Here is a 144179-nt window from a genome sequence, read left to right on the forward strand (position 1 = left end):
GATTCAGTCCCTGGACTTCTTGGAATTTAGAGAAGTCATCTGATCCCTTCCTCAGTCCATTCTTTACCTGGGATTCAGATGGATTCAGTGGCTTTTTCGAGCTTTTCCATCCCAGGAACGTCAGCAGCACTGCTTCGAAAAGTTTCGGCCTTCCTGGGGAAAGAAACATGCTCGATGAGGGAATGGATGATGTCTGCTGGGGACCATTTCATCGCTAGAGAAATTTGTTTCCCTGGGGAGGTTGCATTCAGACCCCTCCAGCCTTTTCCTTTAGGACAACTGGACAAACAAGTAGGATCTAGAGGAGTCTCTCAAGATCCCTCTCTGTCAGGACCATCTCGGTGGTGGCTCGATCCCGTAAAATTGGCAGAAGGGGCTCTCTCTCTCTTCAGAACCCCGACCTAGTGTTGTTTTCCGGCCGCGTCCCACGTCGGGATGGGGGAGCAACACTGGGGGGAGGAAGTGTCAAGCACCTGGAAGGGGGAACAGGTGTCCCACATCAATCTAAAAGAACTGGGAGCGATTCTCTTCGTTCTTCAGTTCTTCGAAAATCAGTTGCAGGCCGAGTGGTTCAAATCAACTCAGACAACACCACAGCCCTGGCATACCTCAAGAACAAGGAGATACTCATTCTCGGTCCCCTGTTCCTGATTGCAAAAGAGATCCTGCTGTGGGCATATTCTCGCCAAGTTACAATTCTCACGCCCGCCTTTAGCAGGAGTCGAGAAATGTACGCCGACCTTCTCAGTCGACGCGCCAACTTCTTCCGACAGAGTGGACTCTGCACGAGAAGTGTGTCAGAGCTTGAGCTTTGGGTGCGTCCTGGTGGACCTCTTTTGCAACGTCAAGGACCACAAGGCTGCCTCTTTGCTCTCCCGTGCCTCGACCCGGGGCAATAGCAGTAGATGCCTTTCTTTGGGACTGGAAGGATCTGGACCTGTATGCCTTTCCCATTCAAGATAATGGGGAAGTTATCAGGAAGTTTGTAGCCTCAGAAGGGGCGAGAATGACATTAATCGCCCCTTTTGGCCTTCAGCGGAGTGGTTCACAGAGATCATGACATTCTTAGTGGATTTTCCAAGAACGCTTCCCATGAGAATAGATCTTCTCAAACAACCCCACTTCAAGAGGTACCACAAAACCTTCCCGGCTGAGTCTGACTGCATTCCAGACTATTGAAAAGTTGCTCAGAGTGAGGGGTTTTCTAGACCAGTGGCTAAGGCGATCGCCAACGCCAGGAGAGCCTCCAGTGCAGTGTACCAGTCGAAGTGGGTTATTTTTGGAAGTGGTGCAAACTAAGGGAATTTCCTCTACCAAACCTCTGGTGTCCCAGATAGTGACTTTCTTTTTTATTTGAGGAAGGAATTAAAGCTGGCAGTACCTACCATCAAAGGCTACAGAAGCATGCTGTCTGGGCGGCCTTTAGGCATAGAGCCTTGACTTATCGTGGACAACAAAGACCTTCTATGATCTCCTCAAGGTCTTTTGAGACTTCTAAGGTAGCCCTCCCCTAAGTTACCTTCGTGGAATTTAGATGTTCTAAAATTCCTTATGTCTAAAAAGATTTGAACCTTTTACATTCTGCTTCCTTCAAGGACGTAACCAAGAAACTATTTTCCTAACTGCTCTGGGACGGCGAAGAGAGTTAGTGAACTTCAGGCGATCAGCAAGATTATAGGTTTTTAGAGGCCTTGATGCCGGTCTGCTCTCGAGCCCTATGTTTCTTGCAAAGAATGAAAACCCGTCTTCCCCTTGGCCCAGGTCCTTCAAAATTAAGGGCTTGACGGACATCGCTGGACAAGAACCGAGAGAACCCCTGTGCCCTGTCAGGGGCTCTGAAATTTTACTTACAGAGGACCCAGAATTGTAGAGGTCCTTCTAACAATCTATGGTGCTTGGTTAAGAGGCCTGATATACCTCTTCTCTAAGAATGCTCTGGCGTTCTTTTTAAGAAGCACCATCATAGATGCCCATTCAGTGTTCAAGGCGAGGATTGAGACCTTTGAAAGTCAAGGCTCACGAAGTGAGAGCCATTGCTACCTCAGTGGCTTTCAGAAAACCTGTCTCTCAATGACATTCTGGTGGGTGCCACTTTTGGCGAAGCAATTTGTCTTTTGCTTCGCATTATCTTACTGAAGTAAAGACATCCTACGAGAATTGCTGTGCGCTAGGGCCTTACGTTTCCGCAAATACGATTTTTGGGGCAGAAAGCGACTCTCATCCTCTCCTTTAATTTTGGTTAGGTGTGTTTTTTAAATATTCTAGTGGTGTTGTTTTTATGGTTGTTGGGTCTCCACCGGTGGTGGTCGTCCCAGTCCTTAGTTTATGTTATGAATTCATGACGTAACTAGGCTTGGTCAGGTGGTTGTTTTGTTTGTCGCTTGCCCTCACAGTAAGGTCATATGGTCTAGTCACATTGTGGTCTTGCCCCCGTTGACAGATCATCTAGATTTCACCAGCTTTATAGGTCCCTACCTCGCTGGAGTCTCTAGTAAAGCAGAAGGCAGACTTGGGTGACAGTAATCACGAAGTCAGCATTGCTAACAGGTAAAACCAAGGCGTCAATCGCCTACATATGTTTGTTTCCTAAATCCTATTCTGTCTCTTCCCACCTCCAATGGTGGGATTCAGCTATATAATCTGTCAGGTAAGTGTCATGAACAAATGATATTTTATAATAAAATAAAGTTTGTTCATACTTACCTGGCAGATATGTATAATCATAGTACCCACCCTCCCCCCTCAGGAGACAGTAGTTCTAGATTCTAGAAAATCTGAATAGAAAATGGGAATGGTTCCTGATACCGCCTCCCAGCGGCGGGAATGGGTATAACCACCTGGCCCAACTGTGTGTGCCGTAAGTTTTGAATTTCTGTCGGTCCTTCGGAGAATACAGCTATATATATCTGCCAGGTAAGTATGAACAAACTTTATTTTATTATAAAAATATCATATTTTTAAGTTTCACGGTGACTGGCGCGAGGCAACAACGTACAATCAGGCAGCGTGCGACGGTGCGATCACGCTGGCCCGAGAGGCTAGAATAGGTACATTAATTCAATGAGCTGACCTCACTTGCCCCTCGTTGTGTTGGAAGTTAAAAATAGGTCAGTGTTCGTTTGCAATTTTTGTGCGTTTGTAAATACAGGTAGTGCAATGAGTGACGATAATTGAGTTTCATGGAGTTAGCAATTAATACCGTACTGGTACAACAATATTTAGAAAATATTTTAAAATTTCGAGCGGCACAAGCAACAGCATACACTACAATTGCCGTAGAATCAGGCAGCAAGAAAGACCAACTTACAATAGACCAACTTCTTTTCTCCATCTCTTTATTCCATCTTCTAGTTAAAAAGTAAGAGAATAATAAAGCATTGTTAGTAACCTTATACTCTTGCGAAATGTGCGTACAGCCATAAACAACCGAACAAGACTCTGTTGTTTGCTAATAACCGAATCGGGATAACAACTGTTTTGCTTGTATTTCAACCATCGTGACGGTTAAACAATTATCGTGAGTTATGTTAAAAATGACGTTAAGTACTGATGTGTTTTTACACTACTCCTTTATCCGCTTTGGAGAAAAGATCGGCAAGGAAATATACTGCTGCAGTAAAATTAAGCTGCAAGTTGTAGCTGACGCTGAGAAAGAATGTTCAAGCTGCTAATGACTATAAATTATCGTACATTGTAACATGGATGAAACTCGACCGCAAATAAAATTGGAAAGTATTTTAATCAAAACTACTGGACATGAAAGAACACATATTACTGCTGTTTTCACGCCGATAAAAGATACATACAAAAGCTCGTGGGTATGATGATGAAATCAAGAGAAAAAGCTTAACGGAATCTTGATTTTTTTTTGTTTACACAAAACAAACGGCCAGCCGCCAACATCATCTACTAACAAAAAAATGGCTAAAATAATTTCACAACGAGATATTTAAGTTATATTTTGACATAAAAACACTTCGTATAACGAAAAATACATATGTCCCTTATAAATAAAGTATCTAGAGATTCATTTACGCTAACTAGAAGCAAGAAATGCTCTCTGAACCGAGTTAAATGCATCGAAATAAAGACCGCGTGATCGATTCCGAAACCAAAACATTTGATCGCTATGATCGTAATTTATAATGCAAAAGCAGTATAAGAATATTTACAATTGGATACAGTGTAGTAAAGCATAACTTTTTAAAAGATCCATGGAAAAGATGCACATTCGTTATTTTGATGTTTGTATAATACGGCGGTGTTATGTGAAAATAGAATACAGTATAATTTAGGCTAGGCTACCGTATATGAAAGTGCAGGCCAGGCCTTGTTTGTTATTCAATTTCTCTTTATACTGACTTATCATGTCAGTCTGCATTGAACCTGCAGAATTAGCTGACACTAATAATTACTATACCATATATGTATAAAGTATACTGTGTAGTGTAGGCTAGGCTACCATATATGTATAGATGGTACTGATTACCCTAGTGTAGGCTAGGCCATATTCGAGTTACGATTTTTTCAACAAACGATGGGTTTTTTGGAACCTAACCCCATCGTAAGTAGGGGAATACCTGTATTTGCAACTTTTCGGAATTACCGTTTACCTCTGTTCTGCTCCCTGTTCTGGACCCTCTCGCATGGGCAACAGTTGCGATGATCCAAGATTGGTGAAATTTGGACCTTTACGCTTTCCCCCTCTTCGGAATGATAAGGGAAGTTCTCAAGAAGTTCCGCTCTCACAGCAATGTAAAGATGACTCTGGTGGCCCCCTTTTGGCCACAGAAGGAATGGTTCCCAGACCTTCTGGATCTCTTCATAGACTTTCCAAGGCTCCTCCCAGCTATTTCAAGTCTCAGACAACTGCACTGCAGGATATTCCACCAAGGCCTGTCCACTCTGGCCCTGATAGGCTTTCGACTGTCAGTAGACTTGTCCAAGCGAAAGGATTTTTGTGATCGGCAGCAGAGGCCATTGCCAAATGTAGACGTGCCTCGTCCAACAAGCTGTACCAGGCAAAGTGGAAGTTTTATTTACTTGGAGCAGAAGAAACAGGGTTTCATCTTCTCAGACATCTATCCCTCAAATAGTGGATTTTCTTCTATACTTGAAGTCTTCTCTAGGATGGTCTTCTTCCACCATAAAAGGCTACTGAGTGATGCTCAGCTCTGTTTTCCGTCACAGAGGCCTCGACATTTCCTCTAATCAGATGTTTCAGACCTGATTAAGTTGTTCGATACCACCAGATCTAGAAAGAAGGAGAATTTCCCTTGGAATCAAGATGTGGTACTTACGTGGTTATCAAGTGAGTGCTTCGAACCTATGCATTCTTCCTCTCTAAGGGATTTAACTAAGAAAACTATTTTTCTCGTAGTGCTGGCCACTGCGAAGAGAGTAAGAGAGATTCAAGCGATCGATAGGAGGATCGGCTTTTTGAATGGAGACGCAGTCTGTTCCTTCTTATTAAGGGTTTGGCGAACAATGAGAACCCTTCACACGTTTGGTCAAGTTCTTTCACCATTAAGAGCCTATCTGCTATTTTAGGCACAGAAGAGGAGGAAAAAGTGCTATGCTATGCCTGGTGAGAGCCCTCAGGTATTACTTGCACTGAACCGAGAAAATTAAAGAGCCGTTTTCTAATTTGTGGTGCTCGGTCAAAAATCCCTCTATACCTTTATCTAAGAACACCATTTCCTTCTTTTGAGAGATCTTATTATGTATTGAATCTCACTCCCAAGTGGAGGAAAATGACTTGAAAGTCATGAAAGTTAAAGCTCATGATGTAAGGGCAGTCGCTACATCAGTAGCTTTCAAGCACAGTCTTTCCTTATCTTCCACTCTTAAGGCAATGTACTGGAGAAGCAAGTCAGTGTTTGCAATGCACTGTCCTGTCTGCAACAAGAGTGGAATGCCCACCAGTTTTTTAGTGTTGGGTAGTGGCCATGTTAATTTTTATGGTGTAGGTGAATCTGTTGCTGGTTTTTTGTTGTTTTTTGGTACTTTGCCCTGGGCAGGAGCAATTGTCTGAGCTTTGTTGGCCTTTGGTACTGACCTTTGTCACAGAGTTCCTGCTGTATATCCTGTCAGTCTTCGGAATACTCCTTCGCTGCAAATTAGTGTATTCCACTTTCATAGAGAGGACTCTGGCTATACCGCCATGTCTCTACAGGTTTGAGACGAGCGCCAACCAGAGGCAGTAATTATCCGAGCAGCTCACTCTCCAGGTAAGGAAACAACAAACATTGTCTCAATGTTAGCCTATTTTAGGTCATTAATTTTTCATATGTAAAGTGTTATTTTACTGTCCATGATTCCCCACTATCTTTCAATGTGGAATCAGCTAAGTAATTACTGGGTAAGTTATTTATAAAAAACTACAGTTTTATGGTAAAATAAAGTTTTTTTTATATATGTACACAGTAATTACGGATGGAGCCCGCCCTCCTCCCTACTCATGGACTTTTTTGCATAAACAAACTGACCTATTGGTTTAGTTGTTCCTCTGTCATGCCCCAAAAGTGGGCAGGGTCTTGTCACCTGCACAAAACAAAAGAAACGGCGAATTTCAAAATTTAGAAACTCTTGCGAAGTAATTACGGGGATAAGTATATATAAAACTTTATTTTATCATACAAATGTCATTTTTCTCCTAATACTGGTCCTCCTACTGATCATCCTCCTACCCACGTACCTGGCTCCCCTTGCTTCGATCCTAATGCCATCGTAGGTCTTGAATCTAGAGTTGATAAGAAAATTAATCTAGTTGTAAGTACTGCAGATTTGGGAGCTTCAATGAAAGTGATTATGGAAAAGTGTTTTCTGAAAAAGTGCAGTGTGATAGTTCAGTGCAAGTGGAGGAGGTGGCTATTCATCCCGTCGGTTCTCCTAGACTGAGGTCCCTGTCCTGCTCCCCAGAACCTAGGAGAAGACATACCAAAAGTCCAAGGGAGGCTGATGGGGTTTGCCCACGGGTAGTTGCCCCCTCAGCTGTACCTGTTGTACAGTCCTAGGTGTTGGCAGACAGCCATTGGGAAGGTTTGTCCAGGATATCCATAAATTGTCCTCAAGCTCTTCCGACGGTTACAGTGTGGACAGGAAGCACCGCAAACGTTACCTGGACTCTTCCCGACCTCTTAAGTGCTCTTATGACAACCTTGGTCAAAGTCCAGTTCTGTTGGAGGGCCCAGCACCTGTTAAGAGGTACAAGCAGTCTCTCTTCAGTCCCAGACCTTCTTTTAGTTGCTCTGTGGGCCCTTATTTTTCTGCTCCTATCCATCAGCGTCCACCTCTGTCTCCTTTGGACAGTCTGGAGACCTTCCCACCTGAACACTTGACCTAAGAACCTGAGTGCCCAATCCTGGCTCCCAAGCACCCAGCGCCCACTCATAAATGTTTTAGATCTTCTTCCAAGCGTTTGGCCCCCCATCCCGAGTGCCTGGCTCCAGCTCCTGAGGGCCCAGCACTCGCTCCCCAGGCGCCCATCACTTGTTTTGTCTTCTCAGAGGCTATGGTCTCCTTCACCACCTCCAGCGTTGTCTCATTCGCCTGTGGACCCTGACGAGCCTGCTTTGGCACCTATTAAACAACATTTAGCTCAAATTATGGACTTATTGAAGAAAGCTCCTCCTGCTCCTAAGCCTGCTCAGGGTGACAACCTGTCTCTGATTTCCTCAGAAGAGGAGGTCGACCAGGAACCTGCTGCTGCTTCGGCATATGCTGCCATATTGCGGTACTTGATGGCATAGTTTCCCTCCTTTTTTTGTCCCAGCTGCCGTCTTTGCCTGCTTCGACATTTTTGATGAGAACCAGCCGGATGACAGGACAAGCCTCCCAAGATGGTCCTTTCATCTTCCTAAGAAGTGTGTTATCATCATAGGCAACTCCTCTTTGAGTAGCATACTGAACTTATATCATCATAGGGGATCTCCTCATGGGACATCTTGTCTGTTGATGATGCACATTCCATTGACAATACAGTACTAGGACATCTCCTCTGTCGACGGTGCAAAGTCCGTTGACAGTGCACAAGTTGACAGTAGAGTACTTAGCATGTACTGTATCTGCATACATCATCTTACCATAGTACATCCCCTGGGGTTATCCTACCATCTTCTCTGTATACAATGCTGAGGAATGTGGTTGCAATAGCATGCTCAACATGTGATTCCTTCAGGGGTTATCCATGCTAGCTCTGACAGGATTCAAACTGTCAAGAAACTCCTCAGAGCTAAGGGATTTTCGAGAGCAGCTGCACAAGCTATTTCTAGATGCAGGAGAGAATCTTCAGCCAATGTCTACCAAAGCAAGTGGACTGTTTTCCACTCTTGGTGCTGAGCAAATCATGTCTCTTCTTCTAAGACATCTTTAACAGAGATCACTGATTTTCTTTTGTTCCTGAGAACTTCAAAGGCTTGTCCTCATCCACTATCAAAAGGTTATAGGCAGTGTTAGGCTCTATATTCGGGCATAGAGGTCTAGATATTTCTTTGGATCAGGATTTATCTGAACTTATTAAATTGTTCTATGCGACGAAGCGCAAAGATTTGCAGCATGTTTCGTGGAACCTGGACGTGGTACTTAAATGGCTTTCAGGTCCACCCTTTGAGCCTGTTGATTCTGCTTTGCTGAGGAACTTAACTAAGAAGACTTTATTCTTGGTACCCTTGGGTACAGCCAAGAGAATGAGTGAGATCCAAGCTCTGGAGAGGAGAATTGGTTTTTCTAATGGAGATGCGATTTGCTCCTTTACTCTTGGCTTTCTCGCTAAGAACGAAATTCCAACCAAACCTTGGCCTTATTCTTTTAGCATTAAGAACCTAACTCAGGTGGTAGGTTCATTAGATGAAGAAAGATTCTTTTGTCCGGTAAAGGCTCTCAAGTGCTATCTCCATAAGACTGACAAAATGAGAGGTACGTCTGATTACCTTTGGTGTTCAGTGAAGAACCCTTCACATCCTCTCTCGAAGAATCCCCTCTCTTTCTTTCTAAGAGATCTCATTTGCGAGTCACATTCACAGGAGTGGAGAAAAGCTTCTTCCTTTGTAAGGGTAAGAGCACATGAGATTAGAGCTGTGGTCCCTTGTTGTTCAGACATAATCTTATGCTTGCCTCCATTCTCCAATCCACTTATTGAGATGTAAGTCAGCTTTTTGGCACATTACCTACATGATGTTGAAACAGTTTTTAATGGTTGCAGTACCTTGGGTCCTTTATTGGTGGCTGGCACGGTGTTGGGGAAGGAAGTATAGGAAGCATTCCTTCCATCCTTACTCTTTCGCCTTGGTACTTGGTGTTGAGCTTAGGGAGCCGGAGGCACTTTGTACTGGGACACCCTCCAGGTCTTTAATGGTTGGGTGATGGTGTTCTTAATTTTTTGGTGCAAGTATCAGCGTTTTTCTGTGGTGTTGTGTGTCGGTACTGCGCCCAGGGTGGGGGTAAACTTCATACTTTGCAAGCTGTCGGAGGAGTCCTTCACTGCGAGGTCCCCACTTATGTAGCAGGTGATACTTGGCTACGCCGCCACACCTCTACGGGGTAAAATGAGTGCCACCAGAGACAGTTGCTTCCCGCAGCAACTCTCTTACCAGGTAAAGAACAACAAACAGTGTATTAATGTTAAAGACTCCTTTCTATTCCCAAATTATTTTACATTTAATACTTTAGGTAGAATAATCCACAATCCCACCTCCTATCAGTGTGGGAGTCAGCTATGTACAAGTAATTACTTGGTAAGTTACTTGTATGAAAATGACATTTTTATAATAAAATAAAGTTTTATAGATACTTCATGCAAGTAATTGCAGAGTGGGACCCTCCCTCCTCCCCTCTCATGGACATTTCAACATAAATTAATTGAACCTTCTTTGCTATGTTGTTCCTCTTCTTCCCGAAAAGTGAGCTGTGCTGGCTACTTACACCAAAATAAACAAAAGAATTGCTATTGCAAATTTTCAAATTTTAGCTGCCAGTTACTAGAAACTGTTAGCTATGTAATTACTTGGTAAATACTGTATATGTAAAACTTTATTTTATTATTAAAATGTCATTTCCTTCAAGACACAATGAAGGGAATTGCTTCAGATTTGCAGAAGACGACGACACAAGATGTGTTGACCCAGTCTTCTAGGTGCCCTAAGGGCTCATATTCTTTTCAATCTAATTCCACCTCTCCCCGCCAGCAACAGCCCTTTCATGGAGGGAGATCTAGAACGCCATTTACGTCCCGTGCAAATGTCCGGTTTGCATCTAGGACCATTAAGAAGAGCTCTTCCAAGCCAGTGCAGAAAAAGTGAGACAGAAGTTCTTCATGCATCTGTAGGAGCCAGATTTCTAGAGTTTTGGGAGAAGTGGCTGATCAGGAGAGAGCAGAGCCCTGGATCATCAGTGTTCTGAAGGAGGGCTATGTCATCCCATTCTTGAGAGCCCCCATTAGTCACTCTCCCATCACATTGACAGCTTACTAAATAGGCTCCGAGAGACATTGGCCCTATTGGAGGAAATTTCCTCCCTCGTCCAGAAAAAGGCCATAGAGGACATCCAGAACACCAACACGGAGGGGTTTACAACCGTCTCTTTGTGGTTCTGAAATCATCAGGAGGTTGGAGACCAGTCCTCAATGTAAGTGCTCTCAATCATTTTGTCTTGAAAACAAAATTCAAGATGGAGACAAGCCATTTAGTCCTTGCATCCATCCATCCACCAGGGTGACTGGAAGGTAACCCTAGATGTGCAAGATGCAGATTTTCACATCCCAATTCATCCAGTTTCCAGAAAGTATCTGAGGTTTGCCTTCCAAGGCAAGGTGTACCAGTTTCAGGCCCTTTGCTTCAGCCTTTCAATGGCCCCTTAAGTGTTCAATCGAGTACTTGCTACTCTTTCGAAATGGCTCCATTTAGTAGGGATCAACATCAGTCTTTACCTAGACAACTGGCTTCTTTGATCCCCATCAAATTACAAGTTCATGGAGGGCACACACAAGATTCTTCTTCTGACCCAGGAGCTGGGCCTTCACATAAATCTTGAGAAGCCACAGTTAACCCCTTCGCAAGAGATCTTCTAACTGGGGATGATACTGAACTCTTGGGTTTTTCAGGCTTTTGCATCCCCCAAGAGGATATCCAGCTGAAGGCCAATTGGAACAGAAAGACAGCTGGACAGTCATGTTTTTCCAATCGCCCTGGAGATCAGATTGGACCTGCATTGGTGGCTGTCAGAAGAAGGCTGTCAGAAAGGAAGTCCCTTCATCCTTTGAACCCTGACCTATACTTCTGCTCTGATGCCTCAAACATAGGCTGGGGAGCCCTGCTAGACAATCAAGAAGTCTCCGGGACATGGATCCCAGATCAACAGGGCTCACCTATCATTGTGAGAGAGCTGAAGGCAGTTCAGCTAGGCCTTCAGAGTTTTTCCTTCCTAGTCCACAACAAGACAGTAGTGGTGCATGTGGACAGTACAGTACCACAGCCTTGATCTATATTTGAAAGCAAGGGAGTACCCATTTCTTCTCTCTGCCAAGCCGTGAGAGAATTACTGCTGTGGGCGAACCAAAATCGAGTAACTCTGGTCACCTGCTTTATCCAGGGAAAGTTAAATGTGATGGTGGACGAGCTGAGCCATCAAAAGAAGGTCGTTCCCACTGAATGGACTGTGGATCCCCTAGTTTGTCTAGATCTGTGGAGTCGGGCAAGCCAATGATAGACCTGTTTGCCACCTCTAGGAACCATCGCCTTCCTCTGTTTTGCTTGCCAGCTCCAGATCCTCTTGCATGGGCCACAGACGCCATGCTACAAGATTGGTTGAATGTAGACTTGTACACCCTCCCACCCTTCAACATGATAAGGGAGGTTCTGAACAGGTTCGAAGCACACCACAATGCCACCATGACCCTCATAGCACCGTTTTGGCCCCTGAGAGATTGGTTTCCGGACCCTCTTCGTCTGTTGGTGGACTTTCCAAGGTTGCTTCCCCAAAAGCCTTCTCTACTCAGACAACTCCACTTCAGAAGACACCATCAAGGGTTGTCTGCTCTTGCCCTGACAGGTTTCAGACTGTCTGCAAGTTTGTCAGAGCAAAGAGTTTTTCAAGGGGAGCTCCAGAGGCTATTGCACAGTGCAGAAGAAAATCTTCTAGCCTCATCTACTAGGCCAAGTGGTCAGTCTTTTGATGGTAGTGCCACAACCACAATATCTCATCTTCTGAGACCGCTGTAACTCAGATTGCAGATTTTCTCCATGTTCTGAGAAATACCAGGAACCTGTCTACATCTGCATTAAAGGCTATTGGGCTATGCTTAGCTCAGTCTTTAAGCATAGAGGCCTGGATCTCTTTTCGAACTATGATATTGAGGACCTGTTAAAGCCTTTTCATACAGAGAAACAGAAAAGACAATTCTTTGGTCTCCTGGAATCTGGATGTGGTCCTGAAATGGTTGACAGGCCCATCTTTTGAACCCTTCGGTCTGCTTCTCTTCGGAATCTGACACGCAAGACTCTCTTCCTCTTTGCTTTAACTACAGCTAAATGCATCAGTGAAGTACAAGCCATTGATAAGAGAGTGGGTTTCTCTCAAGGAGGTGCAGTTTGCTCCTTCACCCTAGGCTTTCTGGCAAAGAACGATGACCCATCCAAGCCCTGGCCTCATTCATTTACAATTAAGAATTTAATGGATATTTTTGGTCACAAGGAAGAAGATAGCGTTCTATGTCCAGTCAGAGCTCTGAGGTACTAACTGAATAGGACAGAAAAGATCAAGGGTACATCTAGTAACCTTTGGTTTTCAGTAAAGAACCCATCTTGTCGTATGTCCAAGAACGCCTTGTCGTTCTTCCTGAGAGATTTGATTAGAGAAGCACACTCCTAGATCCAGGAGGACATTTTACCAAATTTTAAAGTGAGAGCGCTTGGCATAAGAACGGTGTCTACTTCTTTGGTGTTTAGACATAACTTGTCTTTGGCCTCTACTATCCAGTCAACCTACTGGAAGTGCAGGTCCATTTTTGCCTCTCACTACCTGAAGGAAGTAGAAACAATGCTCGATGACTGCAGTACTGTGGGTCTGTTATCAGTGGCTGGCATGGTATTAGGTGAAGAATTATAGGAAGCACTTTTTTCTCCTACTGTCTTTTCATGTTGGTGTAGGGTTTTTTTGAGTGTTTGGGGAGCCTGGGTTACAAAATTTACCTGGAGTATCCACCAGTCTTAGTGGATAGGGTGTGGTTTTATCAAGTGTTTTTAGAATAGGTGACAGTGTTGTTTGGTTTTTAACCTTGGTACTGCGCCCAGGGCAAGGGCACCTTACTGTATGCTTTGCTAGCCATCAGGCATAACTTCTGCTACAAAGCTCCCACATAAGTAGAGGCACCCCATGGCTCAACAGCCAAGCTGCTACAGGTTAAGATGAGGACCAACCAGAGGCAGTATTCACCTGCAGTAGCTTTCTTACCAGGTAAGGAAACAACAAGCATTGCATTCAATGCTGGCAGATTTTTCTATTTCAAAGTTTTGGAGTAGAATATGTCCATGTATCCCACCTCCATTTAGGGATTCAGCTATGTAATTACTTGGTAAGTTACTTATATGAAATGATATTGTCATAATAAAATTGTTTCATATATATTTACCAAGTAATTACAGAATCAAAGCCCACCATCTTCCCCTCTATGGACATAAGGGCACAAAGAAATTGATATGGCTGCAGGTTGTTCCTTCTTCCCCCAGTAGTGGGCAGGGAGTCACCAACATAATAAACAGAAGCGCTACTGCGAAATTCAAAAAGTTGCCGTGCGAGGTAGATACATCATCTGTGTTATTACTGTACATGGTAAGTATATGTGAAACTTAATTTTGTTCTGAAAATATTATTTTTTTAACCATACATCATCACTTGTTTGATTTTGGTATAATAGCTCTTCATTTTCAGTTTATCTGTCAATCTTTTGTCACACAACCCCAGCCAACTTCCATCAGCTTGTATCCTACTTTCAACCTCAGTTCCACATCATCCCTCCGGGCTCAAAGGAGATCCTAAGTATTTGGAATCCTCTCCCTGGTTTAAATCTGTGCCCCCTCTGTCTTGTATAAATAACCAATTCTCTCCCTGCTTGCCTAACACCAAAACCTCTGTAGGTTTTCATTCCTAATTAATTTACTCCTGTACATTCATAACCAGTGCAAATATAAATGGGCCAAGTGGTGATCCTAGATGTAGACTGACTTAATTTTGAATATTTTTGTTTTGCCACAGGTTGTTATTACTGCTGTCCTTGTACTTTTATACATCATTTCTTCCAACCTAACCAGCTTTTTTAGTACTTTCATAAACATAAGAAACAGTACCTTCCAGTCACCTTTTCAGTCTCTTGTTCATTTTCTGTGTTTAGAAGGTGATTATTATAGCATGACCATCTTTGTTTTAATTCATCACTCTTATCAAAGATATATCCTCTGTCTTTGATGACACCTGATTGATGCAGATCTTACCTGCTTTTCCTTGTGCTTTATAGTCTGTAAAACTCCTTGACATGTTTTGTTTCTAACCTATTCAACTCCTGTGTAATTCCTCCAGTAGCTTATGCCCACTATATTCAGTATTCTTGGTTTCTCTTGTATTTTCTGTGAGTCATTGCTACATATATTTTTATTGATGATTGTGCCCCAATGCAATAATAAACAGTTACGATTCTTTTACGTATGTGAAATCTACAGGACTAGACTAGTCAAGACCGATTAGGTGAGACATACTTAACCTTACACCCAGAAAATCAAATCCTCTGAGACTGTTTGGTAATCATCAACTCACCCCATTAATGTGTATTCGGGTCAAGACACTCCATTTTCCATGTAGTCATGGTTCTTGATTGGGTTGTGAAGTTTGACATGCCGTATACTTTTTAGTGGGTGTGTTTTGTGGTAGTTCAGTATGTAAGGAATACTAGAATTATTTTTGTTTCTCTGACAGCAACCTGTGTCATGAAACTTAAAAGTTCATCCTGTAATGAAGTGTTCATACAGTTTTATTAACCTTGTCTTTACAGTAAGACTATTGGTTCGATATTGGAGAAACAAAGTGGTATTGTGTGAACTTCTTTGGAAGGATTGGTGAGGTTCTGTTTCCCTTCTCAGTGTGCAAAACATGTAGAGTTGGGTTGGGAGAATTTTTGGGGTCTTCTCCAAGTAAAAAGATTAATTTTGAGAATTTCCTTCTCCTGTAGAAGAGATTCCAGTCTTCCTTTCCTTCACTGGAACCAATTACTGGGAGGAACTGTCTCTTAAGTCACAAAGTTAGTGATTGACCTTAAGTGAGACTTTCAAGGGAAGTGTAGATTTGTTCCCTCCATGTTGGTCAGTCCCTGTGAAGACTCCCACTGTGCTCAAAGTCATGTATCTTCTATGTGCTTGCACAGCATCTTCATAGAGGTTTTCAAAAGGTTAGATCTTGATGTAGGATTGAGTATGCAAATGTGCTGTTCTATCCCTCTGGGCTGCATGTGGGCAAGGGCCTGTGCTGACAAAAAGCAGGCTTAATCTAAATCTGAAATATTTCCACATCTTTTATGAAAATTCATTGTATCTGCGAAATAATTTTTTTAGAAGCAAATGTTAGGTATAAGGGTCTATTCAAAGCTGGTTTAAGTTTTAAATGACATTTGGTTAATTTGAAATAATTTTATGTAATTTCAGATTTTGACAGAGACTGATGCTGTTGTGGAAGCAAACGTGAATGGATAATTATTGGTGACTAAGAAAAAAGGCAAGAAAACAAGGGGGTGTATGCAAACAAAAATAGTGCTGGTGCCGAATACAAAGTTTGTGAATAATTTGTGCCCACAGGTTGGCACATTCATGTGCCAGGAAGGTAAGGGCCTAACCTCCAGAAACCAGCAACCTCCTGAACAGTGCCTATGTAGCAGTTGTAAACCAAAGTATAAGAATGAGGCAGTATTAAAATGCAATGTCAAGGATTAAACAAGGCAACAAAAAGATAAAGGAGCTGAAAGAAAGAAACAATTGTAAGTATGAAGCGCAAGGTCCTCCGAAGAGATGTCAAAGCTGAGAGAAGATATCTTAGACATGCTGTATGGGATAAAGAAGGATGTATAATAAGTACTAAGTATAGTTAGTGATACCGTAAAATAGGTAAAAATTGATGGCAGGTGATCAGATCAGGTAGAGGAAGTAAAAAACAAAGTTTTCTTACTTTTTTTTTACAGTTTGGTATGAGAGAATTAAGCTAGAAAAAAGGAAGAAAGAGGATACCAGTCGATACACTGTAAAGATGTTTTCATAAATAAGCTAAGATTAAGGGAAGTAGAGATGGAGAAATTGTTGGTTGAGGCCAGTTTTAGTTAGGCTTAAAAATGAAAAAAGTGGGAAATGCTTACCAGTGAAAAAAAAACTAAATAGAAAAAAAGATAGCCAAAAATATGATTAACTAAGAAAGAATGTTAAGAAACAGAGGAACTAAATAAAAGAAGAAAAAATGACTGGAAGAATAAAAAATGGAAATTAGCCATGGATGGGGGTTTGTTAATAAGGCAGAATTAGGCCTTAGCAAACTAGAATGGAACTGTGATTGGTAAAGGACAAGGAATGGGATAATGAACACGCAAATATTTAAGGTTCAAAATGATTAATGTACAGCAGCTAACAAGTAGACATATATGGAATTATTGGTGTGGTAAGTGAAAACTAAAATATTAAAATAGTACCTTTAGCAGAAACCCCCCCAAAATTTCTAAAATCTAATTAATACAGAATGATCGTACTAGGGAAGAAAAACATAATTCATCAGATGGAGCTAATGGTACTCGTCAAAGATAGTAAAGGACATGAAACTGATAACACTAGTCTGCCAATAGGGATATATATTTATAATAAAAAATTAGAATGATAGTATACAGTACTGTGTAGGTGATAGGAAGAGAGAAAAACAAAAATATGATCAAAAGTAGAAAAAAAATTTAGAAAGTGGACTAATAATAATATTAGGTAGTTTAACCAGACCACTGAGCTGATTTATTTAGTGCTTACAGGGCAGGCCTGAGAGGAATTCTGTGACCATTTAGGGTTCTTGGGACTTTAAAAAGAAAATGAAAATAAGAGAAATGTATTTGAGCTAAGCAATGAGGGAAAGTGTAAGGATTATAATCCAAGGAAGGAGAAGCCAGTAGACGTATGTTTTCTTCTTTCTGGACCAGGTTGTGGCCAGGGATGTATGTTTTCTGCGTATTGTTATTAAAATACCTAGATTAACTAATGGTCAACCTAGAGGTTAACAAATAAGGTAGAAAATTAGAAGAAAGTTTCCTTGGGTAACATAGCAATGGAAAAAGCATAATTTCAGTGGAAAGTTGCCTGGTGCAATGGCTCATTTCCTCAACAAGTACACTGACCAGGTTAGCTACAATCCAATTTTAAGGCATTAAGGTATGGTTTGTATCTGTTATTTAGTACAAATATTGACCAAAATAAAGAATGCACTACCTGTGCTGCATTACATGGTAACTTGTAAATGATTTACATATGCATTTCTGTCTGGACATTTTTTAACCAGATATATTCGCCCAATGAATTCAATATTTTATATCCTTGTGTAAGGGTCTTATACTTTTAAGAAAAATCTATGTATATCAGACTTTATTTTCAGAATTCCACTGAATACACAGTATAGGATACCCAGTGTATACAAAATTCATCACAAAAGCTGAACACATGAAAGGTATTCCATATGATTTCTAAATAAATAAAACGAGGACCATAAGAAACTGCAACATGTAATATATACTTTCGTAAGATCCTCTTATTACAGGGAATAAGTCTTCAGAGATGGGGTACATACTGTACTAAAATGTTCTAGATCCACATCACTAACAGATGGTGATAAAGGAAAGATTTCTGGTTGAAAGTGTTGGCTACAGATGAGTTTACTAAAAATATTAAGAATTATGATAATGACTAGTATTTTTAAGAACCACAATGGCGCAATAACTGAGGTTTTATATTTTCATCATTACCTCTTCCCACAACTTTCACAGTCTGCAGTTCTTGAGACAACAAAGGTACTCTGTAAACATGCAAATATGTTTATTCAGTAGCTATCCACACTCAACACAAAATACAAAGAAATGGTTAAGTTGACATTTTAAATAAAAAATGTTCAGAAGCTGTACTAAAATTTTCACTATCTGAATTACAAAATTATCTCTGGTATGACAAATCTTTCTAAAAAGTCTGACCATCTTAACATGAAAACTTTTTTATTTTTTATTGTCGATGATCAGAATTGTCACGATGCCGTTGCAAATTTCACAGTGGTAAGATATCTTGAAATAACATTATTACTATTTATGACATCACTATTGCTACAATACTTTGGGATAAATTAAGTACATTACTGTAATGCAATTACAGTGGAAGTTCAATTGTCCAGAGGGGGAGAGGTGGACCCAGTTTGAATATATGGTTTTGCCTTCTAAAAATGTCTTACAAGCTTGCTTGTGTAGGCTATGCTAAATTCATACAGCCTAGGCTAGGCTAAAACAAATTCATACAAAGTGTTACAAAACACAGAAATGCTTTAGTTATACAAATGCGGCACATTAATCTTTGTTTTACCGTAGTCTGCTTACCAAAAGTTTAGGTATTGGAGTGCACCAGTTTACATAACCTTATTTGAGATTATAAGTTAAACTAGTGTAGCTTTATGATTTGATAATAAAATGTATCATGCAGACTGTTAAAAATAATCTCATATGCAATGTGGATCCCATGTTCTGTTACAGTCTTAACGTCCTCTCCTACTTCAATTTGGGTTCCCCAGTTAAAGTCAAGTTGTACTGGTGTGTACAAGCACGTGTAATATTGTGTTACTTGAACAGCAGCATGCAGTCACAACGTAAAAACTCTTAAACTGTAAAAACTTCAGTTTTGGTTTGAAATTCATGTTTTTTTTAAAGCTGGTAAAATTCAGGGGTTTTAATATACACATTAAGTTCAACTTTCTGTACGATTTAGCAGTTTAAAGTGTTGAAGTGTTTTTATACTCCACAGTATTTACAGATCATTATAAATTGCACTTTTGGTTTTAACTTTAATAGATAACAGTGCTCATTTTACAATACAGTACTACCTCTATAATAGATAACAATGCTCAACAAACACTAGGAGTCTGGCTTTCTGATAATTTACAGTCTTTTAGGTAACAAAGACCCTATACTTATATCCTGCATTTTAATATTTTCTAGATATCTCACAGCTAACAGCAATTCCACCTAAGTTCCTAACCTAAACTGAACTGTACTTTACACTCAACTTTCGGTTTCATAACCTAAACTAACCCGTACTTTACACTCAACTTTCGGTTTCATAACCTAAACTAACCCGTACTTTACACTCAACTTTCGGTTTCATAACCTAAACTAACCCATACTTTACACTTACATTCAGGTTAAGAGACTTCAATTGAAAAATGGTAGCCAAGCAAAAAATAATAATGTAGCTGATGGGAACACAAGTCCGATAAGTTGAGGTTCACTATGCTGGTGTGTTACTCTACCCACTGTACATGTGTTACATGACTGCTGTACTGTGTGTTGTTTTCCCACGTTTCTTTTTCAGTAATAGTAAGCATTTAACGTATTTTTTTTTTCTTACTATTGTTTACCAATGTATTTCAGTTCAGTACACGAATTGCTTAAAAATTTTTCAATATAATAAAAGAATTGTGTTTTTAAGTAAGAAATACTACTTGTCATTTAAAAAATAACATTTTACTTCTTGGGTAGGTATGCAAATCAATGCCTTTATATGCACTTGGAGTTTACATTCCTTTTTTTTCTCACTGTCGAGGTAAGGTTTTTGTTCATTCCCCATGTAAGGAATAAGCGTTAGTTTTTTTCTCACTGTCAAGGTAAGGTCTTTGTTCATTCCCCATGTGAGGAATAAGTGGATTGAGCCTCTCCACAGTTGGAAAGGTTTAGCAGGAAGAAAAGGATGCCCATGTGAGGAGTAAGTGGATTGAGCCTCTCTGCAGTTGGAAAGGCTTAGCAAGAGGAAAAGGAAGGACAAGAGGCATTTGCCTTCTTCATCTGTGAGTTTTATTCCACTGGTTAAGTTGGCAGACTCAGCTGGAACCTCTTTCTTCTGCCCTCTTCTTTTCCCTTGCCACAAACTGAGAGTACTTTATGCAAGCCAAGGGTTAACTTTCCCCCATCCAAGAAATTGAAAATTACCCTCAACTGAATTTTCTTGGTAGTTTGATGGAGAACAGAGAGATGTAATCTCCCAAAGTGTTTGTGTAGGTAGTTCCAGTTCTTAATAACACGCCTATGGAACCCACGGCTTGTGCGATGCCAACACTTACTAGACAGCATGAACAATTGCTTGTGGTAGTAGTTCTTGCTGATTTTCCTCTAGGCAAGTTTACTTTTGTAGTACTTTCCTCTTGGGTTGTTGTCATTAGACAACTAGTGTGCTTTGTGATAATGTATTGTGATACTGTAATAGGAAAAGATGGTCGTCTTCCTCATCATCATCTTCCACCTCCCTCTTCATCATCATCTTCCACCTCACAAGACTTGTTCTTCACACAGATGAAAGAGGAGGGGAAAATTTAAATGTTCTTGTAGGAAGTTAAAGTGGTCATCTCAATCCTGGTAGCAGAAAGAGGAGGAAGGGAAAATTTAAATGTTTAAGTGGTCATCTCAATCCTGGTAGCATAATCATGTTAGTAACCTTTGGGACATTGATCATTCTGTAGACATTGCTCTCATACATGCTCCAGTGGACACAAGAGGTGAGCTTTTTCTCTTCTTATGGGTGTTCTCTCTACCACTTGCCCGGTCCAAAGATGGTGTGGGAGAAATTCCTCACCCCTCTGCATCTCATTCCTTGAGAGATCTTGGGTGATTGGTGGTACGCACTAGTTAGTTAGGTCCTTGACTAAAGGGGAGACATGCTCTTTGTGGGAGAGAAGGGGTGATCCAGCTCCTTTGTCTTGTTCGAACTATTACCTTGCTTTATTTTATTCAGTCTTACACTACTTACATTACAGAAACAAAATTTAAATGTATATTTGGCATATCTTATAGAATGCCATTTTAAACATGCAAGTGTTTTCAAATTCCTATTGAAAATGTCATTCAATAAATTTTATATTTTAATGTGTCCCTATAATTTTGCAGTTTGTGTGAGGGCCCTTGAAAATACAAATCTTAAGTCTCAAATCCATCCAGATTATTGAACTTCCATTGTACTGTTTTATAGTTCATGTAAAATGCTAATAAATACAGACTGTGATAACAAAGAAGTCATACAATGTATATGATGATATTTATCAGCATCAGCAGACAGTAGTAGAGAACATTTCCCTAAAATGAAAAATGAAAGAATAAGCTATCAAGATCATTGTCCTTTAGTTTTTGCATCCGTAAATTATATACAAACAAGTTTACTAATTAAAGTTCTTACCTGAGGAAATCAAATAACAAGCTTATATAGAAAAATAAAAAATCATTAATTTAAATACTTGGTTAATTTAACCATAGTTTATAAATCTAAATGCTATGAACGGTCTACCGACATATTTTCTTTGCTAGAAACTTTTGAGCAAAATCTTTTAACATGTAGTAGCAACAAGACAAAAACATCAGCACAGTATATAAAATAAACATTCATTCATAATACTAGACTTTCAATGAATCTAGAAAAACATAGCATATCTGGAAAATTTTAAAAATCTGCAGTTCGATAAACTATGCTTTGATCATTCCGAATATGAAACAAAACTTTTTTGTTAATTATATTTTTTAAGAAAAACAAAATCCACTTTTCTCCTCCAAAACTTGTGTCCAAAACTTGTGTAAGTATTTTACCAAAGCAGTTGACACACCAAGTAATCTAGTCCTTTTAAGTTTATACAGAGTGAATTTAGTCCTTTCATAAGTACTATAAATATGCTGTTGGTGGATAATACATTTCCACTTAATACAGAGTGAATTTAGTCCTTTCATAAGTACTATAAATATGCTGTTGGTGGATAATACTTTTCCACAAGTCTATTATTTTCATACTGCTAATCAAAACCTTTTGTCTCTGGATAAAAAAAAATTATGCAAAATAATAAAGGAGCTGAGATGTCTTTTCAATTATGCACAGATAAAAGCTTACAAACCCAGGATTTATATTTGTTCTAAGGTTATTGTGCTCATTCTTCTTCTTCATCTGCCAAGTGACTGTCATCCCACTTAAAACCGTAATTCTTTTCAAGTTTCCTATGATTCTCTCTCTCCTCTAGTTCCTCTGCATTTGCACTCTGTAATAAAAGGTTACTGTCAATGATAAATTAGTTAAGCTACACTACTAGTCCAAACCAATGTAAGCTGAAAGATGCATTTACCATTTAAAGACACATTGAAAAACAACACATACATGGTAAAGATACTGACAACACTCTACTGATGTATACTATCTATGTGCTCAAACCTCAACATATGAAACCCAATATTTGTAGAATTCTCTAAACATTGGCCTGGCTCCAAGAATAAGGATCTCTAACATTGCTGAAGCAAACATCTGCTTCTCTCAAAGATATTTGTTAAAAGTTATGTACTATACTGTATTAAGATTATAGAAAAAATTAGTGTAACAAACTATTGAAATCTCAACATACGTGAATGTGTGAATGTCTGTAACCATTAAATAAGAAATAAAAAGTAAATTCAACAATTACCATGGACATCTAGACTGTCCACAAAACAAACATACACACACAAATGGCATTGTTAGTGTTAACACCCTCAGCAATAAGCTTGACATCTCTCCATCTCCATTTGAAAAACTCTGCCTCACTAGTCTACATTTGGTTCATAAGGTAACTGTTCAGTGTGTAATTAACATATTCATATTAATGCTGCAAGATAAGATTTTAGATAATGATAATTAAGAAAGAGAGAGATCTTTCCAATGGCACTAATCCACAGGGGGTGTGGAAGCTGCAAGTGTGGTTATGGGGTAATCAAATCTTGCAAAATATTGCATCTTGCATTGACCTGCTGACCTCGACACACAAAGGTAAAAGGATATTCCTAAGAGTCGCTAACCCTGAAGGTACCTTGCTACCAAGTTTCATTGTTCATATACAGAACAAACCTTTGGTCTTAACGTAAGGGAAAATTCTCTAGCACCTGCTGGAGTAAGATTAAAAAAAGTACAAGGATATTTGTGGCAACGGGAGTTAGCCAATATGGTGGAAAGGAGGAGGGCACAGCTGACTTGCCTTAACCTATCCCAGCTACAATACATCAGTTTCTCTTTGGCCGCCTTCATAGCAGGTCAGTGCTGTTGCCCCCTCTGCCTAGAAGCTGGTTGTTTTTGTCCCTTCCTGCCTGCATTACTCCTTAGTGATCTGGTTTTTTCTTTCCTTTTTGTTTGTGTGTGTTCTGTGTGATACTGTACTATTAGTGTTTTCTACTTTGAGTATGTGAACTCACGAATCATCTAAGCTTCCCAAACCTCAGAGAAAATGCTTGTGGCTGGTAACAATCCTTGCTCTTATTTTCTGCCTGCCTTGGATTTAGACCCCCATTCTACTTGTAGGAGCTGATCTAACAACTGGCGTAAGTAATCCATGTTCAGAGTGTGTTGATAGGTCTCCAGATCACTAAGGAGTAATACAGGCAGGGACGAACAACCAGCTTCTGAGCAGGGGGCAAAGCAGCACTGACCTGCTATGAAGCGACCCAAGAAAGCTGATGCATTGTGGCTGGGATGGGTTAAGGCAAGTCAATCTCGTTTCATCAAGGCCGGCCTAACCTCACTATCCTCAATCATAATCAGGTCTGCAGAGAATCCCCCTTTACGTTATGACAAAGGTTTGTTCTATATGAACAATGAAACTTGGTAGTATGTACCTTCATACCTTCGAATTTCTTGTGTGTCGAGGTCAGCAGGTCAATGCAAGATGCAATATTCTTTCTAGTTCTAGCTCTTCTTTATCAAAATCTCCTCTCGTTGCTTCTTCTTCCCAGGATGATTTTACTTCCTAGACGGACCGTCTTCAATTCTGTTACGGCTTAGGCATCGTGATAAATTTGGAAAAGTCAAACCTCATGCCCAGTCAAAGAATTCTTTACATGGTCATGCTAATACACACGACAGCAGTGAGGGTATTCCTGTCAAACCGACACCTAAAAAAGTTCAGTACTTATTTACAAAATAAATCAATAAAGGATATTCTAGCAGAAGGTAATAACTTTTCAATTAATAATATATTCTCTTAAACAAAATTAAAATTGATAGGTAAATAATCTTCCCCCTTTTTCCTCCTTTTTCTTTCTTTCCCTCTTGATTTTTTTAATTTCCTCCCCCTTTTTTTATTATTTATTTATTTATTTATTTAACTACTTAATTTTTTATGTACTCTTCCTTTCTTTTCCAGCCCAAGAAGAACCTAAAAGTTCAGAGGTCTGGTTAAATAAATCATTTATAACTAACTTAACTCTAATGGAGACTAAGAGTTTTGGTCCCCTTCAAGGATTCTCCCTTATACCAAATTCCTCTCTCATCAGAAGTGAGGAAGGACTTAGCTTGGTGGCTGGATGACAGCAACCTGACCATAGGAGGGCCCCTTCATTCTCTCCCTCCACAGATTCTTCTGTTCTCGGATACCTCGTACAAGGGTTGGGGAGCACACTTGGAAGATCTTCTGACATCAGGGGTGTGGGATCACTAAAATCCTAGCACTTCAGGAATTTCAGGAAAGGGTAACAGGGCACTCCATGGTTCTAATGTCTGACAACACTACACTTGTTGCTTATGTCAACAAACGGGCTAGCGTCTCGTCATCTTCACGACTTCAACAGTACAGTTCAGTTATACCAGTGGGTGATCTCAGCCAGAAACATCCCAGGAAAGAAGAATGTGGTGGCATACAAGCTGAGTCGTCGGGGTCAGGTTCTGGGAACAGAGTGGTACTGCATCAGGAAGTGGTGAAAAGACTGTGTCACCTATGGGAAAGGCCATCAGGAGACATTTTTGTGACCAGACACAACAAAAAAAACTAGAGGTATTTTGTTAAGTTGTTCCAGATCCCTGGGCTGTGGCAGACGATGACCTTCATCATCCTTGGAACAATCTGGACATCTACTCCTTTCCTCCCTTTTGCCTAGTCTGCCAAGCTATCAACAGTGGTGATTTCTCAGAACCTCAAAATGACCCTTGTAGCTCCCTTGTGGCCACATGCAGAATGGTATCCCGATCTTCTAGCCTTTCTGACAGAACCACAAAGAGAGATTCCTCCTTGGCACAACCTTCTCTGCCAACTGCACATTGAGAGGTTTCACCAGTCAGTAGGGTCCCTATCTCTTCACAGTTGGAGACTATCCAGTATCTCCTGCCTTTATTTCGTAGAGCAATGCCAAAAATGTCTGGTTATCTCAGGAGGTCTTCTAAAGCTGTGTGCCAGGGAAAGTGGGCCATCTGTGATTGGTGTCATCAACGGAGTTCTCTTTTTGGTGTCAGCCATCAAGGGGTGTAAGGCTGCTCTAGGTTTAGTTCTGCATTTGAAGGATGTAGACCTTTCGTCTTCGTGGGAAATCTCTATGCTTTTCAGGAGTTTTGAGTAGTCCTGTTCCCTGAGAGATCTTAAACTTCCGAATTGGGACCTAACACTGGTGCTTAGCAGTCTCACACGTAATCCGTATGAACCCCGTCATCAGACAGAAACTTAACTCTCAAGATGGTTTCCCTTTTAGCCTTGGCCTCATCAAAGAAAGTTAGTGAACTTTATGGACTCTCTTTTTTTATGTTAAACACACGAGGCATTGGGGGTCCGTATTCTTCAAATTTGTCATGGAATTCGTAACTAAGACTAAAAATCCCCTGGTTCACGTCCTTTTCTATCCCTTCCCTTGGAGATTTTGTTGGTAATGACCCTGATGAATTACTCTATGTCCCATCAGGGCACTGCGTAACTATCTAAAAAGGACTCGACATCTCAGACTGGTTTGTTGAAGACTTTTTGTTAGTACAGGTCAGACCAAGAAGGAAGTGTCCAAGAATACTTTTTGTTAGTACAGGCCAGAACAAGAAGGAAATGTCCAAGAATACTATCTCTTTTTGGCTACGTGAAGTAATCAAGCAAGCCTACATTTCTACACATTTAGATGCCAATACAGTGCATACAAGAGCACATGATGCTAGGGGTCTAGGCCCTTCTGTCGCTTTCAAAAAGAACTTGTCGGTTCAAAGGATTTTAAAGGCTGGTATAAGGCTTTGCTAAACCACCTTTCGTCTTCGTGGGAAATTTCTATGCTTCTCGGGAGTTTTGAGTAGTCCTGTTCCCCAAGAGATCTTAAACCTACAGGTTCTTGGACACTTTTTCCTTGGGTCCAGTGGTGTAACAGGGGTTCACACTGTCTCTTAATCCAGATGTCTGGCTGCTAAGTAACCTTTTACCTAACAGATCAGAGGCATATGACTCCTTCCTATATCCTACTTTGACCAGGAAGTGAGCCCAGGTGCGCTGAACCTCCAGTCGGTTCTGAGGCTTCCTCTATCCTCCCTCCATGAATAAGTCTTCTTTATGTTAAGACCAAAGGCCGAAGGTTTGTTTTGTATATGAACAAATGACAAATTTTAAATCAATTTGTATTTCATAACTAACAAACCTGTGGTCTTAACGTACCTGGTCCACCTCAAGCCACCCCTCATTTAGTTACTTGGGCTAAAGGAAACTGATGCATTATAGCTGGGATGGGTTAAGGGTATCGGCGGGGTCGGGGATTAATTTTGAGTGATGGTGTTCAAACTTCCACAGGTATTACCTCTAGTTTGACCGAAGATGCATACAAAATTACAGGTGAATTGGATGAAACTTTTTTTAACAAATATTTTTCTTTTTAAACACAACATTTTTGTTTTTCAAGTACATCTCCTTTATTTATCATTCAATTTAAAAACAAAAGTAATAGCAGAAAGTTTAGTTCTAAATAAAACAGCAAACTCAAAATCTAATATGTGATGTATGCTATTTTAAAAATATTTTAAAGGGTGCAATAAAAAATACCATAAAATTATATAAATCTTGGTAAAAATTTTTTTATAAAAAAAGAAAAATAAATTTGCGTGTGTTCTCTCACTATCTTTGTTCAAATTGCTTTTTATTTTTAAAATCCATTCATAAATAAGGGAGTTTTGGAATTTGAATGTAGAAAAAGTAAGTTTGAGAAAAATGCAGTTAAAGTTTTGCTAACCATTTATTTTGCTTTAGAAGCATATAAAGTTTCTTGGAAAAAACTGCATGGCACTTGTTCTCTCTTTATAAGAGATATATTATTTCTCTAAAAAAAAAAAAACATTTATCACTTAAAGAAAATAGTTTATATTATTTTTGGGGATAATCATAGAATGCCAGTGGAAACTCTTGTGCTGCCAGGTTTTTAGGGAGGCTAATAGGCCTCCTTCATATCTCCACTTTTGATGTTCTTTTGCTTCTTTTTGCTTTTTTGAATGCAAGCAGCATTCGTTTCTGGTCCTCTTTCATCTGAAGGCCTTTCAGGCCTGCTGTTTTTTTTCTCCTAATAGGCAGCAATGAATGCTGTACAGCTGATATCATGTTCCACCTCTTTATGACCGGTCTTTATCACTCAATTTATTGAGTCCTCCATTTCCTCCTAAACATAACTTGTTTGTTGTTGTTACATATTTTTGAAACATATTGTGTATCTTTTTCAAGGCCATAAGAGGAAAGACAACGCCTTTCGAACGTGGTTTATGCATTCTTCCTGAGCACTGGATATGGAGGCCATAAGGACCAGTGCCTCATTCAAACTGCATACTCCTTTATATGCTGTTGAATCCCCCTTCACCAACAAATACTTTATATATGAATTCCTGTCAGTGATCTTTGACACAATGCGAGAGCACCAGCAGTTCCATATCTCCAGAAGCTACGTCAGGGACATACATCTTGAAAAATGCATTCTCTTCCCTCCCCCTCCCTCATCATCAGATAACTTCAAAACAAAGTTGTCAGGTGCCATCATCATCATCTTGATATATTTTTGCAAGAATGATAGATTTCACTCGGAGGCGAGCTGTAATAGGGAAGCACTTGGGCATATCCTCAGCACACACGATGGTTGGTGGCAACTTGTGAGAAGCCATAACATTAGCTGTGTCTATACTTTTAGCTTCAAGGTAAGTTTTGATATTGCGAGCCTGCTTCCCCTTCGCTTACTAAACTTCTTTTTGGCATGTTGTAATATATATAATACACAATTGACGTCCAAGGTCCACGGAAGTGTTGCAATGATTGAAAATAACAAATGCACGATTACATCAAAATAGAATTCTCTCGGACAACTGGGTGGCGTTATTCAGTCTGAGAAAGCGTTGCCATGGGAAAACATATTGTACGGCATACGGAAAGAATACATCAAAAGAAATAAATACCTGAAGAATGAATGCAAAAACAAGTAAACCACCTAACCAGACCTTTAATTCTCTACTTGAGTGTGTGCTTTAAATTGGCATTTAAACTGTTTAAAAGACTTCGATCGATATTATCTTCGTGTGGCAATGGTCGGGACCCAGATCTGTGGAAATATGACAACAACTAATTTTCATGAATTGAGCCAATATCACCAAAATCGCTTTAGCCGCCGATACCCAGCAGGCCCAGTTGGCTGTTTCTCCCTACTTTCATGTCTTGGCTAACTCCCATTCTAACAATATTCTTGTACTTTTCTTTTTTTAACTGGACTCCAGCAGGCGCTAGAGAATTCTCCCTTACGTTAAGATTGCAGGTTTGTTAGTTATGAAAAATACAAATCTGATTTCAAATTTGTAATTTTATATCAGAGAAGATTTGACAGTCCAAAACTTTTAAAAAATGGAAAGGCAATACTTACCAAAAGGTTAACTATCATATTCTGAAATGCTTCTGTTTCTTCTTGTGAAAGTAGTGGATTACTGGTATCCTCATCTTCTAGGGAATTTGGAGTCAGAATTTTCACTTCAAATTTTCGGCCTGAAAATTGGGAAAATATTTTTCTTCTTTATGAATAAAATAAAAAAATTAACTTACAACCAATAACATTATGGCTTCTCACAGCCTTGTTCCTTAAGGTCAAGTAACATTTAAAACACCATACAAGTCATTATGTGAGCCACTTTTAATGTGTTGGCATCTGGTGGGTGATTGTCTTGTTATTGAAAATATTTTGTATGAATATATGTACTTCACTGGAATAAAAAAAAAAAATCTTTATGTGAAAGCATTTTGTAACTCTTCAGAAAGCTTATGACCAAGCAAACAAAAAAACATTACACGAAGGTTTGAGAAGATGGGATTCTGGAATAGCTTGTAATAATGATGAAGCCAATATACCAAAAATACTTGCAAACCAACCTAAGAGGGAAAACCCATTCACTATTATGATTAGATTCTGCAGAAGACCAAATTTTGAGACCATTTTATTTGTATTAATGATGGTTGCATTGAATAAATTAGAAAAGGCACAGAATTTTTCACAAGTACCGAGTCAATGAAAGAACTTCAAAACAGGTGATACAATATGGCTAGAATATTACAAGTTTGCATTAGAAAAACAAATAGTGTTGAATACTACAGATGATGTAGAGAAGCTACACATGAAGATATGAAATTCAGGAATGCAGACAACTACTTTTACACTTGGATTCTGTTATAAATAAAAGCACAAGGTACACCGGAGGTGCAGAAGATGAATGCAGCAAGGGTCAAACAATAGGATGGTAACTTTAAACCCGAACAACCCTTTCAACCTAAAATGTAAAGCAGAAATGCAGATTTAGGCAGAAATTAAGTGGGAAACTGTGAAGGATGGGAGATAATGATGAGGTGGATATTACAGGTATTGTTTCAGAGAAATGCAAGAGAAGAAACGAGAGCAATGGATTAGTAAAGAGTGTTGATATAGTATGGTGTAAGGACAATGTTAAATGATCTGAAATTTATGTAGGTAAGGGGGATGATGGAATATTACTATGGAAACAATGGGTATTAGGTACAAGACAATTTTATGGAGAAAGACAAGAAGATATCCAACTGGAAGAAAGATCCACGAGGCCTTATGAACAGTGGATGCACAGTTATTTAAGTACTTTCAGTTTCCCAATACTACAGTACTTACTTATCTTCTCCAAGCCTAACTTCTGAAGACGGTCCTTTATTGTCTGCTCTAACTTAGACTTCTGAGATTCATCATCCAATTTATTTTTCATTATACGTAACTGTTTTGTACTTCCACTACCCTGTAAAATAAAGAATAACTTTAATCTTTGTACCAAACATGGGAAACTAGTAGAACGACCATGGGACATGGGAGACTAATAGAATGAAAAACAACAAAAGCACACACACTTGAACCTAAATACAAAAAATCATTACTGACTTTTTCTTACTTCTATGAGTCTAATGACCTTTTAATCACTTGTGTTTATTAGGGTATGTTCTTAGGGTATAATTACTATCAATCAATGTTTTTATTTTACCTATTAAATACTCTACGTATTTTGACTCCTGTTAAATCTTGAATGAGGAATGTAAGGGAAAAGTAATTATAAAAATACACCCTGAAAATCTTAGAGTGGGAAAGCACCATTTTACCATGGAAAATAGCATTACATCTTTTGTGATTTTCCTTTCCGCAGCTAACAAATCACATATTTGAGCTGAATATCAGGCCAATTGAAATTCCTGGTCACATATTACTTAACATTACTAATGAATGAATATACTGCATATAATTTTTTTGTTTCTGCTACTGACCCTACTATTGTAATGGCATATGTATCACAAATCTATTACCTAAAAATAATAAAAAAAAATATTCATAACAGCATGAGTCTTCATGAAGAAAATCTATAGTTATGTAACTGTACAAATATATTTTCTGAGAACAGAACAGATTATAGGACTTAGGCCAAAGGCCAAGTGCTGGGACCTATGAAGTTATTTTAAAAAAACTTACACATCTTTCAAGAAACTTTACAATACTCATCAATCTATGCTGATGAGTATTGTATACATTCCTGAAAGTTCTATGTAAATTTTAATTTTTGAAATATATTTGTAGTTACACAAAGGTGGATTTGTTCCTCCAATAATAATAATAATAATACTGTAATAATAACAATAATAATAAAAAATAATAATAATAAAAAATGATGCAATTGACAGGCATGCCCAACATTCCAAGCCATTATTTGTGTGGATAAGTGTCTAATGCCAATTCTTGAGTTCCATAGAAAATCTTTGGATTTTTACTAGGTTGTTTTTAAGAACATCATCATAAGTCATTTTCATCCTTATCCGTGTTGTCACTATTTGCAAACCATGGTTTTGTGAGATTTCATTGTTATTCGAACTGGTGGATGGTTCCCTTGGTGATATGTTGATCAAGAATGTTTTTTGAGTATTAACACTTTTGGTTTTGAAGGTTCAGCAAGACTCACTTCACTGGTGCTATGTTTCTACCTACTGCATTCCCTTTTTCTATACTTTTGGCAACTTTGTAGCCTTCTTTCTTTGTCTAGCTTCATTTGGCTTATGCTTCAGTTTACATTGTATTACTACGTTGTTTTCGGTGTTTTCTCATAAGATAGCTCAGTTTGAGCCTTTAGCTAACTTCTTATCCCTTATTCAATCACAATGCATAATACTTTGCTTTTTTGTAAGCTTCTTTTCATGGTGTCCACTATTCCACCAACCAATTTTTTAAGCTCTATTTGCAGACACTTTTTCTAGCTACTTCACTTTCATGTCTTCATTTTTCTGTGTCCAAGGTTTTTAAATCTTTCAACCTTAAATAACAACCTTTATAAAATCAAGATGGCAGAATTCTTTGAACAAAGACATAATATATGAAAAGCTACCTTCTCTGTAAATTAAAGCTTCCTGTTTAAGTAAACTATTTAAGCCATTCAAGTATTAAGTTGCAGTGAACTACAACATGATATTTTTATGATAAAATAAGGTTTTATATATACTTACCAAGTAACTACATAGCTACTAGCTTCTATGACAGCAGTTTAACAAAATTCAAATTTCGTGGTGGTGGTGCTACCATCATTTGTGTAGGTGACGAGGCCCCCCGCCCACATTCGGGACTGATAGGTACAACTCGGCAGAGAACTTCAATTCATTTGAGGCCTGATGTCCATCTGACGGGAGGAGGGAGGGTTCCGATTATGTGATTACTTGGTAAGTATATATAAAACCTTATTTTTATCATAAAAATATAATTTTTATATGGTGACTTACCAAATAATTACACTTCGATTCCCACACTGAAGGGAGTGGGATAAGTGGACATATTCTACTCCAATATAATAAAAACAATGATTTTGAAATAGAAGGTTGCTAACATTGGTACAATGCTTGTTGTTCACTTACCTGTTAAGAGAGCTGCAGGTGGTCTGCCTCTAGTCCCAGTGCTCATCTTTATCTGTAGAGAGCGTGGCAGTATGGCCAAATCGCCTCTACTTCAGTGGAGTGCCTGCAGCCATGAAAAATTCACCGATGGTTGTGTCAAAAGATTAAAAAGGTGTACTTACCTGGGCATAGGCTTGAATAAATATGTGTTATCTACACTGGAACAAAAACCACCAACCCAACCACTAAAAACTGGAGGGTACTCCAGGAAAGAAGAGAACAGAGAGCCCCCTATGCTTCCTTTCCCAACAATGTTATCCGTGAGCCACGGATAAAGGACCAAGTACAAAAATTTTTGAACAGTTTCTAAATCTTTAAGGTAATGTGAAGTGAAGGCTGACCTACACTTCCAAAATGTTGAATACAGAGTAGCCTCAAGAGACACAGGCCGAAAAACTAGATAAGTCGCAATGGCCCTAACCTCATGAGCCTTCACCTTAAAGGATGATAAGACGTCCTCTTGAACCTGAGTGTGTGCCTTGGTAATCAAACTTCTCAGAAAAAAAAAAGAAAGAGCATTCTTTGACAGGGGACGTGAAGGATTCCTCACATAGCGCCAGAGATTGTCCAAAGGTCCTCTGATCCTTTCTGTTCTTTGAAGGTAGCACCGCAAGGCCCTCACAGGACAAAGAAGACTTTCTTCTTCCTCTGGTCTGAGGATGTCCGTTAAGTTCTCATGATGAACAAGCGAGGCCATGGCTGGGAAACGTCCTAATTCTTAGCGAGGAAACCAAGAGAGAGAGAAGATGAGATACCGCGTCCCCATGCAAAAAACCTACCCTCTTGTTGAAGGCTTGCAGTTCGCTAATGCGTTTGGCAGTTGCCAACGTCATGAGGAAGTGTCTTTTTGGTGAGGTTCTTAAAGGAGGCCAAGCTGAGAGGTTTGAAGGTGGGGCCTGAGAGCCACTTCAGAACAACGTCTAAATTTCAGGAGACTAAGCCAGGCTTTTCTTGTTTGAAAGTTTCAAAGGGTCTGATGAGGTTGCTGAGATCTTGGTTTGAGGACAGATCCAGGCCTCTATACTTAAACACCAAAGAAAGCATTGCTCTACAGGCCTTGAGAGTGGAGGAGTGGAGGGAGAGAGCTTCCTGGCAGTCCTCAAGAAAAGCAAAAAAATCAGCAATCTGGCTTATAGAGGTCTCGGAAGAGATGTTATTGTGGTTACACCATCTTCTGAAAACTGTCCACTTGGACTGGCAGAGCTTGCTAGAAGATCATCTGCACCTAGCAATAGCTTCTGCAGCCTGCCTCGAAAATCCTTTTGCTCTGATGAGGATGTTGACAGTCTGTAGCCCATCAGGGCCAGAGCGGACAATCCTTGGTGGAACCTGAAGAAGTGGGGCTGTCTGAGCAGCAACTGTTTTTGTGGAAGGAGCCAAGGGAAGTCCACTAACAGTTGCAGTAGATCTGGAAACCATTCCTTCCTGGGCCAGAACGGAGCAACTAGGGTCATTGAGACGTTCTGGTGAGATGAAAACTTGTTGATCACCTCCCTGATCAACCCGAAAGGTGGAAACGCGTATACGTCCAGCCCTGTCCAGTCCAAGAGCATGGCATCTGTTGCCCATGCCAGAGCGTCCAGGACTGGGGAGCAAAACAGAAGCAGACGGTGGTTTCTTGACGTAGCAAAGAGGTCCACTGTTGGTTTGCCCCATAACTTCTAGAGATTGCTGCATACAAGGGAGTCCAAGGTCCACTCCGTCGGTAGGACTTGATTGCAATGGCTCAATTCATCTGGTAGGACGTTCATTCTCCCCTGAATGAAGCGAGTGATAATCTTCACCTGGTTCTGCTCTGCCCAGAGATCTTTCACTGTCTCGTAGAGAGTGAAGGAGTGGGTGCCTCCTTGTTTGCGGACATATGACACAGCTGTGGGGTTGTCTGTGTAAACTGCTACTACCTTGCTAGAGACGAGTGGAGAGAAGGCCTGGAGGCCCAAGTGAATAGCCTTCAGCTCCTTGACACTGATGTGGAGAGCTGTCTGATCTACCGACCACACCCCTGAGACCCTCCAACTACTAAAAGGGCTCCCCAACCCAGATCTGAAGCATCAGAATAAAATTCTAGGTCGAGGTTCAGGGTACAGAAGTCTTTCTACTGACGAAGGAGTCCGGCTGGGATTTCCTGCTCCAGTTCACTTTCACATAAAACTGAAGCAGCCTCATGTGAAACCTGCCCAACTTCAAAAATGGTTCCACGGAGGCCAAGTCCCCAGCAGACTCATTCACTGAGCCGCTGAGCAAGTTCTGAGACATACGAGCTCTTGGACAGTTTGGAGACAGGAGTCGATCCTTTTGGGGAGAGAGAAAAACCCGAAAAGTCAGTGAATCCAGAATCATCCCTCAATAGGGAATCTTCTGTGTCAGAATTATTTGAGATTTCTGGAAGTTCATTAAAATGCCCAACTCCTGTGTCAGGCGAAGGGTCTTCTTTAACCCTTTCATATCTGTATAGTTATCACATCACTGAGGGTACATGAGCCCCGATGTGTCTGGGAGCGCTCGACAGTGCGAAAAAATAATTATTTCGAAAATTCAGCAAAAATAGAAATTTTATGCCAACAACGTTCATTTTGCTGTCCTTTTTTTCTAAATGTTTATATTTTATGGTGGAATAGTCAGAATAAGAGTCCCAGCCCTCTAAATACGAAAAAATGTGTTATTTAACGAAAAAAAAATAAAATTCTTTACTTATTTTTATATTTTCGTTCGTAACCCAAAAACTATGAAAGTCAGACGAATGAATTATTTTTTATGAGAAAGCCAATAAAATTCCCTAAATATTGACATATAAAACAATGGAAAACGAATAAGTCCAGTTGGTGAAAAAATTGATAGAAAAGATGGTGAGAAACAGACCGCTCTGCCTGGCCTATGGTGAGAATTATCGCTAGAAAAAATTTTTTTTGAAGAGCCCTATCTCGGTTATTTTTCATAGAAATTACTTTGTAAATATAGGAAAAAGTAGAGGAAAAGTTGAAGAATAAAGGGAAAGTCAAGAAAAATGGCTTTGGTAACGGCAACAGTTTCATTTTGACGTTATAAATTGATCGAAACGAAAAAAAAGTTACCGTTGTCTACATTATTGTTCGTAGCTCAAAACTATAACAGTTAGGCGAATGAATTATTTTTTTATGAGAAAGCCAATACAATTCCTAAATATTGACATATAAAACAATGGAAAAGGAATAAGTCCAGTTGGTGAAAAAATTGATAGAAAAGAGGGTGAGAAACAGAGCGCTCTGTCTGCCTATGGTGAGAATTATCGCTAGAAAAAATTTTTTTTGAAGAACCTATCTCGGTTATTTTTCATAGAAATTACTTTGTAAATATAGGAAAAAGTAGAGGAAAAAGTTGAAGAATAAAGGGAAAGTCAAGAAAAATGGCTTTGGTAACGGCAACAGTTTCATTTTGACGTTATAAATTGATCGAAACGAAAAAAAGTTACCGTTGTCAACATTATTGTTCGTGAGCTCAAAACTATAACAGTTAGGCGAATGAATTATTTTTTATGAGAAAGCCAAGAAAATTCTCTAAATATCGACATATAAAACAATGAAAAACGAATAAGTCCAGTTGGTGAAAAATTGATAGAAAAGTGGGTAAGAAACAGAGCGCGCTGCCAGGCATACTGTGAGAATTATCGCTAGACATTTTTTTGAAGAGCCCTACCTCGGTTTTTTCATAGCAATTACTTTGTAAATATACAAAAATGTAGAGGAAAGGTTGAGGAATAAAGTGAGAGTCAAGAAAAATGGCTTTGGTAACAGCAAGTTTTCATTTTGATGTTATAAGCTGTTGAAACGAAAAAAATGTTACCGTTGTCAACATTATCGTTCGAGCTCAAAAGCTATAACAGTTAGGTGAATGAATTATTTTTATGAGAAAGCCAACAAAATTCTCTAAATATCGATATATATGATAATGAAAATGAGATTCAGAGCCCTGCCTAAAATCCAGATGTCTCTTATGTGATGCACTAACGAATTTCCGCTAGTTTTACCGTAAAAACTTTGCGAAAGCATGTTGAAAACTGTTCTCGATTGACGTCGCTGTATGTAAACAGCCACACGTGTTTACCCAACCTCGACGCATGGTCTCTGACAGAAGTGTGGCCTGCCAGGCCTGCGTGGGTCGCGATCAGCTGATGTCATTGTGAGAATTTTACTACGCCATGGATTTGTGCATGCACAGTAGAGGAACTAAAAATTTATAGAAAATAGAGGATACCAAACAGAGTGTTTCCAATAATGTAATCCTACATTTTATAAAAAAATGTAAGATACGAGAGAGAAACGTGGGTAGGATCAGCTGATTTCATTGGGAGAAATTTACTATGCCAGGAATTGCATGCGCAGTATAGGGACTGCTTGCCTGGCGTGTCGATGCCTGAGTTACGGTCCAAGATATGCTTTAGCCTATGGAAACCACCAACTGTCCGAAAATAAAAAAAAATTTACCCCTACCACACGTACGAAAAATGTCGGTAAATTTTACGTAAAATTACGTCAGTCAGAAAAGAAGGGGGGTAGGGGGTTGTTGCGTAATATTACATCAACTGGACAGGAATGGGTTAAGTCCTCCACGCACTTCTTGAAAGGGAGCGGAGAAGTCAGTCGTCCAGATAGAGGCATATGTCTATGTTGAGAAGATGAAGCCATTTCCCAGGAGGTGTGAGGATCCGAGCGAACACTTGTGGGGCTGTGGAAAGGCCGAAGCACAAGGTGAGAAACTGGAGAACCTTCCCCCAAAAGACAAATCGCAGGAACTTTCTGGAGTCTCAGTGTATAGGGACATGGAAATAAGCATCCTGCATATCCAGAGTGACCATCCAGTCATCCTGATGGAGAGAAGACATGACTTAGTGGTGAGTCTCCATGTGAAACTTGGGTTTCAGAATGAACAAATTCAGGGCGCTGACATCCAGAACAGGTCTCCAGCCCCCGATGACTTGGGGACCATGAAGAGACGGTTGTAGAATCCTTCTGAGTTGTGGTCCAAAACCTCCTTGCAAATAAGGGACTCGACTTCCTGAGAAAGGGCAGAAAATTTCTTGGAGTCTGCTGAGTACACTGTCAAAATGATTGGAGATTTGGATACGGGAAGCTTTTCTTTGAAGGGGATGGAATAGCCTTCCCTCAACACTTGGACTACCCAAGGTTCTGCCCCTCTGCGGCTCCATTCCTCCCAAAAGAGGTGCAGCCTGGCTCCTACTGGGGCGCTAAGGACTAGACTTCTTGACGGCTGGTTTGAAAGAACTTTCTTGATCGAGCTAGATTTCTTGACGGCTGGTTTGAAAGAACTTTCTTGATCGAGCTAGACGGGGGACGCAGATTGGCCCGAGGTCCAGGTTGAGGTCTAGATCTTCCTCCTTAAAAGGGCTGAGGTTGAAGAGGTGAGAAAGACTTGGTCGTAACTGTTAGAGCTTCGGGTGCTTAGTAGATTGAGCCAGAAGATCAGTAGTGGATTTCTTCTGTAAGTCTGACAGAATTACCTTGACTGTGTCTTGGGGGGGGAGATGGATGGACCACAGCTCTCATTTCTTCAAAATCCCCATTGAAAAAAGGGAGGCGAGCTCAAAAGAACCATCTCCGACTGCCTTGTCAGTACAAGACAATACCCCCAACCAGTCAGAAGCAAAATCTGCTAGGACTAGACAATCCTCCATTTTCCTTGCCAAAGCCCTGACGGTCCAGTCCAGGAAGCTAAAATTTCCCAAACCTTGAAGAAGTTCCTGATGAGATGATCTAGCTTGGGCGAAGAAAACGAAATCTTAGCTGAGGTGAACGCAGAGAGATAAGTTGCATCAACCAACCTGGAGAAGTCTCCTTGGGAGGAGGCAGAAACTCTCAAGGAGGGAGCTTCTCCAGTGGAGTAAAAGCAATGCCTCCTCTTGAGAAGCTTAGGAGGGAAAGCAAAGGTAGCTTTACCTTGCTCCCTCTTTATGGCCAACCATTCATTTACTTCCCGAAGGACATTCTTTGAGGAAAAGGAAAGAAGCAACTTGGGAGGCAAGTGCTGTCAAACGTCCGTTTCCTTATGAGGAAGGTCGAGGCTGGGGAATCAGGAGCAGCAGTCTCGAAAAAATCTGGGAAATTAGCCAGAAAAAACCTCAGCAAGGAAGAATAAGCTGAAGAAGGAGCGGCATCTTGTTCAGCGTCTTCATCGTTAGAAGAGACAGGGGACAAAGACATGTCCTTATTCTTAGAGACTGCTACTTTCTTCTTCAAAAACCCCTTGAGTTCCTCAAATTGATGCTTAATCGGGGCTAAAGATGAGTCTTTGTGGGCCGAAGACAGTGGAAGGGGTGCCAAGAGCTCTACAGCTGGCGTTGAATGCTCCACAGCTGGGCCAAGTGCCCAGAAGTTGGCGCCAAGTGGTCAGGTGCAGAAAAGGCAAAGTGGGCACCAAGCATTTCGGAGGAGACAGTGCTTAGCAGTGGGTGATGGGGGCTTACTTGGAGCATCTGGGCGCTTGGGAACCAAAACAGGGCAGTCGAGACACGAGAGCGACTCAGGACTATCCCAAGAAGGCTGAAAATAGGAGAAAAAGTGGCAGAAGGCAGAACAGCGAAACTGCAGGAGGACTGAGGGCTAACACTGGCATCCTTGTACCTCTTGACAGGAGGGGAGCTGTCTGCAAAGGCAGAGCGCCTTTTCGAAGGCCAGGAGGCAGAAGCACGGCGCCATTGTCGCTTCCTGTTGGGAGTGGAGCCATCCGAGTCTGACAACAGCTGATTCACACCATTCGCAGCCTGGGAACATGCAACAGGCTTGACAGAGGGGTGACTGTCTGTGGGCAAACCCCACCAGCCTCCCTTGGACCTCCCATAGTCTTCTCCCCAGTGCGGGGGAGCGGGACAGGGACCTTCATCTAGGAGCACTGGTGGGACGGCAGCCACCTCCTCAACATGCACAACACTGACACTCGGAACACTGGAATATGCTTTTGTCACAAAATCTCTGAAAGAAATACACAACTCCATTACAGTGTTAGCCAAAAACTAAAATTTTTTGTTGAACCTTGCTTCGAGACTGGCAATAATAGTGTTGGGATTAGAAGCATAGGAACCTGGTAAAGGAGTAGAAGACCTAAGGATGGGAGACGTAACAGGAATATGAGGAGAAGAAACAGCCCTATCTTCTACCAAGCTAGGCAAAGGAGGAGCCTCTATACTAGCCCTAGTTTCGGCTCTAAGGGCTGCCTTCCTTTTCCTATCTTTGTCAAGTTTGTCCAGATGGGACTTCAATGCCTTCCACTTTTTATCTTCCCAATCCTGGCATTCTGGACAATTAAGCTCTTTACTACATTCCTGCCCCCCTACATGTGACACACTTAGTGTGAGAATCATAACACAATTTAGTTAATCTAGTTTTGCAACCCTCAATGCAATAACGAATGCTTGAAGAGCTGGTGTCAGACATCTTGAACTAATGTTAGAAATAAAGTTAACCACAGCTAACGATATAACTAATCTTGAAAGCCACCACAAAAAGTGAATACTTCACCAAAATACAGGAACAAATATCCAAAAAGACGAAGCAACGACTGCACAAAATCACCAACACCAATGTTAGTTAGGAGCTGGCAGAAAATGAATTGAAGCTCTCTCCTGAGTTGTACCTATCAGTCCCGAATGTGGGCGGGGCCTTGTCATCTACGGCAAAATTTGAATTTTGTTAGACTGCCGCGGTAGAAGCTAGTAGCTGTGTAATTACTTGGCAAGTCACTTATATAAAATTCTGTTTTTTTTAGGAAGAGTAAGTTCTAAGCAATCACTTACAGACAATTCTTGCTTCTCATATAATCACAAAACAATTTAAACCAAAACCCTCTCTCCTACAGTACCTTTAACTGTGATATAACTCCTAAGTTTATTTGCTTACTTCCAAAGGCCCAAGGCTCCATGATGGTCACTTTGAGGCTATGAAGCATTATAACTAAGCTTGTTACTGTCAGGCAATGAACCATGACAAATTAATATTTCATGTAACTTTACCTTTAACTCTGGAATCAGTGAGTACAATATTCTTATTACACTTTTTATACAAGATTTGATAACCTCAGTGCATCAAGCATTTCACACACACTAAAACCGTGAACACCATTATCTTAATTTAAGCACATTTTTTTTCTAGGACTCACCTGCCAAAGCTTGCAACTTTCATGGTTACTTTTGTCAATTTTTTCAACTATGGGCTACTGACTTGAAACTCAAGCTCCCTAAGAATGTGGTGTTCATTTGAATGATGTAACAGAAGGTAATAGGAAATACACAAGGAGAGATCAACTATTAACAGAGAAAAAATAACAAATTAATGAGTACAAGCTGTATAGTAGCTGCATTAATACGTCAACGAACAACATGGCTTCCATGGCATTATCATCAACATTCCTAAAGATAGCTCTTTAAGCTTAAGACCAATGCCTAAAGACAAATTGTAATAAAAATATTCCTTTATATTCAAAGTATGGTCCTCTTTTCTTCTGAGCCACCGAGATGAAACTAAGGCATGCTATGATTACACTCTTCCTGCTCTAAACTGCAATGACAGGTATGAAGGAGAGGACCAGGCAGAGGGATAGAGATGAAAATGCAAGAAAAGAAGGCTAAAAGAAAGGGGACCATAAGGAAGAAATACATGGGACAAAAAATGGAAAAAAAGTGAGATTAGGGAAACGGATTTTGGGTTAAAGTACTGTAGAGAGAAGTGGGAGAGCAAATATGGAGGAAGTCTGTGCATTCATTAACTAAAACTTTAGAAAGTACCCCACATGAAGTATTTTTGGAGGTCACAAGCAAGCCTAAATTGAATAGATTTAGGAGTTGGAAATTTCAGCCAAAAAATCAGCAACCACTGATTTTACAATTTTTGTGTCCAGAACTCTTCTAGTGCCAGATTCTGCAAATACTACAACGACCCTCTTGACAGCTATCTGTAGTGAGTTTATAGAATTGGGACAGATGTCAGACATCAAAAATGGGCTCTTATATTTAATTATATTTTTCATTACGGCCTTCTTATGCCTTTCTTCACCTGTTCATGACTTTCTTCACCTGTTCACTTGGGCATTAAAAACAAATGATGAGAATGCAGGCAACAGACTTCCAGAGGTTTATATTTCACAGTTTCTGTATCATAAAAGCTCTCTCCTCATTTCTTAATTTAAGATTAATTACTGCAAAATAACTGTCTGTCAAAGATGATTACTGCTTTTCTACTTGCATGAACTTAGGGGATACACAGACACTGTGAAAAAAGTTAAACAAAATCTGCACCCTTCCCACATGACTGCTATCAAAATATAAAATCACAAATTTAACAAACAGGCAAATTTGAGGCACATTTACTCAAAATCTTCTGAAAGATGTTGGTTTGCATTTTTCCTTCAGATTTGTTAATATATTTTCATTACTGCTTCTCCCCCAAGTTCAGCGACTAAACAGCCTCATTATTTCCACAGTTCCACCATGGGTAATTTCGTTAACTAGCTGTCATTTGTGCAGTGCTTATATCAACATGTGACTGAGGTTAACAGTAACACTGGGAACATCTCACCTTCTGAAGTCCACGGGAGATTTTACCTCACGTTCATAGAATTCACTAGTGTTTTGTAGTTACTACTCATTTAAATACAGCATAAACAAATCAACAATGAAAGTTTAGGTTTCAATTATGATTATAACCTAAAAGACTGATTAATCTGGTTGTGTTTACTAGTAACAATAAAAAAGTAAGAGGGAAGAGAGAAAGTTAAACTGTGAACTCGCGTAACTATTTCTTGTCTTAATTCAAAAGAACTTGGTGTGTTAAATACAGCACTACTAGGAGACTGGCAAAGTTTAAAAAAGTGCCAATCTTGCATCACTGACCCACATGATCATTTTTGATGCATACTTGAGTTTAGTCAATGATCAAGGGTTGTATCTCAAAAGCCCTTTAATTTATAGTAAAAACTCAAACCATTATAGTAATACTATAGTATCTGATCAACTACATTTACAAAAGAAAATTTGAAACCTCGAAAAATTATTGTCCTTTCAAGTCCTACTCACTCTTCTCTACACTACAGAAAGAATTGTGGCTGTCCTTGTTGTGGCTTTCCATTTAGAAAGAAATTTACAAGTACACTCACCAAACGCCGTCTAGGTAGAAACCTGTGCTTCAATCTCTGCAAAGTATGTTAAAGCCATTGGTAATTTTCAATGCAGATACATGGAATAATACGTAAATTCTGCAAATCCAGGGAACAGTACTTTATATCTCAAATTAAATCACTGAGTACAAGAATAAGAAATTATAAATCACTGAGTACAAGAATATGAGATTATATATAAAAGTTAAAAGTACAGTAGTCCATTGAGATAATGGATTAAAGCATCCGAGCCTACTCGACTACAAAAGAAACTTCGATATGTTGTTCTATACATACGTGAATGCATGTTTTTACAATAAAGTACAGATATGTTTACACCCTGTACCCCTTAAACTACTGTAAAATGCTTATAACTGCTTATTTTAACAGTTCACTGCCTAATTTAACAGTTCAAACAAAAATATACCTTATCATATTAAAACAATTTAATATCAGTTAAAACAAAAATACATCCCAAGCCATCATCCCAAAACACCCAAGTCATCTTAGAGTACCCTCCTAAAACTGTTGCTCTTTAAGTATACAGTATACACCCCTAAAGCGCTTATAACAATTATTTACTAATTTTAAAATATTAATATTAATGTAAACACAGCAGAATATCGATAAAATGTTTAATACAAATTAAATAAATCTTTAATATAAATTAAATAAATCTCTCATAGATGTGTGACAGCTAATCAAGCTGATATTTCCATTTTGCACTGATGTATCTGGAAGTATGATATACCATGGTCCATTATCTCGGTGCGCTACTGTATACTGAAAGCTATGAAAATTGTGATTTGGACTAATTTTTCATTTCTCCACTTCCAGCAACACAAAATGTGTGTGCAGTAAAGTCAAACTATTCACTATTTGTATGCACACAAACTGTACATACAAACTTGAGTTTACATACTGCAGTTCACATTTATCACACCAGTGCATGAACATTAGAATATATATACTTGTTAAAGTGTACCCTTATGGTAATTAATGAGTGCCATCTGAACCACCCAACCTCCAAAGCATAGTAGTTTAAATCTGATGCTGAAGATTGCAAACCAAGACCTTCACCTCACATATTCAATGCTCTAATCAACTGAGCAACAGGAGAGCTCAAAGTTGAGATACACTGCAGAGTGCTTAAGCTTGTGGGTGGTAAGAAGCCAGTAAGTGAATCCTTCAAGAAATTTATCTAAGAACCTCAACCATATATAAAAGGTGAAAGAAATATTTCCTACTGCCACAAATTCCTAGGTAAACAAAGCCTTAAATATGGATATCAAGTGCTCAAACATCATTTTAAGAGGTATTTTGAACGCTGAACTGTGTTGCAAAGTGAAAAAAGTCATTTAAAGATTCCCCATTTTGACTGCATACATTTCGAAAGTCTTTAAAAAGTGTTGCACTGCTAACCCAGAAAATATTTATCTCCACTTGTTTATAGGTACCACATGTACTGTACTACCTCCATTGTAATCTTAAGGAGCTGCATGGGATATTCATCTCTGCATTTACTTTCTTACTGGTAAGGTCTCATATATATTTTAATGTACACATTATTTTTAACCGGTGATAGGTCCCAGTTATTATTCCTAAGTTCTCTTGTCCTAAGAGGCAGTAAATGCAATTTTTTTTTCCTAAGCCCTCCTCTTTTTTTTTACAAGCCAACTTAATGCTCTCATGATATTACCATAGGATTTTCAAATAAAGCCATACATGAAAATGAAATTACTAGCAATTTTTTGCTTTCTCTACCTGCTATAAAGTTTGAACGAATGGGATTCACATCCTTCTGCACTGTTTTATCTCTCCAGTAGTTTTACACTGTAGTGTAGTTTTATGCTTCTCCTGCTTCCAGTTCTATGTAACACAACTGCTACACCAGTGGTATCTGGTGTACTGGTGTCAATGACCCCGATAATTATAATGCTAGTGATACCTAATAAGACAATTCTCAATTTTAGGATGGGTGACTACACTGGATGTCAGATACTACTGGCACATATGCTTCCATGACTATCTGTGCAGACAGATAGTCTTGTAATAGACATTAGATGTTGGTAAGAATAGCACTGGGTCACAATGAGGTCCCACCGGCCAACAAAATCAGTGCTTGACTTCCCTGCACAAATGACATAAATACATAAATGCAATCCTAAATTTACAACAGGATATATTTTACCTGTGCTAGGTAATTTTTATGCAAAACTAGAAGAAAGACCTATTAATATTTCTCAATGTGTGTTATTTTTATGCTTGTTCTGTTTTTCATGATCCACATACACCAACAAGTGAAGAATATGCATATACATCAACAAATGAAGAATATGCGTAAAGTTCCAAGTGTGCAAGTTAACTTTCACCTGTGCAACCCACAGCTTGATGCAAATTTGGACTAAAGGTATACAGTACATAAAGACTTACCAAACTGTTATACGGTAGGTACCTATTCTTCATTCTCTGTAAAGCATTAATTAAATTATTATTTACTGCAGCTCAAGAACTTAATAAAGTTAATAGTTAAGAAAAAGATGAAACCTCTGAAGCAGATATGATAAGGATGACATAAAATTACTTGAGATTTTCTAAAGCCATTGCTTTTACACTAAGAGGACTACATGAAAAATATGGTCAATCATTGAATGTTGAACAGCTGACACTAGCAGCACAGCTTGTAACAAAATCATCAGAACACACTGCCGCAGCAAACAACCACAGACCATTACCAACAAAACCCAAAACTGCAAACTTATAACAACAGATGACAGCAGTGAAACAAAAAAGTAATTGCCAAATAAAGTTCAAAGCCACATGCAAAGCTATGAAAAACTCTACGCTGTATTAACCCAAGCAGAAAGAGCAGCTATGGCAAGTGTAACAGGGTACTCCCAATGAAAGGAAGGATGCTCCAACTAGCAACTAATACTGTAGTAATGAAATACACAGTTGGAGAAGTACTGTAATGGCTTATGGATTGTACCATACAATCAGCACAAAATCTAAACTATGACCAACAATTTTAAACCTAGAACAGATTCTCCAATTTTCAACAGATTTTCAAATACTGTATCATCCAAACATTCACAATTTACTCCAAAAAGGAAATTCCAATTCCTTAATCTTCAAAAAGGTAGGGCAATTTCAAGTGATTTAATAAAGCCATTTAAACTCAATAAGCACACAAATTCTACATGGTCCAATACATTCATAGAATGGTGTGCATTTAAAATAAAAAAAAGATACGATACACTCATAGAATGGCAATGGCGTGCATTTAAAATAAAAAAAAAAAAGCTAAATATTATTTTCAAATATGCTTTTTCAATATGTGCACTAAAGTCATACCAAACCCTCATGACTTAAGTGAATCACATACTTAGAACTTACCAAACTTCTTAGTCGTGACCTCAAGGACGAGAATGTCTGTAAGTACCATAACATCACAGAACTATGGTTATATGTACAAGGCACAATTAAATGTGACCATACCATAAGCAAGTGGTTTTTAATACTTTTATCAATAACACTGAGAAGAATCTTTAATAGTGAAATGAGAGCCCTATATGGATGCAATGCCAAATGGCTTAAGATTCTTCATACAATGCCAATTCATAACATACCATACCTCATAACTTGAAAACACACATATATTGTAACCTAGAATTCCAGCGTTTTGGAAAAATTGCAGTGTACTTATTCTAATTTTGCTTCTCGCTGAAAGGGAATACTTGAATTAGCATTTATAGACACAACAACGAATAACCCTTGCACAATGGGTAGAAACCTATAAAACAAAAAAACACAAGCATAGAACACCATTTATGCATGTAGTACATAACTCAAAATATTTATTACATTATTACAGCTCAGAAGGCAGAACACGCTCTGGTTTCTTCATCACGAGACAGAGAAAGACAACACCAAAAACAGTGGACTTACCAGGTCACCAGATTTTTTCTTTGGAGATTTACTGCTATGATCTGGAAAAAAAAAAAAAAAGTTGTGACCATTTTCAGACACCTTGTCCTTACGCTAAGAAAAACACTTCAGTATATAAGATTGAATATTACTACCACAAAATGATGTTTTTTAAGAACTTGTTCTGATACTGCTACCATTCTACAAAGTATGGTCATTCAGCCTATGTTATTTAGTGGGACAATGTTGTTCATTCTATCTAGTATGATAATGCTGTTTTGCAGTGTGCCTTGTGTGGCACGCTGCAGATGATTTAGACATGTGACTAATAATCAAAACAAAAACTAAAACCATATCCATGTTCTATAAATGCAAGACCTAAATTTGCCCAAATCTTATTCTTGTCAGTCTTGACAGAGAGCAAGTCATGAACACAAAAGTAGATGATAACAGCAGTTAACAGATGAAGCAATTTTCATTGAGGGGAGTGGTACTTTTCTAAAACCCTGAAACATGCACTGTGGAACCAGAAAGGAAGAATAGCACTTCTGGTAAAATCTGTGAAGAATGATGTAAAGTGCATCAGTTTAATAATAAACTGGATACAAGCTGGACATAAACATGATACCAAAGATACTAGGAATAACATTGTGGACACTACCATCATCACTATCCAGTAGTTACACTGGACCTGTGACATTCTCTGATTCACACAGGCCTGACCTGAAGGATTTGTTATAAGCAAAAGCAGCTTGAAGACAAATGTTAGCTAGCTAGACAACTATGTGGAAAGAGACTTGAGGAATCGATAAAAAGTCAAAGACAAAGTAATGCGGTTGGAGAGCAAAGGGATGTTGCGAAGATTATTTAGTGCAGTACGTACTCAGGAACAATAGGCTGTACTTCGATGGAGAATTGCTGAGGACACAACAGCTGGGTAGACCTTGAGGGCCATTATTGAAGAATGTGTGCCTTGTATGTCCTAACACTGGGTCCTCAAATATGGTATTTTCATGATAAATTTTTAAAACTCACGGTAGTGCTTCTATCGTTTTCATGTAGGTGACTACTCCGCCCACTATCGGCGAACAACAGGAACAACAAAATAGAAAAACGTCACTTCTTTTGTGCTCTATGTCCATGACAGGGGAGGAGGAGGCTCGATCTAAATTACTTCAATAGTGCATGCCAAACTTAATTTTATCGCAAGAAATACCATTTTTACCATATGAAGTAACCACCAAGTAGTGCTATACAAACTAAATCTACATTGATAAAATTGGGATCTATGGACATATTCTGTTCCAAAAACAGTCAGATATGAAGATGAATTTGAAACAAACTCTGTTAGCATTGGTAAAATGCTTGTTGTTTCCTTACTTCATAAGAGCTACTGCAGGTGATTACTGCCTCTGGTCGGTGCTCATCTTAACCTGTAGTGACTTAGCGGAATAGTTGCTAGTAGTCACTACTTTACAGTGGGAGTTTTGGAGCAAAGGAGTACCGAGTGCCCTTGCCCTGAGTGCAGTACCAAAAAGACAAAAAAGATCAGACAACACTGTCACCTACACTGTAAAATAATTAAAAACCATAACCCAAGCACTAAAGACTGGTGGGCACTCCAGGTATAAAGTAATCCCCCAGGCTCCTCCCCTAAAAAACTCAACACCCTAATTTCAAGGTAAAGAGGTCAAGGATAGGAAGGAATGCTTCTTATGCTTCTTCCCCCAATACCATGCCAGCCACTGATAATGGACCAAGGGTACTGCAATTTTCAAAAACTGTCTCTATATCTTTCAAACAGTGAGTTCCAAAAATGGAATTACACTTCCAGTAAGTCGACTGAAGGATTGCTGAAAGTGACATATTATGCCTGAAAGCATACGAGGTGGCAACTACTCTAATCTCGTGAGCTCTCACCTTAAAGGTAGGCAGGACGTCCTCTTGGATTTGTGAGTGAGACTCTGTAATTAGATCCCCAAGAAAAAACGATGATGCATTTCTAGATGGGGGATAGAGGGATTTCTGACACAGCACCAGAGATTACTGGAAGGGCCTCCGATTCTCTTGGTTCTGTCTAGGTAATAACGAAAGGCCCTAACAAGACAAAGGACTCTTTCTTCTTCTGGACTGAGGATTTCCATAAGATTCTTAATGGTGAACGAGTGCGGCCAGGGGTTGGTTGGTGTCTCGTTCTTTGCCAAGAAACCTAACGTAAAAGTACAGACTAAACTCTAAGAGAGCAATTTGTATCCATGGCTTGTAGTTCACTCACTCATTTGGCAGTAGCCAAGGCTTAGAGGAAGAAAGTTTTCTTCATCAAGTTCTTATGGGAAATGGAATGGAGAGGCTGAAAAGTGGGGCCCGTGGACCACTTTAGAACTACGTCCAAGTTCCACGATACAGAGTCAACTCTTGCTTGCTTGGAAGTCTCAAAGGACTTAATGAGGTCACTAAGATCTTGGTTAGAGGCCAAATCTAGGCCCCTATGCTTAAATACAGATCCTTGCATTCCTCTACAGCCTTTGATTGTGGATGTACAGAGCCCCTTGACGGTCCTCAGGAATGGGAGGAAGTCTGCTATCTGGGCCATTGAGGTTTTAGCAGACGAGATGTTATGACTGCTACACCATCGATGGAAGACAGCCCCCTTGATTAGTAGACTTGGCAAGAAGACTGGCGTCGATTTTGTGGCCGCTTCGCGGCTTGCCTGGAAAATCCCTTCGATCTGACGAGTCTCCGGACAGTCTGAAGCCTGTCAGAGCTAGAGCAGAATACATTAAGGCTGACTTCTGATCCTATGTCACTCCTTTAGTGGTGAAAGAGTACCACAATTCCCTTTTCTTGAGCACTCCATGGGAAAAGAAGGCTGCAAACTCCGAGGAGCCATCTCTTATGGCTTTAAGCAAACATAACTTTAGCTGACGAGAAGGCGGAACGACGTGCCGAGTCAATCAGGCCTGAGAAGTAACACTGGGATGAGGCAGCACCTCCCAGGGATGGAGTCTCTTCAGTAGTATAGGACAAGTACCTCCTAGCTGTCAATCTTGACAGAGGCAAGGCAAAAGCGGCCTTCCCTTGCTCCCTTTTCACTGCAAGCCAATCTTCAACCTCGTTAAGAGCTTTCCTCAAAGAGGAGGAAAGGACCATCTTGGGAAGATGAGAGCTGGCATCCACTTTGTTCCTCATTAGGAAAGTAGAGGCTGGTGAAACTGGAGCGGCTGGCTGAAAATGTGAAGGAAAGGTTGCTAAAAAAATATCTCAGCAGAGAAGCTTAAGTAGGAGCTGATTCCTGAACTACATCCTCCTCCTCAACAGAAGAAATCGGCGACATGGATAAATCCTTGGAAGGTTAATCCCAGCAGGGGCCTTGATTAATCGTAAAGCGTCTGCCAACTGTTGTTTAATGTGGGCAAAAGATGGATCTTCTGCTGCGGGTGCTGGTGAGCCAGAACTGGATGGGTGCTCGGCTGGCACTGGGCACTTGGCAGCTGGCGCCAAACTCTGAGCAACTGGTGCTGATTGCACAGAGGCAGTCCGCAGGTGTTTGGGAGTGTTTGGGAGTCGGCGTCGGGCGCTCGGAGACTGTGACTGTTGTATGTGGCTGCCTATATGACGATGAGGAGCGTTTCTTGTTTGAGGGGCGCCAAATACTAGCGCTCTGGTGAAAAATAGTTTGGGCTGTGCCAGGCACTGCGACCCATTTGAAGACTCTGAGAAGGATTTCCAGTACGTTTAGATGGAATAAGGGATGTCTCGTTGCCACTGTCTCTTCAGGGGACAGGACACACTGAGAAGACACCTAGAACTTCTCTTGTCGAGGCTAAACTCCGAGTCCGAAGACAACTAATGGACACTAACAGAGATGCCCTTCCAACAACAGTCTGAAGGTCCTCCACTACGCAAACAGAGAGTGACGGTTCTACCTAGGGGGCGACTGCCCATGGGCAAACCCCACCAACCTCCTTTGGACCTCCGGTATGTCTTCTCCCAGATTCAGGGGAGTGCGACAAGGACCTTTGTCTGGAAGAGCTGGTGGGACGGACAGCCAACTCCTCGACTGGCACTGGGACAACTACTATTCACTTTGTTCATCATGACTCTTAGGGATGCCCCTAATATGGTCACTTTGTTGACCATCAGGTTGAATCTACGATCAAACTTACACTCGAGGCTGGCAATGGTATTGGGTTTGGAAGCACGGGAGCTAGGCACAGGGGTAGATGGTACAATATTAATCATATTAGGAGGACTAAGGATGGGGGACAAGGCTACACTCAGATCAGGAGCCAGTTCTAGACTATGAGCCCTAACCTCGGCTTTCAAGGCTGCCTTCCTTTTTCTGTCTCTATCTAGCTTCTCTAAATGAGATTTTAACACCTTCCACTGCCCTTCATCCTAATCCTTACATTCGTCAGTTAGAGCATATAATATGGGAATCGTAGGTTGCTTTGGTCAAGCGGGTTTTACAACCCTCCCCATAATATCTAATGCTAGAGGAACGAGAGTCCAACATCATTTAAAGTCATAAAGCGCAATAAACTGTCTAAACTAAGCTGTAAAGGCTACCAGAGATGTGAATACATCACCAAATCCTGGAAGGATATTCACAAAACAGCAATGAAATTCCAAACAAAAGCTGCTACAAACATTCGATGTTGTATCGAAGGCCAGCATAAAAGAAGTGACTTTTTCTGTTTTGTTGTTCCTATTGTTCCCTGATAGTGGGCGGGATAGTCAGCTACACGAAAACAATAGAAGTGCTACTGTGAGTTTTAAAATTTTAAGCTGCTGAGCAAGTGGAGCAGTACAGTAAACCCGCGTATTCACAGGGGATGCGTACCAACCCCAACCAATAGCTAAAATCTGCGAATACTTAGGACCCTTCTAAAAACACTTAGAACTGCCTATTTTGATAGTTCAAACACACACACACACACACACAAGGAAAAAAATAAATAAATAAATAAAAAAAAAAAAAAATGCTTATACAGGTATGTTAAGAACAATCGTTTTACCAATTGTTCCCTTAGTGGAGTTGTTGCCTCCTTTTGTTTTTGTTTTCTTGCTAATGATTGACATGTGGTGGATGGTGTCAGACTTTGCCAGTCAGGTCCAGGACAGCAGCAGGTCACGGCAGCAGAGCAGCGGAGGAGCTTTCTTTTGGGCGCCATGGTTGTCGTGTCGACTCTGTCGTGGGGTCCAGTCTTGGAGAAGAGAGCATTCTTTTTGGGCGCGATGGTTGTGTGTCGACTCTGTCGTAGGAGTCCATTCTTGTGGAACTGTGTCTGAGGATGTGATGGTTTGCCGTATCGGCTCTGTTTTAGATTGTCCTGCAGTTTTAATGATTATGTTGTTTGATGGTTTTGTTGATGTATTTATTATGCTGCCTATTTTTTTTTTTGTAATGTTGCTGCTCTGGTTTGTTCAATGGATTTATGTAAAATTTAATTAAATAAATTTTACCTTACTGCCTGCTACTTTCGATTATCTACTTTTCGATCATTTTAAGTTTTTTTTTTTCTCTCTCTGGACCTGACTAAACTTGTAAACTTTTGTAAATAAATTAATATTAAGGTAACTTTTTGTATTTGTTCTGCTCCTCCCTCCTTTGTTTGTCATCTCTCATCAGTCATTACAGCCCAACTGCTTGTTTTCTGTAAAGAACCCGTCGATCTCGAGGGACGAGATCATAATAAGGTATTATCCTACTTCTGATGGGGTTAGGTTCCAAAAACCCCATCGTTTGATAGGAAAAAATGTATCTCGAATATAGCCTAGCCTACACCAGGGTATTCAGTACCACAATGTGTACATACAGGCAGTCCCTGGTTAACAGCGCTCCGGTTTTACTTTATGGAGCTTGTCTAGTGACGAAAATCGACAATTTTCGGCGCTGAAAATCGCCGATTTTGCTTATAAGCACTGATAATTGGATATTGGCGCCCATAGATACCTAACAGAGGCGCCGATAACTGAAAATCGGTGCTTTTCGGTGCCGATAAGCCCGGAAAAAACGCCGAAAATTTATGATTTTCAGTTAGCGGCAATTTTTGGTTATTATCACACCCTCAGAACAGAATCCCCGCCGATAACAGGGGACTGCCTGTATATGGTAGCCTAGCCTACACTATAAAGTATACTCTATACATACATAGTACAGTAATTGATATCAGCTAATTCTGGAGGTTCATGCAGTGACTTATGATACAGGCAGTCCCCGGTTTACGACGGGTCCGACTTACGACGTTCCCAGGTTACGACGCTTTTCAAATATATTCATCAGAAATTATTTCCCGGTTTATGACGCATGTTCCAGGGTTATGACGTGTTGTACGCCGATCTGACGGAAGAAATATGGCTCCAAACCGGCAGAATATTCAAAATTTGGAGTTTTTTTTATGAAAAACTCAATAAAAATGTAGTTTACATCGTTTTCAATACACCCAAAGCATTAAAAGTAAGATTTTCTTAGGATTTTTTACGATTTTTTGGTTTACAACGATTTTCGGTTTACGACCTTGACGTAAAAACGGAACCCCATAAGAAACGACTGCCTGTAATTCAATAAAAAGAGAAACTGAATAACAAACAAGAATGAGCTTAGCCTACACTATGGTATATCATAGACATATAATGGCAGCCCAGCCTATATTATACTGTACTCTACATTAACATAATATCGTATTATACAAACATCAACATAACGAATGTGCATCTTTTCCATGGATCTTTTAAAGTGTTATGCTTTAATTTCCTGTATCCAATAATGTTGTATATATACAGGTATTCCCCCTACTTACGATGGGTTAGGTTCCAAAAAACCCATCGTTTGTTGAAAAATCGTAACTCGAATATGGCCCAAGCCTACACTAGGTAATCAGTACCATCTATACATATATGGTAGCCTGGCCTACACTACACAGTATACTTTATACATATATGGTATAGTAATTATTAGTGTCAATAATTCTGCAGGTTCAATGCAGACTGACATGATAAGTCAGTATAAAGAAATTGAATAACAAACAAGGCCTGGCCTGCACTTTAAGTATATCATATACGGTAGCCTAACCTAAATATACTGTATTCTATTTTCACATAACACCGTATTATACAAACATCAAAATAACGAATGTGCATCTTTTCCATGGATCTTTAAAAGTTATGTTTACTACACTGTATCCAATCGTAAATATTCTTATACTGCTTTTGCATTATAAATTCGATCATAGCGATCAAATGTTTTGGTTTGGGAATCGATCACGGTCTTTATTTCGATGCATTTAACTCGGTTCAGAGGGCATTTCTTGCTTCTAGTTAAGCGTAAATGAATCTCTAGATACTTTATTTATAAAGGACATATGTATTTTTACGTTATACAAGTGTTTTTATGTTGAAATATAACTAAATATGTCTGTTGTGAAATTATTTTAGCCATTTTTTCGTTAATGTAGATGACGTTGGCGGCTGGCCGTTTTGTTTATGTGTAAACAAAAAAATCAAGATTCCGTTCGCTATTTTCTTGATTTCATCATCATACCATGACTTTTATTATGTATCTTTTATCGGGCGTGAAAACAGCAGTAATATGTGTTCTTTCATGTCCAGTAGTTTTGATTAAATACTTTCCAATTTTATTTACGGTCAAGCTTCATTCATGTTGCCAATGTCACGATAATTTATAGTCATTAGCAGCATTGAACATTCTTTCTCAGCGTCAGCTACAACTGCAGCTTAATTTTACTGCAGCAGTATATTTCCTTGCGGTCTTTTCTCCAAAGCGGAATAAGGGTAGTGTAAAAAACATATCAGTACTTAACGTCATTTTTAACATAACTGATAATTGTTTAACCGTCATGGTTGAAATACAAACAAAACAGTTGTTATCGATTCGGTTATTAGCAAAACAACAGAGTCTCGTTCGGTTGTTTATGGCTGTACATTTTCGCAAGAGTATAAGGTTACTAACAATGCTTTTATTATTCTCTTACTTTTTAACTAGAAGATGGAATAAAGAGATGGAGAAAAAGAAGTTGGTCTATTGTAAGTTGGTCTTTCTTGCTGCCTGATTCTCGGCAATGTAATTACGCTGTTGCTTGTGCCCATCCGAGAATTTAAAAATATTTTCTAAATATTGTCGTGCGGTATTAATTACTAACTCCATCGTGGAAACGAATTATCATAAGACAATTATCATCCCACTCGTGCACTACCTGTATTTACAAGCGCACAAAAATTGCAAACGAACAATAACCTATTTTAACTTCCGACACAACGAGGGCAAGTGAGATCAGCTCATTGAATTAATGTACCTATTCAGCCTCTCGGGCACCCGTATCGTACACGTCGCATTTGCCCTGATTTGTGCGTTGTTGCCTGCGCCATGCCTTCATAAATTTAAAAATACGATTTTCAAAATATTGTCCTATCGATATTAATTGCTAATCCCATCGTAAAAGCGAATTATCGTAAGTCAAATTATCGTAACTCGAGCACTACCTGTATTGTTATACAGTACTGCTTCTGTATTATAAATTGCAATCATAGCGATCAATGTTTTGGTTTGGAAACTGATTATGCGGTAAGTTTATTTCACCGTGTTTAACTCAGTTCAGAGAGCTTTTCTTGCTTCTTGTTGGCTTAAATGAATCTTGATACTTTATTTATACGGGGCAAGGTTATTTTTCATTATATGAAGTGTTTATTTTTCATTATATTTAATGTTTTCAAGTCGAAATATAACTTAACCCTTAAACGCCGAGCCTATATTTACGAAAGTGTCTGCCATATGCCGGCGGTGTTCCGGAGTTAGCGCCGAAGGGAAAAAGTTTTTTAAAAAAATCACAGCACGCTTAGTTTTTAAGATTAAGAGTTCATTTTTGGCTCCTTTTTTTGACATTGCCTGAAGTTTAGTATGCAACCATCAGAAATGAAAAAAAAATATCATTATCATATATAAATACTGAAACATATGACAGCGCAAAAAAAAAATTTCATATATAATTGTATACAAATCGCGCTGTGAGCAAAACGGTTAAAGCTAACGAGTTATTTTTTTTCTTTGTATTGTACACTAAATGCATATGATTTTGGTATATAACAAATTGTAAAACGATCAAAACAACACAGAGAAAATATTATCACAAAATGATGCATGAATTAATGTCTTGTGGACGTAAAAAAATTTTTCAAAAATTCACCATAAATCTAAATATTGTGCTAGAGACTTCCTGTTTATTGCAAATGAAGGTAATGGTTGAATATTACTAGACTGTTAGAGACTTCCTGTTTGTTGCAAAATGAAGGTAATTGGTTGAATATTACTAGACTGTAAGTGTTATAGCTTACAATTGCAGTTTTAACCATTTCGGTTGAGTTAAAAAAAAGTTGACTGAAGGTCAATTTTTCTATTTATCGTGATTCATATGAAATATTTCAAAACTGATAAAAGCTACAACCATCAGTTATTTTTTGTTGTATTCTACATGAAATTGCACACATTTTCATATATAAAACTTTATGTAACGACTAATATAAAACGGTGCAAACATTACGACAAAGTGACGAAAGAATTTCCGAGATGTTCAGCTGAGTTACCGCGCGTGGATGTAAGGAAAAAGTTTTTTTCAAAAATTCACCATAAATCGAAATATTGTGGTAGAGACTTCCAATTTGTTGCAAAATGAAGGTAAATGACTGATTATTACTAGAATGTAAGAATTTTAGCTTATAATTGCGTTTTTCAACCATTTTAGTCGAGTCAAAGTTGACCGAAGGTTGACATTTTGGCACATTGTGATTTATATGAAAATATTTCAAAACTGATAGAAGCTACAACCATGAGTTATTTTTTCTTGTATACTACATGAAATTGTGCACACTTTCATATATAAAACTTTATGTAACGACTAATATAAAACGGTCCAAACATTACGATAAAGTGACGAAAGAATTTCTGAGATATTGGCGCAAGACATTCGCCATGGACGTCTAAGGAAAAAGTTTTTAAAAAAATTCACCATATATCGAAATATTGTGCTAGAGACTTCCAATTTGTTGCAAAAATGAAGGTAAATGATTGATTATTAGAATGTAAGAGTTTTAGCAATTGCGTTTTTCAACCATTTTGGTCGAAATCAAAGTTGACCGAAGGTTGAAATTTTGGCACATCGTGATTTATATGAAAATATTTCAAAACTGATAGAAGCTACAACCATGAGTTATTTTTTCTTGTATTCTACATGAAATTGCGCACACTTTCATATATAAAACTTTTTATGTAACGACTAATATAAAAACGGTGCAAACATTGCGACAACGTGACTAAAGAATTTCAGAGATGTTAAATGAGTTACTGCGGCGCAGATGTAAGGAAAGTTTTTCAAAATTCTATAATAAATCGAAATATTGGGCTAGAGACTTCCAATCTGTTGCAAAATGAAGGTAAATGATTGAATATTACTAGTATGTAAGAGTTTTAGCTTACAATTGCGTTTTCTACCATTTCGGTCGAGTCAAAGTTGACCGAAGGTTGAAATTTTAGCACATCGTGATTTATATGAAAATATTTCAAAACTGATAGAAGCTACAACCATGAGTTATTTTTTCTTGTATTCTACATGAAATTGCACACATTTTCATATATAAAACTTTATGTAACGACTAATATAAAACGGCAAACATTACAACAAAGTGATGAAAGAATTTCTGAGATGTTCGGCCGAGTTACCGCACGTGGACGTAAGGAAAAAGTTTTTTTCAAAAATTCACCATAAATGACTGAATATTACTAGAATGTAAGAGTTTTAGCTTGCAACTGTGTTTTTCGACCATTTCGGTCGAGTCAAAGTTGACCGAAGGTTGAAATTTTGGCACATCGTGATTTATATGAAAATATTTCCAAACTGATAAAAGCTACAACCCTGGGTTGTTTTTTCTTGTATTTTACATGAAATTGTGCACATTTTCATATATAAAACTTTATGTAACAGCTAATATAAAACGGTGCAAAAATTACGACAAAATGACAAAAGAATTTCTGAAATTTTCGGGCGAGTTACTGCGTGGACGTAGGAAAGTTTTTTCAAAATTCACCATAAATCGAAATATTGTGCTAGAGACTTCCAATTTGTTGCAAAATGAAGGTAAATGATTGAATATTATTAGAATGTAAGAGTTTTAGCTTGGTGTGTTTTTCGACCATTTTGGTCGAGTCAAATTTGACCAAAGGTTGAAATTTTTTAGAAGTCGACGATGGTGCGATCCGCCTCGATCACCCGACAAACAATTTTAGTTGACTTACGATACGTCCAATCGGCGTTTAAGGGTTAAATATGTCTTGTTGTGAAATTAATTTAGCTATTATTTTCATTAATAGATGACATTGGCCATTTAGGGGCATGTTATGTAAAAAACAAATCAAGATTCCGTTCGCTATTTTCACTTGATTTCACCATAATACAAACTTTACATATTTATTGTTTATCGGCGTACAAATAGCAGTAATATGTGTTCTTTCATGCCCAGTAGTTTTGATTAAAATATTTTCTCTCCAATTTTAATTACGGTCGAGTTTCATCCCATGCTGCTGATGCACGATAATTTGCAGTCATTAGCAGCTTGAACATTGTTTTCTCAGCTTCAGCTACAACTTGCAGCTTAAATTTATCAGTATATTTCCTTGCCAATCTTTTATCCATACCAAATAAGGGTATAATATAAAAATGTATCAGTCCTATTCCACTTAATGTCATTTGTACTATAACTACAGGGATGGTAATTGTTTACTACCGTACGATGGTTGAAATACAAGCAAAACGGCTGTTGCTAACCAATTCGGTTGTAAGCAGGACAACTGTTTCTCGTTCGGTTGTTTATGGCTATACGCATTTACACAAGAGTATAACGTTACTATTAATACTTTTATCATTCTCTTTTACTTTTTTGAACTAGAAGATGGGATAAAGAGATGGAGGAAAAGAAGTTGGTCTATTGTAATTTGGTCTCTCTCGCTGCCTGATTGTACACTGCTGCCTGCACCTGCACGAAATTTAAAAATATTTTATAAATATTGTCGTATCAGTATTAACTGCTTACCCCATCACAAAATCGAATTATCATAACTCGAGCACTACCAGGGTACCTGAGTATTTTAATAGTTTTATCACAAAAAGTGCATTTAGTCATGAAAATGATATGAAAATATTGTAATTTGTGAATATTTCTCAGTGAAAAATATTGCTAATGGGTGAATTTTCAGTGAATAATGCATAAATATGTTCCATAGAGAAATCTGTGAATAGGTGAGTCCGCGAATCGTGAGACCACGAATATGGGGGGTTTACTGTATAGCTATATAATTGCTTGGTAAGTTACTTATATGAAAATTATGTCCACATTATATTTTTAGAGTAACTTCACAAAATTATGTTCACATTATGTTTTTAGAGTAACTTTATATAATAAACTGATTTCACTACTTAACTGCTCTATTCTTCTCCTGTTCTTGTAATTCTACGCCTAAGTTCTGCTTTGCTTTCCTTTATCCTAATTGCTTCATGCAACTCATATATTTGACTGTACATTTCTTGCATGTTATCAAAATACCACATGCTGAGTAACACTGATGAGCAGCTGAGAGCTCTGCTAGCAAAGGTAGTGACCAACAAGTGTTGGTCTCATGTTTGAGTTGAGTAACCATTTTGTTTTTGAGACATATAGTGTCACTACTCTGAAGGGATCGTCTCCAATGTTGAGACAATGAACTGGTATAAGAAGTGGATTAAAGGTACGTATGGGTAAAACTTCTGATATAAAATATGGTGAGATAGTATTGACACTGTTCAGGTTCCCCTTCTGATAAAAGATAATAGTTAAACAAGAGGGCCTGTATTTCTACATGAATACCTGCATAGCTACACGGTATACTGGTCAAAATTAGTGCACCACTGCCATAGAACAAACTCCCCAATTAGAAGTAATACTCACCTTCATCATCCTGGGCAATTTCTGATGCTTTCTCATGAGTATCCAACGAATCACTGTCTTCTTCAACTTTAGAAGAATCTTCTGGATCAGAATTTTCATTTTCAAAGAGCTTCAGGATTTCCATTTCTTTAAGTTGATTATCCAAAAGCTTTTCTAAAGTTTCCATTTCCTTCTTTGCCTGCAGAGCAAATATATGGTAATTACTTACATCAGCTGATAAACTGGTAAAAAATGCACTATTTACAAGTAAAAACTTATTCTCAGCAAAAACGACTGACCTCTGTCACCTAATATAATGTATCTTATTTTAAATGAAAAATATCAAATTACTATATTAACAAGAAAATAATTACAAAATATGCCAGTCCATCAAAACAATCATAACCAATTCTTTGAGTATAACCTTGAAAAGGTTTATAACTCACTCTGCAAGTACTGGGTAGTTGTTTCAAATGAATGTTCACTCATTTTGAATAATAAAAACAGGGAGAAAGTATTAGTAGAGATTGGTATCAGGCTACAACTACACTTTGAACAACCCAAAATCTTTCTCAACAGGCAATAATACCATTAAGATTCTACCATACTGAAAAGTGAGATATTAGTGGAAAGAGGTGCCAGAATAAGATTATCTTAAGCTAGGCCAGAAATCTTCCCTTGATAGTGGATACATCAAATCTGAATAAAGTCTGTAACTGTAAAATTCAACTGCACTGAAATTACAGCGTCACACAAATTATAATCTTCCATCATTTTTTTACCGTTGGCAACATGATACAATTTGCAACTGCTGAAGCTACAAACATCCTCCTTAAAAACACACCAAGATTTTTACAACTTAAAAGATAACTGATGTTCAGCTGAAAAATAAGCACTTCAGAAAAAAATAACACATGGAGGAAACATTAAGGGAAAATATTTGAGACTATGACACCTAAAATTTGGCACCTCCTTTATTTTTTGTTTATGGTTATCTGTTCATAAATCCTTACATCTACTATTTCTCTTTAACAAATGCATTTCCAGGCCTTATGGTTTACTAACTCCTATACAGTTTTTCCCATTGTCTGCTGTTCGGGGCAGAATTATACTCATGTTGTTGGTAGTTTATTTAAATAATTTTTATGGTGACCCATGTTACCAATCTTCACCCAGCAGTATTAGTAAACTGCTACATATCTGGGTCCCTTTGCTGTAGGTGAATCATGTACAAGAAGAATGAACCATACTTACAGGGAATACTTTCTAATAGGAATTACAACTGTCTCAAGCTTAAAAATATCAATCTTGATGAATCAATATGACGATTAATATCTAACACTAATGCGGATCAAATGCCACTCACAGAAGACAGCTTATTCTCTGCTTTGTCCAATGCATCCATAAAAGATGAGAAGGCAGTTTCAAATTTTTGTTCTTCCTCTTCCAACTCTTCATCATCCATTTCATGGTCAACATCCTACAAAACCAAAACAAACAACAGCATTTTAAAAAGTAGTATTAAATTTTGATATATAATAAAAAGTTCACTATTAAAATATCTTTAAAAATACAATATCTCATGCTGTAGTGATTGGACAGTGGTTTAATACTAACACTCCATACATATTCCTAAAGTATTTGTCTAAAATATTTATCTTTCCCGAGATATAAAAACTCATAAATATACATGCTTCACTTTGAAAGTAAGCTGTGAAACATAATGTCCAATAGTGATGTAACTGAACAACAGTATTTCACAGTTATGCTGTGGGTGAGCTATCACAAAAATGGAAAATCAAGCAAGAATTAAATGTGAAATAATTTCTTTCACATCACAGTACATGGAACAAGAACAAATGCCATTCATGCAACCAAAATTTGAAGAAGAAAGACAAAACTCAGGAGAGAGTAATGACAAACACAAAAGCAAAACTTATTACTAAAGTGTGATTTAAGAAATTGCTAAGGCTCAATACTGTTTCTTCTACATCAGACATTCTCATTCTTGGTCTGAGAAATTTGAAGGCTAGCAAGGTTCTTCCTATAAGAAAGCAAATACCAAGAAAGATGGCTCCATGTGAAATCCTACAGTGAAACTTGTTTCCATGCTTCAACAGGAATCCTCATCAAGTTTCATTCAATTAGCAAAACATACACTTTGGATCTGTGACAATTAACATTAATTTCATTTTCTACATGGGCACAGAGTAAACACTGGTCACATCTACATGACCAATTTTGCCCAGTACAGGTCAAAACGAATCTCTTACTGACCCTTGCAATTCAGCATCCAGCTGCTTATTAACAAACAAGTAAGCTCAGGGTCTAGAGGTTGTAATGGACGCAACTATAATTAAGCAACTTATCTAATAAGTGAAGAAACTTTGTTGTTACTGGATGCCAGAGTTTTACCATGGGCATCCGAGATTCAACATCTTTTGGGAAGGCATCAACCCTTCATCTGATTTAGAAAGACACCTAGTTGACTGCAGCAATTTACAGCCACCAGCACAATAAACAGTAAAGCAGATTCTCTGGATGGGTGAACCCTGTTGATCTAAAGTCTCACAAGTTCATAGAAGGGACATGCATTAACTGTTCTGATAGTTCCTGCTGCACATTTGGATATTGAACTTTTGCTGCTTGAGGATCGTACATCAATGGGCAATATTTTTGGAGTTTGTGGTTCATCACATATCTAACAAGCTGTAAGCACATTTCAGGATGTATAAAACATTCCAACAGAATTTTTTTTTCAGCTGCAATTGTCTGATATATTCCTTTTCCATGGTACAAACCAAAAGACTACAATAATGTCACTCTCTTCTGGTTAACTGAGGATCTTCAACATTGCATCATACAGGACATAGTTGAGTCCTACTTGGTCTCTGTCTTAACATACAAAATAGGCAAATTAAAGTAATGGCTTATAATTTATACTAACACCTAAATGGTTGGTAACTTGTATCAAGACTTTCATCCTAATAAGAACACAGTAATTAAAATAACACAATTTAGTGCAGAAACAATAAACACGAGTACAGTGCAGTAATGCAAATACGAAAATGATAATAACTCGTACCTTTCTCATCAACTTCCTAGTCCATTCCTTCACTTCTTTCTCTAGCTGCTTAATTTGGCCTTCCTTCATGTTGTTAACCATGTGATTAATCTCCTCAATCATTCCATCATCCACTTCTTTCCTCTCCTCCTTCAAAATATCAGCAAAATAACTGTAAGTTCAACACAGTATATGTCACATGGCTAACATCTCAGTTTATGATTACAGCATATTAGTATCTCTGAACAATGTGGGATGGATGCATGATGCAATATTAATCTTCCTCTTGAAATTCTAGCATTCTTGGTTTTATGTAGTTTGTCTACATTATCTCCTGACCATAATAAAGACAACTCTGCTTAATAGATAATGTAGCAGAAATCCTACACTAGAAGACTTAAAGTCATCAGTATAAACTATACCGAGTAAACCCTTGCACCTAAACAGCTGAGATGTTCAAGAATAAAACGCATAATTTTATCAATAGTACAGACAGGAACAAGTTAAAAAATTACGCACAAATCTAGAAATCCTAACTTTCAGATTTATTAACCCCACTGGCTGACTGACTCTAAATGGAAAAGATGGAGAACAGTTATTTATGGAGATGTCTCTTTTTGGGGGGTTACTTAAACTGTAGCTGCATTGCATCCCCCAAAGTTTCAAAACTGTGAAGAGACAGTAATGGTTCACTGCTTTTATCCTGAAAATAATTACTTGGGAAGGATTTACAAGCAGTGGTACAAATTTTAAGTCCTTCATTATGAATAAAAAAGACTGTACTGAGAATTCTTGGAATTCAGTGGCATGTAATACATCTGATCTTGTGGGTAGTACAGTATTTGAATACCTGTAAGTGGTATCAAAATTTTTTTTGAACATCAAAGAAAATGGCTATGGTTACCTAACTGTTTATGATCTATATGAATATTATACGAGAGGGTCATCTCAGCTAATGTTCTGTTATTTTTAGATTCAAATTCAGTCACCAGTTTCAGTAGAATTTTAGGCTTGATATACTAGGTCATTCTTGCATTAACCATTTTTACAAGTACTACAGTACTTTGCACAAATATCTGGATTAATGAATACTTTACAGAACTGTACTATATTGTATTAACCTGTTAAGCGTCACCAACAGCATATCTCGGTTGCCTGCAACCCATATAACACTGTCTTCTACGGAGTAACGTGTTCTCCCTCTTTTAAGCCTGATGTCACACTGATCAAGCTCAGAAATACACTTTACTCTTATACGAATTGTAGGAACATCATTTGGTAACTGATGATGACTATAAGACTCCTCGGAGTAGCAGCTCAAAAGCCTCTAACACAGACTGAATAAGATTTATCTGATTCTGAATAAAATGACATTTTTGTAATAAAATAAAGTTTTATATATACAGGCAGTTCCCGGTTTATGACGGGGGTTCCATTTTTACGCTGCGTTGTAAACTGAAAATCGTCGTAAACCAAAAAATTGTTGCAAGTCGACAAAAATCCTAAGAAAATCTTACTTTTAATGCATTGGGTGTATAGAAAATGATGTAAACTGCATTTTTATTGAGTTTTTCATTAAAAAACCCTCCAAATTTTTATTATTCTGCCGTTATTTCTTCCATCGGATCGGCATACGACGCATCATAACTCTGGAACATGCATCGTAAACCGGGAAATAATTTCTGATGCATATATTTGAAAAGCGTCGTAACCTCGGAACGTCGTAAGCCGGACCATCGTAAACCGGGGACTGCCTGTACTTACCAAGTAATGACATAGCTAACGTTTCTAGTATCGGCAGCTAAAATTTGAAACTCACGGTAGCGATTCTTTTGTTCTGGTGTAGGTGACTAACCCCGCCCACTTTCGGGGAAGAAGAGGAACAACCGAGCAAATTGCTTCAATTTGTTTATAATATTATGTCCATGCGAGGGGAGGAGGGAGGGCTCCCATCCTGTAATTACTTGGTAAGTATACTGTATATAAAACTTTATTTTATTTATTATAAAAATGTCATTTTTATATAAGTGACTTACCAAGTAATTACATAGCTGATTCCACATTGACAGGAGGTAGGATACATGGACTACTCCACCCCAAAACATTATGTAAAATGTAATGAATTTGAGAATAGAAAATTTGCTAGCATTGGGGCAATGCCTGCTGTTTCCTTACCTGGTAAGACAGCTGCTGCAGGAAGATACTGCCTCTGGTTGGCACTCATCTTACTCAGTAGAGTCGAGGGAGCATGGCCCTGGATCACCTAATACATCAGTGGGAGACTTACAGAGAGGGACATCACCAAATGCTAGTAAGGTATACAAAAATGCCCCTGCCCAGGGCGGAGTACTGAAACAAGACAACCTACACCAAAAGAATTGAAATATACCATCACCCAACCATTAAAAACTGGAGGGTATCCAAGTACATAGCACCCCCCGAAATGTGGAAGGGATGCTTCCTACATTCCCTCCCCAAACACCATGCCAGCCACCGACAAGGACCCAAAGTACTGCATTCACTAAAAACTGTTCTACGTCCCTTAAATAATGGGATGCAAATACTGATTTACATCTCTAATACGTTGCTTGGAGAATGTCTGACAATGATAATTATGTTTAAACACTATGGACGTAGCCCGTGCCCTGGTTTCATTTGATTCAACCTTCAGAGAAGGTAAAAGCTCTTCTGCTTGAGTGTGGGCTTCTCTAATGGACTCTCTTAGGAAAAAAGAGAGAGCATTCTCCGTAAGAGGACATGAAGGATCTCTGACCGAAGTCCACAAATTACTTGAGGGCCCCCTTAACTTCTCTGTCTTCTTCAGGTAAAACTTTAAAGCCGTTACAGGGCAAAGAGCTCTTTCTTCCTCCTCAGGTCCTAGAATTTCCCCTAAATTCTTGACCTTAAAACATCAAGGCCAGGGCTTACACAGATTCTTGTTCTTAGTGAGAAATCCCAGTGTATAGAAAAAGATCATATCTACTCCAGAGAAGCCGATCCTTCTATCTATGGCCTGTATCTCACTAACCCTCTTAGCTGTCACCAAGGCTACCAGGAAGAGGGTCTTCTTGGTCAGATTCCTCAGCGAAGTGGTGCTGATAGGCTCGAAAGGTGGTCCAGGCAATCGTTTCAAGACCATGTCTAGGTTCCAAGATACAGGTTCTGCATTCTTTTGCTTACTTGTATCAAAAGATTTTATTAAATCAGAGAGATCCTGATTCGAGGATATGTCAAGGCCTCTGAGCCTCAAGACTGAGCTAAGTATGGCCCTTAGCCCTTTATAGTCGAAGAGACCAAACCTCTGAGGTATAAAAGGAAATCTGCAATCTCCATCAGAGTTGTTTTAGTAGAAGAGATTTCATTCTTTCTGCACCAAGTGCAGAAAATGGACCACTTGTTCTGGTAAAAGCTGCAGGAAGATTGATGTCTGCATTTTGAGATAGCTTCTCCAGCTGCTCCTGAAAAACCCTTAGCTCTGAGGAACCTCTTGACAGTTTGTACCCTGTCAGAGCTAGAGTAGGCAATCCTTGATGAAATCTTCTGACATGGGGTTGTCTGAGAAGACTGTGTCTTTGAGGGAGCAGTCTTGGAAAGTCTACCAGAAATCCCATGAGGTCCAGAAACCATTCCTTTAGGGGCCAAAATGGAGCAATCATTATCATCGACACATTCTGGTAGGACTGGAATTTGTTCAATACCTCTCGTATCATTCAGAAGGGAGGGAAGGCATATAGCTCCTTGCTGGACCAGTCCTGAAGCATTGCGTCTGTTACCCAAGCCAATGGATCTGGGACTGGTGAACAAAAAAGAGGGAGATGATGGTTTATGAACATCACAAAGAGGTCCAGAGTCGGCCTTCCCCACAGTCTCCACAGGAGAGTCTACTCTGTGGGAATGATGACTGCCTCGGCTCATCTGGTCTGCTCGTACATTCAGCTTTCCCAGGATGGATCTTGTCAGAATTCTCATCTGGTTCTGGTTGGCCCAGAGACGCAGATCCCTTGCTGCTTTGCACAGACAGAAGGAATGTGTTCCTCCCTGCTTTCTTATGTATGACAAGGCTGTTGTGTTGTCTGAATGAACTGCTTTGGTTCTGTCGTACACCTCTAAGGCCATGGCTTGAAGACCCAAGCGAACAGCCTTTAGTTCCCTCACATTTATGTGCAGTTCCTTTTGATCTTGCAAGTCCCAGAGACTTCACGGTCTCCCAGGAGAGCTCCCCAGCCAAAGTCTGATGCGCTGGCAAAGAAGCTTAGGTCAGGGTTCTGAGGTGAAAGTGACTTCCCTTCTAACAACCTGCTTTCTGACCTCCACCAAAGCAGGTGTTTCTTGATGTTCTGAGTCACCGTAAACACAAAAGAGTCTGGATGCCTTATTCTGTCCCAGCTGGCTCTGAGAAAGAACTGCAGTACTCTCATATGAAGCCTCCCCAGGGAAACAAACTGTTCTATTCAGGCCAATGTCTCGAGGAGACTCATCCATTTGTTGGCTGAGCAGCTCTGAAGGGAGAGAAATTCGTCTATCGTACAGAGACAGGGCTCCACTCTCTTTGGGGCTGGAAAAATCCGAAAAGAAGAGAGTTCAGAGTCATCCCCAAATAAACTATTTCATTTGAAGGAACCAGCTGGGACTTCTGATGATTGATCAACAATCCTAAATCCTGGGTTAACGGAAAAGTTTTCGAAAGATCCTCCATGCATTGTTCTTTTGTTGGGGAGCGAAGGAGCCAATCGTCTAAGTAAAGTGAGATGTTTATCCCAATGAGATGAAGCCAAGATGCTGGGAAGGGGGCACAGTAAGAACCTGCGTAAAAGCTTGAGGGGCCATTGTTAGTCTGAAACATAGAGTTCGAAATTGGAAGATTTGGTCCTAATATACAAATCTTAGGTACTTCCTTGAATCTGGAGGTACAGGGATGTGGAAGTATGCATCTTGCATATATATTGAGACCATCCAGTCTCCCTGACGAATAGCAGCAAAAACGGAACGATTTGTCTCCATGCAAAACTTTGTCTTTAGAACGAAACCGTTCAGTGCACTTACATCTAGGACCAGTCCCCATCCTCCTGCTGCCTTGGGGACTACAAACAGTCAATTGAAGAACCTGAGCTTGGATCTGTGACTACCTCTATTGCCCTCTTCTTGAGGAGGGAGTGTACTTCCTCTGTGAGAGCTGAAAACCTCTTTGAGCCTAAGGAGTAGGCAGTCAAGCTGATGGGCTTCTTGACTAATGGAGGTCGATCTGTGAACGGGATTGTGTAGCCAAACCTGAGGACTTCCACTACCTATTTCTCTTTCCAACTCTCCCAAAAGAGAAGCCTGGCACCTACTGGGGCATGAAGGACACTGGGTTCATTTCTTGGCTTGAAGACTTGGATGACGATTTTTTTATTAATCGAGGGGTAAGACGCACATTCGTATGACCTCTTGGTTGAGCCCCTCGCTTGTTCTCATGAAAGGGAAAAGGTTGCAGAGGAGAGGATGTCTTGGAGCTAAAAGGTGGAAGCCCCTTAGGACTCCTTGAGGAATGTACCAAAAGATCCTACATCGACTTCTTTTGTAAAGCAGAAGCAATATTATTCACCACTGACTGCGGGAACAAAAATTCACCTACCAGAGGTGAGAAGAGCAAGGCAGATTTCTGAGCTGTGGTGACTCCCTTCAAGGTGTAAGAGCAGCAAAGGTCCCTATTCTTTAAAACCCCCCTGGCATAGGGAGAGGCCAATTCACTAAAACCATCTCTAATTATCCGCAAAGGAGAGGACCCAAGAAGACCTGAAGATAAATCCGACAGTACAGTATGGTGTTCCTGAATCTTACGAGCTAGAGAGCCCACTGCCCAGCCTAAAAAGCTGACCACTTCAAAAATCTTACAAGTTCTTCAACAAATGGTCGAGCTCAGCTGCGGAGAACATTATCTTAGCTGGTGAAAAGGCTGACCTACAGGAAGAGTCAATCAGACTGGAGAAGTCCCCCCTGGGAGGAAGCAGGGACCCCCCAAGGAAGGAGCTTCTCTGGTGGCATAACACTGGTATCTTCTGTTCAGCAGCCTTGTAGGGGGGATAACTGAAACGAGCCTTCCCTTTCTCCCTTTTATCCAAAAGCCAAGTATCAACTTCGCTTAGTGCTTTCTTTGCAGAGGTGGAGAGCACCATCTTAGGTTGCTTAGAGATCTCGCTAGGAATACCACTCCTCTGAAAGGCTGACGCAGGCAAAGACAGAGCAGCTGGAGAGATAAAGGTGGGAAAGCTGCGTAAAAGAAACCGCAACAGAAGATGGAGAATCTTCCTCTGGCTCCTTATCCACATCAACCTCAACCAATGACACCAGAGACAACGAAAAATCTTTAGCAGGTTTCACAGACGAAGAAGGTTTCTTTAAAAACCCTAAAATGTCATCTAGACTGCTGAATGGGGACACGAGATGGATCCAAACACAACAACATTGAAGCCTGCTGCAAAAGAGAAGGTGCTATTACTGACTGGGCTGGTGGTGAGCGCTTAGAAGAGGAGCCAGGATAATCAGACGACACTACATGATGAAGACTCTCCGAGAGAGCTGGCACTAATGGGCGCTCAGAAGCTTCTGGCTGCTTGACAGTCGCTTGAGAGACACTGGACGCTCTGGTACCAAAGAACGCTTGGGCGTGGGCGCTACTGAGCTCTCGGGAGCTAATGGGAGATCAGAAGCTGCTGTGCTAACTGTGCCAAATGATGCCACTAGATGCTTGCATCTTGAAACATTGGGAGAAGATTCAGGAAATAAGCGCTCTGACACTGCATCAGCGAACGTTGGGAGAAGGATCAGGGGAAAAGCACTCCAGGCTATTACAAAACCTGCAGGATGGCAGCGACTCCTTCACCTTCTTGCATGGAACCTGAGGAGAACGAGACACCTCCGCCACAGACCTTTTTAATGGTCTTGGCACGTCACTGAAGCGCCATTGGCGCCTCTGCTCAAGGTTGGAAGCCTCTGAGCTAGAAGAAAGACGTGAGCCTCCGGAAAGACGCCTTTCCAATGGCTGTCATGCACTGTCGTCACCTGGGACTTTATAACAGGTGCGACTGAGGGGCCGACTACCTGTGGGCAGACCCCACCGACCTCCCTTGGGCCTCTGGTATGGCTTCTCCCAGGTTTAGGGGAGTATGCCAGGGACCTTCACCTAGGAGGATCGGCAGGACGGGCAGCCAGCTCCTCCACTAACACTTCACTACTGTCACTCTATCAAGGAACAGATTGAAGCCCCTAATGAATCACTGTGTTCACTAGTAACTCGAACTCCAGACTGGCAATGGTAATTAGGGTTGGCAGTGAGAGAGCTGGGTAAAGGATCAGGTGGTGCAACTGAAGAGGAGGAAATGGGAGAAATTACAAGTAAAGATACAATAGGAACATCTATAGAAGATCTCGCAGATCCCTGACTAGCTACAGTCTTGTTATGCTTAATGGTTGCTTTTCTATCCCTCTCCAGCTTCAATAGATGGGAACTCAAAGTCTTCCACTGTTTTGGGTCCCAACGCTCACAGTCAGTACAGTATATACATGGTTTATCTATTGAGCAAACCTGACCCCTGCAAGTCATGCGCAAAGTATGAGAATCATATTTAGCAGAGGTTAATCTCGTACTACATCCTTTATTGCAATACCGAGTACTAGTAGTACTAAACGAGTCAAGAACAAAGTAGAGTCACAATCAAGAAGTCAAATCCGTGAATTTCCAAGGTTTTAATAAAAAACCTAGCTAACTATTTGCCGAAAGGCTACCGAAAGCAGAAATACTTCACTGATCAAGATACATCCAGAAAACCAGCAAAGTATTGAGTCTCTCTCTTCCTGAAAGGGCGTTAGTCACCTCACATCAAACAAAAGAATCGCCACTATGAGTTTCAAATTTTAGCCGCCGATACCAGAAACATCAGCCATGCAATTACTTGATGTCACTTACATAAAACCATAAGGTTAGATTCATCGCGATCGCCAAGGACTGACAGTAACCTGGATATGGAGGAGTCCCTTTACTTTTCATTCACCTAAGCTGTGAAATTTATTGTTCAGGATAAGGGAAACCCTGTGGAGTTTTTTATAGTATTTTTTTTTTATGACTATGTCATGGAGGACACCATAACAATAATGAGCAGGTTTGCCAGCCAGTTTCTAAATGTATATAGAAAGTTCACCTACAATATCATGTGCAGTAAAATGTTATGAAACAAATGTAAATGAAATGAAACCATCCATTGGTCTACTCGCTCTGTTTCAGGAAATGGCATACGCAAGAATAATTTTTTAATTTTTATGTTTCAAGCTTGTAATCTTTAGGATATAAAAATGAAAAATAAATTCTTTCATCTTTTCTTATTCTACATTGTTTATTATGCTAACCTGTTTAAATTCTTTCATCTTTTCTTATTCTACATAGTTTATTATGCTAACATGTTTATGCAAAAAACATTATCAATGTAATAAAAAAGAACACATATAAACACATAAAAATCGGCAGACAAATGAACGCTCTGCCAGCAAGAAAATATGACAATACAGGAGCAGCGACATCTCCCATAAGTGATGCTTAACAGGTTAAGGCACAACAACATAAAAAGAAAATAATGCATTATCAGACACAACACCTTCCATACAGAAAATTTTAAAATCTGAATTAATCATTGATAATACTCACAGGCTTTAGGAACTTCTCTCCAAGTTGTTTTAACTTTTGATGAAGATTTGAAAAATGATCTTTATTTGTTGATTTTGAGGCCTGAGGCAAGGTTTCCAAGATCCGTTCATCTCCGTCTTCCAGGTCTTCTTCCTCATCATCATCCTCGTCATCATCATCTATCTCCTCCAACTCATCACCTTCTTTCAAATATGAATCTTCACTCTAGAAAGCAAGATGACTAAATAGTAGTAGTAGAAATTGTCAATCAAACACAGAATCCCGTTCATGCTTCTAGGTAAACAGGCGGTCATACTTACCAGGTGGAGGATTTTAAGGGTCCCCATAAATACTGAAAGGCTTTTACTTCATATTATTTGTATGCTGATAAAATGAAAGAAAAAATGTTCTTTAATCAACTTTCACGAAGCTTACGTCATATATTCAGAATTTTTATTTCTGATTCTGACCGTCAATCCTTTTGTGGAATTATTACATTCTTATATAGTTCTAAACATTTAAAACTGTCTAATTACAAAGTAGGCATATATGATGCAACTGATACGAACAATCAATTAAAAAATGCTCATATTTTGTACTGCAACATACAGACAACCACTGCTATATGACTAGATTAAGTCCTTAAAAATAAATTGTTAGTTGACTGATTGGATACTGAAAGCATGACAACAAAGGTTTAATGGGAAAAATAACACAGGATTAGTCATAAAAGAGCCCCTAAACAACTTTACAGTACTTACTGCAATAGATGTATAGTACTGTAGATGTAATTATGCTTAAAATTATTGAAAGAAAAAATTACATGATGAAATATTAATGATAAGAAAATAAAAAACAAAGAAAATGACTGAACATTCACTGAAGTAAACCCTACTCTCAACTACACAGCACTTAAGTATCATCAGAAAACATACTGTACCCTATTGTAATCCCGAGACAAAATAAGTCAGTAAAAAGAAAACTGTATAAAGAATAAAAAGAAAACTGTATAAAGAATAAGAAGTAAAAAGAAAATTGTATAAAGAGTTATAAGAAATGAAAATAACAGTATTTGTTTATAACACGTCTAGCGTAGAGTAATCTAAGGTGAGCCTCTGTCAATTCATCTGAACTACACATAACATATCTGGTGTTGAGCAACTGTATAGATGTCTGTCTGTCTTCTCAGTTGCCCCTCTCTCTCTCTCTTTCAAAACTGTGTTTATGAACTTAAAAGAAATGTTATAATTATCAGTATATGCTACCTTTGTTGATAATGCAAAACATAAATAAAGAAATAAGTACTGTCTTCTTCATAATTTAGAGAACTTACACGAGTGCACAGTAGCTGTAATTTTCATGTGGATTTACATTACATTAATAATATTACAGTAAATTTTCAAGTACTGCAGCAATTAACTTTCTGATTAATGTAATTCACCCTTTTAATTATTTTAACATGCATAAAAGACAATACTGTATACTACAGTAAGGTAAAAAATATAAAAATGAATAAAAGGCAAATGGCTGTGAGTACTAACAACAATAATCTTTGTCTCCTTCCTCCAAATCAGGACATGCTAGGTTTTTTCACACAGTATATTTTGGATGTGAGTGGTGGTAGTAGTAGTAGTAATGTAAAATCTTTAGCCCGAGAAGATAACTGCAGTATGGCACACAGTAATTAAGAAATAAAAAAAAAAACACTGACCTCAAATTATCTGCTTTCTGTGCATATCAGGTACATTATTAGGATAGGTTTTTGCTAAGGTGCTTTTTTTAGATGTGAGGCCATTTCAGATAAATTTCTTGAATGAACAAGTCTTGTAAAATGATATTTTTATGATAAAATAAAAAAAGTTTGCAATACTACTTACCCGCAGATATACGACACGGTCTTCGCCAGCCTCCTCAGGAGACAGGAAGAGAAAATCTGATTAGAAAACGGGTTCGAATTCGCTTAATCAGATTTTCTTCCACCTGTCTCCTGAGGGGAGGCTACAATATTATCAGATATAGTCTGTTATGAGGGGCATGTACAAACTTTATTTTTATCATAAAATATCATTTTTGTACATGCAACTTACTCCACAGATATATACTTAGGCTGATTGGCACCCTTGGTGGAGGGTAAGAGACAGCTAATATTTAAAAACAGAAACAACATATGTTGTAGGATATAAAACCATGGTTCTTACCTGATTGGGCAGAAGATCATGGATACTGTCTATGAGTCTGCTTGCATCAAGAGCTTCAGCGAGGTTGTGACCTATGACTGACAGCCCTTCTGATCGTGTCAATGGGGGCTGACCCACTTTACATGACAGAGCCTTATTTTGATCGTGTCAATGGGGCTGACCCACTCTGACAGAGCCTTTACCTGTATCATATCAATGGGGGCTTATCCTTCTTGAAGATGACAGAGCTTTAGGGTATCAATAAACAACCAAGGAGCACAACAACCAATCCCACCACCTGACCAAAAACTAACCTTTTGTTAGTGTTACGAATTGAAAGGGGGCTTAACTTCCAACACCCCTCTTCCAATCGACCATAAAAACACATATCACATAGTATTAAAATCAACTAAATTAACTAAATTATGAAGGATTAGTTTCAGCTCCCTGTCCCAGCACCAACTAAAGATACGACGCCCCAGAGAGAAGTGACCTTATCATAGCACATTACTCTAACATCTCTCAAATAATGAGATGCAAAAGTCGAATTACATTCCAGTAAGTCGCCTATAAGAGCCTGGAGAGATAAACGACTTGTGAAAAGCCAATGATGTCATATGGCTCTCACCTCCTACGCGCTTCACTCTAAGGAGCTTGAGGTGCTCATCCTCACAAGACAGATGCGCTTCTCTGATGACATCTTTGATGAAAAAAGCTGAGCATTCTTTCAGAGATGGATCTACCAGGGTCTCTGACTGAGCACCAGAGACTCTCACTGTACCTCCTCCCAGCTGTTTCTTCCCGATCTAGGTAGAATTTAAGGCTCCCAACGGGACACAGAGTCCTCTCCAATCCTTGCCCTGTCACTGACAGTCCTTTCACCCTCAAAGCTTCTCGCCATGGCTTGAAGGGCTTCTCATTCTTCGCCAAAAGAAGGGCCTTGAAGGGCTTAAGCGCAGCTGAGTCCTTCTAAACCCAACCCTACCTTCCAAAGCCTGCACTCAAGCTTTACTCTTTAGCAGGGTAGCCAGAGCAAAGAGAAACAGTGACTCTGGTCAGATCCCCTGGCTGGCTTTTTGGGAGGTTCAAATTTCTGACATTAAAAACTTTAAAACAACATCTAAATCAACTGGGAGGCTTTCAGGTCTTGGTCTTAGACGCTTCCGACCTAACAGATCGTGGAGGTCTTTGTCTTCTGAAATATTCAGACCTCTGTGTTCCAGAATACTGAAGCCAAAGCATACTTCTGTATCCTTTGATCGTGAGGTACAGCGAAAGCTGCACTGCTCCTCAAGTAAAGCAGGAAGTCAGCGATGTCTGTCACAGAGGTATTGGAAGAGGATATCTTCTGGTCTTGCTCCATCTTCAAAAACCTCCACTTAGACTGGTAGACGCGCAAGGTTGAGGTTCTTCTGGCTCTGACAATAGCCTTGCAGCTCATGCCGAAAATCCGCTCGCTGACCAGTCCTTCTGAGAGTCTGAAGGCAGTCAGATTGAGAGCGGGAGATTCTTTGTGGAATCTTGGTCAAGGGCGCTGTCTGGAGAAGATTGCCCTGTGTCGCGATCTGGGAAAATCCATCATCCATTCCAGTACCTCTGAACCAATCTTGAGCTGGCCAAAACGGGCTTATCAGGGTTTCCTTTTGGCCTTCTGATGAAGCTTAACTTTCTTAACACTTCCCCAAGATCTTGAAGGAAAAGATATAAGTCGTTTATTCCGGATCACACCATGAGAAGACTGTCTATGTGCAACTGCCCGGTCTGAGATCGGAGAGCGTAAATTTCCTCCAGTCTATGCCCAATGTGTCGCAAAATAGATCTATTTAGTATATCTCGCCCTCCCCCAAAGGCTCCACAGCTTCTCGAAATCTCTCGAATGGAGCGCCCAGTTCAGGGGTAGGACTTGGTCCTTGCTTAACAGATCCGCCTCACATTCCTTTCCTGCACAAAACCTGGTGAGGAGTCTGATCTTCCTCTCCCCGCTCACAGCAACAAAGTCCTGCTGTTTCAGAAGTGGAGAAGGAATGTGTCCCTCCTGCTTCCTGATGCAAGCCAGGCTGTGGTAGTGTTGTCTCGAGTTTACCTGTACCATCGATCCTGTAACCTGTGGCCTCTAAATGGATGAGGGCTAGATGAACCATGACAGTTCCTTTTCTTGTTGATGTGCCAGGTCACCTGTCTCTTCCAGGTGCTGACACTTCTTCCCTTCGACCCCCAGCGTTGCTCCCCATCCCGACCTGAGGCGCCTGAAAACAAACACTAGGCGAGGGCCCGCAACTGAAGAGGCAATCCTTGGTTTAATTCTTGAGGGTCCAACCACCAACGGAGATCCCTTTACCCTGTCCGATATATCTGAATGAAGCTGACAAATCTGAGATCTTGATTCCAATTCTCCTCAGGTAGAATTGAAGGGGTCTTAGTGAAGTCTTCTAAGGAAACGAACTGGTTCCAGAGAGAAAGGGGTCCCCAGCAGACTCATCCATCTCCCTCGCTGAACAATGTTCTTTCTAGAAGACAGTCAACTTCTAGGCAGCGAATCTCTTTTTTCTCGGGATGGAAATGCTTGAAAATCCCGAGAATCCATCCAATCCCCAGGTAGACAAATGCCTGCTGAGGAATCATCTGGGACTTTCCGAACAGGTTTATTAACAGTCCTAGGGACTGGGTCATCTTTAGTGTAATTGATAAGTACTTCAGACAGAGATCCTTTGATTGCGCCAATCAGCCAGTCGTCAGATAGAGTGAGATTCTTATTTCTCCAGATGTAGCCAGTGAGCTACATTCCTCAGAATGCCCTGGAACACTTGGGGCTGAAAAAAGACCTCCCCAAGAAGGGGGCCCTGAACTGGAAACGCCCTGAACCATGAACCTCAGGTATTTATTTCTCAAGAGGGATGAATGGGCACGTGGGAAATATGTTTTGAAGGTCCAGGGACACCATCCAATCCCCTGACGAAGAGCAGACAGAACCAAGAGGTCGCTCCATTGTGAACTTCATTCTGATAACAAAGAAGTTCAGGCGCTTTACATCCAGTACCGCCTTCACCCCGAAGATTTCACCAGAAACAGCAGCAGATTGTAAAACTTGTTTCCGGAATGGGAGCTTGAACCGGTTCTATGACCTCCTTTACCAGCATCTGGTCTACTGTTTGTAGAAGGGCCTGGTTCCTGACAGATCCTGTACTGGCTGATAACTCCCTTGAGAGTTGTCATGGAGGTCTCCTCCCCTGAAGGGGATGAGATATCCTCTTCTTTAGAATAGAGAGGACCAGTCATCCGCCTCTCTGTGCCCAGACTTCTCAAAATCTCGCAGTCTGGCACCCACTGTTGTCTGGAGGACTGCTGGAACATTTGGTCTTTGCTGGACGGAGGAAGACCTTCCTTTCCCTCTCCCTTCGACCGAAAAAGAGACTCTGAAGAAGGGCCCCCGAAAGGGCTCCTGAAAGGGCACCTTTCCTCCTTCTTGTAGCAAAAGGAACAGCAGGCCCCATCCTCTCCTAGAAGACTGGGGCAAGATCCTGCAAGCTTTCTCCAATAAGGAGCGAGAAATCTCCTTAACTGTCTCCCCAGGAAAGATGGCTTGACAGAGGAGTATGTAACAGAGAGGACCTCTGGAGTGAGACACTGATTTAGTTAGGAAGAAAGCTGAAACTGACGACTTTTCTTGAGAATTCCAGCCCAACAAGGCAGCGATTTCGGTAGAAGCCGCCTCTCACCGCTTTGTCCAAACAGGACAAAACGCTGACAAAATCCTCCATGCTGAGGAATTGGGTCCCAAGGGCCCCTGGCCAACGCCCCAAGGGACCAATCCATAAAATTAAAGACCTCCAAAATCCTAAAAAGGCCCTTAAGGAGATGGTCCAGCTCACACATTCCCTGTCGCTCTTCGCAAGGAAAGAAAGCTCTTCTGAAGAGTCCACAGCGACTTTAAAGTCAGCATCTCGCCATGAGGGGGGAGACTCTAACCTCATCGGTTCCTGTCTCATACCAAATCCCAGACTTCCTCGAGAGCCTAGAAGGAGGAAAGGAGAAAACAGTCTTGCTCCGCTTCTTTTCTTCGACTGCATCCACTCTCTGGAAGCCCAATGCCTTCTTCATAGAAATAGTAGGGCTTTATCCTCACAAATGAGGAGGCTTTCGACGACTTGGTACTTGCCCATAAGGACCCAGGAGAAGGAGGGGCAGCATGGCTGAAGAGAGTCCCAAACTCCTGAACCAAACAAAGAGCTAGTCTCTTGTAGTCCTAGATCCCAGCGCCTTGGGATTCCATCCCTCTGAAACGCCCTCCAAAGGAGCAGCCGAGAAGAAAGCTTGAAGGAAGAGAGCGCCTATCAGGAGAAGAATGCTTAAGGAGAAGGCTCTGCCCACCAAGAGCGCCTACCAGGAAAGCGCCTGTTGCCAGTTTGGCGCTGTCAGGAGAGGCGCGCTTCTTGTCCACCGACGAGCACTCTGTTAGAGAGAGGCGCTTGATAACCAGAAGAGTGCTTTAAGGAGAAAAGCGCCTGTCCAGAGGGGAGAAGAGCTGCTCATGGCGAGAAGAGCGTGCCTGGAAGGAGAGGCGCTCCTCTCCAAGAAGAGCGCTGGAAGAAAAGCGCTACAGGGAGGAGCGCTTACTAGGGAGAAGAGCGCTTGTCGACGTGAAGAGCTTGCTGCTGGAAGGGCGCTAACGGGAGAAGAGGGCCTGCTGGAAGAAGGACGCTACTGGAGCTCTTGACAGGAAGAGAATCGCCCTTCCTACGAGAAGAATCTTGGTTATGGAACCCACAAGAGCAGACACTGAGCTGAGACCGACTAAAATCTGCTTGTTTGGAAGGTCCGAACTTCTCCTGGAGGAGGACGGGGGGATCTTCGGGTCTTCTTGCTGCTCACCGAGCCCTGGGAAGCGCCAGGGCTCAATCCAAGGCCACCCTCTAGGAGCCTTCCAGGACCTCTTCAGTGGGCGACCTCAGTCAACTCATCCGCCGCCTGAGAAGACGAAGCCAGAAGTCTAAAAACACTTCCAAGGATGTCTTTTCTGTGGCGATCCAAGGCAGCCTGGGATACATCAACAGGGTCTGCCGAAGGGACGCTGACCGTTGGATGTTCTACATCCTCCTGCTGTCAACATTCCTCCTCCACTGGTCCTGGGAGCTTGGAAGCGTCTAGGCCTGAGCAATGGTCGGGTCAGATGCTCCCTCCACTGCACTGGGAACACTGCACAAGTCACTATCACTCTTACTCCTTCTTCATAGCACGTAGTTACATTGCATCCTACGGATTTCCATAGCAGCCATTTCTGATGATGAATCTACAGGTTCGGTGAAGGGAGAAGGTGCTGAAACTAGAGGTTTAGGAGAAACCACAATGGAATTAGTGTCTACTCAAAGCTCAATAGATCGAGACCTACTTAGAGCTTCTAGAGGAAGCCTTCCTAGCCTCTATCCTTTCTCAAGCTCTCAAATAAGCATCTGTGCCTTCCATTCTTCTCAGATAGATTCTCATTCATTACACCTACCATCAAACGAGCATTCATTTCCCTCGACACCATGCATACAGTGTGAGAGGGTTCACCAAGCTTTCAACCTCACCTTACACTCTGCCTAACACACACTGAAACACCAGTGCAACATTAACATCAGATATTTTGACAGAAAAATTCAAGCAATTCCAAAAACAGTCCATTACAAGCGTATGCCAAGCCAAAGATCCAATATGTCACCAAAACTGGCCCAAAAAAGATCCTCAGCAAGCGAAAGAAATCAATCAGAGGAACTAACAACAGATGCTGTCGGGAACCAGCGACAGAGAAAATCTGATTAGAAAACGGGAATGGTTCCGATTCCCGCCATCCAGCGCGGGAAAGGTAGATCACCGACCTACCTGCCGCTGCAGGTGTCGCGAGATTTGAAATTCTGTCGGGAACGTCGGAGACTATAGCTAAGTACAGTATATATCTGACGGGTAAGTTGCATGTACAAAATTACAGTTTATTCTTACTGATTTTTGTTGGTTGTTTCATGTTCTATTTTTATGCTGTTACTATAAAAACAAACATAGTTCAAATCATCATTCATAAATTCATGGAAAGTCACAAAACTTTATCAAAAAACATCCTGGAGACACCATAATAAACATGATACAAGATACAGAAGCTTAACAAGAATAGTCATTTTCTTTACTCTTAAAATAGCACACTCAAGGATTCAGTCTTCAGTGAAGGTTGAAAATTAGAGCAACAAAAAACTGACGTTTGTCCAAAGAGTATGGAGAACAGGTAAAAATAAAAAATAAATGCATATGACAACCATCAAGATAGGTTACAGGGCACACCAAGAATACTTACATCTAACAAATGAAGCAGGTCTTGAGTCTGTGTATCTGATATAAGCTCTTCCCCATCTTTATCAATGACTTCACTATCGTCAATCATGTTTTCTAAGTCTCCATCAGAATCAGATGCCTCCATAACATCATCTGGGTCATTCAAGATATTCTGAGCATTTTCAAGATTTTCTGCTGATTTCTCGGTCTCGGTTGACAGCTTCAGGTCTTCTACCTTCAGTTGTGGATCTAAATTGAAAACTATAATTTAGCAAAAGATCTAAAAAAAAAAAAATAAAATAAAATAAATAAATAAAATGCTCACAAAACTTACCTTAAAACAGTGCACAGCAAAAAGAAAGACACTGAAAGTCTATAAAATTGGTAAGAGTAGCATGTACAGTGTATGATCCAGGGTACTTCCAAAGCCATTTCTGTGTATGAATTTAACCTCATTTTATTTCTGTAGCTTATGTGAACTTATAATACATAGTGGGCTGTTAAATTTGCCTTACTCTCAAGTTATAGCTGCACTGATAAAATTTTACAATAACAAATCATAAATTCAAGAATCAATGAGTCTAGTGAGTTCACAACAAACGGGTCAATAGTGGGTATAAAACAAACTGAAATGAAACAATAAAGAATATATAAATTTTCATAATAAAATTATTATTTGGATACTTACCTACTGTTAAAGTTAGCTTACATCTCCGTGCTGATAGGCCAGAACAGAAATTTTAGGAGACAACATTGACGTTGACCCTGTTTTGAGTTTTTTAAAGGCTTGTGGTTTTTATAAAAATCTTATCATTTTATATACTAGACATGTATTTTTTTTATCCTATTTATGGCAGTTTTTAATTCCATTAGAATTTTAATCTTTTCGATTTTACTGTTTTAAATACTGATCTGTAGAATATCTATTTTAAAATCATTATTTATATAATTTCCATTTTCATTTATTCTCATCATAACGCTGAATAACCCTGTGGGTCCCAGTGCCTGGCTTCATGCCTAAATCACATATTCCATTCCACAATAAAGAATATAACAATTCAATTATTTTTTTTGAGCGTGTCATTCATTGAAACACTACACAATTACAATCTGTATACAGAAATCAAATAAATTTGCTGTAAAAATGGCCACTTAAAACAAAATTTAAAAATCTAATATAACAAACAACACTGTTATTGAATTAAATAGGAATTCAAATATATGTTACTTTTTAGTCAAGGGGACTGAGTAGTCACCATTCTTCTGGGTGTGCTATTAAACTCCTTGGAGAACCGATTTTGTAAGTCTCCTTATTTTTCTACTACAGATACTAGCAAACACTCTTCCATGACGAGAGCAGGCAAGTTGCCAATACCTAGATTTCAATACATAAAAAAAAAAAAAAAAACATCGTGAAAGTCCAAGGAAAACATTTTCTCCCGTGCAATGATATGAATTAAGTACTGCTCAAAATCACTTTGGAATTTACAGCAAGTAAACAATATTTACATACCATTTTCTTCAAGGGTGATCTGAGTTTCAACCTCCATAACATCCCTCATTTCTGCAGACTGAGAATTCTTGTTTTTCTTCAGCGGTGCCAATTTGAAAATCTTTATGTTCATTTTTAACTCTTCGTCTTCATCTATGACAATGGGCTTCAATATAGACTGACTTTCCTGATGATCTGCTTCTCCTAAAATTTCAGCATTCTTTTTCAGCCATTTTTCCTTCAATGACTCCTCCTCCTTGGCTTTTTCTGTCAAGGAAATGAAATTGCTTAATTAACCAAGATGACAGGAATACATCCTTATGGTAATGAATCTGGAAAAAATCTGATAAATATAAAAACAGACATAGCTTAAAATAGGGAGCGCCTATCTTCCCATAAAAACACAAGCATTGGTTTCATTTACAAAAATGTGTGCACAAATAAAAGGAGAAATTGACATGGGTGAAATAATGAAATGTATGTCTTTTGAAATGTCAAATATTGTATAAAGTCCAGAAAATGAAAGGCACACTATATAAACGAGAGACAGCAAACTATGTAAAACATGTGATGACAAGAGTAGGAGTCAAACTCACAATAAGTTCAAATTTACATAGCACTCAAAGGGACACAAAGAAGACATGATGGGCAAAATTACAGTTAATAAGAGGCTGAAATTGCCAAAACTAGCATGATTAAATGATCTAGACACAAGACTAAGTTGTTGGCTAAGCTTCCAAGAACCCTCACATTCAGCAATACAGCACTTCTAAACTCTTCTTGGCTTCTTGTGTGCAGATATGAGAGTAAAAGAAGCCATCAGCGAAGGGAAACTCGTTGCATGCAATTACCCTTCCATCATAATGCCTGCTTTTATGGCTGTAAATCAAACATTCAGGCAAATGACAGGAATACTGTAATTACTTCACAAACCATTACTGTTCTTTTTACTAATAAGAAATTCTGAATGCTTTGGCTACCACTTACCATGAAACTGGTAATTGACACAAGCACTTATATCTGCTACTAGAGCTCATGCACCCATGTAAAGTGTAGGTTGATAGTTACTCATTATATATGAACACTGACATCCAAATATATAAAATCTACAGTACTGTACTATAATTTGTTAAATTACAGCTGACAGAAAAAAATGAAGCAAACTAAAACCAACCCTGGCTAAAGGACTGCTAAAAACTTCACTACGAGACTGTCCAAAATTTTTTCTTTCTAGGTTGACAGCAATTTTGAGAGAAAACAACCTATGCCCTTAAAGACGGAGCAAGAGAATACTAATAGCAAAATCTATAAATGTATTCTCTTATATCTACCACATTAAATTACAATAGAGTATTATGTAAGTATGCTACCAAGTACTGTAACAGTGATAAGTGCTGGGTATACTTAAATTCTACCCATAGCAGTGATATGGGTGTTTGGTACATTTGGGTTCAATACTACAAAGGAACGTAAAACTTCATGGTTCTTCTTCCAATGCACCATTATGGCAGTCTTTCTTGATGTTTTACAAATAACTTTAGATATAAATAAATAAGTAATGCAAGAATAAGAAATAGTACTTCCATTGACAACAAAGCAACTTCCAAGCTCATTTTTTTCATCCTAATGTAAGATGTTCAGTTTTAGAAAAGATCACTGTCCACTAAATTGAACTATAAGAACAATCTCAAGAGCAACTGATCAACAGAGCATGAGAAAACAATACTCAGCTATACTTCAGAACCATAACAAGATGCTTTTAAGAAAGCTTCAAGATACTCTCAAGAACCTATATTCGGCAATGAATCTAATGCAACTCCTTAAGACTAATAGAAATATTGACTAAAACTCACTGTCTTGATAAGTAAGGTATCGATTATATTGATCTTCAGTCAGTGCTGGGGCACATGTAATGGCATGCGGCGTCCTTACAGCTTGCAGACGCAAGTAAGGATGGTGACAAACTCTTGTTGTAGCAACAGTAACAACATACCTACAAGATTCAGGTTCATCCACTCTTTGTATATAGTCACCAACACCATCCTCACAATGGAACTGTGAAAAACAAAACACAATATTATGTAAAGTGACAGAACTTATATTTCCTAAATTAAAAGTTTATTAAGAATGTACATATATTCCAAAATAAGTAATAAAGAATATATAAATCTTATAATGAAATAAAAACAAAATATATGCAGAACAATCACAACCCATTGCTAATGGTTTTCAAAAGGAATTTACTTTACTGAATGGGTCTCATAATGACACCCATCATATTTTGAGTAAGGACAAAATCCATGTGGGGCCCAAATTTTTTTTTATATTAAAGTAGGGTTCTTGATAAAATAGTACTGGCATTAGATAATGCCATTCCAAACTCACTGATTACAATTTTTTTTTATCCTGACGTTCATACAAATGCGACACCTGTCAATCTTGGTAAAAACTAAGATCTATGAATAGGTTTCTGGGAAGACTGCATGTAACAATGTAATAAAAAAATGCTGCCATAAAAATCTTGACACATGGAATTTTTGGGTTTTATAAACAGATGCCCTGTAAATGCATTCTTTAGCCAATCACTGATAGAACAGTAGATTTCAAGCTACCTCTTTACTTGCAATAATGTGTGCATGGCTAGTAAGACTGACAAGTTAGCATTTTCATTCTCGGTGTTTTTCCAGTTGCTGTTCACAGTCTTCATTGCTGAACAACAACAACAACAACAACAACAACAAAACAACAACAACAACAACAACAAAAAAAAACACACACTTAAATTTCTTGTGATACTTTCCTAACGTGCTATATGTAATGTAATGATTTGTAATAGTTGGAAACCTGATATTGTTCACTACTGGAACTTTTTTATACAATAACTGCAATGTTCTAATATTAGAATTAATATAACTATACAAATACCAAAGTGTATTTCTCCAGAAACTAAACCCCAGAACAGTCGTTAGACAAAAAATATAATAAAGAGGATATACGTTGAAAGAAAAAGAACCATACTCACTCGAACTTCTGTTCTTCTGGGCTCGCCTGTAAGGTCACACTTTGTTCCATTTACATAGAACTGACTATGGAACCTCTGTAGTCTATTTTTTGTTTCAGAACTGTTTTTCCAGTTATATTCAGACTCATATTTCCCCAAAATGAGAATTGGTCCTGAAGCTTTGTTATCTGAAAATGAAATATTATTCGACTTACACCTACGAAATAAATTAACATATGAATTAAAAGATGCTTACATTATTTACAATGAGCTTGGTTCTTTGCTTTCAGACCCTTACCATACGGTTTTCTGTAACCTATATAAATTTAAACTATAATTTCATTTTTGTAGCATACTGATTTTTTTAAACATTGTAACCTATCACCTACTTTTGCAAGACATTAGTTTATGGGAAATAAATTTAATTCCTGACAGAGAAGATTTACTTACTATTCTAAGTGAAATCCTATGGTAAAGATTAAACCACTACAGTGTTAAAATATCCCAACACTTATGGATTAAGTACCAATTATAGCCAAGTCCCATTATTTGGCATTCAGCAATCTGTAAGCCAAAGTAATTGGACTCCTAATAAACCCAAATTAAACAAATTAATATTGTACAAGATAACAGTACAGTACTTAGCAGTGAATACACTGTATGATAAACAGCTTTAAGGAATCATTTACAAAAAGATAAAGAAAATCTTGTTTTAAAGTCATTTACAATATAATAAAGAAAATCATAAGTATATACTGTTCAGTTTAATATTCTTGTGGGATAATTATCCTAATGAACCGGCGACATCAACTCGTCCGCTGTCCATGATTTGTACATATGGTTTTCTTTATGCAACTGTATGTAGTTTAACAGAGTACATTTTAAACTTATGTGCCTCCAGTTTTGCTTTTATGTTCAAAAGATAGCTGTAAACTATAAAATACACAGAGGTGGGGGAAGAAATATACTTCTTTTCAGCTTAATCTCTAGTTGAGGGTGCTGTTTTTAACGACCCTTTTCCAGCAGCTCATTTCGTGATTTGTTTTAGCAGATTTTTTTTTATTACTGGATGCCCTTCCTTCATCTGGATTTGAGAAAGATAAAAAGCATAATCACTGCTAAGAACAGTAATGCAAAACCCTAAACAATAAGCTCAAGGGCAAGTCCTTTCCCAAGTAGATTCTTCTTGCATATATTTGCATTTTTGTATAAAACAATTCCACAATGCTTCACAAACAAAATTCTTGGAAACTGCCCTAAGGAAGAAATGTATGTACTCACCAATACCTATAATTCATCTTTTGTATGATAAAACAGACACCAAGTTCAAAATAACTCACCGGAGGGTAAAAAAGAAAAAAAAAAGTCTACTATAAGTATATATTGTCAGTAACGGTTGCTCCTGGTAGATATAAAGATTACGAATGAACTTTCATATTAGAAAAAAATATATAAAATCCCTTGTTTGTCAATGTCAAGATTTAATTTTTCTCCTCTGAAACACACAAAGAAAATTTGAATTGATATTCATGATTTCTACAAAAGTAGACACTGAAAAATATTGTTTTAAAATGTATAGTAGTATGTTTCTTAGTGATTACTGGTATTTCATTCTTCTTCCTACAGAGAATAATGAATACACTATGGATTTCCAAAATTCTGGCCTATGTTGTGGGATTAGGAGTTTAAATGCTTCATTTCCAGATTTACTACTGTACTGTACTTATAAGCAATACTGTACTGTACTTGTGATTATAAGATCTCCAGATATAGTAGTCAAGTAACATATAGCAAGCGAAAGACCTCAATTTAAATACACGTACATGGTTTATCCTTGATTCTTCAATTAACAAATAATAAATCATGAAGTATATATGACAACCTCTTCATACAAAATCAACTATACATAATATAAGTCTTCATAATAAAATTTTATTATTTGGATACTTACTGTTAAAGTTAGCTTATATCTCCACGCCGATAGGCCAGTTAGCATTCAAACAAAGGATCGAATGGCTGCCCAGATGACTGTCTGGTACACCTGTTCTCCACCAGGTGTTTTGAATGTTTTAGCTTTTGTCAGAATTCTCCTTGACAGCCCACTAAATTTTGGGGAGGCTGGGTGGGGTCTACTTTAACAGCAGTTAAGTATCCAAATGATAAACTTTATTATGAAAATGTATATTATTTGGAATGAATCTTACCTACTCTTAAAGTTAACTGATACCCACACTGAGAAGAGGATGGTGGGTAGTGCAGCTAGACAAAATCAGCTCTGCCAATTGAGCTAAAGGTTTCTTGCATGAAACCCAAAACATTCTTACCTGATCTGGAATCCTTTCTGGATCTTACTGCCACCAGAAGTTGGATTCCATTCAGGGAGCAAGGCTCTCATACATGTACAGCAAAGAGCAGCCTTGCGGAGAAAACCACTTCAATTCAGCCATATGAAACAGAAGTGGCGTGAGGGGGCACCTGTGCCTGGGTCAAAAAGCCCTATAAAACGACAGTCACTAAAAATAAATATACCTTTATGATGTAAAGGTATGCTCGTATACAATATATGTACCTTCAGGTTTCCCAAAATATTAAAACCCGTATTTAAAACAGAGCCTGAAGGACTGTTCTTTCTTTGGTTCCAGAAAAGACTACCCGCTACTAGTAGCAGAGTAAGGGCTTTACTGTTTTCAAACACGACTCTGCATACTGAAGGCAGTGAGCGCACAAAACCAAATTGCACTTCTACTGTGCGGCATTAATCCCATCCTCAAGCAAAAGGTATGGAGCTAGCTCTCATGCACTAGCCTCATCAAATACATCAAAGAGAGTCTGTTCTTTGACAAAAGATGTTCTAGGTTTCTAAAACCACAAAATAAAAGTTTAACTTTGTCTCTTCCAGGCTTAACCTTTAAACAAAGACATTCTAGGTTTTCTAAAACCACAAATTGTAAGGTTAACTTTGCCTCCTCCAGGCTTAACCACTGACAAAGACAGCTAGGTTTTCTACAACCACAAAACAAAAGGTTAACTTTGCCTCTTCCTGGCTTAACCTTTGACAAAGACATCTAGGTTTTCTAAAACCACAAACCAAAAGGTTAATTTTGCCTCCTCCAGGCTTAACCTTTGACAAGGATGTTCTAGGTTTCTAAAATCACAAAACAAGAGGATAACTGCCTTTTCCAGGCTTAACCTCTCTAAGTAAGTTTTAACTGCCCCAACAGGACAGAGAAGTGTTTCCTCTTCTTCCCCACCAAAGAGGTTAAATTGGAATTCTTACAGCTCTCTGAAAAACTTAGCCTTAACATCATTCTCAGCTCTAAGGCAGAAAGATAAAACAGCATTCCCTTTCCAACAGCCTTAACCCTTAATGGATGGATCCCCTCATGAGAGGATCTAAAACGGGTCTTTAGGGTGGTGGACGGATCTCCTCTGAGGAGTATTAATATTACCCACCATATGATTTGGCTGTATCGAGTGGGAAAGAGTTTCCATCACTTCAGTGGCCCATAAATGAATAGTGGCAACTAAAGAATTCAGCTCAGCTCAATCGTGGGTGTCTCACGCAGATTAGTATTGTTCTCGACTTGAAGGGGGGAAATGTCTTGCTCCTCTCTCTCCCATGACGTCTTTTTATTCATTTGCTCATAAATATACCCAGGGATTGCTGTTGGTTTTAATTCTTATCTTTTATGATATGATGTCAGTTATAATTGTAACTTTGCAAAGAAATATTAGAAAAATCATGTGTACCTCCAAAGAAGTTAGAGTACCTCCACATCTCAGTAAATTTACGTAAATATTTTACAGCAAATATACTCAGAATTTGTTGCTGATTTTAGTTCTTATCTGTTATGATATTGTGTGATATAATTATAACTATACAAATAAAATAAAATAAATTATTAGGGGAAAAAACATGTATAACTTGGTAATATTTATGTGTTTTGTAAAAGAGGCTCCACACTGGGTTGTAAATAGTCACTTTCAAGGTAGGGAAAATTTTTTTTAGAATTTTTTTCTTACACCATGTGCAGTTGCATATCTTCTGCATTCCACTGATGTGTTTTTTCTTAAATTTTCCAACCTTAAAGCTTGCCTGTTCTGGGGGGTTGCATGATATATATTTAGCCCGTCCCTTAAGGGTTGAGAGTGCTTGCAATAAATTTACTCTCTTAACTGCTGATAGTGCTAAATAAAAGAAGGTTTCATAGTAAATAATTCAATGGAACTCATTACTAACTCCAGAGGCTCAAAAGAATCTGCAGATAAATTTAGACCTGCGTCTAAATTCCAAAGAGAGACTGATACTGAGTTGAAGGAGCTTCAATCTCTACTGATCCCAACACCTTAAGGTGCTGATTGTCAGCCAGATCTGATAGTACATGGCACAATACCAAAGAAAGTATGGAATGATAATCTTGAAAGTACTGTAAACAATGAAAAAGTCTTACTACATCTAAGAAAGAGAAACTTTGATGCTTACAAGGTTCAAGGTGCTGTAAATTCCTCTAGAACAGTACCCTGAGCAATACATAAACTGCTGCTTCTGACACAAGGCCATGGTTGTTTTCCACTTGATTAAGGATAAGAGCCCATGATACCTTTGATATACAGGTAATGCTTGAGTTATGATAATTCGCCTTACGATAATTCAATTTTATGATGGGGTTAGCAATTAATACCAATACAATATTTAGAAAATATTTTTAAATTTCGTGTGGGCACAGGCAGCAGCGTCCAATCAGGCAGTGAGAGAGACCAAATTACAATAGACCTTCTTTTCCTCCCTCTCTTTATCCCATTTTCTAGTTAAAAAAGTAAAAGAGAATGATAGAAGTATTGTTAGTAACATTATACTCTTGCGTAAATTCGTACAGCCATAAACAACCAAACGAGAAACTGCTGTTTTGCTATTAACAACCAAATTGGATAACAACAGCTGTTTTGCTTGCATTTCAACCATCGTACAGTAGTAACAATTACTGTAGTTATGTTACAAATGACGTTAAGTAGAATAGGACTGATATATTTTTACATTATACCCTTATTTGCTATGGAGAAAAGATTGGCAAGGAAATATACTAATAAATTTAAGTAGCAAATTGTAGCTGAATCTGAGAAAACAATTTTCAAGCTGCTAATGACTATAAATTATTGTACATCGGCAACATGGATGAAACTCGGCCGTAAATAAAATTGGAGAGAAAAGTATTTTAATCAAAACTACTGGGCATACAAGAACACATATTACTGCTGTTTTCACGCCAATAAAAGATACATATGTAAAGCTCATATTATGATGAAATCAAGTGAAAATGGCAAGCGGAACCTTGATTTTTTTTTACACAAAACACACATGCCCCTAATGGCCAGCATCATCTATTAATGATAAAAATAGCTAAATTAATTTCACAAGACATATTTTCAGTTGTATTTCAACTTAAAAACACTTCGTATAACGAAAAACAACCGTGTCCCATATAAATAAATACAGTATCTAGAGTTTCATTTATGCTAACTAGAAGCAAGAAAAGCGCTCGGAACTGAGTTTTAAATATGGCGAAATAAACTTACTGCATAATCAATTTCCAAACCAAAACATTAATCACTATCATTGTATTTTATAATACAAAAGCAATATGAGAATAAATAATATTATTGGACACAGTGAAGTAAAGCATAACTTTAAAAGATCCATGGAAAAGATGCCTATTCATTGGACACAGTGAAGTAAAGCATAACTTTTTAAAAGATCCATGGAAAAGATGCCTATTCATTATGTTGATGTTTGTATAATACGATATTAATATGTGAATATAGATTGGATAATGTAGGCTAGGATACCGTATATGTATACAATATAGTATATACCATAGTGTAGGCTAAGCTAATTCTTGTTTGTTATTCAAATTCTCTTTGTACTGAATTATCATAAGTCAATCTGCATGAAGCTCCAGATTTAGCTGATATTAATAATTGCTATACCATATATGCATAAGAGTTTACTTTATAGTGTAGGCTAGGCTACCATATATGTACAGTAATACCCCCAACTTGCGCGATTCGAGTTGCACGAATTCACAGACACACAAACTTTTCATTCGAACCTAACCAATTGTCATACACGAGTTTTTCACAGACCCGCGAACATTTGCGAATACTGAGAAACCCTGCAAAAGTGATTATGTTTAATTTTTTATATAATTTATAAGTTTTCAAGTTTTAATGTGTAAATTGAATATCATTAATTATTAAAAGTAATAATTTCTCTCTCTTTCTCTTTTACTGAGATGAGAGAATTTTTATGGTACACGTATATGTTTATTTGTTTTGTATGATAAATAAGTTTTTTACCTAATAATAAGTACTAATTTTCAAATAATAATAACAATAATAATAATAATCATATAACTGTAATTACGAAATTCGTATCATACATATTTTAAACAAACAAATTCTTTCCCTCATCTTTTGAGAAGCAGCTCGAACAGTGTTACTGACTAGCGGGTCAAAGATTTCTTAAATAATTCTCTCTCTCTCTCTCTCTCTCTCTGTGTCCATAATAATTCATAAAAAATTTTACTATCTTAAGTAAGGACAACTTTTATATCTCTCTCTCTGTCATGTTCGTAGTTAGTGCAACCTATGTATTACTGTTTCTCTGTATGTCTTTACCTGTACAGCAGATAATTTTAAATTGATCTAATTTTACCCATACCATCTACAAACTATAAATGAGCCATTCTGAAACATCGAGACATAGAGCATTTTGGAACAAAGAGAAAGAGACAGAATAAAAACTTTTTAAAAGTGAGCTTGGGAAGACCTATAAAAATAGATCGGTGGAATGGGGGGAGAGAGAAATAGTATACAGTCATACTCCGAACTTAGGCGAGGTTAGGTTCCAGAACCCCTCGCGCAGGGTGAATTTTAGCGTAAGTTTGGCATGGTCTCTAAAAATGCTAATAAATGCTTACTTCTAAAGTTTAAACACTAAATATGACCCTAATCATGCTCCCAAATTATTAAGTTGACTTTTAAATGAAATTAAAGTTACTGTGATTTCATTTAAAAGTTAGCTTAATACATTACCCTTAAAAAAGAGAAATAAATGGTTGACATAAAAATTGAGAGTTGGAAGAGAATTTCTCTCTCTCTCTCCTTCCAACCGATCTATTTTTAAAAGTCGTCTCAATCTCTTTTTAACAACTTCTTTATTCTGCGTCTCTTTCTCTTTGTTCTGAAATGATTTTTCATAAACAAACAGTGTTTTATATTTTGACTAATAGAACTCTTAGTTATTATGTCTCTATGTTTTAGAACTTATTTGCAACACTAGCGCATTTACACTTCGTAGACGATACAGGTCAAATTAGATCAATTTAAACTATCTACTGTACAGGTAAAGACATACAGAGAATTAATAAGTTGTAAAATTGTGTGAGCACTATCTATGAGAGAGAGAGAGAGAGAGAGAGAGAGAGAGAGAGAGAGAGAGAGAGAGAGAGAGAGAGAGAGAGAGAGAGAGAGAGAGAGATATTGTCCTTACTTGAAATATCAAGTTATATTATTTATGAATTATTACGGAGAGAGAGAGAGAGAGAGAGAGAGAGAGAGAGAGAGAGAGAGAGAGAGAGAGAGAGAGAGAGAGAGAGAGTTATTCTTACGTTAGATATCAAAAGATGGAAATTCAGTATTAAACTAACTTTTAAATGAAATTAAAGTTACTGTATTTTCATTTAAAAGTTAGCTTAATACATTACCCTTAAAAAAAGAAATAAATGGTTGATTTAAGAATATAGGAATGTGTGACCCTCTCCCCCATTCCACCGATCTATTTTTAGAAGTCTGCTCAACCTCGTTTTTAAAAACTCCTTTATTCTGCCACTTTCTCTTTGTTCTGAAATGCTCTATGTCCCTATGTTTTAGAACGGCGCATTTACAGTTTGTAAACGGTACAGGTTAAATTAGATCATTTCAAAATTATCTACTGTACAGCTACAGACATACAGAGAAACAGTGCTGTAATACATAGGTTGGCTAACTTCGAGAGAGAGAGAGAGAGAGAGAGAGAGAGAGAGAGAGAGAGAGAGAGAGAGAGAGAGAGAGAGAGAGAGAACAGTTGTCCATACTTAAGAGTGAAATTTTTTATGAATTATTACAGACACACAAACACAGAGAGAGAGAGAGAGAGAGAGAGAGAGAGAGAGAGAGAGAGAGAGAGAGAGAGAGAGAGAGAGAGAGAGAGAGTTACAAGAAAAATTTGACCACTAATTAGTAACACTCCCCTTCTTACCATGTTAAATGACATGCCTGCCAGCTTTTGCCTTCGACCTTCTTACAAAAGATGAGGGAAGAATTTGCTTGTTCAAAATAATAAGAATTTTGTAATTACAGTTTTATTATTAACATCATTATTATTATTTAATTTTATTAATCTTATTAATATTTGAAAATTAGTACTTATTATTACATAAAAAGTTTATTTATCATACAAATAAACATACCTGTATGCATGTACCATAAAAATTCATCTCACTAAAAGAGAGAGAGAGAGAGAGAGAAAATTATTACTTTTAATAATATTTAATGTTATTTAATTTACATATAAAAGCTTGAAAACTTATAAATTACATAAAAAATCAAACAAACACTTTTGCAGGGTTTCTCAGTGTTCGTGTAAAGTCACCACATTGACGTCAGCGGAGTCCTTTGGATGCGTCATTAATTAAGTCTCCGCTGAGCAAGTTTTCTTTGGTGACTTCCCACTTTCTTCGCCACACAATTCGTTACGCCTAACGTGCCAGGTCATGCATTTTTCTAACATTTAAACTTTATACGTATTTGTTCAACAGTCATAAATTATGTATCGTGATTTTTATTCGCAGGCATCAAGATTGTATCCATACTGGAGTTCTGTATTTTTTGTATTGTAAATTGTACTTGTTCGCTGTATATTATTGTTAATTGTTTTGACCTCAGGTCACACTTAACGCCATTGTCTTCCGCGTTCAGCGCCAGTCGGCCGCTTATATAAACTGCCTGAATCTGTAATAAAGCAGCAGTAACTTTTACTTGCTCATTTCTTTTGCACCTCTTACAGTGGTGACCTCCCGGAGTATCCCGGAGCCATTAGCGGACCGACACGGCGACTCAGTCTTGGCTCCAGGAACTCTCCAACGCTCTTAGCGGACTAAACACGGCGCTGTAACCAACAAAAACACCAGCGTCACTAACGGACTTACACGGCACACGAAAGTGCATTCTGACGCGAATACCCCACTCCAGTAAGAGGGCAAGGAGCAAGCATGGACGCGGACATCTCCTCCTTCCTGCAGTTAACCGCGGACCTCGCGGACTCGGAGGTCTACCTTCCTCCCATCTCACCCGCGCCCGTCCCTGCACCGAGGCCCTCCCGCACCTCCACACCCATGCCAGCGCCCCGAACACTCCATGGCCCGGCAACACAGTCGCGGGCCGCCCTGTCCATAAAGTTGCCACCTTTCATACAGGGTAACCCAACGATGTGGCTGCGTAGGGTCAAGAGCCACTTCAGGGTGGCGCACCTGACAGACGAAATTCTGCATGCCGACATGGTCCTTAACGCCCTCCTGGAGGAGGTATACAGACAACTCGTCTCGATGGTGCCCGACACACACCCCCTCACATACAATGTCGCGAAGAAGGTCCTCCTCGAAATGTGCTCCCTACCTATCGCCGAGCGGGCTGCCCGTGCCATCGACCTCGCCGTCAACCCACGGCAGGACCTCAACGCAGTAGACGCATGGAGCATGGTCGAGGACCTCCTTCCACTACCAGACTTCGACGGCAGGAAAAAGCGGCAGGAAATAAGCCTGTCGTGGGAGATCTACCTTTGCCAGCTCCTCCCGGAGGTCTGCACCCAGATTCCTCACCCCTACACCATGCCTCTCGATGACCTCATCCAAACGGCGCAGCACCTCACGGACTGCTTGAAGGCCACACAGCAGCTAAAAGCACCCACACAGTCAGTCAGCTCCGTCCAGCAGGAAGAAATGGAGCAGGGTGTCAACGTCGTCGCCAGGAGACGTCCACCGCCCCACAACAGATGAGTTCCCCGGGCCTGTGTCGCTACCACAAGTGGTTCGGCAAAGACGCCTGAAACTGCCTGCCGCCCTGCTCATTCGCCTGCTCAAAAAGCGGTGTGGCTCTGCCATGGCAACCAAAAACCCAGGGCCCAGAACCAGTAGGCTTCTAAGTCCCAAACACTGTCTCCAGCAGGATGATGCTGGTGTGACACAGGGGCCTTTAGATCGATCTTCCCAGCATCCAGGGAGGACCGCAACCAGAAACCAGACCCAGCCGCCTTCCTGACCCGCCAACGGATCCCCATCCTCTCCTACAGCACCAGGCCCCTGTCGATCTCCATCCTCGGGCAGAATTACTCCTGGGACTTCATCATAATGCGTGGGCGTGAGAGCCCGCTCCTGGGTGCTGACTTCCTGGAAGCGCCGGCCTGCTAGTCGGCGTGGGCGTAAGCGCCTCCCCTCGACACTGACTCTGCTGGTCTCTCCGTTAACAACGGGGACCCGGCACCCACCATCAGCTCCGCCGCCCCACCAGTGCGCACACCTGCTGACGGAGTTCCCCGGCGTGTTCAAGCCCGAACTCCGCCAAGTCCCCGGCCCCAGCCAAACATGGCATATACCATCACATAACAACTAAAAGGCCCCCCACATAGCGAAGTTCAGGGCTTCCCCAGCAGCTCTTCAGGAGGTGAAGAAGGCATTTGCAGAGATGGAGCGGATGGGAATCTGCAGGCCTCCAGCCGTGGGCCTCCTCCACATGGTGCAGAAACTGGGCGGCTCCTGGAGACCTCAGCGACTACAGACGTCTCAACATTGCAACGGAGCCCAACCACTGCCCCTTGCCCAACATGCAGGGCCTCACGCCCTCCTTTCACGGAGCCAAGGTATTCACTAAATTGGACCTTCTTAAATCATACTTTCAGGTACCTGTCGCACTAGAGGACATACCAAAGACCGCCATCATCATGCCGTTCGGGTCCTGTGTTCGCCTTTTCCACCTTTCGGATTGAGGAATGCCGGGCGACCTTCCAGCGGCTCATGGACAGCATCTCGGGGACCTGAAATTCTGTGTCTGCTACGTTGATGACATCCTCTTATTTTCCAGGTCTCACAATGAACACCAAAAGCACATCCGGGCAGTCCTGCAGCGCCTCCAAGAGAATGGCCTCGTCGTCCGTTTTGACTTCCTGGGCCACGAGGTATCCCCGGCAGGCGTCCGCCCACTCACATCAAAAGTAGCAGCCGTCACCAGGTTCCCCACCCCCACCTCCGTCAAGGCCATCCAGGAGTTCCTCAGGATGGTGAACTTCTACAGGCGGTTCATCCCCGGGGTCCCACACACCACGGCCCCCCTGACAGAAGTTCTCAAAGGCCAACCAGAGTCCCTGTCTTGGGGACCCAGCCAGCAGCAGGCCTTCTCCCTGATGAAGGCCGCCCTCGCCGAGGCAACCGCCTTGGCACACCAGGATCCCAAGGCCCCTCCTCCAGCTGACAACGGATGCCAGCAACGTCGCCTGTGGTGCTGTCCTGGAGCAGGTCATCAACGGCGCCCCCCAGCCCATCGCCTTCTTCAGCAAGAAATTCAACTCCGCAGAGACCCACTACAGCACCTTCGACAGGGAACTCTGCGCGGTGTACTGCACAGTCCGGCACTTCAAGTTCCTCCTGGAGGGGACGCCCTTCACAATCTTCACGGACCACCAGCCATTGGTTCACGCCTTCACTAAGCAGGGGGACGCATGGTCTTTCAGGCAGCAGCGCCACCTCTCAGCCATAGCCGAATTCACCTGCTCCATCAGGTACCTCCCTGGCAGGAAAAATCCCGTAGCAGACGCCCTCTCCAGAGTCGAGCTGAACGCAGTGCAGCTCAGGGTAAACTACCAGGACCTCGCCAGGGAACAGGCCGCTGACCCAGAAACCCAAGCCTACCGCACCGCCATCATGTCCCTTAAGTGGCGGGACATGACCCTCGCCCGCGGGGGCCCAAGTCTCCTCTGCGACATCAGTACCTTGGTTCCAGCCTCACGCTGCCGCCAGGTATTCGACATCATTCACGGACTCTCACATCCCTCTGGCAGAACTACGGCCAAGCTGCTGTCAAAGAAGTTCGTCTGGCACGGGGTGCAGAAGGACGCCACGTCCTGGGCAAAACAGTGCCTGCAGTGCCAAACCAGCAAGGTGGGTCGTCACATACAGTCCGGGGTAGGCGAGTTCCCGCAGCCAGAGTGCCGTTTCAGCCACATTCATGTCGACGTCGTCGGGCCCCTTCCCCCATCAGGCGGGTCCAGATACCTCTTGACGGTGGTAGACCGCTCAACAAGGTGGCCCGAAGCCACACCTATGCAAGAAGCCACTGCCAGCACGTGTGCCGAGGCCCTGCTTTCCAGTTGGGTCAGCCGCTTTGGCGTCCCGGACCACATCACAACCGATAGGGGCCCCGCCTTCCTGTCCGAATTATGGTCCGCCCTGGCTCAGCTGCTGGGGACCACGCATCACACCACCACGGCGTACAACCCGGCGGCCAATGGCCTGGTCGAGCGATTCCACAGATCCCTGAAGGCGTCGCTCATGGCCCACTGCACCGCCAAGGACTGGAAACATCAGCTGCCGTGGGTCCTCCTCGGTTTGAGAACTGCCCCCAGAGCCGATGGCACCCCGTCCGCAGCTGAAAAAACCTACGGAGAGTCCCTCGTGGTCCCGGGCGAACTTGTGACAGAAGATCGCCACATCCCATCACTGCAGAGGCTCCCCGATGTGGTCGGCAAGTTCGCCCCTTGTAAGCGCACGTACACCGGCAGGTTGGCCACCTTCACACCGCCAGCACTGTCATCCGCCACCCACATCTTCGTCAGGGTCGACGCCGTCCGCCCGCCACTGACCAGGCCCTGCAGGGGCCCCTTCCGCGTGCTGGAGCGGAACAGCAAGACGTTCCTGCTGGCACTCCCCGGGAGGAACGATTGGGTTTCAGTAGACCGGTTAAAGCCCGCCTTCCTGGAGGAGAGCACAGACGTCACCGCAGCGCATCCCCCGCCCAGCCACCCTTTGCCACACCCAGGCCCCCGCAAATGGCGGGCGCGCGGCCGTCCCAGGAAGGGCCCGCCCGCACCAGCAGCCTCACACGCAGGCCGCCCCTCCCTTGTCCTCAAGAAGCTGTGGCACCCTTCAGCGTCCCAGCAGATACGCAGATTAGTCAGACATGTCCCACGTCTTGGGGGGGGGGGAGTATTTGCAAAGTCACCACATCGACGTCAGCGGAGTCCTTCGGATGCGTCATTAATTAAGTCTCCGCTAAGCAAGTTTTCTTTGGTGACTTCCCACTTTCTTCGGCACACAATTCGTTACGTGTAATGTGCCAGGTCACGCATTTTTCTACCAGTTAAACTTTATATGTATTTGTTCAACTGTCATAAATTATGTATCGTATGTTTCTTTATTCACAGGCATCAAGATTGTATCCATATTGGAGTTCTGTATGTTTTTGTATTGTAAATTGTACTTGTTCGCTGTATATTATTGTTAATTGTTTTTGACCTCAGGTCACACTCAACGTCATTGTCTTCCGCAGTTCGGCGCCAGTCGGCCGCTATATAAACTGCCTGAATCTGTAATAAAGCAGCAGTAACTTTTACCTGCTCGTTTCTTTTGCACCTCTTACATTCGCAAATGTTTGCGGGTCTGTGAAAAACTTGTGTATGACCATTAGTTAGGTTCCAATGAAAAATTTGTGTCTGTGAACTCGTGCAACTTGAATCGCGCAAGTTCGGGGTATTACTGTACTAATCTTCACACTCTCCTATATTCTTCTTAAGGGTGATGTATTAGGCTAACTTTTAAATGAAATTACAGTAACTTTAATTTCATTTAAAAGTTAGTTTCATACTCTCTCTCTCTATGTTATTCTGTCTCCATAATAATTCATAAATAATTTAACTTGATATTTCAAGTAAGGACAATATCTCTCTCTCTCTCTCTCTCTCGTGTTATTCTCTCTGTCTCCGTAATAACTGATAAATAATTTCACTCTCTTAATTAAGGACAACCCTTATCTCTTTCTCTCTCTCTCTCATTCATAATTAGCACTCACACATTTTTACATCTTATTATTTCTCTGTACGTCTTTACCTGTAAAGAAGATAATTTAAATAGATCTAATTTTACCAGTACCATCTATGAAGTGTAAATGCGCTAGTTTGGCAAATACATTCTAAAACATAGAGACATAACAACTAAATGTTGTATTGGTCCAAATAAAAAACACTGTTTGTTCATGAAAAAGCACTTCAAAACAAAGAGAAAGAGACGTAGAATAAAGAAGTTATTAAAAAGAGGTTGAGAAGACTTCTAAAAATAGATCGGTCGGAAGGGGAGAAAGACAGAAATTCTCTTCCAACTCTCAATTTTTGTCAACCATTTATTTCTTTTTTTACGGGTAATGTATTAAGCTAACTTTTAAATGAAATTAAAGTAACTTTAATTTCATTTAAAAGTTAGCTTAATAAATTGGGAGAATGATTAGGGTCATATTTAGTGTTTAAACTTTAGAAATACAGGCAGTCCCCGGTTAACGGCGGGCTCGGTTAACAGCGATTCGGTTTTATGGGGCTTGTCTAGCGACAAAAATCAGCAATTTTCGGTGCTGAAAATGGCAGATTTCCGCTTATCGGTGCCAATAATTGGGTATTGGCGCCGATACATTGGTAACAGAGGGGCCGATAATTGAAAATCAGCGCTTTTCGGCGTCGATAACCCCTGAAAATCGCCGAATTCACCGATTTTTGGTTAGCGGCGATTTTCGGTTATCATCACACCCTCAGAAACGGATCCCGCCGATAACCGGGGACTGCCAGTAAGCATTTATTTGCATTTTCAGAGACTGTGCCAATCTTACGTGGAAATTCATCTTGTGCGAGGGTTTCTGGAACTTAACCTTGCATAAGTTCGGGGTGTGACTATAGATGGTACTGAATACCCTAGTGTGGGCTAGGCTATATTCGAGATACGTTTTTTCCAACAAACGGGTTTTTTGGAACCTGACCCCATTGAATGGTGCCGAGGATGGCAGAAGCCGCATATGTAGCAAGGATTAACGTTTCCCAAGACAATCTTTTGGCTAACACATTATACGAGACCATGAGCGTGAAAAACAAAGGCAGGCGAAGGAGGGCACAGAACCACATCACCCTGAGAATTGACCCAGTTCCCTGGCAGTGGACTCTTCCAACTGTCGCAGGGGAGTCCTAGGCTCAGGCTACAGACAGGCAAGGGCACCGACACCTTACCTCTTACAGTACCTGTATAAGGGAACGTGAAAGTGACTGCACACTATGGGGGGAACTGGACTGGTTCCCTAACCAATTCAAGACAGACCTTGAACTGACCAAAATAAGGTTTACGTCCTGTTCTAAATTCTCAATACGCTTTTCCTGAACTGAAAGGGGAGTACGAGGCGGAGCTAATGAGGAAGCCTCAGTACTAACTAAAGCATTAGCAAAAGAAAAGCCTAGACTGAGTATGGATAACTATAGATGAAGGAACTGGACAAGGGGGGAGAAATAACAGGTTGATAACCTAACCTAACTAATTGCTTCGCAATCTGTCTGCTTCCCTTCTCTTCTTATTCCACTGAATTTATGCAGAAAGTCCTTCAAAAATCCTTACTTCCTCACATCTATTCTCATAATCAAACTTTATACAATTGCAGCCTGTGTAAACAGTGTGTATTTCCTAAAAAATCAACACCCTGCTAACAAAGTAATCATTTCTACAGAACCTGACCTTCTTAGCCTTGATTCCAGTGAAGGCATCCTAGGAAAAATAAATGTACAGTCCTGTGATAGCAGCAAACAGCCATGAAATACCAATAAGCGCTTATACACAATAGCAGCAAGGAGAATTCTGTCAAGAGCTAAAACATTCTAAACATACCTGGTGGGGTACAGGTGTACTAGACAGTCATCTGGGCAGCCATTCGATCTGTTGTTTGAATACCGACTCGCCTATTGGCATGGAGATATAAAGTAACTTTAACAGTAAGTAAGATTTATCCAATATAAAATTAATACATACCTTCTAGATGATACTGCTTGATTACAGATCCATAACAGAATTCATAGGTCCACCAGTCCACAGTTTTAATAAGACATGGTGCAGTCTCCATTGGTTTCAAGAGACCTTGAAGAAGAGAATGAGGTTCAGTATAATGACAATACCCTGTATAAAAACTTTAATCTAAGCACAATTTTCCTTTTCCACAGATTATTACCAGTAATCATACCTGCTGATTAGAATGAAACGTGTTTATTTTAAAGTATTGAATAATATTAATTTGCTAGGAACCAATTACAATATAACCTATGAAATGGTTTTTATACCAAAACAAGCAATATAGTACTGTATAGCATACACTGTACTGTGCTGTATCAATATCATAATAGGGTGATATTTAATATTACTCTGTCAACTATAGATAGCTATACCATGCGTATGTACAGTATATTAAACATTTTTTCTAAGGGTTTCATACATGTATATACCTACTACAGCACGTTGTCCCACAGAGAGGGTAATGGGAGGGTTAAACTACTCACTCATAGTCATATGAAATATTGTCAGATTTTCCCTTTAGGTGGTAATGTTATTTTCATAATAAAATAAATTTTTGAACATACTTACCTGGTAGTTATATATATAGCTTAAGTCCCTGACGTGACGGCAGAATTTCAAAAACTCGCGGCAATCGCCGATCGGGTAGTCAGGTGGTCCACCTGTGCGCCCTCTACCCAGGTAACTGGAACCATTCTACATATTCCTCAGAACTTCCATGCCCCTAGTCTCTAGAGGGGAGGAGGGTGGGAATTTAATTATATATAACTACCAGGTAAGTATGTTCAAAATTTATTTTATTATGAAAATAACATTTTCAAACATCTAACTGACCTGGTAGTTATATATAACAATTGACACCTTTGGTGGAGGGTCAGGAGCAGCCAACATCGTTGGAATTGAAATACTAAAAGTTTTTAAAACCAACTAAAGGAGTTCCACCTGTTAAAGAAGCCCCAAACTTCATTGTTTTCCTGCCTCATTATGTCTACATTCCTTAAGAGAGATCCAGCGATCCCACCAGGGGCTGAAAAATCTCTAGGGGCTGTCCCAACCAGTGTATAACCTCTAGGTGACTGGTTCTCCTTTGTCTCATTATTCTGGCTGCTACCAAGGAACAAGCGACCACCTAACTAAGAACTGAAGTAAATGATGTTATTTAAAAACTGTCTGCTAATGAATGCGAAGGAGCTGCGTCAATAACCATAAACAACCAAAACAACATCTTAGTTCCAAGGAAGAAAAAGGGTACTGGGTTATGGGATTATAGGGTAGCTATTTTTCTCACTACTGAATTTGCAGCTAAAACCGGACCCAGCGTGTAGCAGTCTTCATAAACAGTCTGTACCTGTTTAAGGTAATGTGGGCAAACAGACTTGCTCCTCCAGAAGGTGCATTGTCCAAGATACTCTGGAGACCTATTTTACAATTTAAAAACCACAGAGGTTGCTACCGCTCTGACCTCCGTGTGCTTTTAACTTTTAAATTTGTGTTCCTTCCCTACATCTGAATGAGCTTCTTTTTTATTAACTTGTCTGATAAAAAGGACAGAGCATTCTTGACATTTGTAAAGAGGTTTTTGACAGAGCACCAAAGCCCTTCTGGTCCCCCTGTGAGTCTTTTGTCCTTTCTAGATAATATTTTAGAGCTCTTACTGGACACAGAGTTCTTTCTATTTCCTCACCTGTGACATCCGTCAGGTTAGAAATCTCCGAATGCTTTGGGCCAAGGTTGAGATGGGCGTTCATTTTGCCAGAAAATCTAGTCAGTGAAGCAAAACTGCTTTGCCTTGTCTAAACCTATAGCTTTGTTAAGCATGAATCTCACTTACTCGTTTGCAGTAGCTAAACTGACTAAGAAAAGGGTTTTCATAGTGAGATCTTTTTTAAGGATGCCTTTTGTAAAGGTTCAGATCTATCTTTCGTGAGGAACCTCAGGACCACATCTAGGTTCCAAGCACGGTGATTCTTGTACCCTCTCCTTAGATGTATCAAAGATCTGAGAAGATCTTGGGGTCCTTATTGTTAGGTGGGTCTAAGTTTCTGTCTAAAGACCGATGCTAACATGCTTCTATAACCTTTAATGGTTGAAGTTGAAAATTTAAGTTATTCTAAGATGAAGAAGGAAGTCTGCTATATAGTCACAGAGGTACTGGTAGAGGATACAGAGTTGTTTCTACACCATCTCAAAAATTTCCGCTTGGATTGGTATACCTTAATGGTGGAAGACCTCCTTGCTCTTGCGTCGATGCTGGCTGCCTCCTTTGAAAAACCTCTAGCTCTTGCGAGTTTTACGATAGTCTGAGCAGTCATGTGTAGCGCTTGGAGGTTTTGGTGATACCTTTCCAAGTGGGGTTGTTTGGTAGATCTACTCTTAGCGGAAGTTTTTCTTGGGGTGTCCACTATCCATTCCAGTACCTCTGTGAACCAATCTCTTATGGGCCAGTAAGGAGCGACTAGGGTCATTCTGGTGCCCTCATGAAAACTGGACTGCAATACTTTGTGGATTATTTTGAAAGGTGGGAATGCATAAACGTCAAGTTGACCAGTCCATGAGGAACGTCTATGTAAGCAGCCTCTGGATCCGGGCGGGAGAACAATGTCTCTATCCTTTTCATTTGAAAAGTGCTGTGGCCTAAAGGTCTATGTGCACAGATCCCCAAATCAGCCACATGCTCTAGCAGACGTCCTGATGTAGCATCCATTCTGTGGACAGGACTTGATCTTTCCTGCTCAGCATGTCTGCTCTTACATTTTCTCCGAATAAAGCGGTTAGCAGTATCACATTCCTCTCCTTCTGCGTCAGAGAAGAAGTTTCTCTTGTTGTCTCGTATAGAGATTTGGGAGTGAGTACCCCTTGTTTGCTGATGTAGGCCAGCGCTGTTGTGTTGTTGGAGTTGACCTGCACCACTTGTTTTACTACCGTTGGATGACGCCGGACTTTGAGAGCTAAAAGGATCGCTGTTAGTTCCTTCTGATTGATATGCCAAGACTCTTGCTGTCTGGTCCAAGAGCCTGAGAACTTCGTTGATTCCCAGAGTCGCTCCCCATCCTGAGTCCGATTTACTGAGAACAACACAGTAGGTCTGGGTTCCTCTGTTTTAGGAAAGATGGCCCTCTTGCAACTTGGATGGGGTTGATTCCACCATTTTAGATATTGCCTTACAGGTTTCAGATGGGGATGCACTTCTCCTCCAATTCTTTTTTTTGTCCAGTTCCGATTGAGATGGAATTGTAATGGGCGAAGATTCAGTCTCCCCAAGAGACAAACTGCTCTAGAGAGGAAAGGGTTCCCAGCAGACTCATCCATTCCCTCACCAAATGTTCGTTTCCTTAAGAAGCTCTGAATCTTTTCTAAGGCTTGTTCCGTTCTTGATAACGACGGAAAAAAGCCGAAAGTCTGACTCTGAATCCTCATCCCCAGGTATAGAATCTCTTAGGATGGAATCAGTTTCGATTTTTTCCTTGTTGATAAGTAGGCCCAGTTCTTCTGATAACTGGATTGTCATCTGAAGATCCTTCAGGCAGCGTGTGTGGGAAGGGCTCTGAGAAGGTAGTCGTCTCTGGTATAAGGAGATTCTGATGCCTCGTCAACATTCCTGCTACATTGTTCATCAACCTCGTGAAAACCTGAGGAGCGGTGCAGGCCAGAAACAAAGAGCTCGAAAACTGGAACACTTCTTCCTCGTGAGCGTTTCTCAGATATTTCTTGGAGCTCGGGTGGATAGGGATGTGGAAATACAGCATCCTGCAGATCAATGATACCATCCAGTCATGCTGTCTGACTGCTGCTAGGACAGATTTCGTCGTTTCCATCGTAAATTTTGTCTTTGAATAAAAACGATGAGAGCACTCACGAATAGCACTGGTCTCCATCCCCCAGAGTTCTTGGGAACCAGGAATAAGCGATTGTAAAATCCTGGGAATCCTGCTTGAACTCTTTCTATGGCCTTCTTTTGCAACAGAAGAGATATTTGCTGTTGCAGAGCCTCCGCTGGTTTTCTTCTTGTATTTGGCCGAAAGGTCTATCAGTCTTGATGCCAGAGGCTTCCTCAGAAAGGATCTTGTACCCCTCTTTGATCAATTGGATGGACCATGGATCCGATCCTCTCCTTTCCCACACTTGCCAGAAATTGTTCAGTCTGGCTCACCGCTGTCTGAAGGAGACTCCCATCAGACTCTGTGTCTTCCTTGTCTGTAACTATCTTTCGTTGATCTTCTCCCCAGCAGATCTTGAGTTTCCTCTACTGAGGGTTTTGAAACGAAAATTACTGAGACACAAGCAACTTCTCCTCTATTCTTCCGTGCAAACGGCTTGTTGGTATTACTTTTTAGCTGTTTTCGTAATCAAGTCCTCGTGGCCTTTGTGATAAGGTCAGCTGTGACTTCTTTACCAGCTCTTGAGGGAACAGGTGAGCAGAAAGAGGAGCATAAAGGAGTTCTGATTTTGAATAGTAGTTACTCCATTGGAAAGAAAAGAGCAAAGATGTGCCCTTTTCTTTAAGATTCCTGCAGCGAAAAGTGCCGCCAGCTCGTTGGCACCATCTCTGAGAGCCTTATCCATGAAAGCCACTGTATATACAAGATCCTCCGTGTCTGCATTCTTGCTGGTGTCCATCTTCTTACCCAAGGCTCCCAGGGTCCAGTCAAGGAAATTAAATACCTCAAAGGCCCTAAAGATTCCTTTGAGAAGGTGGTCCATTTCTGAGGCGGACCAAAACACCTTTGACTTCACCATAGCTAATGCGGCAGAAGTGTCTACTAGGCTCAAGAAATCCCCTGGGAAGAAGAGGAACTCCTAGGCAAGAGATTCTCCAGTCTCGACCAAACGCTAGATCTAGAAGCTAGTCTGGCTGGGGGAAAGGAGAACACCGTCCGGCCTAGATCTTTCTTAGTATTCATCCACACTTCCATCAATTTTAAAGCCCGTTTGGATGAGCGAGACAACCATTTTTAAGAAAGAAGCTTCGTCGATGACGTCTTTCTTAAAGTAAATTCCGATGGAGGAGAACGAGGAAGAGCTGGAATGAAGTTATCAGGAAAAAGTTCCGTGAAAATTTGTCATTAAAATCTTTTAAGTCCAAAGAGGATGTTGGTCTTTTCGCTCTTCCTCGTCCGATGTGTCATCCAATCGGATTGTCTAGTGAGTGAGGCAGATCGTCTTCCATCCATCTGACTGATGCCCTGTTATCGGGTCGGTAAAGTCCTCCTTTGTATATTGGAGTTCAGTTTCATGGCGCTTTTGGCGTCCTGGCGTCCGTCATCTTGGCGTTTCCCCTGTTAGAGCATATTGACGCCCAGTTTCTTGACAGTGCCTGGTGTCTTGAGCGTTATCTTCTAAGAGACAACTTCCCTGGCATACATTCATGGGCGCTTTGACGCCCTGGCGTCCAGATTCTTGACGCCCTGGCGCCCTGAGACCAATCTCTAGACGCCTGAGTCTTGAAGTCTCTCTCTAAGAAATCAACTTCTTGGCGTCCAGTTTCATGATGCTTAGGTCCTGGCGCCAAACTCCTTGACGCCTGGTGTCTTGGCATCTGTCTTCCTGCAGATCAACGTCTTTCGTCCAGCCAGATGACGTTTGGATCCTTGTTGTCCAACTCCTTGTGTGTCCTGGTCCAGCCTTCTGTCGTTCGGGTGGCCCAAACCTTGAGGTCACTTGAGGAACTGGCCGCCTGTGTGACATCGGTCAAAAAGCTTCCTCAGGTTGACGTGCAGCGATCGGATGAACTTCTTGAGTAGGACCAATCTTCTTTCTGTGTTCGCTGTACCGCCGATCCAGGCTTGAAGTCACTTGAGAACTGGCACCTGTGCGACATCTGTCCCAATTATCTTCCGGGTGGCATACAGCAATCGGAGGATCTAACCGTATCCTTCTTTCCTGCAGGCTGTAAGAGACTTGAACTAGGAAAGAGTTTCTGCTGCATATCTTTAATCAGTAGTAATTGTGGAGCTTCCTGCTGCTGGGGACAGACCAGGGAAGTCACAACTTCATCTATCAACTCTTCCTCAAGGATTGTGGATAGTGTTCTGGGACAGAGTACCAACCGAGGGAAGGGGAGGGGCATGTACAGAGGGTAGTAACGTCCACCTTCTTGCTGTCAGGCGTCCTGATTGGTGCTGCCAGTTTACGTCTACTCTTGGCGGAGAGCTGCCTTCTGGAGTTGGAAGGAAAATTTACTCGACTGCTCCAGTGGCTACACCCTGGAGCCTGACTTGTCTCTCCGCTGTCGTCCTTCAATAGCGGGGAAGTTTTCTCTTGAGAGGTCTCGATTCTGACTTAAGACGCCAGCCCGTCTGGGGACTGCGCCATCCCAAGACGAAGAACACAGAATTTAACCTCGCCTTTTCTATGGCGAGGGTGAGCGTCCTGGGAAGCGCCAACAGGTGCGCTCGAGGGGACGACGCTGGGGACTAAAGCCTCTCGCCTCCCTTCGTCTTCGACATTCCTTCTCACAGGGGTTGGTGAGCTTGGAAGAGGTCAGGACTAGGAGCGCTACAGGACCGGCGGCCCCCTCCACTGCACTTGCACTAATCTTTTCACTTTTTAGATCTCTCATATCAGACCACAACTTCTCCCTGTCTTCTGCAAGGGATTCTACCCGTTTTCCCAGGGTTTGAATGGCAGCCATCATATCCTGAAAGAGTTGGTTCTTTATTACCTGTATCAGAAGGGAGTTAGAAATTACCGCTACTGCTGAAGGATCAATTGATTGTTAGAATGGGGCAAGGAAATCTCTAACCCTGGCTGTCCCTTGAAGAGTGAGATATAGAACTCTTGGCTCTTCTGAGCCGGTCTCTTTCAAGTTTCCTCACATATCGGTTGTAATCTAACCATTCTCTTTCAGACAGACCCAAACATTCATCACATCTATCGTCCAATTCACAACTCTTACCTCTACATTTTACACATATTTGATGGGGATCCAAAGAGGCTTTAGCAAGTCTAGTCTTACATCCCCTCACACACATTCTTACACTCGATGAAGAGTCAGACATGTTGAAAAAACCAAAAGAGAGATCCAAAACACAAGCAAAGGTTCAAACCAATCAGTGTCTAAAAGGTCTAAGAATAATCCAAAAGCAAATCCAAAAGCGGCTAAAGCAAAGCCAAAGGGTTTTCACTAAAACAACTGAAAAACACAGGCTTACAGTAATCAAATTCCAACGATGTCACCGTTAGTACAGGAAGAGCTGAGGAATATGTAGAATGGTTCCAGTTACCTGGGTAGAGGGCACAGGTGGACCACCTGATTACCCGATCGGCGATTTTAGCGATGTTTTGAAATTTTGCCATCACGTCAGGGACTTAAGCTATATATACGAGTATAACTACCAGGTCAGTTAGATGTTTGAAAATGTGAAATTAACTCTTTGTAATGTCTCCAGTCTTGTGCACGTTTGTCTAAATTCCCTGCCTTGCACAGGTCAAGTTTAAACCTACGTGCCAAAAGAGCAACTTCCCACTGTAAAAAAAAAAAAAAAAAAAAAAAGGCAGAAATGTATTCTTTCTACTAAAAATTTTTCCCCTTCTGAATTTCACTATTACAAATAAAAAACAAAATTACTAACATCAATATTTAGATAAGCAAACTCAACTAAAAATATCAAACCTCCCATGATTCAAGGTTAGGGGACACCAAATCAAAACAATTTTTTTTTATAAAAATATTTATAAAATTATAAAATTTGAGCTTGTACAATTCCTGCATTGTATAGCATGGCCTTAACAGGAATTTCCTTCACCCTCTCTAACACATGAAAAATTCTCTCAATTTAGGGTCATGGTACCTTTTCTATTTCTAAGCAACTTTTGTGTCACTTATGAGCCTCCAATGTTCATTCCTTTCAAATACAAAAATATGGTTAATAAAAAATGTGACCGATGAGAGACAGACAAGATGATTCAAGCATACAGGTAACTTTAAAACTGATGGCAAGGTGATATAAATAATTACAGTATACAAAATAAAGGGATATAAATAAATTACAACATACAAAATAAAGGGAAACAGAAAGAGGATACATTTCTGCGATAAAAGATGCAGCATGGAGTAAGCTGCAAAAGTGATGTTGGATAATTATATGGAAAAAGTGAAAAGATGGAAAACAATATCAAAAGAAAGGCCACCAATCATACACTTGTCCCAACTTGTGCACTGTTGATAATACTGTACCTGAAAACAAAACTGCTTTTCAATACAGATACAGTGGTACCTTGACTTACGAGTTTAATTCGTTCCGTGACCGAGCTCGAACTCAATTTGCTCGTAAATCAAACAGAATTTTCCCATAAAGTGATTGGAAATACTATTAATCCGTTCCAGCCCCCACAAAAACACACCAATTTCTGTTATGTGTTTTTAAATAAGAAAAATATACTTTATAAATAACAAATAATGTAAAAAATGGCAAATTTTTAAAGTAATTTGTATTTTTCCTATCTATACAAACCTGAGGTCCTTTACATTAGGAATTACTTTCAGCAAAGCTAGAATGACCGTTTAACTTTTGAACAAGGTGGTTAGGCAGTTATCTACCATCCGGTTGGTGGGAGTCCTGCCTGCCCAGATGTAAACATTCCAATTTGCCTTTTGGCCTAGGTAACAGACTGAGGGGTGTCATGAGGTGGGCATAAAACTGTAAAGAACCTCAGGTTTGTATAGTTATGAAAAATACAAATTACTTTAAAAATTTTTCATTTGTTCCTACACAATATACAAATCCGCAGCCCTTTACACTAGGAAGACTTACTTCTTGGAGGGAGGAAACTGAATGAGTCTCTGAACTGACTGTAGTTTGTCACACCTGGATACTCCCCCTGGTTGAATACAGCGAGGAAGAGTTCCGTGTCTCTGACATGTTGAACGGAGTAAGAACTGCATGTTCAACTGTCAGACTTCTGGGCCTTTTTGAATGAGTGGGAGAACGCAACATCATTCGAAAAAGGGCTAGGAAGAGTTTTGAGTCGGAGACAATAAACAAATATTATCAATGGGTTTGTTTCACTGTCAGGGACCCCTTTCGCCCCTTGCTAGAGAAAGAGGCAGGATTGCTTCTATAAGGGGTCCCCCCTTGCTAGAGAAAGAGACAGGATTGCTTCTAAAAGTCTAAACATAGAGAATATAACTGGTGCTTGATGTAACACTTAGCTGCATCGGTCACCAGCTCCAGCATGTGACTGCTCATTATCCTTCTCTCTGCCTGCAGAGAGAGAAAATGAAGGATGATGAGGAAGGGAGAGGAAGGGAGGCCAGTCACTCACACACACTCTTCCTTCCACAACCAAACACCTTAGGCGAGAAGCAACCTGTCCTCTTACAGGAACTGGGTAACCTACACAACTTGTTGAGCAGCCACCACAGGACCCAAGGAAAAGGTGTCCAAGGACTTGTGGGCAATGTCCCCAAGGTCAAATGACGTGAAGGTGGTCTGGTGTGACCTTAAGTACCTGAGGAACTGACAGATTCTTCTGGAATGCAAGGGATGGACCAATGCCCAACTTTGTGAGCTCTTGGACAAAATATAATGGTGTCGTCTGCAGTAGCAGCAGCGTACACCCTCTTGATCACCTCAAGAAGCCAAAAAGAGACTGTGCTCTTGGACACCTCTTTCTTGGACAAGCCAATGCTAACAAAGAGTTGTCAACACTCAGGCCGGCAAGTCATCTTAAGATAGCACCGCAGCACTCTAACAGGACATAGTAACATCTCGTCTGGATCATTTAGCAACAAAATCCTCTAGGGAGAGGATTGTATAGGACTCGAATCTGACATTAGGGACCAATGGATTCTGAGTCCTTGCTAGGAATTCTGGGACAAAATCGAGCATAACCCATCCCCATCCCCTCGAGTGTTTAACGTTGAAGGAAAGTCCATGAAGTTCACCTAATCTCTTTGCCAATGCTGGGGCTAGCAGGAAAATGGTCTTGAGGGTCAGATCCCTGTCTGATGATGACTCTCGTATAGGCTCGTACGGTGCACGGGTCAATCTCCTCAAAATGACAGTCATGTCCCACTCAGGGGGCCTGAGGTCCCTGGGTAGGCAAGACCTTTCGAAGCTTCTCATAAGCAGAAAAATCTCCAGTGAGGAGGACATATCTACTCCTCTCAGGCATAAAACTAGGCCCAGGGCAGACCTACAGCCTTTTACAGCTGAGATGGAGAGAAGCTTTTCTTGGCGAAGGAATACGAGGAAGTCCACTACCTGCTGCATAGTGGCTCCAACCGGAGAGAGACCCTGTCTACGACACCAACCACAGAAGACAGCCCACTTTCCCTGGTATACCACTGCAGATGATTGCCTGAGATACCCAGACATCTCTGTTGCTGTGCGGCAAGAAAAACCTCTTGCTCACAAGAGATGCTGGGTAGCCTCCAGCCGTGAAGACAGGGAATGCACTGCCTGATGGAACTGTTCCACATGTGGTTGACACAGAGGGTCATGTTTGGGAGGAATCTCTCCTGGTGCTCAGAAGGAAGAGCCAGCAGGTCCAGATACCAAAAGGCTTGTGGCCACTTGGAAGCCACTAGGGTCATTCTGAGACGGGGTGATCAACGCTGTTGATCACCTTGTGAATAAGACAAAACGGAGGGAAGGTGTAGGCGTTGAGGCTGTCCCATGGGTGTTGAAAGGCATCCTCTGCAGCGGCCCGTGGGTCTGATACAATGGAATAGAATACCTGGAGCTTTCTGTTGTGCTGGGTGACAAGCAGCTCAATAGAAGGGTGCCCCCATACCTGGAACAGCCTTTCCGTAATGTCTGTGTGAAGGGACCACTCTGTCCTTATCACCTGATCCTGGCGGCTGAGCTTGTCCGCCACTACATTTCTCTTGCCTGGAATGTATCTGGCTGACAGCTCTACTGAGTGAGCTGCTGCCCACTTGTGCACCTGCATTGTCAACTGACGCAGTGGAAGGGATACTAGACACCCTTGCTTGTTGACACATGCAACTACTGTGGAGTTGTCGCTCATCAACACCACCGAGTGTCCCATCACTTGATCCTGAAACTCTCGGAGAGCCACGAAGGCCACCTTGGGTTCCAGGATGTTGATGTGAAGGTGCTTGTCGTTTTGGTCCCACACACCTGAAACCAGCAAATCTTCCAGGTGTGCAACCAATCCCTTGCTCGATACGTCTAAGAACAGAAGCTGTCTTACTTCCTTCGAGAAGAGAATAGGAAAGGACTAAGGATCTCACGCCTGGGACCAGGACTCCTTCATTCTCCACTGGAGAGAACAAAGGTGAAGCCGCCCATGAGGGACCAGCTTCTCCAAAGATGACATGTGACTGAGAATGACTTGCCACTGCCAAGCTGGTTGCTCCCGTCGAGACAGGAACAACTGCCCTGTTTTCCTGAACTTGCTGATACGCAAGCCTGAGGGGGAAGAATCTTGCTGCTGCTCTATCTATCAGCATGTCCAGGTACTTTAGCCCCCGCTTGGGAATGAGGTCGGACTTCTCAAGATTCACCACAACACCTAGGTTGTGGCAAAACTCAAGAAACTCTGTCCTATAACAACTGTGAGCGGGAGCTTGCCAGAACAAGCCAATCATTGAGATGCCTCAACAGATGTATCCTGTGCGAATGAGCCCAAGCTGAGACAAGGGTGAACACTTGCTTGAACACCTGGGGAGCGGTCAAGAGCCCGAAGCAGAGTGCCCTGAATCTGTACCCTTGAGGATAAATCATAGGTACTTGCAAGAGGACGGATGGATGGGTATTTGAAAATACGTATCCTTCAAGTCCACCATAAGCATGAAGTCGTTTTCCCTGATGGGTGTGAGCACAGTACATGGCAAGGGAGAGAGAGCTATGACTGGTCTCCAACTCACTGAGACTTTCTCTACGAGAACGATACAGCTGTAAAAGCCTGGGGACCAATCTGTCATGACTTCCACATTGACTTTCTTCAGCATCACCTGCACTTCCTTTAAGAGGGTGAGGTCCTTCGGTGAGCCGGGTAAGTAAGTTAGGGGATGGACCAGGTCGTTGGTGAAGGGTGGTTGAAATTCGAAGGGGAGTAGTTAGCCCTCCTAAAGGACATCCACTACCCATGTCTCAGCTCTATATCGCTGCCATGTTGCCCAATGGCTTGACAGGCACCCCCTCACCAATAAATGGCAGCAGCTGGAGAGGAACACCACCCATAGCAGCTTCCTTCTTCTTTACTTTGCCCCCTTTTCCAGGCTGGAAAGAGGGTTGAAAGGGGCGTGACTGCGCTCCCTTCTTGGCAGAGGATGAAGAAGTCTGGGTGTTTCCTTGGGCACCCTTTGAAGCCTGGGACTTCTTAGGGGGAGAGGAAGTGCTAGCTTGACACGAAGGTCGAGCCGCAGTGGCACACGAAGACCAGGAGGTCTTAGCCACTGCCTGGTGGACAAGGTGGTTATTATCCTCAACACGCCTCTTGTCCACCGCAGAATCTACCTGATCTCTAGGAAAGAGTGAGGCAGAACTCAGCAGCGGTCCACTGCTAAGGGTCAGAGCCAACTCAGGTCCTGCAAACCTGGAGATCTGATTCAGGACGGCGTCCCCTCCTCTTCAACACCGGGTTGGCCCACAAGTTCGCCGTCTGGTGGGCCAGTTAGGAAATAGTCCTACCTCCAGACTGGCAAAGTCTCCCCAAGACATAGTCCTCCCCAGGGGTGATCGAACCCGAGGAGGGGGCCACCTTAGATACTGTAAAGGACCACAGATCCAACCAGGAGACTGTCTGGAGTACTGCCACGGTGGTAGCCTCCAGGTTTGCTGCCTCTTGCTGCAAGAGAGATATCCTTTCCACAGTAAACTGCTGCAGCGACAGACCCAGACCTAGATGAAGCAGGTCTGGGTCAACCTGCTTAATCAGCAAAGACCTCTCAGAGTGTGTGTAAAAATGCTTTTGGCGAGGTAGAGGAGGAGGAAGCAACTTATTTGAACGATTCGAGCGAAGAGAATTCTCTGCTCAGACCAGAGAATTCACCTGCTCAAGTACTCACTCAGAAAGTTTGGACCACAGCAGCCCCAACAAAGCTTTGGGTTCCCTCTTAGGACCCCAGAAAGATCCTAGGCACGAAGGACAATCCACAGAAGTGACCACGGTCCCTTCCCCAAGATCGCTGTGCTGATCTCTGCAAAAAACCTCTGTATCTTAGGGGTGTCCGAGTCCTGGGGAAGAGGACCCTAGAGTCTGGAGCACTGGGTCAGGAACCTGGCCGAATACTCAACAAAGTACTGGCAGGAGGTGAAGAAGCACCTGCATGCTTTGACACCTTCTCTTGTCCTGTGCCTAAACCAGACCAGGGAGCAGACTCTCCAGTACCGGTCTGGGGTACTACTTGAGGTTTCGGTGAACCCCGAGTACTCGGAGTGACTTGATCCTATCAAGCACCTGAAGCTCCCGTATCTCGTCCAGGACAATCAACGGGAGCCCCTCCTACCTGAGTGACCAAAGAAACTTGGGAGGAGGCAGGCACAGCACCAGTCTTGGAATTGGACTTCCCAGAACAGGTTCCGAGAGTCCAGGCCTTGGAGACTTGAGGCTCCTGTATTGCAAGACCTCGGAGAGGTGCACAAAATGGTCCCTAAGTCCGAAGACTGGGGAAAGCCAACGCGAGATCCCACTGCCACTTCTGTGGAGGGAGGCAGCCCCTCAGAGGCCCCGAGACAAGACTTCTTGGGGGGGGGGGAACATCCTTCTTCTCCTTCGACTGTTCAGCGTCAGAGGAAGGAAAGGAGGCAGCAGAAGATGAAGACAAAGACGAAGGCGACGATGACACCTTACGAGACCTCTTCTTCCTGGACATCTGCAGGATCGTTGGTCAATAGTTGGTCCCCCATGCAGGTGGTAGCAGCAGGAGCATTGAGGACAGCAGGAACAGCATGCATGACAGGTACAGCAGGTGGGAGGGTTACTGCCTAACCAGGAGCAGGAGCATGTGGTGCAGTCTTGTCTACCACAGCCGGAGTCATCAGGGTTGGGTGCATGGTAATGGAAGTGGTTGTCTTTGTGAACGCCGTCATCATTACCGTAGTGGTGGTAGTGGTGGCGGAGGCATGTGTTACCACCAGCAACCCAGGAGCACGACCAGACCTTGCACTGACAAAACACCCGAGAGACCCACGAAGATCCAAGTTTTTCAGAGTTCGTCCGCCTGACCTGAAGAAGACAAATTTGGGGAGGTAACCTCATCTCACTCCGAGGAAGAAGCTTCCTCCTCGGAACAAGCGGAGGCTACCAAACCGAGGTTGTCCTGATCACCAGCCCCCCGGCCCCCTCCCCACCCGACGATCCCCACCTGATGAATCAGATGAAGACAATGAGGGGGAGACCGTTCCCGAAGGAGAGACAGCCAAGCGAATAAGTTTAGTGGGAAGCAGAAATGAAAACGATGGGTTGGCAACCAAAGACGTAGTCGTCGGTATGTAATCACTGGAAGACGCTTTGGAAGCCTTCTTCTTGTAATGCCTCCTGCCAGTAAACTTCACTCACTATACTGGAGACCAGGAATAAACTCATCACAAGTTGAATTACATTCATGCCACTGCAACTGGTGAAGAGGACATGAGGGTCAACACTGACAGGAGAGTGGAAGTGTGTGCATGGCTTACCATCAGCACTGGGGCTTACACGCAAGGCACTGCCCTTCTGAACAGGCTTAGATGGTTCGTGGGTTTGCACAATGGAATATCAAACACATAATCAATCGAGTAATGAATAAAAAAAATAGAACGATTCCAAATGAAAAACAGCATGCTAGGCAGAGTGAGGAGACGCATGTCCACATCACTCGATGGCCGAAAACAAGTTGGAATGTTTACATCTGGGCAGGTGGGACTCCAAACAACCGGGCGGTAGTTAACTGCCTAACCACCCTGTTCAAAAGTTAAATGGCTGTTCCAGCTTTGCTGAAAGTAATTCCCAATGTAAAGGGCCGACAGTCTGTATATTGTGTAAGAACATATACATAATAAAAGTGAATGTAAAGAAATAAACTGGTTTTGTTGAGTGTACTTTACCGTAAAGATCAAATGAAGACGCTGGCCGAGGTGGAGCAGAGAGACGAGTGGGCTCGTGAGTGTCTCAGTGGGTATGGAGGGTGGTGGTGGTGGGAGGCAGGAGATTGGCAGAGGAGGTTTTTTCACATCGTGCTCTATCACTAATGTAACTTACTAGCTACACACTTAATGCTACATTGCTAAATTTAACTTAGACACTACGTATACTACACTTCATTGCTAAACTTAATTGCTACTTTTTAAATTTTTTTTTTAATATTCTTCTTCACCGAGTTTTTTCATGTAGTGCTCTATCGCTAACTCAACTTACTCGCCACACACTTAATGCTGCATTGCTAAATTTAACTTACACACTACATATCCTACACTTTAATCGTTAAACTTAATTGCTACTTTTTTTTATTTTTAATCTTCTTCTTCACTGACTTTTGCCTTTTTCACCAAACTTTCCTGGTTTTCACATGCAGGGCCTTTCACTAAAAACCTATCCAAGGAGATTAGTTTCTTTCTGTCTTTCAAAATTATTCTAAAATGAGCTAGGCAAGTGTCATTAAACAGCTCCGACGCACGACCTGTTACAACTTTTTCAGGGTGCTTCTTTTCAACAAACACTACAATTTTCTCTCACATTCCCAACACTTCCTTAATTTCACTTGTAGCAACCTCCTCCGACACTTGCTCCTCCTCCTCCAAAACCTGCAAAGCCTCTGTACACTGCTGCTGCTGTAGCTCCTCCAATTCCTCCGTTGTCAGTTCCTCGTTGTGCTCCTCAATGAGGTCGTCAACGTCTTCTTGATCCACTTCCAGGCCCATGGACTTTCTGGGGGACACAATTTCTCCACTACCAGCTCTTCAGGTTCAAATCCTTTGAAGTCCTGTTTGGACACAACCTCGGACCAGTTTCTTCCATGCAGTTTAAGGTCCTTGTGATACCCTGCCAGGCCATGTCAATAATTTTGAGGCAGGTCATGGTACTGCAGTAATCCTTCCAGGACTCTCGAAGGTTGAGGTTTGTGGCCTCCGCAACCTCAAAGCAGCGCTTGGAACAGGTGCTTGGTGAAGAGCTTTTTGAAATCTGAAATAACCTGCTGGTCCAAGGGGTGCAGGATAGGGGTGGTGTTGGGTGGGAGGAAGAGGACCTCAATAAACTTTAATTCTTCTTAATGTCATCTGTGAGGGTTGGTGGGTGTGCAGGAGCACTTTTGAGGACATTAACCTGAAGATTTTCTTTGGTTATCTTGGGGGACTTAAAGGCTCTGGGGTTTTCCAAGTGGTATACAAGTAGCGGCTTAATTTTGCAGTCACAACTCGCATTTGTGCACAACGCAAGGATCAGTCTATCCTTCATAGGTTTATGGCCTGGCAAGCTCTTCTCCTCTGCCATTTTATAGGCCCTCCTCGGCATCTTTTTCCAGAGGAGCCCTGTCTCATCACAGTTGAAGACTTGCTGGGTGACGTATCCTTCAGCATCTACCAGTTTGGAAAAACTTTTAACAAACTCCTCAGCTGCCTTCACATCAGAGCTTGCTGCCTCACCATGCCTGATGACAGAGTAGATGCTGGTCCTCTTTTTAAAATTATCAAACCAGCCCTGGCTGGCTTTGAATGACTCTTCTGATGTCTCATCCATCGATCCTGGTGTCTTCCGCACCAAATCCCTGTAAATGTCTCGTGCCTTCTCACAGATGATGCTCAACATCATGGTATCTCCTGCAAGCTGCTTCTCATTCAGCCACACCAACAACTTCTCCATCTCTTCATGGACAGAGGTCCCCAGCTTTGAAATAATCTTAACGGCCTTGGCTGAGATTCTAGATTTTATCGACTCCTGCTTCAAAATGGTACAGATCGTAGTAGTCCGGTTGTACTGCTTCACCACGTCCATAAAATGCACACCTTGATCATGTTTTTCTATAATTTCACACTTAATATCCGAGGTACTTAGCCTTTTCTTCTTCTCAGCAGTGGTCTTAGCACTCACTTTCTTAGGACCCATGGCAATAACTAAGAAATGTTCCAAAATACAGGGGCACAGCGAGAAACCAAAGTGAGAAATGCTATGAGATGCTGCGGAGAGAATGAAAGCTCTCAGCTTGGAAGGCTCGGGGAGCTAGCTGGTAATGGCAGGCGCACTGGGAGATGGCGGAACCTCCCAGGCTCGCTGGTTTGTAGCTCAAATCTCGACTCGGAAAACTCGTATGTTGGTTCACTTGTAAGCCAAGGTTTGACTTACTCTGAAGCCCAAGTATTATATACATTCAGTAATACCTGTTTGTGTACTGTTATACTTTTTGCAATAGCTAAATCACCATTTTAACTCAAAACTACGTTACTCAAAAGTCCGGAAATCTTTCACGTGTTATAAATACTGTAGTCTGAATAAGAAAATTCAAAACGCCAAGCATCATATTATGCCATGTGCGCACTTACCTGATATATCCACAAGTTGATCAAGAATATTCTCTTCATTTTTTGTATCTGCATCTGATGGTGCTACTTTTGGCAAAGAACAAATATACTCTTGACCATATTTATTGACTACAGTCATGACATCTCCTTCATACACCTGAAAATTTGAGAAATATTGCATACATCAATAATCTCAAAAACAACAAGCCTTTAACATCAGTAAACTGTAACAGGCTACAGTAATGAAAATATGAATAAAGAACTTACTGTATATTCCCATGAAAATTATATGAATATAACCAAAAAAATCAATGAATTTCAGTTACAACTCATACTTAGCTACATGCAGTATACAAATATATTACACCTGTACTTTACTTACATTGAATGTTCAAAACAGACACAACATAAACAATGGAAAATACAGCATTTTGAAAAGACATGACTATATAGAATATTAAGGTTTATGGCCAGGTACACCAGGAAGACTGCACAGTAAATTACAGCCAAATCTATTGTAAGTGTCCTTACATAACCAAGGGCTTCATACCATATCCCTGCTACTGCTAACAGTAATGTCATTAACCTAACCCAAGAAGGTAAAATAAACCCATACAATGCTCCTGTACTTATTCTCCTAAAATTGAGCATGAATGTAAACCATTATTTTCTCATATTTTTTTAAATGATTCTTACAATACTAACATTAATTCCTGTTGAAAATGGTTCACTAGGCCAAGTTAATAGCCTGTAGGAATTTATAATGTGTATAATCATCCATATTTACATATTTTTTCCTGTATATGTAGTTCAAGGCAATTTTCCTTTATACAAAAATCTTCAGAAATTACTAATAGCAGAAATGTGGGTTGGTTGTTTTAAAATTATGCTTACTTTTTTTTTTGTGTGAGGCCAGGTTCAATGATTGCTTTTCTTGTACATACCCTTTGGTATAACTCTTGATGTTTCTGTACTGTTGTGCATATATAGTGTGGAATAATTTTTTTTTTTTTTTGTTCAAAACATGACAATGTTTGTTCTTTCTTGTATTATACCTGTTAGCCCTAGAGTACATGAGCAGTGATTCTGATATGCAGTTACTCATGTGTGAAAAAATTTGCCATTTCTTTGAGCCACACAATGTAATCTATCCTATGTCCTGAAGTTAGCAATTCAATGATCTTCAATGAGGCTATTTACTTCGAAGTGGCCAGGTTACAATACTATCTTCCTGATATTGTAGTTTTGGATGTGACTGATGAGTCTGCTACTTGTTTTCTTGTAAAGGCCTAGCTAATCAACTACAAAGCCTATATCTGATGAAGAGGGGGCACCCTGAGTAAAGTAGGATTTGGTGTCTTAAATTAGGTTAGGTTGATTATGAATATCATTTCACAGCCTCCCGCACAAAAAATTTTCAGTTTCCCATGGAGGGCGGGGGATATTATCAGACATATGGAAGGATTGCAATAGGTTAATCGAGCATTAGCAACAGAAACAAATATCAGATTCAGCAGCATGATAAGCACTACTAGGGAAAAATATTTTTGTTTTCCTTGTTTTTGAATTAATATTTGCCAGCATATTGGCCCTAGCCTATACTTGTACCTAACACTGACCACTTTTTTCCAAAAGTTACTGATGGAGGGAAGTGCACAGCCCCAATAGAGCAGGGACTAGGATGTGAAGCTTATGGTTCTTTGATGCCTTTTGAAATAATTCTTGCAATTGTTTGCTTTCAATTAGGCCATTAGTTAATCAACCATAAACCCCACAATCACAGTAAATCTTCAATTATTGTTGGGAAATCGCCTACGTTTGAGTAGCAGAGCATTTAACATATCCAAATGTTCAAAATTTTATGCAAATAAAAAAAAAGAAAAACATTGTGAGCCTAATCCTGGTTTAGGATTACCTTTATCATCCAGGTCAGCCTAAATAAACAGAAAATCAAACGAACAACAATTGATTTTTTTATGGCAGGAGGGGTAGGCCTAGGCTACTGGAAGCCTCTACAAATCTAGGCTGGCTGAGCCTCGTCTAACCTAAGCTATATAGCCTAAGTTAGCCTAAACTAGCCTGGCTCCCAGTAAAGTAGCCTATAATAACGTAGAGTAGCGCATTTCATCCAGTTAAAATTTTGTTAATCCTTTTACATAATTTTCATCTATGACTAGGACTAAACTCTGAGCTACCTTTCTAGGCTATTTAGGCCTAATCACAGCTGTTGATCCCAATTACACCACACGTCAGAGCTAGACCTACAGGCAAAACTTTATTTTTCTTTAAAGGCTTGCAAACAAAGACTAGGATTTTAGGCTATTTTTTAGTTATTTGCTCATAAGAATCTACGCATTACTATTAAACCAACTTCGACACCACAGGCCTCAGCTAACAACACAAAAAAGTAAATGACCTGAATTGCTTAGGCCTAGGCTACGCAGCTGAAACCAAAACCGACTCACCTGGTCTTTAATAACGGGCTTATTGAGGATATCGATGGCGTAATGTATGGAATTGATTTCGTCTAGGTTTAACACAGTATTGAGGGACTTGACGGCAATAAATAACGAACACACGAAAGGATAAACACGAAGCCACATCATCTCTCCGGAAAATATTTCGTCCGCTTTACATGACAACGAAAACAAGATTCGCTCGACTCTCCACACGAACGGACTTTTCCCGGAGGAGTTTGACCGTTATTGTACGTATATTTCCGGAAAATATCGTTCAAAGTTTACATCAAATGGTCTATGTTTCATTTGTTATGTTTATATTATCGTTGTTTTCTTGTTATTTTTGTGTTTAAGTGTAGAAGTCATCCATTCTAGCGTCTTCAAAATCTATAAAATTGCTTCGAAAACAGAGTATGCGAGAAACCTTAAATAAATCGGTCCGTTTCGGTATCTAGATGTGTCAGGCCACTGATATTCTAGAATGAGTTGGATTTCTATATTTTGTTTCGAAATACGTAATTTTTGACGTGAGGTTCTTAGACCAAGACAAGTCATCAATCTCACAAACGCTCATATATATATATATACGCATGTTTTTTTTTTAGAAAAAGAAAAGCTGCAAAAAGCCGACAGAGAATATACAAACAAACTAAAATTAAATGTTAAAAAACAATTAGGCTATGTCAATGAAGAAAACTATAACTGACTCATAAACGGGTCCCACTAGAATGATCAAAAGGCTTGTAGAGTGATCATAATACGTGCTGCGTATATATTTAAATGACTGTGTATAACTTCATGCACAATTAAAAATAGATATACACTTACTGAGTTACTGATACAGATAAATACATGCCATCACACACAATCACTTTACTCTAAACTCGTGCGTATGCAACCATGCATACTCATATACTACACTTTTAAATGTTTGAGAACGTATTTACACATTAAATACATACATACATACATACTTAGACATAAACATATAGGAAATTTGGTAGGAGAAACAACATAAACTATGAAAATTAATATAACGACATAGTACTATATTTGCAAAGCTTAATGAAAATAACAGATAAGTAGCCTATATACATAATGAAGCAAAGGTGGAGGTATTATACGTGCACACACAACTACAAATAAATATGTTATTGCATGCAAAAATGGATTAATTTTAATAAAATAAAAAAGCTTCCCAAATGCTATGGATATCCTGCGTTTTACGGAAAAGACGAAAGTACGGCTATTGCTAAACTATACAACCATTGTTTACAAGTCTGTTTATAAATGTGTGCGTGCGCGCGCGTGTGTGTGTCATGGCGGACGATAATTTATTTTTATTACATTGCTTGGATGACAGGGAGTCGACTCAGTTTATTTTTTATATCCGTATACTGAAAGACTCGATCTTTATATCGGCTCTTCCTGAAATGTTGAAAAAACGTTTAGTCACTCACCAGCCTTCTCTTTCGATCCCTTTCTTATATTTGTCACATTTTGTATAATTGCTCTTTTTCCTATTCAAGTTAGTTTTATCAAACTGGAAATTTCCTGCAGTTTGAATGTAATTCTTTACTGCTGTTGAAATTTCATTAAGAGTTATAATTTTCTTGTGCGGATGATTCGCTGATAACGACGCACTTCTAGTTTGTAATTTTCACATTCCATTCCATTTCATTGTAATTATTTTCTTTTTTACTTTTTACATTATGGACTTTTTCTCTGAATAATAATAATAATAATAATAATAATAATAATAATAATAATAATTGTTCAGGAAAGTATTAATGGTAATGAATAAGTAGCTGTACAGTAAACCAACGGCGTGTATGATAATGAGGTGAACTATACAGTATGTATATATATATATATATATATATATATATATATATATATATATATATATATATATATATATATATATGTGTGTGTGTGTGTGTGTATTATATATATATATATATATATATATATATATATATATATATATATATATATATATATATATATATATATATATATACTGCCTCTTATCATACATGCAGTTATTACTGCCGGCAGTAATTGTGTATTTCCAACAATGATTCCTTCGGTTTGTTCTGTATTCAGATTCTTGATTATATTGAATGCCACGGGTTGTTATTATTATTACTTGTAATCCATGGAATAACACGCTTAGTAATTAAAATATTTAGTAAAGTGACAACAATGTACTTTTCTAGAGATAAAGATGTCACTTTGACAGTGGAAATAGCCGTTAGCGGCCAAGACCAGCTTCTTGTAAACTCCGGTGGCAGAGCTGAGAATTTATGCTGTGATTGAAATCTAGGCAAAATTACAGGAGACCTAAAATGTTTGAAGCACATACCTGCCTTTTGAAAGTTAAAAACTACAATCAGATTAAGCAGAAGTATAGGATGGAATATTTGCTTTGGAGCCCCTGTACATGTCACTACGTCCTTCAAAAAATCAATAAAAATCCATTAGATGCGTATCTTTACACGTAATAATTATCATTTAGTTTTTAAAATATTTAAATTTAGAGCAACGAACGAAATCACACTGCCTCTAACAAATTGAAATACTGATTCATAAGTAGAAACACTATCCAAAATCAGAACCTAGCATTAATAAGCCAAACTCAGCTTCATGTCTTCTCTACTTATCCCATTTTGAAATAACTTTAATACTTTAGTCTTTCTAGGCAGTGACCCTTCGATAAAAGCAGGGTTAATCCTGGATAAAACTAGGTCTTGCAATGGAACAAGAAAAGATGTATTTAACCCTAATCTGGTCAGGTATAAATGAGGCTAAGTTCTCACGGTTGTGTTTACCGGCTGCCCAAGGAGCCAGCACAAGGCTTGCTTAATCTTCTAACACTACAACTACTCCTACAGTTGCGATTCTGCTCAAGGAACGAAAACATACCGACACAGCTGTGTTTATTGTATATTCAGCTCTAACTAGGACCCACTTCCAGATTCGGGAAAAGGTGAGTGTTTTGAACATATGTGGTATACTTACTGTTAATAGCTTTATTTGTTCAATATCCAACAATCAAGGAAGCCATGTTGGGCATTAGAAAAATTGCATTAAGGTAATGCCACACTTCTGACGTATCTGTCATGATTACTTTCAATGTAAACATCATTAGTTTGCACAGCTAATTTCCCATAACCATTGTTTTATGCTAATTATTAATCGGGGATAGTCTTCAACAACTGGATGTTTTTTTTCGCAGAAGAGGTGATCAGAAAAAAGAGGAAGCCATGGGTCAACGGAATGAGCGAGATGGAAAAATCGTTCAAATGGAAATAGAGGAGGTAAACAAAACCTTGAATCTGCCTTTTCCATTAACTGGAAGGGAGTCTGAACGTAGTGAAGAGGAAACAGATTGCTTTAACGAAGAATGGCTCAGTTTGTCATGTTCTCCACGAGGTGTCTATCCGAGACAGCTTTTCAGCAGCTGTCCCAACTCTGACGATGACAATACAGAATTCCAGACCTGTGGCGGAAAACAGCCCCTCGAGATTGTTGAACTGAGGGAGAAAAAGTATCGTGGGGAAATTATGGAGCTGCGGAAGAACTGTATAAAATTAGTGCTGGAACAGAAGAAAATGGAAAAGAAATACCAGAGTGAAATGGAAGTGTGGAAGAGGGCGATGGAAAAACCAATTACTGCTGCAAAGTTTAAACATAAAAGACAATGAAATATCGTCATTTTTATTTCCTTTTTTAATAACTACAGATACGAATGCATGCCTTGAAAATATTTATGAAAAATAGTAAATATACCCACCTGACATTTTGTTTTATTTCCCGTTTCACATAACGAATTGTGAGATCGTGTCGTATTCAAAACTAGTTTTTCTAACGTGTGGATGAGAAAAGAGCTTCGTTTAAAGTATCATCTTTACTGCCACAGTTTCTTGGTAAAGGACATCTTTGGTAAGATATCATATCACCATAACACTCTTGAGTTAATTATTTTATGTACATTCGTAATAAACGCCATTATATTAAAGAAACTGATCATTCATCTGTTGCAAAAAAAACTTTTTTTGTCAACTGGATTCATCGTCAATGATACAGTTTACTTCTTGTCAATAACTTGTTCGTGTCATCCAACGTCATAAGATGTTATTTTGGGAAGACTTTAACAAGGTAAATTGAGGTAATTCGGTCAAGGGGTATCATTACCTGTAAAAAAAATGTGTACAATATCAGGAAATTTTCAAATATACATACATATATGTGTTTTCCATTTGGCAAATTTCATGTATCATTAATGGCAATTACTTTCTAAATAGAAGAAATGGGGATTAATGAAAACAGAAAGCTGAAGACATGGGGAAACAAAACCAGGACAAAAAGAATAAATAAATAAATAAGAGTCGAAGAAAATGAAAGGCAGAAGGTACACCGACAGATGGCGTGGCTACCTCTTCCAGAAAAAGGAAAGGAACCAGCACAGGACGCTTTACAAGCAGAGAGCTCAGAAGAATGGACCAAATTGTCTTGTTGTGGAGAGATAACGGACTAAAAAAAAGGGAATACTTGGAGGAAAGGATCGATTTCCCGTGTTTTCGACAGACTGTGTACCCGGGACAGCCCACATTCCAGCCACCATCCTGACGTCACGGACTACCCGGCTGGCTTCTGGTGGGGACAAGAGCTCACTGAAAGAATGGAATGGAGCTTGGATTTTTTTTCTTTTTGGCAAAAAGGAGGTACATGGAGGAAACAAATTGTTTTCAATGGGATAACTTTTTATATAGAAAACTTATATGTAAAAGAATTTCGTGAAAAGAAGATAGAGATGGTAGATAAAGAACGTTTTAGACTTTGGGTGATGTAATGTAGTTTCTAACTTCAAAGAGGATTAACGGTCTGTCATAAGAAGCGACTGCTTAATTTGGCTGTGAAAAGTCTGGATAAAAAGAGGAAAACTTCCAATGTGAAGTTTCGGAAGTAAAGGAGGAGATGGAATAAACACAAAATGGAGATCACGTTTTCTTTCGAGTATATAAATAAAGTTACAGAAAAGCTTTACAATTTCGATTATAAATAAAGTAAAATTTAATTCGAATACCATAAGCAGTATTCAAGTAATATAATACAAATATTTAAGTGTATTTTATTAGGAAAAAACACATGCCCTACACACACTGGCAACAATTACAGTATTTATATAATTGGGTTACGAAAAAGTTTCGCTTCATTTATATACTTCGGCATTTGCAACATTGTAATTTATTAACAATGGCCATGATAACAAACAAAAATGAAACAATGTTGATTATTATTATTATTATTATTATTATTATTATTATTATTATTATTATTATTTGTAAAATTAGGAAAAAGACCTTCTTTAATACAGGTTTTGTTAAACAATATGGCAGTTTCAACAGCAAGAAAAACAATTAATAAGACGAACTGAGCGTTTACTATATAAAATAAATGCTGTTGAAACTGCTATTTTGTTTAACAAAACCTATTATTATTATTATTATTATTATTATTATTATTATTATTATTAGCCACGCTACAACCGTTCATAGAAAAGCAAAATGCTTCATGCCCAGTTAGAAAATGCTCAGAACGGAGAAAGAAACTTAAAAGTAAAGAAGAAACTATTACAGAGTAATAAAAAGAATGAGACGAAACAAATAAACTATAAAACGAGACTGAAAGCCTGCTCAACAAAAAGGCACTTCAACACGTGATAGTTGTTTAATTTTTACAATAACATCTTAACCACTGATACCAACTCGGACTTTTAAAAGGGAGATTATCGAACTAATACTCGGTTTACTCCAAAGAAGGCCAGATCATCCGAACAAAGAGCGGGTCTCTTGAGAGACATACTGTGTTTTGTTGACCGTGTCAAGCCGTTCTCAGTTATAGTCCGGTGTAATCATCGGTTTTGGGACATTCCATTCAAGCAGGATATTCCTCTATTTTTTTTGTTTTGTTTTGTTTCCGAAGAATACGGAGGTACAAGTCAGCAAATGTTATAGATCAAAAGTGAACCATGATTCCAGGTACGATTGACTTCCATATGGGAATGTTATTCCCATATGCAAATAACACATTTGAAGCTATTAAAATTATATATTAAATTTTCAGCTTATATTCTATGGAAGATGGTCTTTAAGGGGTGCCCGCAGGACTTAGTTTAGACCCAGCTTATCAGATGAAGGGGTGAAGGGGAGGAGGTTTAGGGAGGGGGACTCTCCATGTTTTCGATTTGACTGGATGGACAATGACCGTTATTTTGCCCAGAGGTCAGTCGAGCTTAATCTTGGTGCCCTTGGGTTAGTAATCTTTGCGAGAGCTCGTGAACCCGATCTAAGAATAATAAACTTATCATATTTTTCAAAACAATGATTGATTGATTTATGGTTACTAAAACTGGCGAAACATTTTTCAAAACAAATATATCATTTCGCTCATATCGGCTAGAAAGACATCGTGCCAGTCTTTGAATTGAATGAAGAACAATTTAATAAATATTTCTGATTTTACGAAAGGTGGTATATTACTGTTTCACTTTGGTTTTCGTGTTTGTCAATTTTTCCATGTTAATTTGCTATGTATTTGTTATTTTCTTCGCTGCATTTTCACTTTGTACCATAAATTTTAGTTATATTTTGCTACTACCGTTTATCAAAACGCCTTACACAACACTAGAAGATACAGATATATATATATATATATATATATATATATATATATATATATATATATATATATATATATATATATAAGGCAAGTTAATAACTATATTAAATAGATAATAATTGCAATAAAATATATACAGTCACCCCGAAATATTCTACAAAATGAAAAACTATCAAAATCTACTTCCTGTAGAGGTGGCTTGACGAAACACCGAATATCTTTAGTAAGAGAAAAAAAATCAAATTTCAACATAAAGGTCACTTTGATATGTTCTTTCTTGTTTACATTCACGTCTCTCCCTTGCCGTTTTTCCTGGGATAACACTACAGGAGCCAGAATACGAAAAAGTTAAGCGAAATTTATAGGCCTAATCTCCCTTTGTCAAACCTTTGGGTATAAATAAGATCGTTTCCATGCCCGAGCTCAGTGTCCATTCAGGCGTAGGCCAGGACAGTACATGTTTCTCTGTGGACTTACTTCGACCGGCATTTGACAATAGGTGAGTGTCTTTTTTTTTTTTTTTTTTTTTTTTATACCCACTGAGAATAAGTTTTTCAATAGGTGAGTGTTTTTTAATAATGTGCCCACTGAAAATAAGTTTTTCAACAGGTGGATGTTTTTTCTTAATAATGTCGACTAGGAATAAGTTCTTCAATAGGTGTTTTTTCTGAACAGTGTTCCCACTGAGAATAACTTTTTCGATAGATAAGTGTTTTTTGAATGGTGTACCCACTGAGAACAAGTTTTTCAACAGGTAAGTGTTTTTGTAATAGTGTACTCAATGAGAATAAGTTCTTCAATAGGTGAGTTTTTTAATAGTGTACCCACTAAGAATAAGTTTGTTTGTAGATTATACAATGGCGCAGGAAGGAGTTTTAACAAACCAGAAAAAGTAAAAGTAAATTAATTCAATACAGAATACCATAATGTATATATATATATATATATATATATATATATATATATATATATATATATATATATATATATATATATATATATATATATATATATATATATATATATACAGTATGTGTAAGTGTATCTTTGTGCATGTCTTTGATGACTTTTTATCTCGTTATTAAATAATATTTTGTATAGTTATTATTCCAAAGCCGATGTGTTTATTCTAGTTTCTACCTAAAGGGAAATCTTTCCGTCTTAAAATAGTGAGAAATCCCAAAAACTGTCTACACAGCCATTAACATCAATGACTTATTTTTCCATTGCGCAGGAAAGAGAATTAAGAGGAAGAGAAACTGACATGAAACTGGCGCCATGCAGCGGCCATGCTTGAGGGAAGTCGAAGGAATGGAAGGAGCCGCGGCAGCATCCTCCCCGCCTCCGCCAGAGGGCGCGCAGGCAGAATCCGACGAGGACGCCAACATCGCGGACTGCGCGAAGGAATGGCTCAAAATCATATGCTCCGAGGACATCGGGCTGAGCAGGGAGTACCTAGATGGCGTCGACTTGTCGCGTCCTCCGGGCGTCACCAGAGGGTGCTCCTACAACTGTCGGGGAAGTCGCCTTCTCCGTAAATTCGTGTGGGAGTTTGCGGACGCGGAGCACATGCACCGCGAGAAAATGGAGTTGTTGGCGAATCACGGACTGATATACTGGGACAAGCAGAGAATGGACAAGCAATTCCAGAACGAAATGCGGGAGGGTAAAATGAAAGTTTTGGAGAAGATGGTTGCTGAATTCAAAGAGCGAGGAAGAATTTGTTTTGCGAAATAATTAATGTCTTGCCGGTGAGGGATATACACGGAAAAAGGAAGTTCGAATTTTAGAAGTGAGGCTGGAGGAGTATTTCCGCACTTCAGGAATAGAAAGAATGTAAAAACTTCTAAACGGGAATTAAAAGTCAAAACACCTAAGAGATTTTTTCGTTGGAAACAAATTAAAGAACCAAAATTCGCTTTCTGGTATACTGTATTCGTCTGCTGAAATCTTTTATTTTCATATATGTATCTCATTGTATGAGTTTATATCTCCAAAGTATTTGTATGCATACAAGGAAATATACTGGCCTCAGATGAGGTAAATAACGTTTTGTTTAGGTAATTTCCTCATTAGAAAAAAGGAACCGGGAATATGAGATTTCTGTATCTGCTAGCAAGATTTCAAGTAATGTATTGTACATTACGCTACAGGCAATGTACTGAGTTTGTAGGTAACATAAACGTTTTTTTTTTTATTTACACTTGGGCGAAAGACGTCCTCTCTCTCTCATTTCGGTGTGAATATGCGTAATATCCAGATTATAACGTCCTATATCATGGATACAAAAATGATTGACTGGAACTGGCCAAATTTAATAACATGATTTTTTTTTTGGAGTAATTTTCGTAGATATCCCTTACACATGGATAAACAAGGTCAGGCCACCTCAGTCTAAAACAACAACAAAAAACAATTAACTATCAGGAAAGGTATACTAACGAAGGTCAGGGGAAGCCAGGTAAGGTCAAGATCAAGTCGATAAGTGAGGTGGGCCTCTGGTAGACTTCACGCATGCTCACACGCATCACAAAATAGCCGCACAGATTCACTGTTTATATATATATTCATACTACTCGTGTTAGGCTTCAATAAGATGGGATACTTTAGATTCCAGATGCTTTAATTGAAAAAGTAACCTTCAATTTACGATGTACTACTTTCGAAGACATACAGTCTATCAGGTACCAACGAACTGAGCAGCAACAATCGGGTACAAACGTTCCTCCCAGGGTCCTGGTTCCTCCAAACATCTGTTGTTTTCTTTTCCTAATCCCTGGAATGACCTGCCCGCTGATCCTGAACTCCTCCTGCCCTTTCCTGCATTATTCTTAATCTCCATGGCCATGTGCTTAATCCTTCGTTGTCCTGGATTATCCCCTTACTGTCCATCTTTTTGTTTATGTTCTTAAACTCTGGTATGTTATTCCACAAGTGATCTTGTCCTTAAAATGATTCCCTTCGATTCCCTCCCGTCTTATTGAAGTCTAACACGAGTAAGTATGAATACACACACACACATATATGTGTGTGTGTTAATAACTTTGGAAAAACAATCACAATAGAGGAAGAAATGTTTATACAGAGTTGCTAAATAACAGGTAATTAAAGAATTTAGAGTTAGTTAGGCTCCTGCTAAGCTCAGAGGTTAATGAGTGGTTATCTTCTTTAAAAACAGGACCCAAAAATATATGACTAGCCTTATCTGGTTTCCAAGACCACTGTGTTGTTTGTCTGCTGAATTAAGAAACCTCTTCGAGTATTTGACCTTTGAAGCGACAAGTTCTATAAACAATCTGTGGTTGGTGTCACTTATAAGATTAAAATAAGCAGAATTTCGGTGATATTCATAAGAGTAAAAAAAAAAAAGGCAGAATTTTGTTGGTACTGATAAGATTGAAATAAGCAGAATTTTGGTGGTACCTAGAAGATAAAAAATAAGCTGAATTTTGCTGGTACCTAGAAGATAAAAAAATAAGCTGAATTTTGCTGGTACCTAGAAAAATAAACAGAATTTTGGTGGTACTTATAAAATAAAAAATAAGCTGAATTTTGGTGGTACCTAGAAAAATAAACAGAATTTTGGTGGTACTTATATAATAAAAATTAAGCTGAATTTTGGTGGTACTTATAAGATTAAAAGAAACAGAATTTTAGTGGTATTTATAAGATAAAGATAAGCTGAATTTTGTTGGTACTTATGGGATTAAAATAAGCAGAATTTTGGTGGAACTTGCAAGATGAAAATAAGCAGAATTTTGGTGGTACTTATAACTTATAAGTACCACCAAAATTCTTGTAAGTTATAAGATAAAAAAAATAAGAAGAGTTTTTGTGGTACTTATAAGCTTATAATAAGTAGAATTTCGACAAATGTATCTTACAGACGGTCAGCGTTTGATTTTTCTGTGGGTGTGGCATTTTCCAGTGAATCGCACGTACGACTTATCGCTCACTAAAAGGCGTTTACTTTTTCTCGAGTACCTCCGAAGCTCTTACCATATAGGGTAGCTGGATTCTAGAGGATTGTCTTTCCCCAAGGTTTCACTAATCTTCTTGGTGTTATTCAGGCATGTCGTTATTTTATTGGTATATGTTTCCTTTGTCTGACTGGCTTTATGAATTCATTGTTCCTTGCGAATTATTTTAGATTCCGTAGGTTTATGTTCAGGAGAAGAATCTTTGGACTCGTCAAAATCAACTTACTTGCCAGTCCAGCCTTCACTGAGATGTCTTGATTAACTGAAGTAATGAACGTGAGACATCGAGAAAGTGTTTTTTTTTATATAGCTAATCATTAGTACACACAAGAAAATAATTGTTAATTTTTAATGCTCGGTTTAAGGTTGTTCAATTTGATGAGGAGAATTTAAATTCTCCTCATACCGGGTTCCAAAACGTCGAGTTGTCATTAAATGTCCAGTAAATTGTCTTCCGCGCATTTACAAAAGTTCATATGAACAGTTATAGTAATGGCAGTTTATGAATAGCTGGTAACCTATTTGCTTTCCATCCTTCTTAGAAGGAACCCGAGGCAATTTGTAATAGGCAATGTAGATCTAACGAGGCCTATTTTAAGTTTATTCTGATATTTTGACAGGCTTTGTTCTGGAAATTCTGAGAAGGCAAAATAAAAACAAGTCTATATCAAGCAAAAAAAAAAAAAAAAACTGAAGGCTGTTCCGAGTGTTTAAAAACAGTGTTTCAAAAAATACTTTTCCCTCTAAATTCGAGAAAGGTTTTAGCCTTCACCCTTCATGCTTGTTATCTGACGCCCAGTTTCTAAATCTGATCCGCTAATTACACGCAGAGAACTTTCTCTTGCCGCGCCTGGAGATATAGAGAGACACGGGAAGATCAGACATTTCTGCGATGTACAGGAGTAATGAAACGCAGAGGTCATGTTTCACTGATATACATCGAGTGAGTCTAGCCCCTAAAAGTATCAGCAGTTTCGTGGTCCATCCAGTTTCGACGGGAAGTGTGCGTTTCACAGACCCTGTACCCTTACTGTGAATAACTTTACTCATTCTTCATCTGACGCTCAAATAAATCATTTAAGAAAGCAAAGAAAAATTGAAATTAAGATATGTTTATCATCGTTTTTTTATAACATCTGTTGCTACTGCTTTAAGCTTTTCTTGAAAGGTACAATATGATCTCTAATATTGTTATTGTGTCGTTTTAAATTGTTTATGAGTCACCACAAAATATAACCCTATTTGGTAACAAGTGCTTTTAAATATCTGCTATTTAGTCCTTTTAGATAAATTGCTATCCATCTTTTGCACTGATATTGTCTTCTGAGATTACTATTGACATCGATGCACCTATTTTACAGTATTGTCATTGACTCCTATAAAATTTTTTCAGTACTCTCTCTCTCTCTCTCTCTCTCTCTCTCTCTCTCTCTCTCTCTCTCTCTCTCTCTCTCTCTCTCTCTATATATATATATATATATATATATATATATATATATATATATATATACATATTACACACTGTATTATATATATGTGTATGTATATATATGAAGTGTTGGTTAGGTTTTTCATAGCCTTTGTTTTTTTGTCAGTTCTCGACGAATGTCTTATGATGTGTTAAACAGCTTGTAAGCTGATCTGTGTACCCAGTGATTAACAACATTTTATTTCTTCAATCAGAAAAGAAGAGACCAGAATAAGGATAAAGAAAACAGAAGCCATGGGACAACAAAACTGCAGTGAGACCAAAGTCGCAGAAAGGGAGAGCGAGGGGGAACACCATGAGCTGAAGTTAGTTTTTTCAGAATACGGAAAGGAACCAAAAGGGAACAGACGGAAAGAAGAGGCCTCAGAAGAATGGGTCAGCGTGGCTTGTTCTCTGGAAACCGAACTGGAAAGAGGGCACTTGGAAGGTTGGATCAACTTGCAATGCGTTTCGCAAGTTTTGGTTCTGAGAATTCTTTCCAGAAATTCCAGCCTTGAGGGGAGTAGTGAGGTCAGTAGCAGCGACACTGGGGAGGAGTTCCAAGTATTTCATGGAAAAGAAAAGTATGGGACGAAATCCGCTGGAAAGGAATCAAAGACAGGAGATGGGTTCCATGTATTTCATGGAAAAGAAAAGTATGGAAAGGAATCCGATGAAAAGGAATCAGAGTCAGGAGAGGGGTTCCAAGTACTTTGTGGAAAAGGAAAGTATGGGAGGGAACCCGATGAAAAGGAATCAACGACAGGATGCTTTGAAGGAAAACACATGTGTACTCACGACGAGGAGTTCCAGGTCCGTCATGGAAAAGAACTCTTTCTTAAGTTGCAAACGCAGTTGGATTTGCTGGAGAGAAATCACCGCCAGGAAATTGAGAAGTTGCAGATGGACGATAACTTATTACTCCGGGAGAAGATAAAAATAGAAAGGAAATATCAAAGGCAACTTAAAAAGAAGAGGCGAGAAATAATAAAGGAAATGATTGATATACTTAGACGTAGATGAAAAATTTTGCGAGAAAATTAGTGTCAAATTCTTGCAGGGAGTTCAAGTCGATGTCATTGTATAGAGGTTATAAAGAAACCGTCATTTCCTTTTCACATATCTAGACTAGTATAAATGTTTACCTTAAAATATGTAATTCTCCATTATGAATAAAAGCCTGAATATTCAGTATTCACCTTATTATTTTTTCACTGTTTTCTGTGAAGTGTGTCATGAAATTAACCCCTGTGTTTGACATGTAATTAGATAAATATTTCACTGCCTTGAAAATCACTGTAGAATTAATGCATGAATGAAGGACAAATCAATGGGTCTCATGTATAACAAATACAAAACATTGCAAACAAAATTTTAGAAAATTGTAGGACAAAGCACGAAAAAAAGATCACAGACTGAGTCGGAGGTAATAATCTGTTATGCTATTACTGAATACAGTACCTCAGTCACTTACTGTGCAAAAAGACGCGTGAACACTGCTTATGCAACTCTTCGAGGAGGTAATATGTGAATAACGGCCTCAGTAACAAGTGGTGTTTCCCAGAAACGGTATAAAATCGTTTTAGATTGCACGCGGGCATATATAATTTGTTCCAGCCACTCGGTGAAATTATAAGAAAAAGCTGATGTTTTGTGGTTATTTACTGCGTACGCTTCATGATTTATGGCTGATAGCTACAGCCGCTAAGAATATTCTGGACTGAGGAAGAGCTGCCATAGGATAAATTGCAACTAATTAAAAAAAAAACTACCTTAATCTATATACCGCTGGACGGTATATATGATTGAATAAGCTGTATGACAGTCCTGAATCACTATCCATTATTTGGATGATTTACACTCTGCAGTTTTTCGCACTAATATCAAAATAAATACAAACTATATTTATTTTGTTACCCTGAGTAATATGAACATTTAGAATTTGTAGACAATGCTGAAAATATGGTGCTAGATGTGAATGGAAGCTTGTATTGTTCACATTCAATGTTCTTCTGTGAAGTATCAAATTCCTAAGGCGTGAATATTTTGATACAGACGCACTTACATATATATCTGTCTATCTGTCTACCTATCTATCTATATATAATATACTGTATATATATATATATATATATATATATATATATATATATATATATATATATATATATATATATCCTATATCGTCGATTATGTCAAAATGAATGCTACACCGCGACAGGCGTGACTTGTGTTAACATCGCTATATTCCTTCACAAACAGTGCTGATAACCTTATAGTAATTATGTTGTTTCATAGTTACGACTTTAAAGATCGATGCAAACATATTAATTACATTAGTGATTTAAATGCCATCTCAGTCAATTTATATTAAAAGTTATGAAATAAGAAAAGTTCTCATGAAACGTGACAGAAATGGTGAGAGATATATGGGACCAGGCGTACATCAGGTTCTTAATGTATCCCCCCCCCTCTCTCTCTCTCTCTCTCTATTAATCGGTATTTTTTATACATTGTAATTGTACTTTCATTATCCCGTAGATGAAAATGAGAAGACTTAATAATAAATATGGACAACTACGAATGTTGAGATTACACGCTTTCTCTCTCTTTCTCTCTGGAAATAATATAATGGTCCAATAAGCCGGATTCAGTAGTGTGCGATACAGCTGGAACTCGAGATTACCTATGATACGGCTTTATAAGTAAAAGATGGAACTGACAGTACCTAATGAAGCCCATGTTTGTTTTGAAGGAAAGGGAATGTCAGGCAGAGACTTTTATAGATAAGATATAGATTATAGACTGTATGTACCGTATGTACGTTATCGTAGCCGGTCTCCAGTGTCTAAACTCTTATTTTCCTTGATTTGTACTTTCAGCTGGTCGTTTTCAAACTGAATTCTTCAAAGTCCTTGGAATCCTTTTTAAGGAAGGGAGAGCGTAGGTTATACTATACCAATTTTCGTTGTTCACTTATGACAAAATTAAAAATTTTCATTTTCAAGCTTGTATATATACACATACAAACACACACACACACACAGACATATATAATATATATATATATATATATATATATATATATATATATATATATATATAAATATATATATATATATATATATATATATATATATATATATACTATATATATATATATATATATATATATATATATATATATATATAGGCAAATAGCGTAGTGTAGCTTAACCTATGATTTCATCCCATTCACAGTGTAAAGTGAGATTAGATAATACACCGTCACTTACGCATTTTTGAGTTTTCTCCCTTAAAGATGAAGTTATAAAAGTCCCCATTCTGAGAATCCTTGTGCAAATCTATTCTGTTTAACCTTCCTCCGAAATGTATCAATGACTCGTCAGTCACTAGATTTTGGCATTGGAAATGAATTGTTCTAATTGACTTCAGGCGAGTAAATACTGGTTTAATTCTGAATACAGTCTCGAGAGGCCTGAAGGGCCTCGTCAGGAAAGATAATCCAGTTAGACGGCCCTCCAGAGATACCCCCAACCCCCTAAGTGAATCCACGTCCACAGTAATGAAGGTCAAAGCAATTAACTCTTGACCTCTGCTCTTCAGGAGATTAGCCGGCGTTTACAGTCGCCTTTAAGCCAGCCTCTACTCTCTCTATATATAATATATATATATATATATATATATATATATATATATATATATATATATATAAATACAACACATATATATATATATATATATATATATATATATATATATATATATATATATATATATATATATATATATATATATATATATATTATTTGTGTGTAGCTTCCATTTTGAATGAGTGACTAAAAGAATCAAAGTTTTAGTAGAATATTAAATTCCTGTTATAAAATCTTCCTTCTTACTCTAAATGAGTCAGTTCTTCCCTCAAAAAAAAGACGTATAATAATTCTGTAACATATGTACAGGAAGTGTGTAATTTCTTGGCAAAAATCAATACAACAAATATGACTTGCAGCAGCACATGCGGCGAGTCACTTAAGTATTGTTAATTAATTTTTCTGCAGTCTGATCAAATGCCTTAATATGGCCTTCAGTGGAAATGTTGAAATGCACCTTTGTTTGTTAACTGATTTTTGTCTCTTCAGAGAATGTTATTTGCTTGATTTTAAGCCCTGACTGGTTTTCACGTTCATAGTTCCAAAATACGTGGAATGGATGAGGTTGTTTTATTCCCTGAAGATGGGGGACGAATTTCAGGATTTCCCCACTGGTCTTTCTGAAGTATTTTATTTTATGCTTAGCATACAAGTCTGGGGAGGGTGGGGTAATTTTCAGAACGCTTGGAGTTTGCAGCTTGTTGAGTGACATTGTTAACCAATGATGTGAGAAATGTATTCTGCATTCGACGGATTTTATGTGTTTTCTGAAAATGCGAAATAAACAGACCCTATATTGTATCTGCATTTTCAATAATGAAAAAATAAGCACACTGTAGTGCTGTAAGCGAATGATAAAGAACTTTCAGTTACCACGTACTTTAGCTAGAAGTGTGATTAATCAACAGAACTGCACAGACAAGAAAGCACGTGGAAACGATTGTTATTAAATTGCACAAAATATACATCTAGGGGATAGACATTAAAATTTGAACCTTTCGTTGTAAAGTTACTTATTATATTATTTATTAAAATGATCTAGCAGCCATTATTTTCGCCAAACTCAAGCATAGGTGCACTATCGAGAACATCATTCCAGTGCTAAATTTCAGCCCCTATCATAACAGATTTTCGATGTGTAAGCTCTTAACTGAGTCGGTCTTAGCTTAAGGTGTATGTAATGATGCATTTTTAAAATTCTTTTCCTGCTGTGTGTTCATACCATATGTTACATATAAAAAGTTTTTACCAAATTTTTCTTTGAAATACTGCAGTCGTAGCGCAACAAGAAATGGTAGTTATTGTTGCAGGGATTAGCCTTTGTAATGGCCCCGCGTCACGTTCCAATTTTCTTTTGTGCTCATTCTATCTCCGATCTTCTCCTGCTCCAAAGTCCTTTCCTTTATTTTTTTTTTCGTTCGAGAACTGCTTCTTTACAAACATTATATGGTAAAAAATTAGTTTACTATGAATAATTCATTGTCTTCGCAATAACAATAATAATTTTATCTCTTATTATCAGCTGAACAAAGCAGTAAAAAAATTTCTAAACCGCCTTTTATTTATTGCACGTAAGAGTCTTACATCGTCTCCTGCTCATCGTTTCCTATTACTTTTTTCGGAATTTAACCTAACCCTAACGATAAAAGCTGAATTTTATTTATTATCTTATTTTCTTATGGTTCTGAAATTGGTCTATACTTTTTTCATAGGCCTATAAGTAGAAGACTATTTCTGTGTTTGTTTACGCTAGATTTTAGCCAGAGCATCTTATCTTTCATGTCTTTTGTTATACCAATAATTTTTATGCTTTCGGTGTCAGCAGACCATGAATTAAATCATGGTATCAAAATTGCTCTGAATACTAGACTAATTATGATAAGAAACGTGGATTCCTTATAGCATACAACACCTCTTCCTTTCTTATGCCTTACGACCATGTGATACTTGAGCAAGTCTACCATAAAAATCGTTTTCTTTGCAAGATTCATTTTCTTTTATTATTTTTTGATCAGAAACAAATATAAACTATATTTATCTCTCGCATCTCTTTTAATGTTATAAAATACATCACTGCTTTGTTTTTCTCCTTTGTTTTGCTACGGAGATTATTTTCTACTCTTGGTAAATCTAAGCAACAGCTCCGCACGGACTATTACCTTGGAATTTTTTTTTCTATACTTTTAGTGTTGCTGATGAAGGAGTTGGTGGTGATTATTGTCAGTCAGTTATTATTAACATCATATCTACCCAGCATGGCTGGGAAACCTTCGGGAACGAGGGGTTTTGGGTGGGGGAAAACGTTGGGAGAAAGACAAGACTGCCATGTTGTTGTGGAATAGTTCCGCGCATGCGCAAGTCATTAGGGAGCCATATGTTTAAGAAGGGATTGGCTAAGGAAACCTATTATAAAAGAAATTACACTAACCTAACGTACCCTGACCTAACCTAACCTAGCAGGCCGTGTTACTTTGTCGGGGGCGGAGCGCCCCGACCCCCGGTAAAGGAAACTCAACTTTTTACCAAAAGCTCCCCTATAACACTGTGCATGCGCGACAGCATTCCAGGTTGGCCAGCATACAACTTCTCAGGTTAATTACAATCGACCGACAAAAAATAACGATAAATTGTTGATAAGCAACCAAAATACTATAGAAAAATCAATTTCCAAAGTAATATTCCATGCGCAGCTATTGCTTAGCTCTACCCTAATCTTTATCTAGGGAGTACTTGAAAGTGATGAAGATTGCAGTTTTTATTTTTTTGTCATTGCTTCTCATTGTCTTCCCATCATCAAACGCATGATCGCTTTCTGAGATTAAAAAGCCATTGGAAAAGTCTTCGCCGTATGTCTGCACAAAGAGCTTTTTATCATCGGTGTTAATTTTCACCAATGCAGGGGCCTTCTTACTGAAAGTTCCTTAAGTATTAATTTACTTTAATACCGCAGCTCACTATTAGAGCTTGTGTGCTGGACTGAGGTATTCACGGTATTCTGTTTATGTTTTAGCATATATGCCTATGGAACTAGTACTATACACGACGCTCATGGGAGTGGTTGTGATATTGAAGTAAAAATTTACCGTTCTTCAAACATGCTCACTGTCAGTGAAACCGCAATGTGGGCAGTGGCGTAGTTGGCATTCCATCAGTGGGGGCCCTAGGTGGGGCCCAAGAAAATTACACAAAACTAATGTACCAATTCTGTAATTAATAAAACATACTATTCTTGAATGTATATATCCATGTGAATGAAGGAAAATAATAGTATTAGTAAACCTGTATTTGAAATTATAGAGCTCAATTTTCAATTAATTTTCAACTGTTACTATATGCAAATGTAACAAATACTGTAAGGGTTAAAGTTGAGCTACAAGGGGAATTTCAACTAGGGGTGCCAGTGGGGGGGCCAAGCATCTGATTGGGGGGCCCGGGCACCCCCCCCTCCAACCCCATAACGACGCCACTGAGTGTGGGATTATCAACTGAACTTTTTCTCCGTCTACCTGTGGAGTGTGACACAGGTATCCTAATACCTTCTTGATTGGACATGTGATAAATATACGACCAATAGATGCCGGTTATCATTTTACAATCACAAAGGTTCTCATTGTATGCATTGCCTTACACCTACCATCATTTTACTCATCACCTATTAAGAATTTGCAGTGCATCCTTTTATTTCACTTAACGGTTCTCATTGCTTCAGAGTACCAAAAACAGATAGATTTAAATCTGATAACGGTCTCCCTTTTTTTTGAGGGGTGTACTACAGTTAAATGATTTTAGCATAAGAAACATAAATCACTTTGATGATTTATCCTATTATATAGAAGCAGATTTCTCAGTAAGACATTGCTGATCTCTCACACAAGGACTGAAGTATTTTGAACACCCAAAGCAGTGACAAGAAACTCCTTCCTATCAGAGTCTAAAAGAAGAAGACAATTCTTCCGACACAAAAGAGGATCGTAGACCGGTGCTACAAGAATCACAAAACTGAATTGAATTTTTCTTCGATTTATGTCGTTCATAAAGCGTGAAAACGAACTGGCTGTGTGGAATATCAGCTCGTGCTATAAAGTAAGAGCAACGAAGAGGCGAAAACTACGTAAATTTAAAATTCACAGAAATAAATGTAAACATGATTTATATATCATCTTTGCGATTCCTGAATACAGAACGTATATAAACAGATAAGTAAAAAAAGACATGAATAATAACAGAAATCTAATATATATATATATATATATATATATATATATATATATATATATATATATATATATATACATACACACACACACACACATATATATACTATATATATATATATATATATATATATATATATATATATATATATATATATATATATATATATATGTAGTATAAAAAGGACAATATGTGCACTCTCAAATCGAATTCCATTATGGTCTCATATCCCGGCCGTTCACCTCTAACGTCGACGCTGTGAAGGTTTCCTGAAGTTAGTGAAAACCGACAAAATTTTTCAAAATTAGTTAACTTTTGAAGAGATAAAGTATAACGAAGCTTTTCATATAGAAACGTGTGTGTGTGTGCGCGCGCGTTTGTACGTCTGTTATCTTTTGTAAGATGTCATTTCTTGAAAAATGTGGTTTCTAGCACAAGTGAAGTTGAAGGCTGAGGAAAACGAACATGTAATCAATAGTTACATTTCCATCCACAATGCTGTGTATAGCGGGTGATTCTTCACCTGGTCATGGTAGGTATTTCAGTGTCAATAAAAAAGTTTCTTGAATGGGTTATTATGCATTTATGACTCTCCAGTGACGCAAGCACTGTTCGTCAGTCAAGTTAATCGTTTTCGGATACTGGAAGTTAGTGCAAAGTTGAAGGGCCTCAGTTCTATGTACGAGATGTTTGACTTGCACTAGGTAGATTAATGGATGGATGAAGTTAAAACAATATGAATAGGAATAAAGTCAGTATATACAAATGATTAAGTTGTAGACATACATGCATTAATATATATATATATATATATATATATATATATATATATATATATATATATTCTCTAACAAAGGATGGCTCCAGAATAAAAAAAAAGCACAACGGTCACTAATTCACATGTACTTTAAATGCTGAATTGTGAATGATCAGCTGTGAAAAACCTTCCATATTTTCTGTTTCATACACCAACATAAGACTCATCAGCAGTGCGTCGAATCCCCCTATACACTATGCAGAATTTACTTCCGTTTTGCAAACGCTTATGTTTTCTGGATATCAGGACCCTTTCTTTCCAATATCTTTTTCACACCATCTATTGAGCACTTTCTAAATCTACCTCTCCTCCCCCCGAGTACTTCCAAACTATGGACTTTTCACTAACGTGTTGTCTTTCATTCTTTCTACTTGATCAAACCACCCAAAACAGTATGATCTACCCTTTTACTTTCTCTAACACCTTTAACCAATTGTGTGCATCGCCACAATTTGCATTCAATATCCACACTTAGCATCCATATACAGTAGGAGATTTGGCTCAGCAATCCCTTTAAACAATCATACCTTGGGTGCAACAGACATTCCAAGTCTCATCCTAATCTTCAGAACGCATCCTCTTCTACTTTCTCATCCCACCACCATCCACTACATCAGCTCTCAAATACCTATACGACCCAGCCGCTTCCATTCTTCCAACATCGTTATAAATATCCATTGCCTCACCTTGCTACGTTCCATACCCTTCATAATCTTAAATGAAAGAGAGAGAGAGAGAGAGAGAGAGAGAGAGAGAGAGGAGAGAGAGAGAGAGAGAGAGAGAGAGAGAGAGAGAGAGAAATGACTTGAATTTCATGATGACCTGAAAATACCTCATGTTATCGTAAGTCTCGATCACTGCAATTGACCTTGGCTCATCCCAAGATCAAAGGCTCTTAATAACCCCTTGAGAACCTTTTGATGTCGGGTTTAAAACCTCTCGCAAGCGATTCGCGGGTAACCAACCACAAGGGTACTTTTATTAACAGTGCTTTATTTTGAATGGTTATGTTTCCTTAAGGTTGCTCTTAAGTACAGACAGTTTTTTTTTATCATTATTATAATTTTTTGCTTTTGAGATCTAATATCAATGTTCACTCACTTAGAGTGCTGGCACCAAATAGTTAAGGCCTGTTGTCAATTTCAGCAGTAATTGCATATTTTTATAATCATTGGCTTTAACTGTTCAAGTCCCAGGGAACAGAAACGCAAAGGAAAATTTATCAAGAAAAGATTATCTCTTGATGAATAGACGGAAACAAGAGAGTCTAACAGATATAATTTTTTATGTTTAAGATTTACTTTTTTGCTACTCTTACATCTCCTCTCGGTGACGTTTTGTTAACTGGTTGTGTCTCACTGTCTTTTACCATATAACTGAAGTTCACTACCTTGATTTATGCACGCAACACACTTTCCATGTCTTTTTTTTTATTTCATTATAAATCGCCGTTCAGTGATGATATACATATATCCGGCTTTTCCGTTCTCTTGTTTTTCAGATATCAGATATGGGCATTGGGCATTTTGCTCTGTGGGAGCTCACTAAAATGAGAAGATTGTTTGGAGACACAGCATCCATTTTAAAACCGACAACCTTCCCCTACACCGAAAAAAAAGGTCTCCTATCCAGATCTCGATCTCTAGCAGGATATAATCACCAGTTACCAGTCACGAGGTCTACCTCCGGCAAAGTTTCCGTATATATACCCTCATAACCTTTTTCGTGATCCTGTTGGTTGTAAGAATCCACCCATAACTTCTTGAGTAATCCTGCTGGTTGTAAAAATCCACCCAAAATTTCTTTTGTAATCCCATTTGTTATAAAAACCCACCCCTAACTTTTCGCATTATCACATAGGTAACAATACACACAACTTCGTGCGTAATCCTGTTGGTTGTAAAAATCTACGTATAACGTCTTGCATAATCCCGTTGGTTGTAAAAATCCACCCATAACTTCTTGTGCAATCCTGTTGTTTGTAAAAATCCACCCATAACTCCTCACGAAATACATTAAATTGTATAAATCCACCCACAACTTCTTGGGTAATCCTGTTGTTTGTAAAAATCCACCCATGACTCCTCACAAAATACATTAAGTTGTATCAATCCACCCATAACTGCGTGCGTAATCCTGTTATTTGTAAAAATCCACTTATAACCTTTTGTGTAATCTGGCTGGTTGTCAAGATACATTCTTTTTTTCTTGCTATGTTAAACAGCAGACAAATTGAACCAAACACATAGCCTCGTTGTCGAAGGTAATTTGACACGGACATCACTTCATACAAATTCACTTAAATTTAATTGTGGTAGCATATTCCTAAACCTTTTTGGCATTAGAACATATCAGACATTTGGTTTATCAAAATGATAATGTGTAAGGTAAATGACTTTAATGTTATAATTTTTTGAAGGAGTTAGTGAGTGAAGGGGTTTCAGCAAAGTGGAAGGGATGGAGGTACCCAACCTTTAAAATGTTACAGTTTTATTGTCAGAATACTGATTACACTTTTACTATCAGAACCCTATGACGATTTCACTATCAGAACCTGATTACAGATTTAAAAGCAGAACCTGATTATAGTTTTACTGTCAGAACCCTATGACGATTTCACTATCAGAACCTGATTACAGATTTAAAAGCACAACCTGATTACAGTTTTACTGTCAGAACCCTATGACGATTTCACTATCAGAGCCAGTTTACAGATTTAAAGGCAGAACCTGATTATAGTTTTATTATCGGAACCTGATAATAGTTTCACTTTCAGAACCCTATGACGATTCCACTACAGAACCTGATTGCAGTTTTACTATCAGAACCCTATGACAGTTTCACTATCAGAACCTGATTAGTTTTACTATCAGAACACTATGACGATTTCACTATCAGAACCTCGCTGCAGTTTCTATCAGAACCCTATGGCGATTTCACCATCAGAACCAGTTTACAGATTTAAAAGCAGAGCATGATTGTAGTTTGACTATCAGAACCTGATTACAGTTTTACTATTAGAACACTATGACGATTTCACTATCAGAACCTGATTACAATTTTTACTATCGGAACCCTATGGCGATTTCACTATCAGAACCAGTTTACAGATTTAAAAGCAG

The 144179-nt window shown here is 39.6% G+C and overlaps 1 protein-coding gene and 1 long non-coding RNA gene across 6 annotated transcripts; one reads left to right on the plus strand and one right to left on the minus strand.

The window, feature by feature from the left end:
* Positions 1 to 17624: 17624 nt before the first annotated feature.
* Positions 17625 to 120707, minus strand: LOC136835201 (protein OS-9-like). Of its 5 annotated transcripts, XM_067098430.1 has the most exons (18): positions 120244 to 120707; positions 117800 to 117935; positions 100335 to 100439; positions 84223 to 84389; positions 83054 to 83255; positions 81222 to 81467; positions 79731 to 79957; positions 71253 to 71456; positions 62597 to 62725; positions 60878 to 60991; positions 59533 to 59710; positions 46564 to 46604; positions 42616 to 42651; positions 30176 to 30296; positions 28913 to 29031; positions 22174 to 22314; positions 19373 to 21370; positions 17625 to 19329 (listed from the first exon to the last, which is right to left on the minus strand). In XM_067098430.1, exons 1-16 carry the CDS (start codon positions 120382 to 120384, stop codon positions 22207 to 22209), a joined length of 2274 nt encoding a protein of 757 aa, XP_066954531.1. In that variant the 5' UTR covers positions 120385 to 120707; the 3' UTR covers positions 17625 to 19329; positions 19373 to 21370; positions 22174 to 22206. The 5 variants fall into 5 exon arrangements, with proteins under 5 accessions (XP_066954531.1, XP_066954533.1, XP_066954530.1 ...); XM_067098432.1 differs by lacking the exon at positions 42616 to 42651; XM_067098429.1 differs by having other exon boundaries at positions 19373 to 22314.
* A 6552-nt stretch (positions 120708 to 127259) lies between these two features.
* On the plus strand, positions 127260 to 132602 carry LOC136835199 (uncharacterized). Its single transcript, XR_010852017.1, has 3 exons — positions 127260 to 127423; positions 128159 to 132072; positions 132588 to 132602. It is a non-coding gene; the product is annotated as an uncharacterized lncRNA (long non-coding RNA).
* The last annotated feature ends 11577 nt before the right edge of the window (positions 132603 to 144179 follow it).

This window comes from Macrobrachium rosenbergii, chromosome 55 (genome assembly GCF_040412425.1).
Source record: "Macrobrachium rosenbergii isolate ZJJX-2024 chromosome 55, ASM4041242v1, whole genome shotgun sequence".
Classification (NCBI taxonomy): Eukaryota; Metazoa; Arthropoda; class Malacostraca; order Decapoda; family Palaemonidae; genus Macrobrachium; species Macrobrachium rosenbergii.

Coding starts and splice junctions, on each gene's coding strand:
- LOC136835201 (XM_067098430.1), bottom strand. CDS start 120,384: ATGATGTGGCTTCGTGTTTATCCTTTCGTGTGTTCGTTATTTATTGCC. Junction 79,958..81,221: donor GATCACCCTTGAAGAAAATG/GTATGTAAATAT, acceptor TTTTCAATTTAG/ATCCACAACTGAAGGTAGAA. Junction 71,457..79,730: donor ACCTGCTTCATTTGTTAGAT/GTAAGTATTCTT, acceptor CTTGCTTTCTAG/AGTGAAGATTCATATTTGAA.